Source organism: Ictidomys tridecemlineatus, chromosome X (genome assembly GCF_052094955.1).
Source record: "Ictidomys tridecemlineatus isolate mIctTri1 chromosome X, mIctTri1.hap1, whole genome shotgun sequence".
Lineage (NCBI taxonomy): Eukaryota > Metazoa > Chordata > Mammalia > Rodentia > Sciuridae > Ictidomys > Ictidomys tridecemlineatus.
The window spans coordinates 34,093,422-34,237,600 of NC_135493.1; the positions used below are offsets into that span (position 1 = coordinate 34,093,422).

A 144,179-nucleotide genomic window follows, 5' to 3' on the forward strand; every position below is an offset into this window, starting at 1 on the left:
TATATATTTGTTGTTTGTTTTTTGGTGGTGCTGGGGACTAAACCCAGGGCCTTGTGCATTCGAGGCAAGCACTCTACCAACTGAGCTGTATCGCTAGCCTGATTAAGTGATATTTTTTTAAAAAGGATATCTTCTATAAAAACTATAATCTTTAGTTGTCTCCTCTCACTTCCAAACATAATACTTATGGAAGTCTGAATAATGATTAGTATATATTTTTATTGTCTGAGTAATTATCATCTCATCTATGATAATTAGTATCAATATTACCCAGTTTCTTTAAAAGGAAGGAATACAACGTGAGCTATGCCAGTCCACACAAGTTATATTATCTAAAATGTTTTATAAAACAGTATTTATTTGACTATTTTCTTTTCCACAGATACCATCAGAAATTTTACAGATTAAAGTTTCTTTGCCTGTAAGTTGATTTGCTTTTAACCCATATTGCTCTCTTTACATAGGGCTGGTAAAGATAATTCACAAGAAGTAGGTGGATCCCACGCACATTTGAAAAGGTAAGTTTTAATTTTTTAAAAATTTATAATAAATTGTATAAACTAAATGTACTTATAATAATAAAGTAAAATCTATCTAAAGGTATTTTGTGGAGCGTAATGAGAGTTGAATTTGACACTTAAGGTCATCTAGCTTACTTTACTGTTGATGAAAGTCATTGCCTAAGCTAATAGGAGCATTAAGGCCAGAACTCAGGTCCCTAATTCACAATATAGAGTTCTTTAAATGCGTATCATTATACCTTGCTCCATTTTCATGGTTATTTGTCTGGTAAAGTAGCATGAGTTTGTATATGTCTGTTAGAACTAAAAATCCAGTAGTCCACGGACAGTCATATGGAAGTGAGAGTGATTCAGAAGAGGGACACAAGAAGTGTACCATCTCCAAGGGAGACTAATGCAGGAGATATTTCCTATGACTTTAAAGAGGACCCTTTACTTTTGGAATTCTAGAATATAAGCAGGGAGAAGGAGAAAGGAAAGATACTGATTTACCATGCATGGAAATAGAAACAAATGCTTGGTATAATAAGAATTTGCATCTTATTAAATATAATATCATAGACAATAGTTAAGAAATTATACGTGGCCTATATTGGCCATCAAATCGTATTAAAAAGAATGTTCACGACTATTGAATTCTTTTCTTAAATGTCCATATTAAACAGCATCTATGCAGCTAGGAGCTAGAGAACGGGTCTATGTGGTGAAGCATTTGGGCAACAAAGCGAATGAGATTTGTTAAGCAATGTGGCAGCCTAAAGGGCTTATGATAATGTGAAAGGCTTATGTCATGGATACATTAGATGAAGAAAAAAGCAGATGACCCAAATTTACACATTATCATTGATTTTTTCCTGAAGAAAAGCCATGTTTTCTGGGCCCATCTCAAATTCTGCTTCTTTTCAGATAACTCTAGCCCTCTCTACTTTCTTCTCTCATAGTTTTCCTCCCTCTGACCCACCCTTTCCACCAAATGTGCACTAAAAGAACTCAAATACATATTTCTTATCCTCAAGAATCTCACAGTCCAGTCCCATTTCAGAAGGTAGAGAGATAAACAGACAATTATGATGCAGTCTACTAAATGGAAGAAAGCATTTTTTTTTTTTTAAACTGGGCATTAAACGCAGGAGCACTCTACCATGGAGCTATGTTTATTTTTTTTTTAAGTTTTGAGACAGGATTTGCTAAGTTGCCCAGCCTGGCCTCAGACTTGAGATCCTCCTACCTCAGCCTACAAAATTGCTGGGATCACATGCATGATCCAGGCGAGGAAAGCATTTTTCCATGAGTCTTTAGAAACCCAGGTTATGGGTTTCAGAAAAGGGTTGAGTGGAGTTTTGAATGACAAATATGAAAATCTCTATCTTCTCCTTTGATTATTAAAAGTATTTTCTAACTAGACTTTTTGTCAACATGCTTGTCCTATATTTTGAGGGAGGTTCTAATTCAAAGGTAATGAAGCTTCATAAGAAATTCAAATAATATTTAGGGAAAGGCAAAGTGTTTAGTATGACTTTATTGAGACATTAAAAGATCTGAGTAAAGATAAGCAGAGGCTTAATCATGAGGAATCTTGGATACCATGCAGAAATTGAAAAGTAGTTGAATATGTTTTAAGCAGAAGACTAACCCAGCCCAACTTGCATTTTGATCTTATGGTTGCTAAGTGGAGATTGCATTGGATTTGGAAAAAAAAATGACAACGTAATACTAATTGAAGAGTGCAAAGAATATTTAAGTCTCTATAAATACCTTGCCAGCAGGCAGAAATCAAGTTAATATGTGTGACTAATTTTACTTAAAAATTTTGTGGGATTTTCTCTACTACTCTGTTTTCCTAATTTGTTGTTTCAAACCTTCGGAAGAAAGTAGAAATGATCACTGGTTTTCTTCACTGGCTTCCTTAAACTTCTTTATTTCGTCTTCTGTATTCCTGAGTTTCTGCAACCCATTCTGGCATATGGAATTGATGAAGCAAGGAAGGGATCTGTTATTTGATGTTTGGGGACTTTGAATTATCTACGGATGTCTATCCTGAAATACTCCCTGCTTTATTTTCTCCAGAGGAGGAACCTCATGTTTCAACGGTGGGACTTGAGGAATTTCTGTGAAGTATTTACAGAAAATGTTTCATTTGCTAAGGGGAAAAAAAAATCCAAGAGGCTTCTGCACAGTTGCCAAGTGTGGCCATGAGTCTTGTGGTGATTTGGCAATTCCCTATCTCCCTCCCTTTTGTTATTTCATCATTGTGTTTCATCTCTCTTCTGAGAATTATTATTTCACCCTAACATGCATTCCTGTGTTCATACAGTTATTCATTATACATCACTAACCTATACCAGTCCTAGTCACTGTGTTGTGCAAAATCCTTGAGATGAGAATTAGTCATGGTATGCAAATATGAAAGAATAACACAGACCTGCTTCTTCCCCACATAGCCCTCTTGAGTACTTTATGTGAGTATCAATGGGTTTTTTTTTTCAGAGCAAAAAATCCCTGCTTTGGGAGCTTGATACAAAGAAGGGATGCCAGTATTGGGATTTACCCTACCCATAAAGGGGTAAATCCTGGCAAATTAATGGACAGATCAATTTTATTTCATTCACCCTGCTGCCCACCCTTCCAATCAAAGCTTCCAATTACATAATTCACATATAGGCTTACTATGTTCCAGGCACATAGCAGGTGCTTTACACATATTATTTCACTTAATTCTTACTATAACCTTGTAAAGCAAGCGCTATATTGTCTATCCTTGTTTTAAAGATGAGGAAACTGAGGCATAGAAAACTTTCTCTGGGGTCATATGGTTAGTAAATGATGGAGCTGAGATTCAAGCCCAGGCAGATTGGCTCTAGATTTAAGGTTCTTAGCCAGCATACCATGGGATAAAACAGGTTGATTAATTTAGTGTGTACATCTGTATTTCTGTCAGTTTTTCCATGTCTTCTAAATTTGGGCCACATGTGTGTGCTAGAAAGCAGCAAAGAACCAAGGAAAATAGTTTGCAGCTCTGCTCTCAACAGTTTGTTTAGGTTTTTTTGTTTGTTTGTTTGTTTGGGGTGCTGGGGATGGAACTCAGTGCCTCATACGTGCTACGCAAGCATGCTATGCAAGCACTCTACCACCCAGCCATAACCCCATCCCCCTAATATATTTTTGCTTGTTTATGTGTTTATGGTCTGTCTCCATTACGAGAATGTAGGCTTAATGAGTTCAGGAATGTGTTCATTCCTATTTCTCAATTATCTAGCACAGAATTCAATAACTATTTATTGAAAAAAATAACTGACTGACCAACTCAATAAATGAATTAAGCACTAAATGGCAATAACTAGGGAGAGAGTAGATCTTAGTCTGAGCAAATAACTAAAACATTTCTTCAAAGACACACTGCCAATGTAAAATAGTTCATGAGATCATCCTAATATTAACTGTAAGCAATTTCGCTGTTCTCTTTTCTGGTGATAATACCACTTCAATTCAGTGTTAATAGACAGTGTGATTCCTAAAATCTGTGATTTTGTTCTAAATTCCATGGAAAGATTTGTAGATGAAATGGTTTCAAAATGCTGTTTAGTAATCCATTGAAGCATTTTTAAAACACACATGCCATTATTAAAATGACAACTTGAAAAAATTAATATGCATTTTCGATTTTTATTTTTCTTGAAAATTATGGTGTGTGCTGGCTGTTAGGAATTTTCTGCTCATTGTTCAGACTCCAGCTGAGTCTTAACTTCCTAATTTTATTAAGACTTAATCCAAGTATCCACATGTGTACACTCTGGTTTCCTGTTAATAGTTGATTAAAAAGTTCATCATGTGTTTGTTCCTGTCTCAGGATTACCAAAGAGAAACCAAGAAAGATCACTATTTGTTGGTAAAATTTTATACAATTTTTTCTCAGAACTCTTTTCATTGAAAATCTACTGCCATTTAGTGCCATTTAGACACTAGAGGGGATCAAAGGTAAAAAGTGGTTTTGTAATTTTATATTCTTGGAAAAAAAATTTAGGTAACAAAGGCTCATCATATCTGGCAATATTGAAGAATAGCCTAGTCTATTTTAATGAATTTATATAGAAAAAGGTTCTATCATATTCTGTGGATTATTTTCAAATGGTTCAAATAAATTAAAGAATATTTAATACTAAAATGGCAGTGTGATATATGGAAATGGATTTTTATATAGACTTTGTCATTAACTAACTTGATTAGATCTCTCCTTTTAGGGCCTTCAGTTCCTTGTCTGTCAAAGAGGGAGTTAAAGATTTTAAATTTGTTTCAGTCTTAACTAGTTTAAGACTCTGTGAAGATGAAAACTTCTTGATTTTTTTGAATGGAGGAATAGCAGTTCTCATTTCATGATAGATTAATAAATAAAATTTGTTATTTTAGTAATTTTGAATCTAGATAATGGATGTATGTAATTTTGTGGGAGAAGTTATACCCTTGTGTTTGAATTTTTGACAACAGCAAATTTAGAAATATGATTGATTAATAAATTCTCTGATAGATAATTTACTACATTCAAACTGATCTTCTGAAATCTATTTTATGTCTATAATGATTTCCTTCCTAAATGTGAGACCTTGGGAAAGTTATTTAACTTGGCCAACCCTGAGTTTTCTCGTGTGTAAAATAGGAATGTCAATACAGTAGTCCTTACATTGTCTGAGGTTTGTCTTTCCATGATTTAAGTTACCCATTATCAACTGTGGGTGAGAAGAAGGGTGAGAACAGCACAATAAGAATATATAGCCTTAGGGCTGGGGATATAGCTCAGTTGGTAGAATGCTTGCCTCACATCCACAAGGCCCTGGGTTCAATCCCCAGCACCACAAAACAAAAACAAAACATAGCTTTAATTATAACACATCATTGTAATTATTCAATTTTATTTAATTATTGTTAATCTCTTGCTATGCCTAATTTCTAAATTAAACTTTATCATAGATATGTATATATAGACAAAAGCATATATACAGGGCTCAGTACTATCTATGATTTCAGGTATCGACTGGGGGTACTTGTATGTATCCCCTGCTGATAAGAGGAGACTACTATAGTAGTATTTACATAACAGGGTTGTTGTGAGGACTAAAACCTGAGTAATTATTGAACATACTGTCTGACATTAGTTTAGACTAACAGTATAGTCTATTATGTAATTTTTATTGTTTTCCTTTATTTACATTATTAGAATAAAATTATGTGTATAAGAACTAAAAAAATTGGAAATTGGGTTGTATTCCATGAATATCTTGCATTATTGAACATTTGTTGTACTCTAGGAACTAGATTTATAGAGACAAATAAGGCACTATTCCCTTAACTAATGGAATTAATACCAAGGTGAGAGACACGTGAAAGTTTAGTCAGTGTTGATCTTAAAGGAGTGATAGGCCAGGTGCGGTGGCACACACCTGTAATCCCAGTGTCTCAGGAGGCGGAGGGAGAAGGATTATGAGTTCAAAACCACCCTCAGCAAAGTGGGGGGGGCGGGCGGTGCTAAGCAACTCAGTGAGACCCTGTCTCTAAATAAAATACAAATTGGGGCTGGGGATGTGGCTCAGTGGTTGAGTGCCCCTGAGTTCAATCCCTGTAACCTCCCCAAAAAAGAGTGACAGTAAGCAATTACTGTTTGTTAGTATTTAAAGGAAAATCAAAGCAATAAGTAGAAGACAAACCTCCATGTTATGGTTTATATATAAAGTATACCCCAAAAGCTCATGTGATACAGTACTTGAATTTTCAGAGGTGAAATGATTTGATTATGAGAGATGTAACCTATCAGTAGACTTATCCACTGATATGGATTAACTGGGTGGCAACTGTAGGCAGGTAGGGTATGGTTGGAGGAAGCAGATCACTGGAGGCATGCCTTTGGGGTTTATATTTTGTCCCTGGTGAGTGGAGCTTTTCTCTTTTTCTGGTTCTATGTTCCTGAGTTACTTTCCTCTGCCATGCCCTTCTGCCTCTCCTGGGACCCAGAGCTATGGAGTCTGCCCACCACAGACTAAGCCTCTGAAACCATGAGCCAAAATAAACTTTTTCTCCTCTGTGTTGTTCTTAACAAGTATTTTGGTCCTCAACAAAAAGCTAAGTGAAACACTCCCCTAACTATCACTGGGTTTGAAACTTCATTAGCACATATTCCCCTTTAGGTTTAGTGTATCTTTTAATTTTTGGATTCCATGTGTTAATATACTTGTGAAGAACACTTTAATATCCATTAGTGCTTTAATGAAGATTTTATTCTATATTGGGTACAGGGTAAGTTGCTATGATCAAGAGACTTCAGACTGAAGCAACATGTTAAAAGGCAGATAGGCAGCACTGGTGCAGGTCACCCAAGGCCCAGGATCCTTCTGCATTGTTTTTCTGCCCATCTCCTAGTATGTTGACCTGGTGGTCCAATAAGGTGCCCACTTTCACAGCTGGGTTATAGCTTGCTGATTGAGTAGGAGGAGGGAAAGAAAAGTACATGTCACTTTTTGCTTATCATTGTCCAAATTTTAGTCTTATCTTCGAACCAAACTGCAGTGAAATCTGAAAAATGCAGTCTCAGGCTGGGGTTGTGGCTCAGCAGTAGAACGCTCATCTAGCACATGCAAAGCCCTGGGTTCAAACCTCAACACCACATAAGAATAAATAAATTAATTAAAGATATTGTATCCAACGACAACTAAAAAATATTTTAAAATAGAAAAAGAAAAATGCAGTCTCTAACAGGGAGACTGTGCCCACAGCTAAAACTCATGAATTTCTATCACTAAAAGAAAAAAAAAATAGGAGAATAGATACTGGGAAATAATTAGCAGACTCAGCCACAGTTTTCCAGACAAATTTATCTTGATTAACTTCCTAAAAGATATAGGCCTTTGCAGAAGGTGAGCAATATGACTGATAAAGGCTGACTGCTCTAGGGTGTTTTCTGACACCCACCAATTCTCTAAATCTCAGATTCTCTGATATCAACTGGGTGTCCAACAACTCAATTCAATTTTGATGTTAGCTATACTTAGTTAATAAAAACCCCAGAGATAAGAGGCTCAATCCCACAAGACTGCACCTACCTCAGATGCCAATAGCAAGTCCCAGTGTTTCTGCCCAATTGGCTGTGATTTGGCTGTTCCCATACCCACCCCCCACCCCCAGGTTCAATAGTTTACTAGAATAACTCCAAGAACTCAGGAAAACACTTTACTTAGCACTACCAGTTTATCCTAAAGGATACAACAAATGAAAGAGTTGTGTAGGGCAAGGTATAGGATAGAGCAATTTGGAGCTTCCACGTCCTCTCTAGGCTCATGCCATTGTTCCAGCACTTAGATGTGTTTGTTGGGCTGGGGATGTGGCTCAAGTGGTAGCGCACTCGCCTGGCATGCGTGTGGCCAGGGTTCGATCCTCAGCACCACATACCAACAAAGATGTTGTGTCCACCGAGAACTAAAAAATAAATATTAAAAAAAAAAAAAAAAAGATGTGTTTGTCAACCTGGAGCTCTCTGAGTGAACTCTCATTTAGTTTTTTGTTTTGGTTTGTTTTTAGGTTTTAAAAAAATTTCCTAAAATAATATTTGTATACATTTATGGGGTACAGTATAATTCAGTGCATGTATTCAATACATAATGGTCAAATCAAGGTAATTAGGTTTTCCATCTTCTCTAATAATTATCATTTCTCTTTGTTGAGAAACTTCGAACTCTTAGTTGTTATGAATTATATTATAAATTATTTTTAACTATAGTTACTCTACTATATAGGATACAAGAACTAATTTCTTCCATTTTTTTGGAATCTGTTATCTAACCTCTCTCTGTTCCCCCTCCCCACTCCCTTCACTAGGTTCTAGTGACCACTATTCTACTCTTTTCTATGAGATCAAGTTTTCAGCTTCCACAAATGAGTGAGAATATTCCAGACTTGTATTTCTATGACTGGCTTTTTTCACTGAACATATCCTTCATCAGTTCCATCCAAGTAGCTACAAATGACAGGATTTCATTCTATTTATGGCAGAATAGTATTCCTTTAGGTAGATTTTCTTTATCCATTCATTAGTTCATGAGCACTTAGATTGTTTCCATTTATTGGCTATTGTGAATTAGTACTACAATGAACATTGGAGTGCAGATGTCTCTTCAACATAATGACTTCATTTCTATTGGATATAGACCTAGTAATGGAATTGTTGAGTTATATCATCATTTTATTTTTAATTCCTTGAGGAACCTCCATACTGTTTTCCATAATGGCTATACTAATTTACACTCCCACCAATGGTATGCAACAGTTCTCTTTCCTCCTCATCTTCATGTGAGAAATAGAAAGTCTGATGGTCTATTTTCAAAATATAGTATTTAGCATTAATTGGGATATACAATCCAATCATAGCCATTTTAACTATAGACCTTCTGTTTACCCTCCCCAATTTTCAAATTAGCTAGTCTTGTAGATTGTAGCCCTGAGCTCTTTCCATCAGAGCAAGGGGCAATTCTGTGTTACACATAAAAAAAGTGGACTGCCTACGCAAGTGTGTTTGCTTGCCAGGTTTGATAGTACACCCTCTGCAGAAGTAGTTTGCCTTACCGAGTTACTTCTGAGTTCATGTTTAATTCCTTGTAGCATCCCAGTATTTCATTCAGCAACATTCATCTTTCATTTTTTGTGGGCGGGGGTGGGGGTACAAGGGATTGAACTCAGGGGCACTTGACCACTGAGCCATATCCCCAACCCTATTTTGTATTTTATTTAGAGACAGGGTCTCACTGAGTTGCTTACGACCTTGCTTTTGCTGAGGCTGGCTTTGAAATCACAATCTTCCTGTTTTAGCCTCTGGAACCTCTGGGATTATAAGCGTACACCACCATCTTTCATCTTTTTTATAATAGTCATTCTAGCTGAAATGAGATGATATCTCATTGTATTTTTGATTTGCATTTTTCTGATGAATAGTGACATGGATCATTTTTTTCATATATTTATTGGCCATCTGTAGTTCTTTGAGAAATAAATGTTCAGATCACTTGCCCATTTTCAAATTGGATTATTATTATTTTTTTAATTGAGCTGTTTTAGTTCCTTATGTTTTCTGGATATTGATCCTTTGTTGGATGGTTAGTTTGTAAATATTTTCTTCCATTACGAAGGTTGTCTTCACTGCCCATTGTTTCCTTTGCTGTGCAGAAGCTCCTCTGATATCCCATTCATTTTTGCTTTTATTTATTGCTGTGCTTTTGAGGTCTTATTCAAAAAAATCTTTGTCTACACCAAAGTCTTGGAGTGTTTCATTTAGGATTTTCATGGAGACTCCATGATGTAGACTTGATTGATTAAATCATTGGCTAATGTTGATGACCTCCATCTCTAGCCCCTGACCTTCCCTGGAGGTCAAGGGTGAGGCTGAAAGTTCCAACCCTCTGGTTGGAACCTGTGGCTACCGGCCTCCAGCCTCCAAAGAGTTGCCTCAGTATGTACAAGGGACTCTGTGCAAAGAACAACAAAGGAGACAACATTGTCTCCAAGTTTATTACTGTTTGATGTTCACCAGGAGAACTGGGGACCACCTTCTATACTCTTTGCCAATCAGGTGTTCAACTCCTCCTTCATATAGGGTGGTGGAGTTTTTGACCTTAGTTGGTCTTCTCTTAGAACTGTCATGGTGGCCATCCTATTTAGGAGGGCTTCATCTACAAGTCAATTCCATGGTACTGTGAGCACTGGGGTCAATGGCTGGTCAGAAGTTACCTTAGTGTGCCTGCACTACTAAAGGAATTTTCCTTGCCAGAAAATGGAGTCACCTAGAGCCATAGTTCTTAGCTTCACATCCACCTCAATGGACCCTGTCGAGAGTTAGTCCCATTAATTCTTTTCTCTAAATGTGATTTCCAGCTAGTTGGAATCCCTTGCTTTGTTTATTTTCTACAGATTAATTGGATTTCTCATCCACTCTGAGGATATTTTAAAGACCTTAAAGCTGGGCACTGTGGCATATATTTGTAATCCCAGGGGCTTAGGAGGCCGAGGCAGGAAGATCATGAGTTCAAAGCCAGCCTCAGCAAAAATGAGGCACTAAGCAACTCAGTGAGACCCTGTCTCTAAATAAAATAAAAAATAGGGCTGGGGATGTGGCTCAGTGGTTAAGTGCCCATGAGTTCAATCCCTGGTACCACCACCCCCCAAAAAAGAAGTCCCTAAAATAACTTAAGGAACACTTTGCAATCTTATCATGAATTTCACTGCTTATTGCTAGCCCCTGCCTAACAACTGCACAGGTAGAATTGGTTGTTCTCGCCTCTGAGCTCCCTTAGGTACCAATGATTCCCTCTGTTATAGAGTATTCTTCTCAACTCTACTATAAATATTCAATACCTTGTAGCTTCTATCCCTCTTCCTAGGGAACAACATGAGCAACATGAGACAACTTCTAACTCATCTTTGTACTCTGGCATCTCTCTTGGTGTTGACTTGTAAATGTCCACTGGAAAATAATCTGACTCTGCTGACCTCTGTGGACTGTATTCAAGCCTGTTTGATGCTAATTCCTTATTTATTTATTCATTTGCAGTACTAGTGATTGAACCCAGGGGCATCCTACCCCTGAACTATATCCCAAGCCCTTTCTGTGTTTTATTTTGTTTGTTTGTTTTAATTATAAGGTAGGGTTTCACTAAGTTGCCAAGCCTGGCCTTTAACTTGTGATTTTCCAGCTTCAGCCTCCCAAGTAGCTGGCAGGAGCCATAGTGCCTGGCTTTTAATAATGTTTGAATTTTTATTTACTTATGTGATGCTGGAGATAGAACCCAGGGCCTCTTGAAAGTTGGGCAAATGCTTTACCACTGAGCTACACCCCTGGCCTGTTTGGTGTTAATTCTTATTCCAGACAAGCATCTGGAGACTGTACCCTAATGTTGCTAACTGTATCTCCCTGGCTTCTGTGGGTTTCTTGGGAATCTCAGCTGTTGTCTCCAGATGTTGTCTGTGCTAGTCTGGAGAAGAGTTTAGAAATTATAAACTGGCTTCAGCAAAAATAAAACTAGATTTGGGAGAAAGCAGGCAGCCTTTATGCCCTCCATCTCACAAGATATTTTTCTTTTCAGGACTCTTCTGTATAATATATACCACTACCAAATAACTTTTCAAGTCAATTTTCCAAGGACATTATGATTTAAGGCTCTTGGAAGCTGAGTGCAGTGGTTCGAACCTGTAATTTCAGTTACTTGGGAGGCTGAGGCAAGAGGATTGCAAGTTGGAGGCCAGCCTCAGCAACTTAGCGGGAGGCTCTATGTAACTTAGTGAGACCTTGACTCAAAATAAAAAAAAATAAAAAGGGCTGGGGATGTAGCTCAGTGGTACAGTGCCTCTGGATTTAATCTCCCGTACTACAAAACAAAACAAAACACCCTTGGAATCTTAAAAGTAGACATTTAATGAATGTTTCAAAACTCCTATCAAATTTAAAATTTTGTTAAAAATCATGTGTGTACATATATACATACATATACACTAAATAATCAATGGTTGTTTATTTTTCTTGTTTTTGTCTATGTAATACTCTTTAATCTTACAAAGGAAATAATGATACCTGCAGGGTATCCAGTTGGAGTTCAGGTTCCGTGTTTCCCTAATGACATCAAGAACAAGAACCAGTCCTGAGGAACACACCTGTGATCCCAGAGGCTCAAGAGGCTGAGGCAGGAGGATCACAAGTTCAAAGCCAGCCTCAGCAACTTATTAAGGCCTTAAGCAACTTGGTGAGACCCTGTCTCTAAATAAAAAATAAAAAGGATTGGAATTATGGCTCAGTGGTTAAGTCCCTCTGGGTTCATTCCCTGGTACAAAAGAAGGAGAAGGAGAAGAAGAACTGAGCAAGATAAGCACAACTAAGAGACAGAGCATAGATTTATTGAAAGTAAAAAAGACAGCAACACTCTGTAAAGCAGATTGAGGGAGGGGGAAAAGGAGGGGCCCTCAAGGGCCCAAGTATATCTTTTATATGCTGAGCTGTGATTGAAGACCTAGCTGCATTTGTACCCATTGGTTAATTTATTTTCACCTAACTAGAATATAGTTTCCATTGGTTACTTACTTTTCATCTGATTAGAATACAAAATTTATGGCACACTTGTCATGTTGTTAAGCCAAGCCCTTGTGTGTGGGGGACTCTCATGGTAATAGGACTTATCTTTTTTGTGTGGTGCTGAGGATTGAACCCCGGGCCGTGTTCATGGAAGGCAAACACTCTACCAACTGAGCTATATCCCTGGCCCGTAGGGCTTATCTTAAACAGAAATATGATGACTCATCTACATCTTGTACTCCAGCTGGCCTTATTCTTGGATCCCTCCTCCACCATCTTGCTATCCCTAAACTCCTACTTCAATAACAGTTTGAGGAATTAAATACAGTGGTCCCCGCTCCCTTATCTTGGGTTCCACATCTATGGATTCAAACAAACATGGATAGAAAATATATTTTTTAAATTTAATGTTGGGTCTGTGCTGCACATATACAGACTTATTTTTCTTATCATTTTTCCTTATACAGCACAGTATAAGAACTATTTGCATAGATTTATATTGCACTAGGAATTATAAGCAATCTAGAGATGATCTAAAGTATAAGGGAGGATATACGTAGATTTTATACAAATACTATGCTATTTTATGTAAGGGATTTGAGTACCTTCGATTTTCGTATGAGGGATGTCCTGGAACCAGTCTCCATGGATACAAAAAAACAACTATATTGACTCTGCTGATTTCCTCATTTGAATAACAGTTCAGAAATACTTATTTCCTGTTCTGATGGTCAACAGAGTACTTAGTGTTACAGAGCTTTTACACAATGAAAGAGATATCATGACCCCTGATAGTCAATGATTTTAGCTATTGAGAGGTCAGAAAATTTTGGCAGTGGATTGACTTTGTAAAAAAAGCACAAAACTAGGTGTCAAATCTAGGTGACCTGGATTTTATGTCTTCTGAATTTTGACTTTTGGAGAGTAACTTAACCTATGGAAACATTTTTTTGGTGGGTAGGGGTACCAGGGATTGAACTCAGAAGCACTTGGCCACTGAACCACATCCCCAGCCCTATTTTGTATTGTATTTAGAGACAGGGTCTCACTGAGTTGCTTAGTGCCTTGCTGTTGCTGAGGCTGACTTTGAACTTGCGAGCCTCCTGCCTCAGCCTTCCTAGCCACTGGGATTACAGGCATGCGCCAGCACCCAGCTTTTTTTTTTTGAATGATACTAAGGTCTTGTACTTGGTAGGCAAGTGATCTACCTCTTAGCTATTTTGAGACTTGAGTTATGCTCATTTGTAAAAATGAAATAGTATCTACTTGGTTATATGAGGGAGATAATGGATAAAATAGTTTAGATGTCCTTGCTAGAGAAGCCATGGAAGGTACTTATTTATCCCAGCCCTACCCTAGCTGCATTTAATGATGTCTGACTAGGAAGTATCAGTGCCAATCTGATCCATTCTTCGTAAGCAGATAGAAATCTGAAAATGGCCTAGTGTGTGCTCTGCCTTTGGATTTGATTTAAGCCCATGGGAACCTTCATAAGCATCATGCTTTAACTCTGATCCATTGACCCACCATTTTTTTTAATTGACTCTGATCTGAAATTGGGGCTTAGGTTTAAATCTTTTTACCTAGTTTCTGCTGGCCCCTTTCCAGGAATTGCTGACTACTTTCAGAACAATTTGTATCATCTTGCCCAGTTTTCCCAAAAGAATGACTTGGCCCTAATTGTCCTGGAGAAATTCCTTCCCCTGAGGCTTTTATATATCTCTTCACTGTGTCTCTTGGGTGACACTGACCCTGTTGTGCATCAAATTTAGGTTTATATTCGCTCCCAATTTTGCGGTAGACCAGCCTCCAGCTAAGGAGGGGCTTTCCCAACTAGTCTTGCCCAGCCTCTTTTCTCTGCCTCATTCATGTTTACTCCTAGAGCTTTTTCTTAGGAGTTACAACATGCCCATTGTCTCTAGCAGAGATTAAAGAATGACAAGGACCAAGTATAGAAGGATCATTAGCAATTCCAAAGCTAAGAGTATATTTTTGTTGATTCCACTAGAAAGCATTCAAATAGGACTTTTAGTAAATCAAAATGAATTGTCTTTTTAGTGTATTTCTCTCACCAAGGAACAAAGTTTAGCTTATACTTTCATTGAGTTAACAAATCAAAAAGAGACTATCTAGGGTTGGGATTGTGGCTCAGTGGTAGAGCGCTCCCCTAGCAAGGGCGGAACTTGGGTTCGATCCTCAAGCACCACATAAAAAGAGAAAATAAAGGCATTGTGTTGTGTCCATCTACACCTAAACAATAAATATTTTTTAAAAAAGAGAAGAGACTATCTAATGAACTTTAACAACTGAGACATGGTGCATAATTAAATTGTATTTTATTAACTAAATTGAAATGACGGCTTGCATATCTACAAACAAAGGCACTGTATCTTTCCAAGATATTATGCCTGTATTATTTTGAATTGTATCTCTCTAATATTATGGATATAATAAGAATACCTTGAAACTGGATCCATAGCATTGAAAGTTAAGTTATAGTATGATAAAATATTTGCAAGTGATAGAAGATTCAGGGAAAACAAGAAGCTTGAAAAAAATTTACTGGAGTTTTTCTTGTTTGTTTTTAATAAAGAAGACAAATTAGTTCATTGGAATTGCAATTCTGATAATAAAATCCTCTATGTAGGTCTGATAAATACTTTCTGACAAAAAATGATTACAAGAGAGCCAAAGTAGCTGATATCTGAAAAGCAAATGCTAAATTCTCTAAACAATTAGCTTCTTCCTGTCTTTCCAAGTTCAATTCAGGGAGAAGCATTAACTATAGAAATGAATACAAATGAAAAGACAGGGTAAGAAACATCTTAGGAGTAAAACATAAAGTTCATAATGGAGAAAAGAATGTATACATTCCCCTTCTTCATTCAGACTTCTTGCTTTTTACTTGTTGTTTATGTATTTAATGTAAAATACATCTTTAGAATCTGAAAGACTCTGTTAGGTCTGAACCTGTGTTCTAAAGCAAAAGAGATGATTTTTATCCTTTGGAATATTAGGTGGTATGGAAACTGGACCTAATCTTGTCATTCTTATTTTGGAATGAATAACTGACATCTCATCTATTCTAGAAAAGCATCCAAAAGTTCTCTGAGAGCTGGGCACAGTGACGCATGCCTGTATTCCCAGCAGCTCGAGAGGTTGAGACAGGAGGATAAAAGCCAGCCTCAGCAAAAGCGAGGCGCTAAGCAACTCAGTGAGACCCTGTCTCTAAATAAAATACAAAATAGGGTTGCAGATGTAGTGTAAGGGTCTGGTGGAGCGTCGGAGGGAGAGACCACACAAGAGACTGGCTTCATGCAATTGCAGAAGAGGATTTATTAATTCAGCATGCTGAGGCTCCAGGCTTACTCAGGAAGATAGAGCAGCCCAGAGCCCAGAGCAGAGGTTAAGCAGAGATTAAGTACACTTTTGGGGGAGGGCGGGGGGCTTTGCATACATCAGAACAAACCATGAGGCACGGGAAAATTGAACAACAACTCTGAGACAGGATTAGTACATTCATTGGCGGGAACAGCCTGGGCAGGGGTGATTGGTCACTTCTAAGCGGGGTACACATTTAAACTGATTGGTTTTGGAGCCTGGATGCTTACGTGCTGAGCTACTTGGAGCCCTTAGCTAATAAACAACCAGGGAATCAATGAAAATATTTATTGGGCAGTTCAGGTATTGTCCTAACAACTACAGAGATTACAGGTTCCAGGGGTAGCAGAGGAATTTTAACAATACCTGGTCTATTATTTTTTTTTTTAGCCCAAGCCTTTCAATTTAGAAACTTTACAATGCCCAGTCTTTTACACTTTAACTCAGACTCTTGCAGCTTAGAATCAGCTTAGAAATTTTACCTTTACAGTAGTTCAGTGGTTGAGTGCCCTGGAGATCAATTCCTTGTACCCCACCCCCAAAGTACTCTGAGTTCTTATGGCTCTGCATGGTTATTGGGCTTGGAGATTAAATTGGGGCAGGAAAAAAAAATTTTTATGGAGACTTGAAGGATGAAGGACAATTTGGTGATGGCCTGAGTCTCTTCATTTTATCAGGGCTGAAATAAAATCTTGTCAGGTTATGTAAAGAAAGATTTGATAAACTTTCAATGGAAAAAGAAATATATATGTGATACTGAATTTTAACACCAAGGATTTGGGAAAATCAGAAGAAATTTAGACATTATCTAGTTCTTCTGGCTCATTTTACATATGAGAAAACTGACCATTTCTTTTTTTGGTACCGGGAATTTATTTTATTTAGAGACAGGTTCTCACTGTGTTGCTTAGCACCTCGCCATTGCTGAGGCTGGCTTTGAACTCATGATCCTCCTGTCTCAGCTTCCCAAGCCACTGGGATTACAGGCATTAATTACAGGCACTGCGCCCAGCAAAACTGACCATTTCTTAGGGAAAGTACAGAGGCAACTTTTGTTTGGGAACAGGAGGTTAGAATGGATGACTTCTGAGATTTCATTCAAAAATTTTTACGATTATAATTATTTTATGTGGTGGTGTTAGAGATTAGAACCCAGGTCCTTGAGCATGCTAAGTGTCCACTCTACCACTGAGCTACATCGCCCATCCCTACAATATAAATAAATATTTTTTCAAACAGAATCCGTGGGAGCCAGAGCCTAGAGGAGAATTTAGGTTTGGGGACTTGTCTATTTATGACTCTTTTCGTACTTAAAGATATTTGAAACTTAAAATGATGATGCCTTTGGGTAGTATATTCTGAAGAAAACATAAATCTGCCACTCATATACTTACCTTTGGATTATCTTTTAGTTCCCAGTGTGGTGAGTCATATAGTAAAATAACATTGGCATACTAAGAGGCCATATCAGGAACTAATTAAAAGAGAAAGAAAGTCAGTCAGATGAACTTTATATTTTCCTCTGAATTTTTTGCAAATATAACCTTGAATGCTGATCTGCTTTAAATGCAAATTTTTTCATGACAGTTGCTACTTTTCCTGGATAAAGCAGAGCTCCTCCTACATAAAATCAAAGCTTAAGTTCTAGGGTCATTTAAAACCCATTCAGCAAAGAAGCTGTTTGTTGAGTTAGACTTTAGTGCTATTGCAGAAGAATTTGATTACAACTGGACACATTATTCACATAGAGTAAGTCTGAAACTTTAAATTGGGGGAGGAATTTTGGGGTGAGAGGTAATTTGTTTTGAATAATTATTTTGTTTTCTTTATCTTTGCTTTATAGGTTCATGAATCTTTTTTGTGACAAAAATTCTTTGATTTGATATAAAAATATTTTGGGGAAATATTACCCTTTTGCATTAAGCTATTTTAATGGTTGCTAGATCATCATGTATAGACAGCATTTTTGCTTTAATTTTTATTTTCTTATTAGTCTTTCTTTTCTATGAAAAGTATACTTTTTGTAAGCAAGTCTGGTCCATTTTAGATGGTAAGGTTAGTTGCATTTTACAGTTCTCTGACATTATTTTCTGTGTGATTTTTTTCCCCCTATAAATGGGAATGTTCCACTTTGTAATAACTTTTCTCTCTTAAGCCTAGAGATAACCACAGAGCTCTTCTAAAATAAATGATTTCATTTATCTTTGCATGATGTTTTGATTTAACTTACAGAACATACATGTCCTCTATATGCATGATCTCATTTGTTTATATATTATGATTATGTATATAGTAGGGTTATTAAAGTAAGAGTTTCAATTTTCACTGCTTTTACTCTGAAATGTTCTAGCACCTTATACCTTTGATACTTGTTTCCCTCTGAAAGAACACATAGTTAACACTTGAATATGAACATCACTTTTACACACTACACTCACTTTGGGTGCTTCCAGATTAGTTTTTTTTTTATTAATATGTAAGAAGGTACATGAAACAAAGACATCATCACCAAGGACTTACTGCCTATTTTTGATTGAAATATTATTTAACTATAGAATGTTATAAAGAGTTCCAGACAAGTAAATAACATGGATGATTTATTATTATTATTTTTTTATTTTAAGTGGGAAAAGTACTAAACTCAGGACCAAGAGATCTGTTTGCCAGATCTCCTCCGCATAGCTCTGCTAGCTTGGAACAGACACCCCACTCTTCCCTATCTTACTTTCTTCAGCTGTAAAAGAAGCCTGAGTCCTGACTGTGCCTAATGTTATGAAAGACAATAAAACTGTTAGAAAGACTAAATAGTGGGAACAAACAAAGGAGAGGCGAAACACATACAGGATTGATTTATTTCTTTTTGATGCTAAAATCTTACCTTTTGACCAAAAGATGATTTGGTGGTTAGTTTTTGAAAAATCAGAGGAATATATCACCTGTTGCAACTTGGAGGAGCTGAGAGGGGATGGGTAGCTTGTTCCTCCTGATGTATTTTTCAGGGTTTTCAAGAAATTCATTAGGAGGTGGCTCCTGGCTATGGAAGCAGAAGGCACCAACCAAAGACATTCTATGTGCTTCCTTAGCTGTATGATGGCAAGTGTTACTGCTTGCATTCTATTGATAAGAAAATTGAGAGTTAGAAAGCCGAAGTGTCTTGCCCAGATCTATGTGGCTCTCTCCATCATTCCATGCAGCTTCTACAGTCACTCTGAGGTAATCATGAGAAGATAAGCTCTGTGGAATTATGTTTCAAATCTGTGTGTGGGTTCAAGATTTATGCTGGAGAGAAGGCTTGGTCCTTGTCCCCATGCCAATCCACAGAAAAAGGAAAAAGAAGTTTTATTGCTTTGCTAGCAAAGGAGAAACAAGTTTTATTGCTTTGCTAGCAAAGAAGAAACAACAGGGGACTCCTGTTTCAGAGGCTGGGATTCAGCCCATCCTGGAAATAGCTTTTTTAAAAAGCTATTCAAGGGCTACATTCCAGGTGTGCCTGGCAGGGGGTCCCAGCTGTGCCTGGATGGTGTTTTAGGATTCACTTGTGGTGGAGGACAGATAAGGTAATCTTGTTCCCCGCCCCCAGGTTAGGGAGGGGGAAAGGGAGGAGAGAAAAAGAAAAACAGGTCCCTTTAAAATAAGCAGCAAGGGCTGTATTCAAAAGTGGACCTCTGTTAAAAAATTAAGAGTTGAATGGTACATAGTGAGCAAAATATATGATCCCTGAACTCATGGAGTATAGTCTATTGGAGCAGAACCTAATCAGATAATCTCATGGTAAGTCTCTAAAGGGAAGGTAGTCAGTGCTTTGAAAGCATGTGACAAGGCCTCACTACACAGGTGGCAGCTCATCTGAGGTCTGAAGAATGAGTCACTGTTAATCAAGTCATCCTTCTACATGTCCCTACTCAGATTCTTCTTTTTTTGTTGTTTTGTGCTGGTGGTGGGGTGTCTTTTGGCAGTGCTGGGGAATTGAACCTAGGGCCTTGTTGACACTGAGCCACATGCCCAGCCCCCTCTGTTTTCTTTTTAAGCCGCCTACTTGCGCTCCCATTTATTCTCAGGAAGTGGGCTCATCACCTATTTTGCATAGAAAATAAAAGCCACCAGGTGTGCCTGAACCTTTTGTTCTTCCACCATGTGTTTTACAAATACCTCGATTTGCACCTTCACCCATGTTTTTGTCCTATCTCAGAGGACACCAGTCCAAGTTTAATCTCTGTTTCTGAACCCATGCCCTCTTCTGGTTTTCTCAAGTATCTTTTTCATAATTACTCCCTTACTCTTCAAAATATTGTACCTCTTCCTCTGAGTTCTTTTCTCAGCAAAGAAAGAGGGGGGAGAGAGACAGACACCTTTTCTTGACCTTGACTGTACAACAAACTCCTTTACAACCCATAACCAAGGTTCTATAGAAAAAGAGTCCAAGGAACCTCACAGAAGAAATATGAATGGTCAACAAATATATGAAAAAATGCTCAACATCACTAGCAATTAGAGCAATGCAAATTAAAACTACACTGAGATTTCATCTCACTCTAGTCAGAATGGCAGAATTCTTTATTAAGAATACAAGTAGCAATAAGTGTTGGTGAGGATGTGGGGGGAAAGGTACAATCATATATTGCTGGTGGGACTGCAAATTGGTACAACCACTCCTTAGAAAACTTGTAATGGAACCATCATTTGACCCAGTTATTCCACTCCTCAGCATAAACTTAAAGGACTTAAAATCAGCACACTATAGTGACACAGCCAATCAATGTTCAGAGCAGCTCAATTCACCGTAGTTAAGTTATGGAAGCAATGGAGGTGCTTTTCAATAGATGAACGGATAAAGAAAATGTGGTACCTATACACATGGAATTTTACTCAGCCATAAAGAAGAATGAGAATATGACATTTGCCCGTAAATAGATGGAACTGGAGATTATCATGCTATGTGTGAAATAAGTCAATCCCAAAAGAAACCAAAGGTCGAATGTTCTCTCTGATATGTGGATGATAACATACAATAGATGTGTTGCAGGGTGAGAAGTGAAGATTCACTGCATTGAATAGGGGGAATGGAAATAGGAATGACAGTAGAATGAATTGGACATAACTTTCCTATGTTCATATATGAATACACAACCAGTGAAACTCCACATCAGGCACAACCACAAGAATGAGAAGTTAGATTCTATATGTATGATGTGTCAAAATAGATTCTACTGTCATGTATATCTAAAAAGAACAAATAAAAAAAGGGGTCCATGGGGCTGGGGATGTGGTTCAGTGGTAGAGCACTTGCCTGGTATGCATGAGACCCTGGGTTTGATGCCAGTGCTGCCAAAGGAACAGAAAACTGGTCTATAATACAACCAACCGCCTTTACTGAGGCCACCAATTACTTCTTATTTCAAAGGCAACAGACACATTTCAATTTTTGTCTTACTTTCCCCCAGGCACTCTCTCCACTGTTTCACATTGCCAAGTACTCAGCTTTTTAAAAAATTTTCTAAAAATTTTTTCATAGTTGTAGATGGACAGAATGGCTTTATTTTATTTATTTATTTATTTTGATGTGGGGCTGAGGATCAAACCCAGGGCCTCATGCATGCTAGGCAAGTGCTCTACCACTGAGCCACAACCCCAGTCCAGTATTCAGCTTTTTAATATTCTCTCCTTGAAATCTTTTGCTGTATTAGTCTTCATGATACCAGCCTGTCCTGCGTTTCTGCTTTTCTGGTCACTAGTTTCATTCCTGAGTCAATTCAACTGCCCAAACATCTCTGCAGTTCTCCAGTTGTCTTCTCCATTTTTTAAATTGATCACTAAGGCCTGTTTTACCTTCTTACAATGTATATGTACTTCTTATTTATTTACTTTTGATGGTACAGAAGACTGAGTCTAGGGGAGCTCTACCATTGAGCTACATCTCCAGCCATTTTTATTTTTTTTTTTGAGAGAAGGCCTTGCCAAATTGTTGAGGCTAGCCTCAAACGTGCAATCCTCCTGGCTCAGAACTTGCTATCCTCTGCCTCAACCTCCTAAGTTGCTAGATTATGGGTGTAGTCCACTGCTCCCCACTGTGTTCCATCTTTTTTAAAAAGCATTATTGTTATCATAGTATGGGCCTTCATCTTCTCTATCCTGAACTGTTGAAAAAGCCTCCAAAGTTGTTTCTCTCTTTTTGCCCCTCTCAGATCTGTTCTCCTAAGGGTGGCAAAAGCCATATTCCTAAAATTTGCATGTTTTAAACTGAGCTAATAGACATAATCCTCAGGTTTAAAACACCTTCAGTATCTATTTATTTTGTATTTTCTTTTATAAATTTTTTTGGTTGTCGATTGACCTTTGTTTTATTTGTTTGTTTATTTATTTATATGTGGTGCTGAGGATCAAACCCAGTGCCTCACACATGCAAGGCAAGCACTCTGCCACTGAGCCACAACCCCAGCCCTTCAGTACCTTTTTATAACCCTTGTGATAAAGTCCAAAATCTTTTAACGTGGCTCAGAAAGCATTCCTTCCTATGTACATCTCACACTGTGGCCAAGACAAATGACTTGTAGATCCCTGAATGAGTTAAGCTTTATCAGTTCTCTGTATTTGCTCAGTTAATTCTCACTGAGGAAAAAGCCTTCCCTCATCACCTTCTTTGACAAATACCACGTCCTCATCTTTGAGATAGCATAGGTCCTGCTTTTCATAAGGACTCTTACGTGACCACAACGCCCAAGACCCAAGAGTACCTGTCCTCTGTGCTTCTAATTGCTTGCCTCCTTCCTGGAATTTAACCACATCTTATAATTGACATTAGTGTCAATGTAGTCCACAACTTGGGTCTGGCAGAAATTCCTCCACACAATGTTCTTTAAACTATCTTCTATTCAATGTTCTTCCAGGAAAAGTAAGATATACAATTTTAGTCAACATTGGAGCAGCCCCAATATTTGTTGAGTTATACAAATATTTGAGGCCTTAGGCAACCCCAAAATACCAAGGAGTCCCTTTTGGTTTTGATCATTAATCTTCTGTCAACTTCCTAATTTACTCTTTGATATGCCATTTTGTCTTAACCTTTCATATTTGCGGCTCCTCTTCCTGTGCTATGCTTGGGGGCACTGGATCATTACTAAGATGGGGTTCCCTGTGGCTAGGGCGCAGAACATCCACTGAGCTTTTGAAGCCTTTGAACTTCCTCTCCCGTCCTCTCCCTTTCCTATGTTCATATGTGAATACATGACCAGTGTAACTCCACATCATGCTCAAACACAAGAATAGGAAGTTACACTTCATGTATATATGGCGTGTTAAAATACATTCTACTGTCATGTATAACTAAAAAGAACAAATAAAAGAAGTGGGGAGATCCATTTGATTCAGTGGTAGAGTACTTGCCTGGCATGCATGAGACCCTGGGTTTGATCCCTAGTGCTGTCAAAGGAACAGAAAACTGGTCTACACATATAACCGCCTTAACTGGGGTCACCAATTACTTCTTATTTTCAAATGCAACAGACACATGTCAACTTTTGTCTTATAAACTCTTATCTTGGGTCATCAAACGTTGAGCTTTTCCCTATTTTCCCTGTCACCTCTAACCTTACCAGACCCCTGAATTCTTTTTGTCTGAAGTATGTGTCCCTTCCTTTCCTTTCAGTACTCTAGAAGGAATTTTATCTGTTCTCTTGAGACACTCACTGACATTCCTAAGCATCATCTCTCCCATGAGCCTGAGTTTGTGAATTTTTGTTTTTGGTCCTGGCAACAGGGGAGAAGGGATCCCATTATGTAAGGAATAATAAAATGGCTCAGCAATCTTTTTGAAATGAGGAGAAAAAGAGAAAAAACTTAGAGCAAAACACAAAACTTAGCTCAAAATGTTTCCTTATACTTGTTTTTTGAGATTGTCCTCTTTACTAAGTGGTGAGTACCTTTTATTGTATTTATTTATTTGGTACTAGAAATTGAACCCAGGGTAGCTTCACTTCTGAGCCATATCCCCAGCCCTTTTTATTTTGAGACAGGGTCTCACTAAATTGCTTAAGGTCTCACTAAGTTGCTGATGCTGGCCTCAAACTCGTGATCCTCCTACCTCAGACTCCCAAGCAGCTGGGATTACAGGTATGCACTATTGTACCGATTGATGATTGATGAATGCCTTTTAAAATATTGGTTTAATTCCCTAATATTTCAGTAAAGGGTACAGAGGAGACTTACACAATCCAGTCTGGAGGAGCTAGCACAGAGAATATGTAGAAGGAAACACCACCTGAACAAAATCTCAATGACCAGAAGTGATCTCAATGATTAGGCTGTGTAAAGCTTTGATTGGTATCAAGGCTTAGGACTTAAACAGGGTCCCACTTTTCAAGACTTATAAGGAAGAGATGAGTAAGAAAGTGTTAGTGGGTACAGAGAGTGGGAAGCATTGAGTGCCATACAAAAGGGTTTGCATGATATTTTATAAGAGATAATACAGCATGGAGGTTAAAGTCACAGAGTCTTAAAAGACACCATTTGGCTTTGAATCTTGGCTTGCTCATTTGTAGTCTCTCTGTGCTTCAGTGACTTATAGATAAAATGTGATACCAGTATGTCTCTCTCTCTCTCTCTCTCTCTCTCTATATATATATATATATATATATATATATATATATATAGAGAGAGAGAGAGAGAGAGAGAGAGAGAGAGAAAAGATTAAGTGATTTAATACCATGGGGTGTTAGAGAGTCACTGGCATTCTTTGAGCACATTTAATTGTGAGTTGTCATTATAAATTATTCTCTAGAGGAATGGGAAGCCAGTGACTACATTTGGACATATTTGAGTTTTTAAAGGTTATGCCAGCTACAGTGGAGAAAATGGTTGGGCCCTGTTTATGGTAAGGTGGAAAATGCATCTGGAGGTTATTGTAGTTAATCCATCAAGAGATGTTGGTGAGTGGAGCACAGTGTAATCTCAGAGACCCTGGAGGCTGAGGCAGGAGAATCACAAGTTGAAAGCCAGCCTCAGCAAGTTAGTGAGACCCTAAACAACTTAGTGAGATACTGTCTCAAAATGAAAAAGCAAAAGGGTTGAGGATGTGGCTCAGTGGTTAAGTGCACCTGGGTTCAATCCCTGATACCCACCCACCTAACCCCCCCCCCCAAAAAAGAGGAAGAGATGGTGATGGCTAGGATAAAAGTAGTGGCAGTAAAGATGGAATGCTTAATCAAAAGGAATGGATGTTAGTCTAATAACTACAAGATTTAATAAATAATTGTCAACTCTACTATGAAGGAAAGTTTCCTGGTGGCAATATATTATAATGTTTAAAAACACAGGCTAGGGGCTGGGATTGTGGCTCAGCGGTAGAGCACTCGCCTAGCATGGGTGGGACCCGGGTTCGATCCTCATCCTCAGCACCACATAAAATTAAAGGCATTGTGTTGTGTCCATCTACACCTAAAAAATAAATTAAAAAAAAAAAAAAAAAACCACACAGGCTATAGAATCAGACTGTGTTTGAATCCTGTTTTTTTCCTTTCACTACTTTTGTCATCTTGGGCCAGTTATTTGTCTGTGTCTCAGTTTCTTGTGTAAAATGGAGATAATAACTTGAGTAGGTGTTAACTGTTCCAAGGGGAACAACAAGAGATAAGAATACTCCAAGTAGATGAAGAACAACATGTACATGAGCCCTGTGGTCAGAGTACAGAACAGAAACAGGAAAGCTTCTAAAAAGCAGCTGAAGAATAGGTGCTATAATATTTATAGCCTTCAGGATCAAGCCAAGGATTTTGATCTTTATCCTATGATAAGGAAGCCATAATCGATTTTTACCATGGAAATTGCATAATTAGATTTGCACTTTAAACACTAAGATATACACTCTGCCTGCAGCATGGAAATAGATGAAGTGGGGTTGGAGTAAATTCAAGGAGATGTATTAAGATGCTGTTGTAGGGGGCTGGGGTTGTGGCTCAGCAGTAGAGCGCTAGCCTAACATGTGCGAGACGCTGGGTTCAATCCTCAGCGCCACATAAAAATAAATTTAAAAAAAAAAAGCTACTGTAGGGCTGGGGCTGTAGCTCAGTGGAGGAGTGCTTGCCTAGCATGTGTGAGACACTGGGTTTCATCCTTAGCACCACGTAAAAATAAATAAATAAAATAAAAGCATGCTGTTCATCTACACCTACAAAAAACATTTTTTTTTTTTTTTTAGAATTTTTTTTTTTTTTTTTAATATTTATTTTTTAGTTCTCGGCGGACACAACATCTTTGTTGGTATGTGGTGCTGAGGATCGAACCCGGGCCGCACGCATGGCAGGCGAGCGCGCTACAGCTTGAGCCACATCCCCAGCCCTTTTTTTTTGTTTTTAAAAAGAAGCTATTTATAATAGTCCAGGCAATTATGAAATGATGGTGGAGACTCGGGTTAGAATTGAGGAGAAACTGGACATACGTAGTTTCAAGGGATATTTGACAAATGGACAGGACTTTATTATGGATCAAATATGAAGGATGTAGATGTCGAGGGAGACTCTGGCTTTTGGCTTATATTGGTGCATGGATGCTGCAAGAGCACTTATTTTCAGATGGAAGGTCATAATTTAAAAAAAAAATTGTTCTTATTAGTTATACATGATAGTAGAATGTATTTGGACATATTATATATATATGGTGTGTAACTTCTCATTCTTCTGGTTGTATATGATATAGGATTATATTGGTCATGTAATCATATGCTGGTGGGACTGCAAATTGGTGCAATCACTCTGGTACTATCATAGGATAGTAATGTCCTATTCATTCTACTGTCTTTCCTATTCCCATCTCCCCTCTCTTCCCTTTATTCCCCTTTGTCAAATCCAAAGTAGTTCTATTCTTCCTTACCCACTCCCTTATTGTGAGTTGGCATCTGCATAACAAAGAAAACATTTGGCCTTTGATTTGGGGGGGATTGGTTTATTTCACTTAGCATGATAGTCTCTAGTTCCACCTGTTTACCACAAATGCCATAATTTCATTCTTTTTACGGCTGAGTAATATTCCATTGTGTATATATACCACATTTTCTTTATCCATTCATCTGTCAAAGGGTACCTAGGTTGGTTCCATAGTTTAGCTATTGTGAATTGAGCTGCTATGAACATTGATGTGGCTATATCACTGTAATATGCTGATTTAAAGTCCTTTGGGTGTAAAATTAGGAGTGGGATAACTGGGTCAATTGGTGGTTGCATCCCAAGTTTTCTAAGGAATCTCCATACTGCTTTCCAGAGTGATTGCACCAATTTGCAGTCCCACCAGCAATATATGAGTGTACCTTTTCCCCCACATCCTCACCAACATTTATTGTTATTTATATTCTTAACAGTTTCCATTCTGACTGGAGTAAGATGAAATTTCAATATAGCTTTAATTTGCATTTCTCTAATTGCTAGATATGTTGAATATTTTTATATGCTTGTTGACCATTCTTGTTTCTTCTTCTGTGAAGTATCTAGTTCCTTTGCAGATTTGATTGGGTTGTTTACTTTTTTTGTATTAAGTTTTTTGACTTCTTTATATATTGTATAGATTAATGCTCTATCCGAGGTGCAGGTGGCAAAGATTTCTCCTATTCTGTAGGCTCTCTCTTCACATTCTTGATTATTTACTTTGCTGTGAAGAAGCTTTTAAGTTTGATTCCATCACATTTGTTGATTCTTGATTTTACTTCTTGCGCTTTAGGAGTCTTGTTAAGGAAGTCAGGTCTTAAGCCAACATAGGGAAGATTTGGGCCTACTTTTTTTTCTATTAGGCATAGGGTCTCTGGTCTAATTCCTAGGTCCTTGATCTACTTTGAGTTGAGTTTTGTGCAGGGTCAGAGTTAGAGGTTTCATTTCATTTTGCTACATACAGATTCCAGTTTTCCCAGCACCATTTGTTGAAGAGGCTATCTTTTATCCAATGTATGTTTTTGGTGTCTTTGTCTAGTATGAGATAACTGTATTTATGTGGATTGGTCTCTGTGTCTTCTATTCTGTAGAAGGTCATGATTTTTGTATTTGGCATTTTGCATTTGAGGTATGATTGAGATTTCCAATTAAAATGTTGAGAAAACAAAGGAATATATAAGTCTGGCACTGAGGATAGTAGTTCAGGTGAGAGACAAACATTGGAAAGTCATTGGCACACAGATGATAGTGTAAACTATAGGATGGATAAAATCACCTAGGGAGAATGTAGAATCAGAAGAGATGAACATCTTGGACCAAACTTCAGAAGAGTCTGTAATTCATTATTAGGTAAGTAAAGAATGAGTCCGAAAATTAAATGAAAAGAACGGCCAGAGAGGTAGAAGGAAAACAAAGGGAAGAGTGTTTCAAGAAGGGTAATAGAAAATAGGTGGGTGCTGTGAGAGATTACACAAGATTGGAATGGAAAATCTGATTGGATTCATCACTGTGGAGGTCATTAGTTATACTGGTGAGAACTGTTTCACGAGAGTCATGGATTCTGCTTAGATGAGGGAATGGAGTGATGAAGAACAAGAGGGAAGCTTTAATAAAAATAGCAAGGACAACTCTTTCTGGAAATTTGGCTCTCAAGAAGATGGGAGCACTGGGACAATAGTTGAAGGTAAATATGTGGGTAAGATAGCTTGTTTTTATTTTTAAGATTGGGGAGAAATGAGCACGTTTCAATGTTAAGGGGAGGTCTCTTGAGATATGTATATTCATACATGCATTTTATGTATGTTGAAAATACAGAAAAGAAGAAGAAAAACAGTGTAAGATCCCTGCAAATGTGACCAGGGTTAGAATTCAAAATACATATGAGGATATAGATAATAGAAAATATACCTCCTTTATTATAGCAAGAGGGAAGAAAGAGTGGATGTGGGAAGTTTCTTGCTTTAAATCAGAAAGATGAGGGAATTTCCATCTATTAATTTCAGTTTGTTTTTAAAATGAGAGGCAAGGTCATGCACTGAGTTGGGGGAGAAGGAATGAGAAGTTAAAAGAGGGGGAGAGGTTTGCCATTTTCAGGAATGGGATGAATTTCCAGTCTCAACAACTTAGTGAGGCTCTAAGCAACTTAACGAGACCCTGTCTCAAAATAAAAAAGGTCTGAGGATGTGGTTCAGTGGTTAATCGCCCCTGGGTTCAATCCCTGGTACCACCCCCCCCCCGCCAAAAAAAGTATGAAAAGTATATGAATTTAAGTAGAGCTATGTAATAGGGCTTTTGAGTAGTACTGTAGGCTTATTTAAAATGGAATGTTATGAATTTAGCACAGAATTAATGTCTTGTGATATTTCTTTTTCTTTTATTTCTGGTGGTGCTGGGGACTGAATCCCAAGCCTTGTGCATGCTAGGCAAGCACTCTACCAACTGAGACATATCCCTAGCCCTTGTGATAATTCTTTTACGAGCAATCACCTGGTGAGGTACTGGCATAAAGAAAGTCTAAGAGATTCATGCAGGGTGGGGATATTTTTTTAGGAAATTATGATATAAAACAGGCAGAAGAGCTGGGTGTGATGGTGCATGCCTACAAACCCAGCAATTCTGGAGGCTGAGGCAGGAGGATTGCAAGTTCGAGGCCAGCCTCAGCAACTTATCGAGGTGCTATGTAACTTTGGGAGACCCTGTCTCAAACTAAAACATAAAAAGGGCTGGGAATGTGCCTCAGTGCTTAAGCATCCCTGAGTTCAATTCCCTGTACCAAAATACAAAACAAAACAAAACAAAAATAGGCAAAGAGGCAAATTCAGTAATGTAGTTTGGGTTGAATAGAGAAGGGAAGAAGGCAAAATCTGGTCGATGGATTTTAAAAACAAGAGACAAGTCTGTGAATTGAAAGTTTCGCAAAACAGGAAGATGTTCATAATGGCAGTATTTGCAAAACAGAAGCCAGGAGGAAAGGAAGTTGTGGGAACATCATTTACCTTCCTTGGCTCTGTGTCTGCATCTGCAGATAAGCCATGGCAATAGATGATGAAGGCCAAGTACATGTTTGGATTTGTAAATTTGTATATATATATATATCATTATCTTTGGGTGGTAAGTATCAAGAAAACTAGTGGGAGTAAAATTGTGGAGTATGGGTCACTGTGGCACACACCTGCAATCCCAGTAGCTTGGGAGGCTGAGGCAGGAGGATCATGAGTTCAAAGCCAGCCTCAGCAACTTAGTGAGGCTCTGTCTCTAAATAAAATACAAAAAAAGATTGAGGATGTGGCTCAGTGGGTAAGTTCCCCTGAGTTCGATCTCTGGGACCAAAAAGGAAAAAAAAAAAAAAGAGTGGAGTGGTTCTAGATGGTAGGAGGTACTAGTCATTCTGAGAACCCTGTGGATACTCAGTCAAAGGGAGCCAAAGCCCTGCTTTATAGCTGTGATACTACAAACACTTCTCTTCTCCCTTGGCATGATTATCTTGTTCATCCAGCAGAGGTCAAACTAATTCTGGAAGCTTCTTTAGCACTTTTGGAAGAACAGTGTTCACTGTTGACACAATTAGCATTGATTTAGTGCAAGAAAACTTGAACTCCAGGGCATTCTGATAATAACCAAAACATGTGGAGTGAGCTGTCAACCACTGGAAAAGGTGGATACAGCATAGGATTCAAACTGTTTCAGTACAATATCACAATGTCATTCAGAAAACTGTGGCAATAGCTGTTGAAGGAGGAAGTGCTGCGACGCTGGTGAGCAGCTCATAGTAGCAGAACCACCAGAAGGTTCTCCAGGACGAAGATACCCCCCCCCCTTTTTTTTAACAACAGTAAGCACTTTAAAGGCCTCAGAGGAGGATATTGAAGTGATATGACATTGTATTTTGTCCCCTTGGCCTTTTGTGGTTATAATATTTACAAATAGGGTGGTTCGATATGTTTTATTTCCCAGGTACTTGGTCAGAGCTTTAGCCAAGGAGATGCTGTAGAGGCTATTAATGTGACCTTGTGCAGATAGGAGCTTTAGACTCAAAGATTATGTAGATGCTGGGGGGGAGGGGGTGCTGAGGCAGAAGGACTGCAAGTTCAAAGTCAGCCTCAGCAATTTAGCGAGGCCCTAAGCAACTTAGCAAGACCTTGTCTCTAAATAAAATATAAGAAGGGCTGGGGATGTGGCTCAGTGGTTAATCACCCCTGGGCTTAATCCCTGGTACCAAAAAGAGAGAGAGAGAGAGAGAGAAAAGATTATGTAGAAAAAGACAAGTTGGACCACAGAAGTGTATTCTTGTATTAGAAACTGGGGGGCAAAAGGATAAGAACTTTTAAAAGATTTTGGCACACAATGCTAAATACTCCTCCAATTAGTTTTAAGTGACAAGTTCTGTTTTGATGAGAGAGCAGGTTATTTTTTTCTCACTTAACTGCCTGGGGACACGCTGATCTAGGGCTGCATGAAGAGCTTGCAGTTTACTGCACGAGGTCAACAGGGGCCATGTGCTGCTCTGAACTTGTTGTTCTGCCATGCCTAGGGTGTTTCCCTCATCTGCTTGATCAAAGGTGGCTCAGTACCAAGACTACATTCTAACAAGTAGGATGGAGAAAAGGGGAAAATGGGAAGGGGAGAAAAGATCCATTCTCTAGACCAAACTCAAGAGATGAGTGATAACACTTTCATTTGTATATCTTAGGCTAGAACTTATTCATATGCCATGTGTATCCAAAAGGACACTCAGAAACCTGCTGATCATTTTATGTGGCTATATGCCCAGCTAAAACCTGGCAGTTCTATTACTACTGGAGGAGAGGAGAATAAATACCAGGGGGCAGCTAGTAATTTCGGTTATGCCATCTCCCAAAGTGATTGCATCAGTTTACATTTCTACCAGTCACCTGACAGCAGACACACACTTTATAATATCTTTTTTTCCGTTTGCCCTGCCAGAGAACAGTGGGTTTTGCCTGTTTTCCTATCTGCAGCATTGGATTCAAAATGCAAAGTTAGGAAATGCCTGAGAAACGAAGATCTGTACGAATGCCTGTGACCACATCGGCACTAATACAGTAAGCAAAGGTTAGGCCTAGATTATAAAAATAGACTCTGAGGCTCCATTTTGCTAAGACTCTAAAGTCACTTTAGGAAGCATTGTCTGACTAGACTCAAAAACAGCTATCAAAACCAGTGAGAAAAGAGCTGGGGCTGTAGCTCAGAGGTAGAGCAATTACCTTGCACATGTGAGGTGCTGGGTTCAATCCTCAGCACCACATAAAAATAAATAAATAAAGTTATTGTACCAACTGCAATTAATTTTTTTTTAAACAAAACCAGTGAGAAAGTGGGTTGACGTTTTAAGAAGTTATAAAGCATCAAGCCTCTCCAAGCAGGAAATCTATTTCTATGACAGATGATAAGTCTGCTGAAAAACAGTGAAGCTCTGCCCACATATGAATAGAAAAGAACTTTTTCATAAACACTTTAAGAAAGTAAGCTTATGAGCCTGGGCGTGGTGGCACACATCTGTAATCCCAACAGCTCTGGAGGCTGAGGCAGGAAGATCATGAGTTCAAAGCCAGCCTCAGTAAAAGTGAGGTGCTAAGCAACTCAGTGAGACCCTATCTCTAAATAAAATATGAAAAGGGCTGAGGATGTGGCTTGGTGGTCAAGTGCCCCTGAGTTCAATGTCCAGTACACCCTCACCCCCTGCAAAAAAAAAAAAAAAAAATGATGGGTTGAGTCTTCAAAGGATGTATGGAAAATATTGTTGGAAAACCAAGAAAAAAATGAAAAACATTTTGAGAAGAGAAATTGCCTTGGTATTTAAAAAAATAAGAACAGCTAGTAATCCAAAATATATTAATTTCTACATAGTAGAAAAGAGAAGAATAGGTTAATTTCTTAAGGAAAAGAGAGAGAAAATGCAAAAAGAAATTAGAAAGAAGAAAAGATGAGAAATAGGCCTGGAAAAAGAGGGGCAGAAAGGAGAAGCAAAGAGCAAGATACTGAAATCATGCTACTCTCCATGGTCTCCATTCCAAACAGCCTGCCTCTCTAAACCAAAATAAAAAAAATCTTGCCTGCAGAGAAGCACTTACTGAAACTCTTTAGGGGTATGTTCAGACATATTGTTTGATCCCTCAAACTTTTAAAAATACAATAAAGGTTATATGTTCCTATCCTACATTTTGAAATCAGAACTAGACCCAGAATTTCTCAGAATAGAGTTAAAGTTGTTTCTGATGACTTTTGCTGCAAAATACAAATTTAGGAAAAAAAAAAAAGAAGAAGTGAAACTTCATATTATAAGGAGAAAGGAATGGTAGAGTCTGGAGAAATGACAGGGTTTCAAAAGTAATATTTTGTTAGAAATGCAAGAAGTTGGAGATAGCTTTGCAAAACAATTTGAACAGATGGGAAGTATTTATTTAAATAATTATTGGTGAAAGTAAACTTTGGTAGTTTCTAATTTCCCCAGACAAATGCTTTCCTTGGCATGATACTCTTTTTATAAAGTACTCTGACATGTTTCCCTCAAATTAAAGAGGAATGGCAACAATCCAAGTATGGGCAGAATTGGGCCTTCGTGTGAAACATTGTCCATATAGACATATATATTTTGTGGTGCAGGGGATGAAACCCAGGTTCTTGTACCTGCAGGAAAATTGCTCTACCACTGAGCTACCTCCCCAGCATATCATTCCTTCATTAAAGAGGGAAGAACCCAGAGATTCTTTTTTTTCCCAAGCTACAGCTCCTTATGTCTCTTCATAGAAAATTTCTCAAGGGAGATAGAGTATGGTTTGGAAGCCTGCAAACCCGAATGCCCTCCCCTGGGAGACATTTTCATATGATGTGATTTTGGACTGAACTCTATTAATGACTGAGTTGGGATTATAGTAATGTGCCAGTATCTGTTGATTTATGTAATCTTTTTTTTTTTTTTTGCTATCTATCAGGGATTGAACTCAGGGGTACAATCATTTTGATGTAAGATATCTGTGTTCAAAAATTGGTGACTAATGCCTGTGATCCCAACAACTCAAGAGGCTGAGGCAGGAGGATGGCAAGTTTGAGGCCAGCCCCAGAAACTTAGCGAGATCCTAAGCAACTTAGCAAGACCCTGTTTAAAAACAAAACAAAACACAATTTAAAAGGCATGGGGAATGTATCTCAGCAGTGAAGCATCCCTGGGTTCAATCCCCGGTACTAAAAAACAAAAAAACAAAGATAGGGGTGAACTGTGATATTGTGATTTATAAGATTTTTATTTGTAAGTTTGACCTTTGTCCAGTTTCCTGGCACATAGCTCCTAAGACCCTTCGAATCTCTTGAACAATAAGTATCTATGTTAATGGTATGGCTACTGATGATTGGGGGCTTCTAATTAGCCTCAGGGTGGGGGCTATAGGAACCAAATTTGCTATAGAAATCAAATATATGTTTAGAAATTTGGAACTTCCAGCCTTTCTCCCACAATGCCCCACCTCCAGGGAGGGGAAAGAAGCTAAGATTGAGTCGATTACCAATGGCCAATGATTTAATCAACCTTGCCTTCTTATTAAAGCCTCCATAAAATCCAAAGGTCTGGGTTTAGGAGCTTCTGGATAGCTGAACAGACGTAACTGCCTGGAGAGGGCATGGAAACTCAGCTCTTCTTCTCACATGCCTCGCTCGCTTGTCTTTTCCATCTGGCTATTTGTTTGTATTCTTTGTAATATCATTTACATTAAATTAAGGAAAGTAAAGTGTTTCCCTGAGTTCTGTGAGCCATTCTAAAAAATGAATCAAACTCAAGGAGGGGATTGTGGCAACACTGATTTATAGCAGTTCTGTCCTACACAGGTCATTACCAGGGGCTTGTGATTGGCATGTAAAGTGGAGGGGCAGTCTTGGGGACTGAGCCCTCAACCTGTAGCATCTGATGCTATCTTCAGTGCTATCTTTAGGTTGGTAATGCCAAAGTTAATTAGATTCAAGATACCTAGCTGGTATCTGCTGGAGAACTGAGTGGTTCCCACACGTTTTGATGACCAGAGATGAAGTAATATGTATTGTACTGACTGTGTGGAAATAGGAAACATGTTTTGGCTTTTTTTTTCCTCTAATGGTTATGTATATTCACTCTCTTCAGTTTTTACCTCTTCATTCTTTTTTTTTTTTTTTTTTTTGGTGGAGTGGTCCTGGGGATTGAATTCAGGGACACTTGACCACAGAGCCACATCCCCAGTTCTATATTTTATTTAGAGACAGGGTCTCACTGAGCTGCTTAGTACCTTGCCTTTGCTGAAACTGGCTTTGAACTTGCGATCCTTCTTCATTAACCTCCTGAACCACTGGGATTACAGGCATGCGCCATGGTGCCCAACCTCCATTCTTGTTTTTAAATATATATATATTTACTTGTAGATGAATGTAATACATTTTATTCATTCATTCATTTATTCATTTATATGTGGTGCTGAGAATCTCAAACCCAGTGCCTCACACATTCTAGGTAAGCGCTCTACCACTGAGACACAACCCCAGTCCCCATCCATTCTTTCTTGAACTCACTTGACTCTTAGTTTAACCCCTGATATCCACTGAATGGATTCCCTTACTAATGTCACCAATTATCTATATTTTGCTAAGCACCATAGGCCATTCTCAGGCCTCATCATATTTTACCTATCAACAGCTTTTGACATTGTCTATTACTCTATACTTGAAACTTCCCCCACTTGTTTTCTGAGATACCTCAAACTCTGAAATTTCCTCTTACTTCTTTGGCCTCTTCTTGGTCTCCCTTCCTCGCACCTCCTTATCTATTTAGCCTCTGGATATTTGAGGACACTAGTCTATGGCCCTCTTTTCGTTATCTCATCTACACTATACCATAGATGACTTCAGTTGATTCTATGGTTTTTAAATACTGTCTTTCTGCTGATGACTCCCCAGATTATATCTATATCTCTGATCTTTTCCCCAATCTCTGGAGTCAAGTATCCAATTGCCTACTTATCTTCTCTTGGATATTAGTTAAGCAGCTCAAATTTAACCATCCAAAACTTAACTCTTAACTATCATCCCTAGACCCCTTAAACAATTATCTCATTGCCCATGGCAAAAATAGAGGCATCATTTTGTGGTACTCCACACTCAATTCACCAGTAAATTCTATGAGCATCTTCGCTGCTATCATCCTGGTCTGAGTCACTGTTTGCTCTAGTCTGGGTTATTCTATTTTTTTCTTCCATCCATATGATAGTTTTTTTTAATTGCTTTTATTTTTTAAATACATACAATAGTTTTTAAAATGCAATTTTCATCATATCACTCTGCTCACAACTGTCTAAATCACTTCCCATTTCACTAAGAATAGATGGTAAATTCATTACCACAGCCTACTCTCTGCCTATACTTGTGAAATTATCTTCTAACCTTTCCTATTTCCTATCATACTGGTCTTGCTATTCCAGGAACTACTAAAATGATTTCTGCTTTAGGATTTAAAAGTGTGCTTTTTCTTCTACCTGGAAGATTCTTTCCCTGATCCATTCCCTCATTGAGGTGTTTCATGTCACTCTCACAGAGAGGCATTCCCACCCAGCCTTTCTAAAATTAACCTCCATCACCCTCTTCCTTGTTATCCTCTTATTTACCTTTACACAACTTATCTAATATGTTTATTGTCTGTCTCCCTCACCAGAAATGAGGGTAGGTACTCTGTTTTGTTCACTGCTGTAGGCCCAGGACCTATGACAGGGCTTGGTATATAGTAGTGTCCTCAAAACAATTTTTGAATAATGATAGAAATATTTGTTTTTATTAACTGAAGGTCCTATATGTAATATAATACCACATTTCCATGTTCTTATAATCTATACTTTATGCACATAAAATAGCACATTTGTAGAATAATCTCAAAAGATTATAAAACCTGCTATTGCACATTTCATATTCTGTTTTTACTGAGTGTTAAGAGGGTGGAGCACATCCTACTACTTACTTTTGAAGAAATTACATGACGTGGATGTTTTGGGTACAGTACATGCTGTCTATTTGCAAGCAAGTATTTGGGAGCATCTGGGAGTGTAGAGGATTGTTGAAACAAGAGAGATTGTTTTGCTAATTCCAGAGCAGCAATGCAGGACAGTGAGTGCATTGGTCTTCAGCTGGGACTTCATTTGGATAGAAAGTAAGGTATATTAATAATAAGAATTTGACTTGTTTTAAGGAATATTTACTAAGTGATGACCTATAGTTTTTTTCCCCCTCAGGGTCATAAAAATTTATTTTAATGCACTGTTTTTTTAAAGGCTTGTTGGTGATTTGTTGGGTGGGATTATAAAATAACAAATCTCTGACCTTCTTGGAATAAGAACAAATTCTGAACTGTGTAGAATGCTTCATGAATTAACACTGTAAACTTGGATGTTGCCATGGTAGCACAAAACTGAATTCTCTAGCTTTGGAAAATTATAACAGCGATCATAGTTTATTTAGTTCTTATTAAATGTCCACCTCTGCATCCTCTGCTTCAGGAAACTTGTTAGCTGGATGATTTCAGGATATCATACTGGAAAGCATCTAAATAATTATGGAGTAGAATGACTACTTATGTTTTGCCAAGATTTATTGAACATATTCAATAAATATCAACATATATCAATGTTAGTATACAATCTTAGAAGGGATACAAATATAATCATGCTATGTAAAACTGGATATTAAATGATATTTGTTAAAAATAAACCCTATATGTATTTCATTTGTCTACACTTAACTTTACCTTTCTGCATGTGCTTAAATGCCTTGTGTCTTTTGTAGGAAATTACTTATACTGCTTGACTAATGGCAAACATGATAAATCTGTTTTAATGCCTTCTGTGTTTGAATGTACATAAAATCATCATCAGCATTCTTTATAAGCTTCTACACTGCAGGATATGTTATTTTAAAAATGAAATTAGGTTTGACTCATCACTAGGTCATAGGCTGATGATCGCCATGTATCGATCTCAGCATGTTGTTAGATCTCAAGGCCTGGCAGGTTCCAGATTCTTTGATTATGAAGTTGAGTCATGGCCATACTCCAGAAGCTATGATTAGACATTAAATGTGTTGGATAGTCTCCTTGAAGCAAGATTTGTTATCCAGGAAGCCAGTGCTTTTGAGTCACATCCTGAAATGGTAATTGGATACACAGCAGATTAGCTGATGAAATTGAGAATGTTATCCCAGGGATAACTTATATGAGAGAAAATTGATCATCTCAGAATGAGACTATTTGAAAGACAGTATTATATGTTAAAGGAGCATGGTCTTTAAAATCAGATAGAGGCTGGGGATGTGGCTCAAGCGGTAGCGCGCTCGCCTGGCATGCGTGCGGCCCGGGTTCCATCCTCAGCACTACATACCAACAAAGATGTTGTGTCCGCCGAGAACTAAAAAATAAATATTAAAAATTCTCTCTCTCTCTCTCTCTCTCTCTCTCTCTCTCTCTCTCCCCTCTCTCACTCTCTCTTTAAAAAAAAAAAAAAAAAGGTTCTTTCATGACCTTGTAGCCTGATCTTAAAAAAAAAATAAAATAAAATAAAATCAGATAGAGACATCTTTTCTTGTTTAAGTTTTTTGAACTTGAGAAGTTTACTTAAATTTTCTGAGCCTCAAATGCTTCATTTGTAAAATTGTAATATTAAGATAATAATATCAATGTTTGGGAGACTCAAATGAGCTAATCCATATCAAGCGCCTGATGCAGAGGTGGACATTTAATAAGAACTAAATAAACTATGATCGCTGTTATAATTTTCCAAAGTTACCTGGCAAAGCTGATGCCAGAGCCCAGGTCTCCTGGTCAATGCTTTCTCATGTGAGAACCTATTGGTTGATCATTTCACCTGCAGATGTAGGTTAACTATTCAATCCTAGGGGCTAGAATGTAGGTCAGTGGTAGAGCACCTGCCTAGCACATGTGAAGTGGTGGGTTCTATCTCTAGTACAAAAAAACAAAACAAAACAAAATATGTAATCATGGTACTTTTCCATTTCTCTCTCCTCAAGTTCTCCTTCTCTATTATCCAAATTTCTTTTCTCCCCAATCCCTATTCTAAATGTTTTAGCTGATATTTTTAGATACTTTAAAAAGTGTGAATGGAAAGTATCAAATTTTGTAACACTGATTATTTTTTTTATTACTTAAAAGTAATAGAAAATCATGCCCATGTCATTTTTATTTTTATTCATTTGTGTGTGGTACTGGGGATGGAACTCAGGGGAGTTTTACCACTGAGTTACATTTCCAACCTTTTTATTTTTATTTTTGAGACAGGGTCTCATTGAGTTACCCAGGCTGGCCTCAAACTTGTGATCCTTTTGCCTCAGCCCCCCAGAAGTTGGGGCTGGAGGTATATGCCATTGCTCCTGGTTTATGTGTCCCCCCCACCTTTTTAAAGAAATCACTTTAGTGACTTTGCAAAATTTCATTCATCATTTTCTAATAAATAATTATTTATTTCTGCCACTTAGTCATTTCCTTTAAAATAGAATAAATTCAAAAGCCTATGATTATTTCAGACACTTCAGAGAAAACAACTTCTCTTTCTCCTTCTCCTCCTCCCCCTTCTCCTCCTTCTTCTTCTCTTTTGACAATAAAGAAGAAATTTTTCTTAAGGAAAAAAAAAAGCATATTGCCAGGCATGGAGGGGCATGCCGGTAATCCCAGTGTAGTGAGAGGCTGAGGTAGGAGGATCGCAAGTTCAAAGCCAGCCTCAGCAAACTTAGTGAAGCCCTAAGCAACTTCACAAGATCCTGTCTCAAAATAAAAAATAAAAAGGTCTGGGCATGTGGCTCAGTTATAGATTACTCCTGGGTTCAATCCTCGATACCAAAAAAAAAAAAAAAAAAAAAGGTGTATTATACATTATTACCCTTAGGACATTTTTCTGTGCCTTATTTCTCTTTCCTTTCCTTTTTATATGGATTTTATCAGCTGTGAGAACCTGTACTAGTCAGATAATCTCTCTAAGACCTAGTTTTACATTTTGTAAATATTCAATAACAATTATATGCATGTTCAGATTTATTAAGAGAATTCAACAAGTTCTTTATAAATTATACAAAGCTCGACAAATGCAAGAAATTATTGTTATTAAGATAAAGATTGGGGCTGGGGATGTGGCTCAAGCGGTAGCGTGCTCGCCTGGCATGCGTGCGGCCCGGGTTCGATCCTCAGCACCACATACAAACAAAGATGTTGTGTCTGCCGAAAACTAGAAAATAAATATTAAAAAGTTCTCTCTCTCTCTCTCTCTCTCTCTCTCTCTCTCTCTCTCTCTCTCTTAAAAAAAAAAGATAAAGATTAATAAATGCAGAATAATAGGTCAGCAAGGATGGTAGAAATTGGAGATTAATTGTAAGTGCCTAGTTGTCAACAGTAGAATATAAAACCTGAATTGTTAGGAACAAATATGTAGGTTGAAGCTTATTTTCAAGTTTTACTTAGTGACAAAGTTCTCAGAAGCAAACCCTTTAGTATATAGAGTAATCTACTGTTCTCAAAGCACTTTCACATACTTAATCTTTAAGACACCCCATGCCAGGCTTGTATCATTACCTCCATTTTATACATGCAAATTGAGATGTAATTTGCTTCGAAGCATAGCAGCTGAGGCAGTGTGCACCACTGTGCCTTTGATTATAAGAAGCTCCTCTGCCATAAATCTGTTACTTTATCCAAAGAATAATTAGTCCTGTCAACTTTTGCAACATCTTGCAGTGATTCTAAATTTGCTTTAGATGGCTTTTAGCACCACCCATAACCTCCTCATCTTGTAACTTGTGGTATCTATGTTCTGGCCCTCTGGCTATTTCAGGAACACCTATCTAATTTTTTCAATGTGCTTGGTTATCAAACAAGAAGAAAAATAGTAGAGATTCTAATGAATATCTCTGAAGTGGAGAGGAAAGAAAAGGAGAGCCTGTGATAACTGCTTATGATAATCCAGTTCTTGAGAAACCATAGTATTGGTAAGTACCTGGAGTTTCTCCAACAATGCAAGGATTATCTGGCCAATTTTTTTTTTGGGGGGGGGGGGGTACTGCTGGGAATGGAACTCAGAGCCTGTCACGTGCTAGGCAAACACTCTACTATGGAGCTATACCTCGCTGACCCAGCTGAGTCCTCTGTGAGGAGATTGACTTTGAAGAGGTGGGAAAGCAAGGCTGAAAAGAGGAAATTGCTTTAGGTTTGCCATTCCAAAGGACATTGCCATTGGGAAGCTGTCAGCAATAGTGTTTTGTGAAACTGAGTATGTTGAAAATAGAAGTCTACTCTTCATATTTAGCCCCGTGTAGTGATGGCCATCAAGGGCTCTGGCACTAGTCTAGATTCAAATCCAAACCTCCTCATTTATGGTGTGTGTGACTTGACAGAAGTTGTTTACCTTCTCTATGTCTCAATTCCTGGTCTTTAAGATGAAACTAAAAATTGTGCCATAATGTCCAAGGCTGGCTGAACATTATATAGTGTTGTCTGAGTTAGTATGTGTTTAGTGCTTAGCATTGAACAGTTCTTGGGATGCTGTGAATGCTGAATAAATGGCAGAAGGTATTATTATTATTATAGATATTTTGACTGTTGCCATTCAATCTCGTACCTTATGCAAAATTTATCTGGAATAGTATGTGGCAAAAAAAAGTATTCAATCCATATATATTGAATTATTCCTGTGCCAGAAGTGTCACGATAATAAATCTGGATGGTCTGGTTGATGGTTTGTGTGGTGACAGCAGGTTGAGGAAGGTTGGATGAAGGATGCTTTTGGTAAATTAGGACAGACTCAGGACAAGAAAATTTATTTATTCTTAGTGCAAAGGGTTCAAGAGACCTGGTTTTCAGTCCTAACTCTGCACCATAAGTTATGTGAGTTTGGACATCTCTGGTTGTTATTTCCTCATTTTCTAATTAATATTTATTTTTTAGTTGTAGTTGGACACAATGCCTTTATTTTATTTATTTATTTTTATGTGGTGCTGAGGATCGAACCCAGGGCCTTGCACGTGCTAGGCGAGCGCTCTACCGCTGAGCCACAACCCCAACTCTATTTCCTCATTTTAAAAAATAAACAGTTAATACCAGATGAGTGGTTCTTAAGTGTGGACAGGGAGGTATGGAGTATACCAGAAACTTTTCAAATCTCAGATGTCTGCATTTCCTTCCCCATCTGCCCTTTGTCTTCAGGTCTACCTCCCTTGCTCCCTGAGAAGATTCAAGTTTTCCTGGTAACTATACAATATATAAAGTCCCTCACTGTACTAGTGACAACCCTAGAACTCAGAAGTCAATGATATAATTTACATGAGCTCATTTGGGAAAGTCTAGGTTGGACCCTAGATGTAACTCAGGAGCTCCTTTTGTGGATCTTTCTATGAAGGACTCCAGAAGCCAGCTTTTCTGTTTCGTATGCTTTAATGTGTTGAGTCGATCCAGGAAATGCTTTTTAATAGTCGTAATCAAATTTCACTAGCCTCTATAAAACAGAAGCAAATGACTTTTTAACTCTCTACTTAGCGTTTATGCTGTACATTATGCAGAGCTATGAAAATTTTAAGAACAGCTGGAGAGAGGAGAGAGAGCTTGGTTAGGCTCTCTTTGATAGCATTTTAAGGGAAACTTGACTATATTAGTCCTTACAGGACATGGAAACATTTCTTTGTCCAATTTAATGCCTTGAGCCCAACAGAAACCAATGTGTTCATCTTAATCTCTGGGAGTAGCTCTGGGGAAGAGCTGTAATCTTTTGGTAACCAAATCTACCTAGTACTTACAGATGAATTAGTGGGCAGCTAGGGACTAGTGAATGGGGAAGGAGGAAATGAGGAGAGGAATATTTGTTCTCAGTAAGAAAAATGGAATCCTCTTGTGCTTTTATGAGGATTAGAATTATTAGAATTAAAAAAAAGCAATAGCATAGTGTTGCTTCAGTCTGATTAGCTAATTGAAGGAAGACTTAAACACTGTGGTCCCAGAGGAAAGCTTTTATAACAATGAGCCAAGCATTTGGGCCCAACATAATAAGGTGAAAGTATACCATGCTGGTAATCATAGGCTCTCTGTTGTACATCCAACTCTATTACTAATTTGCTATATAATCTTGGGCAAGTTTATTAAGTAAGTATTTGTAGGCATGAATCCTTTACATTTTGATCACAGAAACAGTATTCTCTAAGGATAAAAGAATGATTATCTTGTATTCTGTGGCAGTGAAATGTTATACTTTCTAAAAAGAGGTAATAAGGGCTGTGGATATAACTCAGTTGGTAGAGTTATACCAACATGCTCAAGGCCCTGGGTTCAATCCCCAGCGCCAAAAAAAAAAAAAAAAAAAGGCAATAAGCTTACATTTTCCCTTTAGAAAGCCCATCCTTTCTGTAGGTTGTGTGGACAAGGGGCTGGAGGCAGGAAAGACTGGACAAGGAGATCTTTGATGATAAGATACTCAAGTGAGAAAGTAATAGTGCTAATGGTGTGCAAGGATTTGAGGGAGACTTTCAAGTTACTGATTCAGAAAACTGGGAGGATGGTGATGCTATCTCCTGATCCAGGAGACAAAGGTAAAAGTGGGACAAGTGTGAGAGAAGAAGTAATAGTTATGAAGAAATACAGCAAAATTATCTAAGGCTTTCTCAGTAGTCAGCTTCCAATGTTTTTTTGTTTTTTTGTTTTTTTCTCAGAAGAGTATCAGTATGCTTTCTATGTTGCTGGGCAGATGATTGCTATGGAGACTAATGTTGTAACTGCTCCCCCGCCCCATGCACCAATAAAAATGCTCTGGTGGGCCTGACTCCTTCATGATGAAGGCTATTTGAAGTCATCTTAAAATGTCCAAAGCATGTAGAAAGTGTGAATGTATATGGGTGAGGGGTTGAAGGTCTTCTTGGGTTTGTTTTGCTTTGTTTTTACTCTTATTGGAAAGATGAGACCAGAATTCTCCCATTCTGATTCCACTTGTGACAGACTTGATTATTTCTATTTCCATAGCTCAAGTGGGGCAGATTTCCCAATTTTTGGTAGAAAGCACACAGAGAGTTCCCAAAAGTATTGTTCATCACATTAATTCACTTTGTTATTTGGAGTAAAATATTTCAGTTTTGTAATTTTCTTTCCTAGAGAGAAGATTTCAAGATACTAAATCTTAGAGAAATGGCTTTCATTTGTTTGGATCTCAGATGCCTATTTATCTTTTTAATTTGCACAGAATTTAGCTCTACTTTCTCTTCAAGCACAGAAATAAAAGGTAAAACAACAAGTGAAATTGATGTTAGTGGAGTAGTTTTAAAATTAGAAATATTAACTCTTTTCAGTCTACCTTATGGAAGTGCATAACTGGTAGGTGGATTGTTCTTAAAAATTATTTCAGGAAGCCAGGTGTGGTGGCCCATAGTTGTAATCCCAGCTACTCAGGAGGCTAAAACCAGAGGATTACAAATTCCAGGAATCCCTCAGCAACTTAGTGAGGCCCTAAGGAAAATAAGAAATAAACCAGGCATGGTGGTGTATACCTGTAATCCTAGCAGCTTGGGAGACTGAGGCAGGAAGATTACCAGTTCAAAGCTAGCCTCGGCAATTTAGTGAGGCCCTGTCTCAAAATAAAAAATGAGCTGGGGATATAGCTCAGTTGGCAGAGTACTTGTCTCACATGCACAAGGCCCTGGGTTCAATACCCAGCACAAAATAATAGATAAATAGATAGATAGATAGATAGATAGATAGATAGATAGATAGATAGATAGATAAAATGGGCCTCACACCTGCAAACCAGGTGCTCTACCACTGAGCTGAAGCCCCAGCCCTCCACGTTGAATTTTTTATTTCTGTAAAAAAAGTTTCCAGAGAATCAAAGTTACATTTTGGAAAGCAGCTATGCCCATCAATATTCCACTAATGCCACCCACCAAGGTCACATTTTGCTTTTGTGATTTCTCTTTTTTTTTAGGGGGGAGGGTTCTGGGGATTGAATTTAGGGACACTTGACCACTGAGCCACATCCCCAGCCCTATTTTGTATTTAATTTACAGACAGGGTCTCACTGAGTTGCTTAGAGCCTCGCTTTTGCTGAGGCTGGCTTTGAGTTCACGAACCTCCCATCTCAGTCTCCCAAGCCGCTGGGATTACAATCATGTGCCATTGCGCCTGGCACTTACGTGATTTGTTAAAAGAGAGAACAACGATGTAGCAGTAATCTAGATTGAGATATAAGTTATATAACATAAAACTCACCTTTTTCAAAAGTACTATTTAGTAGTTTTTAGTACATTCACAAAGTTATGAAATAACTACCACTATCAAATTATGTTCTCTGCTCCCTGTAGCCTCTGACAACCACTCATCTACTATGTCTATGGATTTTCCCATTCTAAATATTTTATATGAATAGAATTATAGAATATGTGGTCTTTTGTGACTGGCTTCTTTCGCTTAGCAAAATATAAATTCTTCCATGTTGCAGCATATGTTAGTACTTCACTCCTTTTTGTGGCTAAATAATATCCTCATTGCATAGATGTACTGTATTTTGTCTATCTATTTATCATTGATGGACATTTAGAGATAATCTGTATTTACTAATCTTTGTCATAAAATACAAAGAAAAAGTTAAAATATTTTATTGATTTTATTTTAGTTAATCCTCCTCAGGATTTTGTGATAGTGGATCCTGGATATTTAGGTTATCTTTATTTACAATGGCAACCTCCACTGGCTCTGGAAAATTTTAAGGAATGCACAATAGAATACAAATTACAGTACAGAAACATCAATAGCGAAAGATGGAAAGTAAGTAAAGCATGTACTTACAATATTAGAGTTATCATTAGATATTTACTTGTGATTCTTCTGACTACTGTGTCTACTCTAATTCTCATATTGCAATAGTTCTAATTAGTATAAAACAAACTACCGTGTCTGTGTATATCTCCTATCTATCCTGCTAAATATGTTTTCGCCCCATCTACTGTTAAGACTACCACTGGAGGTACAGGAAAAAAGATACTTGGTCCCATGGAATATGAACTGGAAAATCACTTGTTTCACCATATTTTATAATTACTTATTATTTTAGTCCATTTTCCATTGCTATAATAAAATGCCTGAGGATGGGTGATATATAATGAAAAAAAAAGGTTTATTTGGCTCATAGTGGTGGAGGCTGAAGGTCTAAGATTGTGTGGCCCATTTGTTCAGTCTCTGTTGAGGGACTGAAGGCTGATGGCATTACAGTGGAAGCATGTGTGAAAGGGAGGGATCACATAGTGAGATAGGAAGCCAGAGAGTGAGAAGGGACCAGTCTTAACGTTTTATAATATGACACTCTTATAGGAATTAATTGGCATCCTAAGAGAATTACATTATTTTCTTCTGAGGGCAGTGCCCCCAATAACCTAATCACCTTTTGCTACACTCTGCCTTTTAAAGGTTCCACCACCTCCCAACATTGTCACACTGAGGACCAAGCTTCAAACACATGAACCCCTGGGGGATACACTCAGACCATATTTATCCATAGTACTTATAGATTTAGACATGGGTTTTATATATGCTACTGTATTGTGGGTTTTTTTCTCTGTAGGAGTCAAGCAACTTGACTCCAAGTTGTGCCCCACCAAACACAACTTGGTTCTTTGCATGTATTATAGTAAGTTCTTAATGAAAGTTGATTGAATTATGAACTATTTACTTCCTTGGCAATCACATTCATTTGAAAATTCCTGTGGTAGAAAGCATCCTGTTACTTCCATAATTCAGCTAGGTAGTTTCAAGGGACAATTCAAATAAACACTTATTTAGCAATTTTTTGTACTAGCCACTCTGTAAGATATCAGGAATATAAGAATTAAATAATATATGATTCTCATCCTCCAGGAGCTTACAATTTTGTCCATCTTTCTTCAGCTACCTCCAGGATTTTACTTTATGTGATTCCTGAAGGCTTCATATTATATTGGAAGGGTCAAGGGTCAAATCATTTGCCATGTAATGTACATATGGTATGTGAAAATCCTCAAATTGGTTCCGAGCTGGTTACAGACATAGAACCTTTTTTCTCTTCCAGAAGTTTTTGTTTTTGTTTTGAATTAGATGCTAAGATTCAAATAATCTTATCAAACAATATGATATACAGAGGTGATTCCTGCTGCAAATATTTCTGGAGCAACAGAGCAGATAATCACCAGGAGTATCTTAGATGTTGGGAACTTTCCAGGGTATCAATAACCTCTCAGTTTTATTAGTGTGGTTCACTATACCATGGCTGTTTCTAAGTTTGACTTTGTCTTGTCTTTTTATCAAACAGACCATCATTACTAAGAACCTGTATTATAAAGATGGGTTTGATCTTAACCAAGGGATTGAAGCAAAGATACGCACACTTTTGTCAAGGCAATGCACAAATGGATCAGAAATTCAAAGTTCATGGTCAGAAGCTACTTACTGGACATCAGAACAAGGTTAAAACAAGGCTCCCTTTTTACATTTAATGTAGCAAAACAATCTATGTAGGGAATAACTTCCTTAAATCTTGGGCACCAGAACGTATATACGATAGATCCAGTGACAGTGTGGCACAAAATAGAATCCTTCTTAGTAGCGAGTGACATGCCTTTTTGAATTATTTAATTCAGTAAAGATGTTTGACAAAAACCTATATGTTGCTGGGTGTTGGTGGCACATGCCTGTAATCCCAGCAGCTCAGGAGGCTGAAGCAGGAGGATTGCGAGTTCAAAGTCAACCTCAGCAAAAGCGAGATGCTAAGCAACTCAATGAGACCCTGTCTCTAAATAAAATACAAAATAGGGCTGGGGATGAGGCTCAGTGGTTGAATGCCCCTGAGTTCAATCCCTGGTACCCCCCCCAAAAAAAAAACCCTAAATCTTAATACATTAATACAATCGCCAGTATAGGGGTCGTGTTAGTAAATGTGTATTTGCTCAACTCCTCACAGCATCATAGAATTAGCAATTTAATATTTTGGCATCTGTTAGTGTCAGTGAGTTCCAATAACTTCCTCTCAAAATATTCCCATTATGTTGATTGCTAAATGAAGTAGTGAGGCCAAAGGAAGTAAAATAAAATTTCACTTGAATTTGCAAATGATTCATTATCATGTCTTTGAAGTATTCATAGTTCATTCATTTCTTAGGAAGTCTGGAAACTAAAATTCAGGACATGGTTTGTGTATATTACAACTGGCAATATTTAATCTGTTCTTGGAAACCTGGCGTAGGTGCACATTTGGATACCAATTACACCTTGTTTTATTGGTAAGTATTTTTATAGTTGGAATTCCATGTTAAGAAAATATCTACCAAATCAGTCCACAATATGTTTTACTATATTTCCACTAAATTAAGTTCACTGTATTTATCAGATTTGTATTTCTGATGGTGTTGATTATAATTACTTGGAATTTTTGCCTGGCGTGGTGGCACATACCTGTAATCCCTGTGGCTCAAGAGGATGAGGCAGGAGGATCGTGAGTTCAAAGCCAACCTCAGCAAAAGTGAGGTGCTGAGCAACACAGTGAGACCCTGTCTCTAAATAAAATACAAAATAATAGGGCTGGGGATGTGGCTCAGTGGTCCAGTGCCCCTGAGTTCAATCCTCAGTACCTCCCCGCTAAAAAATTACTTGGGGTTTTCAATGGGAGTAAGTGGGTTTTGGCTGCAGATTCTATAAAGCATTCTATGAGTGAGATCATAGAATGTTGTTTTTATACTTGATTAAATTTTGTATCCTTTAGATAGATAGAGCTATAATCTAAAACATTTGGGTGTATTTTGTATTCTTGCCTTTTTATTTTACTCTTTTTTTGGGAGGGGGGTACCAGGGATTGAACTTAACCATTGAGCTACATTCCCAGCCCTTTTTTATATTTAGAGACAGGGTCTTACTGAGGTTCTTAGTGCCTCACTAAGTTGCTGGCTTTGAACTCATGATCCTCCTGTCTCAGCCTTCTAAGACACTGGGTTTATAGGCATACGCCACCACTCCCTGTATTCTTACCCCTTTAAAAATTAGTTATTAAACAGTATCCATTTTCTGGCTCCTTACCTTTGTTAACTGTCACTGAGGCTTTTAAACTTAAAGCCATCTTAACTCTTCTGTTTCCTTCTTTCCTTGCTTCTTTCATAGTAGCACGATCCCAGGTACTGATATTCCTTTGCAAAGTTGCACATCTACTTTTCATTCCCCATCTCTATCGTGAGAAGCTCACTTTAGTCTCCCCTAATTTCACATCTGGATGGTTGTCATAGCCTCCCAAATGATGATGGCTCTGCTTCCAATCCCTCCCCTTCCAGTCTGACTCCTTGCTGTTCATTCTGCACACTGTAGCCAGCTTTATCTTCTTACATGGCCATTTTTATATGCCACCCCTGTGTTCGAAAACCTCTGGGAGCTACAGATTGCCCCCACGGTGAATTCTAGCCTGCCATTCAAGTCTCTGCTTCCTTGTGTCACTGCCTTTCCAATAGTACTTTCTATTATCACCAATGCGAATGTACCACTCCATTTAGATCCATCTCTACACTGTTTTCTCACCTGTGTTTATGCCCTTTTATGCCTATATATGTGTTGCCATCTGGGATGCCCTCTGGCTCTCTCTTTTACCAACTCCTATTCATCCTTCAAAACCTGTCTACTCTCCAATTTCATGGACCTTTTACTGATCATGTCAACTTCTGCTCAGATTTTTTTTTCTCTGAACTATTACTTTTTATAGCTCTCAATTATTTATTGTTTAGATGGTATTTAAAATTGTACATGTGTGCTTTGTCTCTTCAACTTTTTGGAGTTGGCGGGCATAAATTGTTTCTTTTATTTCTTTTGACCATTTCTGGAGTGCTAATAGCACTACGTATTAAATAAATGAATGAAACAAATGATAGCATTGGTAAATTGGTAGGTAAGTACCAGAACTTATGCATTTACTAAATAAAATAAAAATTAGGAGAGGACACAGTGCTGCAGTTTGTGAGCTTTAGGTTCAAATTATCATGACATCTTTCTTTAGAAAATTGTATGCATGACTAGGTATAAATTATTAATACTCCTGAGAACTAGATTCTAATCCCTGCTCTGACATCATTTAACTTGTTGGCCTTGGGTGCATAATTTCCCCTTTGGGGGCCTCAGTTTCCTCACCTAGAAGTGGATGAGTAACTTTTGAAGGTCTAGATTATTTGTTCTTAATTCAACAAATATTAAGCATCTACTAAGTTCCAAGATAAAAGTATGAATAAGACAAAAGAACTACTCTCTTGAATGCAATGGATCATGTTCAATGCAAATTTAACCTCACTTAGTGGAATGGGGGGAATAAATACTAACATTTTAGAGAGTGGGGAAAAGTGGGTGGCCTGGGCTTCTCCACTGGCACGAAGTAAGTCTGTAAAAAGTCAAGTCTTCCAAACTCTAATCAGGTGAACTAACCATAAGACTACAATTTTGCAAACTCTGCCTGAAGTCAATATTTGGCATAAAATTAATTTAGAGTCAAGCTCTTTTCACTATCGTCTTATCAGCTTCTGTCTTGGCCTAATTTCAAAACAGAGTTTGACTGCTTTTAAAGCAAATGTTACATTTTGCATTGCAAGCTATTTTTTTTAGGAAGATAAACCAGGCATTTATTGCTTTAGAAATCAGTATGGAACCGCCCACTCCTAATTCCCATTAACAGTATTACCGGAATGAGGTTAACTTAAAATGACATTTCTTGTTTAGGAGAATGGGAAAATTAGACATGTACTTGCCAAAAAACTTCTCCTTTTCTTCTCCCCACCCACAGTTGACTTTCTGAGATTTATATCTTAATGTGTTTTGTATACTCAGAGGATTTTCATTCATTTTACTTAAAAAAACAATATTTTGAAAGTCTACTTTTTGATGTGCTTTCTTTCACAATAATTTTCCCAGTAAAATATTAAAAAGGCAGCATCATGCATGATTATTTATATAAACCCTAGGATTTCTTAATGGGAATCTTATTCTTTGATTCTCAAATCCTGTTGGTGAGTCAACATGATGTAATTACATGAATAAGAATCCTCGTTTCATCTTTGAGATTGTGTGCAGACTACTATCAGATTGTAAGCTCCATGAAATTATAGTCTATGTCTGCTTTCCCTACTATTGAATCCTTAGTACTTTAGCATGCAGCATATACTAGGTGTTAAATATTTTGTTATTACATTTTTTTTTATTCACATGGTTTTTTAAGATAATTGAAAATGAAGCACCATGACACTAGCAGGTACTGTTAAACACAATTCTTGCAATATTTCTTTTTACAGGTATGAGGGCTTGGAACATACATCACAGTGTGTTGATTATATCAAGTCTAATGGAGTAAATGTTGGATGCACTTTTCCCTCTTTGGAGTCATCAGACTATAAAGATTTCTTTGTCTGTGTTAATGGATCATCAGAATCCAAGCCTATCAGATCCAGCTATTTCATTTTCCAACTTCAAAATATAGGTGATATAAACAAACAACTTCAAATTCTTCTTCTTTGTTTTTTTTTTTTCCCCAACCACTTGAGGGAGAGAGAGATAGAGGCAGACAGGGAATGAGAGAAAGAGAGATGAAGAGACTCATGGAAGTGCAAAGCCAGAAAAATCAAGGCAGTCTAGTGTATGAGGAAATATGGAAAACAGGAAATGGAATGAAGTATACAGCATCATTTTCATTTAGAAATCATAATTTATTTCCCAGCATCAAAGAATTTGCATATAGTACTTTGTTCAGTGTGAGTGACAGAGTAATTATGGAATCTCTTATTTCCAGGCCATGATATGCAAATGGTTGGCTATTTTCTGAGTCTGTTCTCAGTTCTAACAGTGAAAAGAGTGACAGGTTCTAGGGTCAGTAGGTTTGAATGTTGAATCAACCACTTTCTAGTTGTGCAACTTTGGGCAAGTTTCGTAACATGTGTTTCAATTCCCATATTAGTAAAATGAAAATAATAGGTGACTACCTCATAGATTTAATGTGAGACATGAATGAGATCATGTTGCAGCATCCCTGTTACACTGTCTGATTGTCATAAGCACAACATAAGGGGTTAGCATTTAGTACGAGTTGTGATAGTAATGGTTGTGCTTATTGTTTTTTAAGCTACAAACTGGGAAAATTATCAGAATGGTTTGGATCTTCTAACTTTTCTCTTGGGTTTAAATATTTATCAGCATAAGATATATTTAAAAAATGAGTTCCAAAATGGCCAAGTTTCTCAATAAATTCATTTTGATTGACAAGTGATTATGATTTTAATTCATATCATAGGCAATACATAATCTTGAGCCACCTCCTTTAACCCTGGATGTCCCCACCTTTGGATAAGGTTCTAATTTTAACAACCTCCATGTTAAAATGGTTTCCTTCTGCTTTTCAGTTAAACCTTTGCCACCAGACTATCTTAATCTTACTGTGAAGAATATATTTGAAATTAATCTGAAATGGAGCACACCTAAAGGACCCATTCCAGCTAAGTGTTTCATTTATGAAATTGTGCTCACAGGAGATGAAACTTCCTGGATGGTAAGAACATTGAATTTATTTAGGAAAGTCAAAACATAGCATTTTTTACATAAATTAGGACACTTGAGAACACAAATCATTTGCTAGTCACAAAAAGAATGAAACATGACATGTATCTTAGTTTAATTTCCAGAAACTCAAATCTAGTGGACAAAAGAAAGATGTTTCCAGTCTGAAAGCATAATCAGTCATACTGATTTTAAAACAATATTGGATTTTGGAGATAATCTAGTCACTTGTTTCCAATTTTTATCAATAAATGAAAGTTACCAAGGGACTAAAATGGATTGTGAAGAGGCCCCAGGTAAAAATAAACAAACAAAAAAACTCAACACAGACCAAAAAAAAACAATTATTTTTGGGGGGACTAGGGATTGAACTTGGAGGGCTTAACCAATGAGCCACATCCCCAGCCTTTTTAATATTTTGTTTAGAGATAATGTCTTGCCAAGTTGCTGAGGCTGGCTTTGAACTCATATCCTCCTGCCCCAGAGTGTGTCATCATGCCCAACACAAAAACAATTCTTGAGGAAAAACCATGAGGTCAAAATTAGAATATGGCACTACTCCAAGGGACTGGTTTAACCAGGGAAGAGGGGCTTAGCACAGGGGAAGTAGGGAAGAGTTCAAAGACAAACTACCAAACAGCATCAACAATGTGGTATTTGTTGTTTAACCCCACATTGTTATATGCTAATTTTATTCATGGTTTCCAATTTAGAGAGTGGTGGGAAAAAGTAAGCCACTAATTCTAATTAATTCATTTCGTATACAGAGGAGAAAACTAGTTGTTGAATTGACTTACAGGTCCCAGAGAGGTGAATTGACTTCACAATCAAATTACACAGCTAGAACTGTAATCAAGATCTGATTCCCAGTTGACTTAATCTACACTACATTATGATAAGTTACAACAAATGAAAAACTGTTATTTTGGATGGGAAAAGCTTTCAGCTCTTAGAAATGCAAAATTGAAGTAATTACTTTAGTGGGTTTTTTTTTCCCTATGAAATCACCCAATTTGAGATATTCTTGTATCTGCAATGATAGTTTCATGTCAATCCAAGTACTGTTACACATGTCTTATGGAGTAAGAACAAGAGGAAAAAAACCCAGCTTTATGTATATGAACTCTATAGTTTCCATAGAAACCACATTTACATGATGGTTCTGTCTTTTGGAAACTCAGTGGATGTAGCATCTTCCAGTTTATAGGAACAGGGAGATTTCACACTAGTCTATTATAATGGGCATTACAAACACCAAGGAATTTTGCCCTCTCACACATGCTGTCTTTATCATCACTTTAGCAAAAAATTAAAATATAGATAAGGAAGGGAAGAAAAAAAAAAGATTGAAAAAACCCCCACCATACAGAGAGATAATCACTTCTAGGATTATACCTTTCTATTCTTTTGATGCATATATTTTCTTTAAAAAAGCCAAACCCACATTGAAAATGACAGATGGAATTTCTTTAATTAAAATTAGATCAAATAATGACATCTCATTTTTTTCCCCTTGGCTTTTAGACCACCACAATTGAAAATGAAATCCGCATCCCGAGAACATCAAATGAAAGCCAACAACTCTGCTTTTTAATAAGAAGCAAAGTGAATATTTATTGCTCAGAAGATGGACTTTGGAGTGAGTGGAGTGACGAAGAATGCTGGATAGTAGGTATGAGCTAAAATGACAGTAACTAATTAACTGTAGCTGTTTGCTAGCAAATTAATTTTCTCTCAATGTATTTTGCAATTACGGAGAGCAATGTCTCCTGCATAGTCTATCAATGGAGAAGAAAAGTTAGCAAACTCCTCAACCAAACACAGATTTCTTGAAAGTCTAATATTCATGTAGAAATAGAAATCTTGTTATGCACGATTGTGTTATTTTTTGGTACCGGGGATTGAACTCAGAGGCACTCCACCACTGAGCCACATCCCCAACCCTATTTTGTATTTTATTTAGAGACAGGGTCTCATTGAGTTGCTTAGTGCCTTGCATTTGCTGAGGCTGGCTTTGAACTCAGGATCCTCCTGCCTTAGCCTCCCTAGCAGCTGGGATTACAGGCATGTGCCACTGTGCCCAGCAACAATCTTGTTTTTTGACTGTTGGTAAAGAGAATATATTTATCATCACTATAGCAAAAAAATTAAAATATACATAAGAAAGGGAAGAAAAAAATTATTTTTGTCAGGAGAGGGCAGGAGACTATAGTAATCAATATTTTCTTATGCTTTCAGATTTCAAAAAAACAGAAATCTTAAAGTAAGGCTCGGTCTATGCCTAAGAGATATTTTTCTAACAAGAAGTTATGATTGGGGCTGGGGATGTGGCTCAAGCAGTAGCACGCTCGCCTGGCATGCTTGTGGCCCGGGTTTGATCCTCAGCACCACATACAAACAGAGATGTTGTGTCCACCGAAAACTAAAAAATAAATACTAAAATTCTCAAAAAAAAAAAAAAATTCTAGTCATCTACAATACTAATTTAAAATGACATGAACATTCAAATTATACAGCAGTATAAAAGAAAAAGCCTAGAAAGTGAAGCAAAATATGGTAGTGCTTCAGAATATATTAGCTTTATTAGTAGAAATTGCTAATAATGATTCAAAATTGAAAGAGATCAACTCAGCATTGCTCTTCCAGGAATATAAATATTGATGCAGCTATAAATACATATACAGATATGCTGGCCTTTCTATATAAATCATACTTTTTTTTTTTTTTGGTACTGAGATTGAACCCATGTGTGTTTAACCACTGAGCAGCATCCCTAGCCCTTTTTTTTTTTTTAATTAGAGACAAGGTCTCACTGAGTTGCTGAGGGCCTCGCTAAATTGCTGAATCTGGCTTTGAATTTGAGATCCTCCTGCCTCAGCCTCCCGAGACTCTGGGATTACAGGTGTGCGCCACCACACTTGACCCATGCATCTCCTTTCATGTGGTCCTTCTATAGTGAAATCTCTGACTATTGTCTCTCTGTGAATATAGTGATAGTATTGTTCCTTTTCATTCGACAAACTTATTAAGCAGTTATTGTGTGTCAGATTCTTTTCAACCATTTAATGTCCAGCCATAAAGAAATCCGTTCATTAATGGAATTTACATTTTATTCCCAAGTTGGGGAAACAGGCAATAAACAAAGAAGCCAAATACATAATCACTAAGGGTTATAGAGAAAAAATAAGCAGGACAGGGTAGAACTCAGTTAACCAAGAGTTATATACAGAATCCGAAAGAACATAGTTGTAGTTAGACACAATACCTTTATTTTATATTTTATTAGCTGTTGATGGACCTTTATTTATATGTGGTGCTGAGAATCAAACCCAGTGCCTCACACATGCTAGGCAAGCGCTCTGCCACTGAGCCACAACCCCAGCCCCTATTTATTTATTTTTAAATATTTATGTTTTAGTTATAGTTGGACACAATATATTTTATTTTTTTATGTGGTACTGAGGATCAAACCCAGGGCCTCACGCATGCTAGGCAAGTGCTCTACCTCTGAGCCACAACCCCAGCCCCGTATTTTATTTATTTATTTTTATGTGGTGCTGAGGATCAAATTCAGGGCCTTGCTCATACTAGATGAGTGCTCTACCGCTGAGCCACAGCCCCAACGCCAGAAAGAACATTTTTGATCTTACATTTTTCATTTTTTGCCATGGCTGTTAGAAATCTGGAGACTCTGTAATGTTATGTTTGATGACATCTTGTCATTAGTTAGTGCATTGTATAAAGTGAATATGGCAAGTTTTTAACCAGATCCTTCAAATATACATCCTTTTGTGTGGTTTATACACAATCTTATCAGTGATACTTATTTATTGATTTATTTTGGGGAGAATACCAGGGATTGGACCCAGGTGTACTCAGCCACTGAGCCATATCCCCAACCATTTTTTGTATTTTATTTTGAGACAGGGTCTTGTTAAATTACTAAGGGTCTTTCTAAATTGCCGAGGCTGGCTTTAAACCTGCGATCTTTTTGCCTCAGCCTCCAGAGCCGCTAGAATTACAGTCATGCACCAAGGAACCTGGCTTAGTAGAATTTCAATGAAATTAGGAACAAAGAATTTTTTGAGTATCATGTTGTCTTAGTTCTTTTTTTTTTTAAGAGAGAGTTAGAGAGAGAGAGAGAGAGAGAGAGAGAGAGAGAGAGAGAGAGAGAGAGAGAGAGAATTTTTTAATATTTATTTTCTAGTTTTTGGCGGACACAACATCTCTGTTCGATCCTCAGCACCACAACAGAGATGTTGTGTCCGCCAAAAACTAGAAAATAAATATTAAAAAATTTTCTCTCTCTCTCTCTCTCTCTCTCTCTCTCTCACACACACACACACACACACACACACACACACACAGTCATTTCTTTTCTTTCTTTCTTTTTTTTTTAAGTTGTTGATGGACCTTTATTTTTATTTATTTATATGTGGTGCTGAAAATTGAATCCAGGGCCTCACACATGCTAGGCAAGTGCTCTACCCCTGGGCCACAACCCCAACCCTCACAGTCATTTCTTTCTTTTTTTAACTTTTTTTTGGTTCCAGGGATTGAACTCAGGGGCACTGAACCATTGAGCCACATCCCCAGCTCTATTTTGTATTTTTATTTAGAGACAAGGTCTCACGAAGTTGCTTAGCACCTCACTTTTGCTGAGACTGGTTTTGAACTTGTGATCCTCCTGCCTCAGCCTCCTCAGCCCCTGGGATTACAAGCATGCACCACTATGCCTGGCTCACAGTCATTTCTTGAAGAGCATAATTTACTAGGAAACACTGAAATTGTAGCCAAATAGCTAATAAGGGCATTTAGTTACAGTCTATTACCATCTTTTTGAAAGTAAGCATTTTAGTGATGCCAAAAGTATAAATATTCCAGCGAGTGAAAAATGTGAAGCTTAACTCAAAAGAAAGCAAGTATGAAAGAGACTCCAGATGAGGGACCATCCAAATCACAGAATCTGTTCTGAAACAGGGAGATAGCCAGGTGTGGTGGCACAGGCCGATAATCCCAGTGACTCGGGAGGCTGGGTCAGAAGGATCTCAAGTTCCAGGTCAGCCTCAGTAAATTTGGAGAGACCCTGTGTCAAAAAGCTGGAGATGTGGCTTAATGGAATCATGGCCCTGGGTGCAATCTCTAGTATCTGCCCCTCTCCCCGACACACATACACATACACACAAGGGGCAGGGAATAAAATCAACTTTTCTGAAAAAGGGAGATGTTCATTGTTGGTACACTAGAACACTACAGGAAAGGACTGTTGTTGATACTAATATTCAAATGAGTCCAAAGAAGAAGAAAAATGTCAAGCCTTCAAGTTTTAAGGTTGGAATAGTCCAAGTTATCAGAGGATGAGATAAATCACTTCTGGCTATGAGTAAAGAACAAAAGGCTATACTGGAGATTGAATCAGAATGGGTTTATGAAAAGAAAGAACAGTCTGATGCCCAGATTCTACCAAATGCAAAACTAATTTCTAAAGTAGAATCACTGAATGATGATTGAAATAGCAGCATTTCAAATCTAAAGACAGCAACAGTGATAAAACTTGGCCCTAAAATTTATATAGCTAATTAGAACTTGTTACTTTCATAAAGGAAGGGTCACCAGAAAATTTAAGGAGTTAAAATTTGTTTACTGGATCCCAACTTTTGAGAAATGTAATCCCTTATAAATTCCTGAAGTGTAAAATATTTTACTATAGCTTTGTAAAATATTGATTAAGAAGAACTGTTTTTCTTTTACCTCATGCTGTGAGCTAAGAGGCTGAATAAAAATTTATCTGCTATTAAAAAAAGACTAGCTCCATTCCTCATGCACACATATATTTTTATTGAAGACGAGCTCCTGCTCCTTACAGCATCAGGTGATATAAGTAAACATTTGATTTGCTGAGAGTTAAAAGATTTACAGAACATATTTGTTTAATCACTTGGACTAATATTTTATCCTATTTACTTATTTAATACTGGAGATTGAACACCAGGGCATTCTACCACTGAGCTCAATTCCCATCCCTTATTATTTTTTATTTTAAATTTTGAGACAGGGTCTCACTAGGTTTCCTGGGCTGTCCTCAAACTTTCAATCCTTATGCTTCAGCTTTCTGGGTTGCTGGAATTATAGGCGTGCACAACCATGCCCAGTGCTATTTTTAAATGAAAATTCACAAGGTCAAATTTTAAACAGAAGCAGATCAGGAAATGCACTTAGGGTAGTTATTTTTCTGATTGAAATTAAAAGAAGTCACAGTTCAGGGGCTAGGGGACGGTGCTCAGTGATAGAGTAACTGCCTAGCATGCCAAGGTCCCGGGTTCTATCTTTGATACTAGCCAGAAAAAAAGCCACAGCTCAATAAAGTAATTGTTCTGTATAAACAAGTAGTTCACAAATGAATGGAATGATATATACTGAAATACCACTGTGGCATCTACACACTGACAAACACAGCAGGGGCTGCTGGGTTGCAAGGTGTAATGCAGCTCTTCACCATTAACTAGGACTTTATTTATAAAATAATTTGATTTCAAAAATTAGTTATAAGGGGCTGGGGTTGTGGCTGGGGCTGGGGTTGTGGCTCAGTGGTAGAGTGCCTGTCTAGTACATGCGAGGCCCTGGGTTCCATCCTCAGCACCACATAAAAATAAGTAAATAAAATAAAGGTATTGTGTCCAACAACAACTAAAAAAAGAAAGAAATGTTAAAAAAAATTAGATATAAGCCTCTAACAGTCTCCCTTTTGTGTGATTTTTAATCCTAGATGGCGTACGGACGAAAACTATGGTATTTTTTGTGATACCATTTATTTTTGTTTCATTTTTTATTTTATTAACAACTTGTCTGCTTTTGTATAAACAGAAAGCTGTACTGAAAAAGGTAAGTTGTGTAACATTATAATGTTTAGATTGAGACAGTAGATAACAAAAAAATGTCCTTTGTTTTTAACTGGTGGGCCTACATTTTATAACTTTGCCTCCTCACTGTGGGTATACAATTAATGCTGATTAGATTATGATGTCTTTGAAAAATATAGTAATTCCAAAAATTGACCTAAAAGGTACATTTTGGAATTTGGTGTGAGTGTTAATTTTATCAAAATAGGAGAATCATGTTTAGAATAGGAAATACTATTTACTTCTAGATTAGTGAACATTGAAAGAGTTACAGGGAAAACAAAGGATTGGGAGAAAGTAGAGTGATGGAAAATGGTCATAGAGTGAAGAACACTACTAGTGTGGGTCTAGGTAGGAGACGTGTCAAAATGATAAAACCTGCAGCCTGCCCTTGGAACTCATGCACTAGTAGGGGGAGGCAAAATCCATGCAAAAACATAACCTGTGATACTACTTTTTTTTCTTTTTTTTGTACTGAGGATTAAACCCAAGGGTACTTTACTAATGGGTTCTATCTTCAGTCCTTTTTGGCGGGGAGAGAGAGGGCACCAGGGATTGAACTCAGAGGCACTTGACTGAGTTTTTTTTTTTTTTTTTTTTTAGTTGTAGATGGACACAATACCTTTATTTTATTTATTTTTTTATGTGGTGCTGAGGATAGAACCCAGTGCCTCACACGTTAGGCGAGTGCTCTACCACTGAGCCACAACCTCAGTCCCCTATTTTGTATTTTCTTTAGAGACAGAGTCTCATTGAGTTGCTTAGCCCTTCTTTAAATTGCTGAGGCTGGCTTCGAACTCACAAACCTCCCGCGTCAGCCTCCAGAGCCACTGGGCACTGGGATTACAGGCCACCACGCCCGTCTTCAGTCCTTTTTTTTTTTTTTTTTTTTTAACTATTTTATTTTACTTTATTTTTTATTTTGAGACAGGGTCTAAGTTGTAGAGGTTCTTTGCTAAATTGCTAAGAACTTGCAATCTTCTTGCCTCAGACTCTCTAGTTGCTGGGATTACAGGTGTGAGCCACCAGGCCCCGTCTCTGAGATGATTTTAAATAATTGCTATTTGAGTTGGACTGATAATGTTATAAAATTTCAGAAGAGGAGGGGATCACTATGGGTTGGTGGGCTTTAAGGAGAAGTTGTAAATTGAAGCATGAAATGCTTCACTTTGTCTGCTGAATGCTTTTTTTTTCCTCTGAATTATTGAGGGTTGATTAATAACAGAGCTCTTTCTAAATTTCAGATTTTTCTCACAAAAAAAGAAGCTTTTTCTCATCAAGAGACACTATGCTGACTTATCAATTTCTAGTTATATGGCTAAAGGTTAAAACGAGTTTTATTAAATGGAACTTCAAATGTTGATTACATCTTACTGTAAAACTTTGTTGCATCTAAATAAGTTTTAAAGTACTGAAACCCTCAGCTAGTAGTAAATTTACTGGATTTTATGAAGTTTTTGTTTTCCTCATAAATCTGTAGAGATAGTGATGCACATAGAGAAGTCAAGGGATAGGTGAAATTTCTATTCAATGATGTATTAATAAAGTGTTATGATTTTCCAACTTTCCCTGAGTCTGGAGATATTACAGAGTTTTGAAAAATGAGGGTTTTTTGTTGTTGTTGTTGTTGTTTGTTTGTTTTTGTTGTTTTTTTTACTTGTTTTAAATTGCACTCTGGACAAAAGTATTCACCATTAATAAGATCATTTGGCTTTAAAAGTAACTTGAGAAGAGGACCAGTTGGAAGCAAAAAGTTTTAAATACATTCATAGTCCTAAGTATGTGCTTCATATTTCATGAAAGAAAAAAGTGGGAAGAATGCAGTGCTTTAAGGCTGAAAATAAAGAAATGACTAGGGATCATATTTGAGAAATTCAGAGGTCATAAACTACAAGGAAAAGCTTGGGAATTTCCCATACTAAGAGCAGACAGCCTTTCCTAATTTCAGACGGTGTGGGGTTTTTTTTTGTTTGTGTTTTATTTTGGTTTGGTTCAAGGACCAAAAGGCAAAAGTCTGCGAAATTGGTAAGAATCCTTTTAAAAGTATAAACAAACTTCAGAGTCTATGTCAGTGTAGACTACCGAGGTGTAGACAGTTGCTTTAAAATTTAGGGAATAATGGACTACAGATTACAATCAAGAGCCAGGTTTGGGGGCTAGGGTTGTAGCTCAGTGGTAAAGCACTTGCCTAGGATGTGTGAGGCACTGGGTTTGATCTTCAGTACCTCATTAGAAAATAAATAAATAAATAAATAAATAAATAAATAAAATGAAGATATTGTGTCCATCTACAACTAAAAAAAAAAAAAAAAAAGAAGAGCCAGGTTTTAGTTTGGACTATTTTCTATTTAATATTATTCAGAGTAGAGTAGGCATCACCTGGGAGCTTATTAAAAACTCTCCAACCAAGATTTACTCAGCAATCTGCATTTTAACTACATCCTCCAGTGATTCATTTGCACATTCCACTTGAAAAACATGGATATATAATAGTATTTTAGAATGAAAATTGCTAAAATAATTTAATGGAGAGATAAGCTCGTAAGCAGGGCAACAATTGTGAATATCATTGCCATTGATCATCTCTGAAAGGGAAAAATAACTAAAATGGAAACGTAAACCCCAATATTATTTTTTTAACTACTACTTGTAATCAATGATATAATGCACCACTCTTTCTGTAAGTAGAGCTGTCATTATTAAACATTAAAACCCCTATGGTAATATGAATTAAGGTATGACAATTGCTGTTAAATCAGGGCTTGCCAAAATTGTTGTTAGTATGCTTAGGGAATATTGGGGAGGAGAAAGGGATGTGGAGGAGAGAGGTCAAGGTCAAGCAGGGAAATAGTAGGTAACTCTATTCCGGGGTGCTGAGTGGGTTTTCGAGAGCTAGTATTCTAATTCTCCTGTTTAGGGCATGCATAACAGGCCCTTCTCATCAAAGAATTTCTGGAGTGACTGCTATAATCCTGGAAGTCCCAAACAGCATTGCTCTCAACTAATTGGATGTGAGAATCAATATCCATTGAATCTTAGAAAAGGTTCCCTGGAATTCCTGACCTGCTAGCCTGTGTAGGTTTACTAACCTTACAATAATGTGAACCCAAACTTAATAAAGTTGAATTTTGTGAACTGCCTTTTATATTGCATTATGGTGGAATTTTAAGAAATTGAATTTTTCCCAAATGCTAGGTACACAGACAGTGCCCTAGGTCATAGTTCTAAGTCATCTGTCTTCTGCACCTGGGGCTGCTTCAGCCCTTCACTTGGTACCCTTCTCCTAGGACCTCCCAGATCCATCAACTAAAGTATAACACCTATCACAGCAGGAGGAGTCCATCAGAACCTTACTCCAGGGCTGAGGTGAGCAAGGATAGTTTCATGGGTTATGTGTCCTGTGTAATTACAAAGGACCCCATGGTTGGAATAGCCCCAAACATGGTTTAATGATTTGCCATGTTGAAATTCTTAATAATGTTTGAAGAGAAGGCCCCATTTTGCTTTCTCTACTCTGCCCTGCTAATTATGTAGCCACCCCTGAGAGCATCAGTTCTGATTAGACTGTTTAGACTATACCATTAAAATGTGAACATCACCCATATTTTTTATATTGATAAATTAGAGATTGTAAACTTACAAATCACTCTGATCATTTCATTCATTCTTCCATTCATCAGTCCATCTTAAATCCTATTCAATATTTATTACATATAGGCCATAATTCAGATACTCTGCTAGTGTAAACATATAGCTATCCAGACTGAGGGTCATCTGCACGAAGGGGAGAGAAGTGACATTTATCACATCTGCTATGAGTCAGTTCTGTGTTAGGTGCTTTATATATGCTATTGTTATGCACCACATAATGACATTTCAGTCAATGATAGACCACATATATGATGGTGCTACCATAAGATTATATCACCTAGTGATATTGAATCCATCTTAGTTTATGTAAATGCACTCTATGATGATCACACTACAAAAAAAATCACCTGAGGATTAATTTCTCAGAAGGTATTATTCCCTTTGTTTACTGACACATGACTGTATTTTAATGATCTTCTGATTCTTACTATAGAGTGGTGTTTAGTTCTCATTATAAATGAAGAAAAGCACAGGTTAAAAATTTTGTCTTAGGCTGGGGTTGTGGCTTAAGCAGTAGCGCGCTCACCAGGCATGTGTAGGGCACTGGGTTTGATCCTCAGCACCACATAAAAAAATAAAATAAAATAAAGATGTTGTGTCCACCAAAAACTAAGAAATAAATATTTAAAAAACTCCCTCTCTCTCTCTCTCTCTCTCTCTAAAAAAAAAAAATTGTCTAAAGTGGAGCTGGAATGGGAATTCATTATTATTTTCATCCTTGTAATAGTCCTAAGACATTTTTTCTAAAAAGAAATTATTTGAAAAAGCACTTCAAGATTAGTGAACTGATGATCTCTGGATTCTATTTGCCATAAGAATAACCATAATAATTATTTTTTTTTAATAAAAACAACCAAATAATTAAATTCTGTGGAAATTGTTCCAAAAGTTTCCATTAAATAGAGGAGAATTTATTCAAGAAAATCTATTGAATCTTAGTAAGAACAGCTAGAGTTTATGACATTTGAGCCATAAACTATTCTCCCCACCTCATCCAGCTTAGTGAAATGGAACCTACTCTAGGTAACTGTAGTCAATAGCGCAGGGCCACCCTTTCCCATCTTCCAATATAAGGGTGTGATTTCTCTCCAGAAGGATTGTTACCAACTTTCCTTATACTTTCCAGCTCTATACTGCAGAAGCTCTATTCCAGGAAGAGAGGTCAGGCCTTTACCCACATACCACTTGTAAGACAGACAGTTTATCCCATGCATAGCAGGCCAAGAAAACTGAACCCCAATAACTATCACCTCAGCTTGCTTGTAGGCAGAGGCTACACCCAGTGAAGAAAGGAGAAACTAAGAAAACCAGGGATGCATTCCATGTCCATAGTCCTGCCTGTAAGAGGTACCACTATAGATTCCTGCCCCTATTCACAGAACAATAATACAGAGTTTCTGCCAAGGTGGAGATGAAGCCATAAGAACAGAAAGCTTTGTAGCTCTCCTTAAGGGAACTGACATTTTTTCAAATAGAGAATGGGAAAGGTCAAGTCTAAGGCCCATATTTAGAAAAAGCAGATCTTTCTAGTGAACAGTTAGGAGGAGATTGGTATTATCATGACAGCAAATGAGAAAAAAAAAAAAAAAAGGTAGATCAAGTTAAAAGAGAATGCAGCTAAGAAAAGCCACCTTGATATTGGTAGTAAAGCTCAACAACAGGTCTCAAAGACTGTCCTAACAGTGGGACAGCATTTAATAGTACTACCCTGTGGAAGAATTTATGCTGCAGGTCATTGTGGAAAACAATGGAGTAAACAACTAGTAATTAGTGTAGGCTAACAACTGGGTATGAGACAGGCAAACCAGAAACTTAACAGGGAGATCATAGAAAAAAGAGTGTTTTAGTCAGCTGTTTTGCCACTGTGACCAAAATACCTGATAAGAACAACATAGAGGAGGAAAAGTTTATTTGGGGCTCACAATTTCAGAGGTCCCAGTCCATAGATGGCTGATCCCATTGCTCTGAGCCCAGAGCGAGGCAGAACATCATGGCAGAAAGGTGTGACAGAGGAAAGCAGCTCAGGACATAACAATCAAGAAGTGGAGAGAGAGTGGGGGGAGCGCTCTATTCACCAGGGACAAAATATAAACCCCAAAGGCACACCTCCAATGACCCACCTCCTCTAGCCATACCCCACCTGCCTTCAGTTACCACCCAGTTAATCCCTATCAGTGGATTAATCCACTGACCGGGTTACAACTCTCATTATCTAATTATTTTACCTCTGAACCTTCTTTCACTGTCTCACACATGAGTTTTGGGGGGACACCTCAAGTCTAAACCATAATGGAGAGTAAAAGAGAGCTGAGGGTATAGCTTAGTGGTAAAGCACTTGTCTAGCATGTGCAAGGTCCTGGGTTCAATCCCCAGGGAGAGACAAAGAGAGAGATGGGGAAGGAGAGGTCAGAGCAAGCTCAAGGCTGTGCCCTCTGAAGAGCAACATTGGAGGCTATACTTGGGGGAAGGAATGTACTTTATTAAAAAACTAATCAAGTACCTAAACAAATAAACAACAAACATTGAGGGGAGCAGAGTAACTACATTATATTATCTAAAATGTCTGGTTTTCAACAGAAAACTATAAGATATGCAAAGAAATGGGAAAATGTGACCCATACACAGAGAAAACAGGCAAAAGAAACCACAGCTGCCTTTGTGGGATTCTGATGTTGGATTTAATAGACACAGACTTCACTGCAGCCATTATAAATATGTTTAAAAAAAATAGACGAAGCCTTCCTTAAAGTAAGAAAGGAAGATATGAGGATACTGTACCATCAAACAGAGAATATAATAACATTATTTTTTGATATACAAAATGAAAAGGTAGCAGAATACAACAGTTACTATTATGGCATTATGTAAAAATGTGGATGTGTAACCGATGTGATTCTGCAATCTTTGTAATGTTTTGAATAACCAATAAAAAGAAGAAGAAAATTATAGATTGAAAATGCAATAACCAAAATGAAAAATTTACTACAGGGACTAAAGAGTAGATTGGAATTTACAGAAAATTAAGTGAATTTAAAAAAAAAAATTGAAAATAAAATAAAAAAAGTGAATTTGAATATAGAGCTTTTTTGTTGTTTTTGTTTATTCTTTTAGTTGTAGATGGACACAATACCTTTATTTTGTTTATTTATTTATTATTTATTTTGATGTGGTGCTGAGGATCGAACCCAGTGCCTCACACATGTTAGACGAGTGCTCTACTACTGAGCCCCAGCTCCAGCCCCTTTGTTTTTGTTTTTTAATACCAGAGATTGAACCCAGGGGTGCTTTACTGTGGAGCCACTTCCCTAGCCCACTTTTTATGTTTTGTTTTGAGACAGGGTCTCGCTAAATTGCTCAGGGCCTGGCTAAGTTGCTGAGGCTGGCTTTGAACTCATGATTCTCCAGCCTCAGCCTACTGAACTGCTGGATTATAGGCATGTGCCACTGTGCCCAGCTGTAGAGTTGTTTTTTGTTGTTGCTTGTTTGTTTGTTTGTTTGTTTTAATCTGAAGAACAGAGAGAAAAAAAGAAAGAAAAGGAACAGAACTTTAGCAAAAAGTGGGAAGCCAATGAAAACATCAGTATTCATGTCATAGGAATACAACAAGGAGAGAAGAAAAATAAAGACAAATATTGAAGAAATAATGACTGAAAACATACATAATTTGATGAAAAATATTAATGCATCCAAAAAGCTCTCTAAATTCCAAGTAGGATAAATGCAAAATATAAAGGGAACTCTAATAAGAATAATTTATGACTTTCTTTTTTTTTTTTTTTTTTTTTTGGTACTGGGGATTGAACCCAGAGGCTCTCAACCAATGAGCCACATCCCCAACCCTTTTTTGTATTTTTATTTAGAGACAGAGTCTTGCTGAGTTGCTTAGGGCCTTGCTAAATTGCTGAGGCTAGCTTTGAACTCGCAATCCTCCTATCTCAGCCTCCCAAGCTGCTGGGATTACAGGTGTGCACAATCATGCCCTATTAACAGTAATATTTTTATATGATTGGTCAACAAATATATGAAAAACTGTTCAATATCTCTAGCAATTAGAGAAAGCAAGTTAAAACAACACTGAGATTCCATTGCAATCTAGTCAGAATGGCAATTATCAAGAATACAAGTAACAATAAATGTTGGCGAGGATGTGGGGAAAAAGATTCATTCATACATTGCTGGTGGACCTACAAATTGGAGCAACCACTATAGACAGCAGTATGAAGATTCCTTAGAAAACTTGAAAAGGAACCACCATTTGACTCAGTTATCCCACTCCTCTGTTTATATCCAAAGAACTTAAAATCAGCATACTACAGTAGCACAATCACATCAATGTTTATAGTAGCTCAATTCATGGTAGTCAAGCTATGGAACCAACCTAGGTGCCCTTCAACAAATGATGGGATAAAGATACCATGGTATATATACACAATGGAACATTACTCAGCCACAAAGAAGAATGAGATTACAGCATTTGCCAGTAAATGGATGGAACTAGAGCCCAACATGTTGAGTGAAATAAGCCAGTCCCCCAAAACCAAAGGCCAAATGTTCTCTCTGATAGGCAGATGGTAACACAAAATAAGCGGGCAGGGAGGGAAGAATAGAAGTTCATTGGATTAGACAAAGGGGAATGAAGGGAAGAGAGGGGAATGGGAATAGGAAAGACAGTAGAATTAATTTCCTATCCTTATATATGAATACATAACCAGGATAACTTCACATCATGTACAACCAAAAGAATAGGGTCCTAATTGAAATAAGTTATACTCCATACATGTATAATATGTCAAAATATACTATACCGTCCTGTATATCTAAAAAGAACAAATTAATAAAATTACAAAAAGAAAGAAAATCTTTATTTTCTCAACTGCTTTGAAAGACAAACATATAAATTAATACTTACAGCAATGTATCATTGGGTTGGTAAAATATATAGATCTTGTAAATAGCAACATAACAGCACAAAAAAGGAACAGAACTACAAAGAAGCAATGTTTCTATCTTACTGTCATTTAGTTAATATAAATCTGAAGTACATCTGATGTGATAGGTGTACTGAAAATTCTAGAGTGGCTATCAAGAAAATAAATTTTAAAAATAGAGTCAAAAATGTTAAAGTAATTCAAATGTTACACTAAAAATATTTGCTTAACACAAATGAAGGTAACAAAGAAGAAAAGAGCAAAATAACATGTCATTAGAAATTGCAAAAAAGTAAAATGGCTCCTTGTGAATCCAATCATAATAATAAGATGAAACATGAAAAAATCAAGCTAATCAAAAAGCAGAAAATTTGAGACTGGATTAAAAACAAGATCCAATCATATGATATCCATAGAAGACATATTTATTTATTTATTTATTTGTTTATTTTTAAACATTTTTTTTAGTTGCTGAAGGACCTTTATTTTATTCATTTATTTATATGCGGTACTGAGATTTGAATCCAGTGCCTCACACATGTGAGGCAAGTGCTTTACCACTGAGCCACAACCCTGGCCCCAGACATACTTCTTTAGATTCATGATATTTGTTTTAATTGAGAGGCATGAAAAAAACAGATAGCATGCAAATATCAACCATTACATCGCTGAATGGGCTCTGTTAATGTCAAGCTAAAAAGATTTTAATTAAAAAATAACTGAGAATAAAGAAACATTTTATAACGATAAAAGGATGAATCCATTAGGAAGATGTAACAAATATATATATATATATATAAAACAAGTCAGTCCTAGAATTCAAGGAACAAAAGCTGAGAGAGTGAAAGGGAGAAATGGCAATTTAACAAATATAGTTGGATTTAAATAACCTACTTTCAATAATGGGTAGAACAATTAAAGAGAAGATCAATTATGAAACAGAATACTTGAACAATAATATGAACCAACTCAACCTAACACACATCTACAGAACAATTAACCTCTAACTAACTGATGGATCAAAGAAGAAAACACAAGGGGAAGTTGAAAATGTTTTGAGAAAAATTAAAACAAAAACACAATATATCTGAATTTATGGGATGCAGTCAGAGTAGTGCTGAGCAGGAAAAGCATAACTATATATTTGTTCATTAAAAGTAAAAAAAGCTGGGTGTGTTGGTGCATACCTGTAATGCCAGTGGCTCAGGAGGCTGAGGCAGGAGGAACTTGAGTTCAAAACCAGCTTCAGCAATTTGGTGAGGCTCTAAGCAACTTAACAAGTCCCTGTCTCAAAATACAATAAAATAAAAAGGGTTGAGGATGTTGCTCAGTGATAAAGCACCCTGGATTCAATCCCTGGGGCCAAAACCAAACAAACAAAAAAAACCCTCTAATTCAATAATCAAATCTTTCACTTAAAATATTGAAAAAAAGCAAACTAAACCTAAGTCAAGCAGAAGATATAAGTATTAAAGAACAGAGCAAAATAAGTAAAGAATAGCAAAACAGAGATAATCAACAGCTAAAAAGTTTTATTTGAAAATATCAATAAAATCAACAAATCTTTGGTTAGAATAACTAAAAAGGAAGTGAAAAACAGGGGACTGGGGGAAGGAGGAAAGTTGGGAAGGGGAAACAACTCCAATTACTAAAATCAGGAATGGAAAAAGGAGAAACTGCAACAAACTCAAGAGAAATAAAAATTATTATAAGGGAAGACTGTACCACAAATTATAAAACCTCACTGAAGTTGCCAAACTCCTAGAAAATACAAATGATTCAAACTGACTTATGAAGAAATAAAAAATCTGAATAGTAAAAAAAAAAAAGGATAATTTATCATTTTAACTTTTTTCCCCTTTTTTTCTCCCCACCAAAAGCCTAGGTCCAGATGAATTCACTTTGAATTCTAGCAAACATTTAAAGAATGATCTATACCATACTAGTCAGCTTTCTGTGGCTGGGACAAAATATCTGGGCAACAAAGAAAAAAACAGAGGAGGAAAGATTTGATTTGGCTCATATTTTCAGAGTCTTTCAGTCCCTGGTTCTGTCCTTTTGACATGTCTGCATCATTCTTTGAGCACTTCCTTGCTTTTGGTTCAATAAGATATTCTGGGTCCATCTTGTACTTTTCCAGTCCTAATCATAGAATTAGTTTTTTCTCCAAGAATTCTTTCTTTCATTTTTCTTTTCTTTTCTTTTTTTTTTCCTTATAGCAGGGATGAATCCAGGGGCAGTTAACCACTGAGCCACATCCTCAGCCCTTTAATTTTTTTAGTTTTTTGTTTAGAGCTAGGGCCTCACGAAATTGCTGAGGCTGTCTTTGAACTCGCAATCCTCCTGTCTCAGCCTCCTTAGCTACTGGGTGTGCCACCGCACCCAACAAGAATTTTCAATTTCTTTCAGCATAAAATGGAATTTAAAAGCTGCTGTATGAACTCATTATTTTTCTAGGCCGTACCATTGGACAGTTTGGGAAATAGATATGTAGGTGTGTATGTGTGCATATGTGTGTGTGTGTGTGTGTGTGTGTGTGTGTTCTCCTCATTCTACTCAAGCTCTGATGTCACATAATGCTGGACTTCCTCCAACCCAAGTGAATGCCATCCTCAGCATACTCAGTCTGTGACCACCCATGCCAGTCCATTCTTTCACAAATACACCTCCCTGATCCTGCTAGCCTTTGACACCCAGCCTGCCTCCTTCTTGTAGATTTCCTCATCAAGCATACAGGTTCTGACTCTCTGTACCAGGGCAATTTCAAATTTGGATACTCCCGACTGAACTGAATCTTTGCATCAGGCTGCTCCTCTATGACGATGACCTCCTAATCCAACTTGGGCACTGACTGTTCATGCCAGGACAGGTTCTAGCATGGACACCCTATTTACCCTGATCAGGCCGTGACATCTCCTCATAACCTGCCTGCTCCCATCCACCTTTTGAGGATTTCATCTTGACCCCCTTGAGTTCTGATTCCCCTCACTAGGTTGCTCTGGTTACAGGAGTATTCACCTCGAACATCTCACTCCAGGCCACTATGGTTCCACTCTCCCACTCCCTTCATGGAGCCCTACCTTGATCTTTCCCACCTGATGGCTTTATAATGAATTATTGAACAAGAGGAACAAGAGGAAAGGAGTGCTTGATTTGAATTTTGAAATACAGGCACCAATCAAAGGTAGATGAAGGGGCTGGGGATGTGGCTCACTGGCAGAGCACTTGCCTAACACATGTGAGGCTCTGGGTTCAATCCTCAGCACCACATAAAAATAAATTAAAAAATAGAGGTATTGTGCTCATCTACAACTAATATATATATATATATATATATATATATATATATATATATATATTTTTTTTTTTTTTAAGTAGATGAAGGGAATTTGAGCCAGAGGATGATACATATGAATTATGGGGCATAGAAACATAATTTCCTAAGTTTATATTTCTCACCAGATAGTTACCACACACATCACAATTTATTGAACTCTTTTTTCTCCCATTTGAAATATCTTCTACCTTTTATCATATGTTTCATTCATGTGTGTGTAGTTGGGTTTATCTAGACTTTCTTTTCTTTCCTTTTGAGCTACTCTAGTCATAGAGCAGTATCTCTCCATTTAATCGTGAAATCTAATAATACATTTCTTTAAGAGAGAGAAAAATTTTTTAATATTTATTTTTTTTTAGTTTTCGGTGGACACAACATCTTTATTTTATTTGTATGTGGTGCTGAGGATAGAACCTAGCGGCCCGCGCATGCCAGGCAAGCACGCTACCACTTGAGTCATATCCTCAGCCCCAATAATACATTTTAATATCCATAAGGATAGCCATCCCTCTTCTTTTTCGGAAATCTCCTTCTCTCTCTCTCTCTCCCTCCCTCTCTCTCTCTCTCTCTTGTTTTTTTTTTTTTTTTTTTTTTTTTGTGTGTGTGTGTGTGTGCAATACTGGAGATTGAATGCAGGGGTGCACTCATTACATTTTTTTTCTGCATATATTTTAGAATTCGCTTGTTTCATTCTCTACCCCAGTTCTACTGGTATTTATTTATTGATATTCATTGTAATTATAGAACAATTTGGTCTAAGACTGTGTGTTTTCCTACCTAAGAAAATGGGCGCCTTCCCATTTTGTTAAGTCCTAGATTGTGTTTTTCAGTTGCATTTCAAAGTTGTTAAACAGACATTGCATCTTTCTTGTTAAACTTATTCCTAAGTAATTATCTGCTTGTAGCTTTTTTAAATGGTATCTTTTTTTCCCCATTATAAATGTAACTGTCTGTTAATATATAAGAACTCTCTCTCTCTCTCTCTCTCTCTCTCTCTCTCTCTCTCTATCTATATATATATATATATAGGCTATTTTTGATCTTTTATTCTTTCATATTATTTTAGGATTTTTTTTCTAGTTCTATGAAGAATGTTATTGGAATTTGGATGGGGATTGCCTTGAGTCTGTAGATTGCTTTTGGCAATATGGCCATTTTAACAATATTAATTCTGCCAATCCATGAACAAAGGCTGTTTTTCATTGTATAGTGTCTTCTGTTTCTTTCTTCAGTGTTGTATAATATTCATTGTAGAGGTTTTTCACTCCATTGATTGATTTTATTCCTAAATATTTCTTTTGAAACTGTCGTGAATGGATTTTTTTCTAATTTCTTTCTCAGCAGGTTCCTTATCGGTGTATAGAAAAGCTATTGATTTTTGTATGTTGATTTTGTATCCTGTTACTGTGTTGAATTTATTTATAAGGCTTAAAAGTCATTTGGTGGAGTCTTTAAGATCTTTAAAGTACAGGATAATAAGGGATTATTTGACTTTCTTCCATTCTTATTTGTATACTTTTTTTCCTTCTCTTTCCTAATAGCTCTGGCTAAATTCCAAGTACTATTATGAATAGGAGTGGTGAGAATGGACATCCTTGTCTTTTTCCTGATTATAGAGAAAATGCTTTCAGTTTTTCCCCATTCAATGTGATGTTGGCTATGGGTTTTTCATATGTAGTGTTTATTATGTTGAAGTAAGATACTTCTATATCTAGTTTCTTTAGGGCTTTTTATCAGGAACAGGTGTTGAATTTTGTCGAGGCTTTTTCTGCACCTATTGAGATGATCATATGATTTTTATCCTTCATTCTGTTGATGTCATGCATTATGTTTATTGATTTGTACATGTTGAACCATCCTTGTATCCATGGAATTAAATCAGCTTGATCAGATGTATGATCTTTTGTGTGCTGAAGAATTTGGTTTGCAAGTATTTTACTGGAGATTTTTACATCTATGCTCATCAAGGTTGTTGATCTGTAATTTTTTTTTTTTTTTTTTTTTTTTTTTTTTGCTGTTTTTCCATCCCTATCTGGTTTTGATATGGGGTAACACTGGCTTCAGAGGATAAGTTTGGAAGCATTCCTTCTCTTTCCATTTCATGAAATAGAGGAGTATTGAAGTTAATTTTTCTTTGAAGGTCTGGTAAAATTCAGCAGTGAATCCATCTGGTCCTGAGCTTTTGGTGGTTGAGAGACTTTTTATTACTGTTTAAATCTTGTTGTTGGATATGTTTAGTTTTTTTTTTTATATCCTCTTGATTCAAACTTTGTAGATTTTTTGTGTCTAAAAATTTGTCCATTTCTTCTAAATATTCCAACTTATTGGAATGTAAATTTTCAAAGTAGTCCCTAATAATCCCTTGGGTTTTAGTGGTATCTATTATAATACCCCATTTTCATCTCTAATTTTATTTAATTTGGGTCTTCTCTCTTTCTTTTGATTAGATGAACTAAGAGCTTTTCAATCTTGTTTATTTTTTCAAAGAATAAACTCTTCGTTTTATTGATATTCCACACCATTCTTTTGGTTTCTATTTCATTATTTTCAGCTTTGATCTTTATTATTTCTTTCCTTCTACTGGTTTGGATTTGGTTTATTCTTGCCTCCTTAAGAACTTGAGATACTTCATTAGGTTATTTATTGGAAATGTAATTTTCAAACAAATAATTTATAGCTCTGAGTTTTTAGTACTTACAGCTATAAACTTCCCTCTTATAACTTTCTTCACTGTTCCATAGATTCTGGTATGTTGTATTCACATTTTCATTTGGTTCTAGGAGGTTGTTTTATATATTTTTTAATCTCACCATCGTATTCAATTCTCAAAGTATATAGTAATTGTTTTCTTGAATTCTCTAGATATAAACTTATCTCATAAGCAAATAATGCAGAAACTGCCTTCCATGACTGTATTTTTTATTTTTTTCAGAACTGAAGATTGAGCTGAGGGGCCCTTTACTACTGAGCTCCATCCCTAGTCTTTTTGATTTTTAATTTTGAGACATGGTTTTCTTAAGTTGCCCAGGCAGGCCTCAGACTAATGATCCTCCTGCCTCAGCCTCTTAGGTAGAGTTCACTGGGATCACAGGAATGCACCACCAGGCCTGGCCATCACTTACTTTTTAAAACATAAACTTAAAATCTATAATAGTTTCAGATTTACAAAAAAAAAAAAATACAAGGGTGATATGCAGAGTTCCCATATATCTCACACATTATTGTTTACTAAAGTCCATACATTTAGACCTCCTTAGTTTTTACCTACTATTTCTCTGACCCAAGAACCCATGTAGAGTAAAATATTACATTTTTGTGCTTCTTTAGGTTTCTCTTGATTCTTTCAATTTCTCAGACTTTCTTTGCTTTTGATGGCCTTGACAATGTTGGAGAGTACTGCTCAGGAATTTTATAGAATGTGCCTCAGTTAGGATTTGTCTTTTTTTTTTTTCCCTCATGATCAGTCTGGTGATATGTTTTTTGGGGGGGGAGGAAGATCATAAGGGTAAAGTGGCATTTCCATTACACCATATCAAAGCTCCACACTACCAGCATCACTAGATCACTAGTCACTGTTGATGATGATGATGATATATAAAGGTGAAATTCACTGTGGTATATTCATATATGTACATAGCTAATTTAATCAAATTTTTTTGGTGCTGGGGGCTGGGGCCATAGCTCAGAGTTTGAACGCTTCTTGCCTAGCATGCATGAGGTACTCTGTTCGATCCTCAGCACCATATAAAAATAAAATAAAGGTATTGTGTTCACCTAAAACTAAAAAATAAATGTTAAAAAATGTTTAGGGGGGTGCTGGGAATCAAATCCAGGGCCTCATGCATGATAGACAAGCACTCTACCACTGAGCCACATTGCCAGCCCCAATTTGGTCAATTTCATTCAAAAGTTCCTTCCTTCTCCCATTCCTCCTCCCTCTCCTTCTGTCCCCTTCCTCTACTCCTCTTATCTCCCTTGTGGCTCTTATTGTGGCATTTTGACCATTTGGAATTCTTTTCTGTCTCCCTTTGACATGTTCCCATCATTATAGGGCTTCCCTCCACCCACAGTATTTCCTCTTCCATGTTTCTTCCCTAAATCTTTGAAATAATCATTTCTCTGAGGAATCTGGTCCCTTTTATTAGAAAGGAGTATTAGAAACCAAGATCTGGCCACTAGATGTATTTGTTGCTACCTGCTCATTTCTTTTAGGTTTTTGAGGATGCCATTTATTTTGGGCCCTTTCAGATAATAGCACAAAGAAATAGATGCATGTATACTCATTAGTGTACATGCACAAATATTTCTATATTCAACCATCCATGTGTATAAAGGTCAAACACACATTTGTATTGATATATACCCAACAGTAACCTCTCACCCCATGGATCATTGTTACCTTTCCTTTTGTTTATCTGCTGCTTCCCATTCCAACCATGAGGAACCTGTCTTCCACCATTTGCCATCTACCTGATTGTTCAAATACAAACGGTGGTGTCAGCATTAAGAACCCGTACCCCTATGAGAATAACATCATTGGCTAGAGTGCTCATGACAGTTTATTTTACAGACTCCACTCATTTCTAGTTACTTAGGTCAGCCATGTTATTCACCACTCTCTTCAGTGAGATTGTTTCCTACATTTATAATACAGGCATTGTGTTGTCACATTCTACATTCCATTTGAGATTCCCCTGACCTAAATGATTTCTTTAAAGATTCATACTTTGTGCTGTACAGTTCTATAAATTTTGACAAATATATAGGGTCATGTATTTACCCAACAAACTCATACCAAATAGTTTCACTGCCCTAAAAATTCTCCTGTCTGTCACCTATTGAATCCTCATCCCATTTCCCTCTGGATTCCTGGCAATTGCTGATATTTTTACTCCATGGTTTTTCCTTTTCTAGAATGTCACATAAGTGAAATCATGTCATATGTATCATTTTTCAGACTAGCTTATTTCACTTAACATGGTGGGTGCATTTAAGTTTTACTCATGTCTTTTTATGGTTTGATAGTTCATTTTTTTTTTTTTACTGCTGAATAATGTTCCATTATGTTGATCCACAAGTGAATTTACCCATTCAGCTCATGAAGAATACTTGGTTGTTTCCAGGTAGATTTCCCACACACACACCTATGAATAATGTTGCTATGAAATTTGCATGCAGGTTTTTGTGTGGGCATAAGTTTTTGCATTAGTTGGGTAAACACCTGTGAACATCCTTGTTAGATCATATGTTAAGACTATGTTTAGTTTTATTAGGAATTGCTAAACTTATTTCCAGAGTAGCTGTACCATTTTGCATCCTCATCAGCAATGAATGAGTGTTCCTGATGATCTGCGTCCTCACAAGCAGTTGGTATTGTCAGATTTTTGTATTTGGATAATTCTCATAAGTACGTAGTAGTGTTTCACTGTTTTAATTTCATTAGTGTACTTTTTAAATTGGGATACCATATTTATACATAATAATGAAATTAGTCTGTACATATTTGTTCATGCACATGATATAATCATGTAATTTGGTCAATATCATTCCCCAGTATTTCTCCTTTCCCTCTCCTTTTCCCTCCCCCTGGTCTCTTCCCTTTACTCTACTGGTCTTCCTTTTCCTTTCATGAGATGGCCCCATTCCCTTTTTCATCACTATCAAGTTATCACTTCTGTATTTTCATTTCTTGTAGCATTTATTTACATTATGTTTTATTACCATAATTTCCACAGCTGCCTTATACTTAATTCTATGTTTAATAGATTCAGTGCTTACCAGAACTTTTTGCTGCTCTTTATTTAATTAGTTCTTGGTTTGCTCAATTAATCCTCTAGTACTATTTTTCCCCCCCATAAAGGACTCATTCCTTGATTTCATGTGTATTTGAAGATATTTGTCTAATTACTCTAGTTTCCTTTTCTGTATCACTTAGTGCTTCAATGTAAAAATTTAAAGTTAGCACGATAAAGACCCCGTCTGTTAGGGAGAACTTGGGCAACACTATTTTGAAACATACCCTCCATCTTAGAACAACTGTCACCACAGGGTCACTCTGACCCAGAATGATGGTCAGCCTGACCTAAAAGGCAGATAATACTCTGTAACAGGAATTGTTATCTGGGAGTGAAATCTTGAGAAACACCGTGTTCTACATGGAACAGTGACCATCACAAAGAGATGACCACAAGGACATTTTTCTGACAATCAATCCTCTAGCAATGGCCACACTACAAAAATTCCTGCACCCCTTCACTCCCCTATAATTTTCCTAGGCTGTAAGCTCCAGTCCCACTGGATCCTCTCGGCAGGTTTGCCCTGAATAAACAGCAGTGTTGAAAGACCCCCGTTTCCCTGTCCAAGGAGAATCACACGAAACACTGGCTGCAAAAGCGCAAGAGGTTTGTTTATTGGGACACAGGCGCCTGTGGGTGCCCAGCAGAACCTCAGCCGGAGCTTTGGTGAGCTGGCACACCGGGCTTGGGGATACAGAGATTTTTATAGGGTAAAGGGGCAGTTTAAACAATAGGTTAATTTTAAACCCAGCATATAGGCTACCTAAAGGGCAAAGTTGTTTTTCACTGTATGTTACTGAAAAAGAACCACATAAAAGCTACATATTTGCACTCTGGTCCTCCTGTCCCTGCTCATTCAGGCATGCCTTGGGACCTGGTCCTTTGTCCTTTCCCAACCGGTTACACCCAACTAATTATCTGAAAAACACCTCTGGTGCCTGCGTAGGTTTGTGACATGCCTCGGTGGTTTTGCAACTAGGCCTGACGTTGTTGGGCTGGGGTCTTTCAAGCTATCCCCAATCCTGTTCTAATTTCTTCTTGTCTCTTTTTGTGGGAAATCAATAATGTGTTGAAGCTCCTATTTATGTCTTAAAAAGTCAATTGTTTCTTCCTAGTTCTTTTATGTTCTTTCTTCAATATCGTGGATTACTTTTCTCAAGCCAATCTTCTTTATCCCTTATGGTGGTTTTGATGATGTCTCTTCACTCACTGCTTCCAGGGTAGTCTTAATTCTTGAAATAGCTTGATTTTTCTCTTTCACTTCTTTCCCGATCTCTTCCAACTCACATCAAACTTGTTTTTCTTTCTTAAGCACTTTTGTGTCGATTTCTTGTTTTGTATTGCTTTTTAAAGGGAAGACACTTTTCCCCATCAATTTTTTTGAATTCTTAGCAATATGTCTAATAAGGATTTGCCCCCATCCACAACATTATATTTTAGTGATTACTCTTCATCTGTTATTTCTTTACCTTTTTCTACTCTTTGATTTATTTTCTGGTAGTACATTTACATATAGATCGGTTCCTTTAAAATTACTCCTCTTTAACTCAGGTAGTTCTTCCTAGACCAGCTCTTTGGGGGGATACACAATGGCTTCCAGGACTGGAAAGCACTTTAATCCATCAGTGAACAAGAAAAGTCAGAGATGGATCCCAATTGAGGTCTTCTTGTTCATATGCAGAAGTCACACCAGGAGGCTAACCAGTAGACATATTAATGAGCACAAGCAAAGCCTATTTCAAATGTAAAATACCTTAAAGGTTACTTCCAGCCAACTCTTTTGTCCCAGAGGTGGAGGAAAGGGGAAGATTGGGGTGAAGCCAGATGGAAGTTATAGAAAAGCTTAGCCTTGTTACTTTTTCAATGCCTGTTTTACATAAATTTTGCTCCATGCTCTACCCAGAACCCTATATAAGCTCAGAAACCAGCACACCAAAAAAAAAGAATTTTTTTTTTTAACTTTTCTGCTATCAGGCCCCCACCTGCATGGTAGAAGTTCTCTCTTCTCTCGTCCAAGGTAGGGAAGCACTCCACCACTGAGCTACAATCCAGCCCCTATCCTCTTTTTTTTTTTTTTTTTTTGGTACGGGGATTGAACTCAGGGGGCACTATAGACCACTGAGCCACATCCCCAGCCCTATTTTGTCTTTTATTTAGAGACAGGGTCTTACTGAGTTGCTTGATACCTCACTGTTGCTGAGGCTGGCTTTGAATTCGTGATCCTCCTTCCTCAGCCTCCTGAGCCGCTGGAATTACAGGTGTGTGCCACCAGGCCCGGCTTCCAATTACCCTTGAAATACAAGGGTGCTTCTCTTTTTTTTTTTTTTTTTTAACCAAACTCTATTTGGCATATTGTCATCTGGTTTACGCTTTCTTTCCCTTTAGCAGACAAAGATCAACAGCTGAAATGCTTTTTACCACTCAGAATTTCTTCCACCTTATATCACAATTGCAAATACTATATGTGTTACCATATTTTTTTATTTAGTGTTGTCTTCTTGCTACTCTGTAGTGCTTATAGAGTTTAAGAAGTCTTAAACTCTATAAGCACTACACTATTACTGACTGGACAATATTGACACCCTGCATACTTCAGGCTGGTTACAAGCAAAGTGTACATGGTTTTACCTTCCTATGCTAATGACCCTAGAGACCTATTTGTTCTGTTGGCTCTGAATGTGATCTGCCACCAAGGATGTTTTTTTTCTTCATGTTATCTATTACCACCATCCAATTTCAGTGTTTTTAGAGACATTTATTTATATTCATTTATTAATTTAACAAATATAAAATAAGAACTTGGTATGCATTCTGCAATTAATTTCTTTTTATATATGTGTGTGTATATATATTTATTTTTATTTTATTTTATTTTTTTAGTCCAGGGATGCTTAACCACTGAGCTACATCCTCAGCCCTTTTTTATATTTTATTCAGAGACAGGGTTTAACTGAGTTGTTAAGTGCCTTGCTGATCTGCTGAGATTGGCGATCCTCTTGCCTTAGCCTCCTGAGTTGCTGAGATTACAGACGTGTGCCACCGCATCCTGCTTGGTAGTCTTTATTTTCTAAGAAATTGCATACTTTATTTGCTTAATCTTTATTCATATGTTCAAGTATCTCTTTGGTTTATTAAAGTATATTAAAGAATTTTATTTCATATTTCATATCTAATAATTTCAATGTATGATGTTCTAATTTTCTAATTCTTCTGACTATTGTCTTTGGTATTTATTGATCATAGTGCTTTATTTTGTAGACTATTTAAGGCTTGTGTGGGTGTAATATGGTTATTTTTCTCAGAAAAAATTCTGTGGAAAAAATTTTTGAGGGCTGGGAGAAAGAACATTTATTCAAAGGAAGTCTTTAATTTTGCCAGTCTGGAATCACTATAAATTAAATTCTTTCAAGTTTTGTGGGACAATGCGGTTAATGTGAATTGAAGCTACTGACTCTTATGTAAGCTGGTTAATGATATGAATTCTCAGGGCGGTTTCTCTTTCTACTCACCATCAAAATTCAAAATCAATAGTCTGACTTGTAGTCCTCCAACTTTCTCTCTCCAGGAGTTGGGTTATTGGGGTGAGTTTAATTCTACTTTATCCTTAAGTGCTTTTTAACCCCTCAGAATTTCAAACAAATAAACTATAAAATTTCTTGGAAATTAAAGAAGGCCTAAATAACCTTATCATCTTTAAAACTGTAGAATGCATATTAAGTACTTATTATATATTGGTTATCCTTATACTGGAGATAAAATTTGCTCTCCTTGTTTTATGCGAGGTCTTCTATTGGCTTATAGCATTTAGATGATCCCATGAGTCTGCAAGTAAACTTGATGTCATCAAATTCCTTTGAGACAAAAGTCAATTTCAGTGTTCTGGGGTTTTACCTTCATTTACTCCTTAACCTGAATATTATTTAATGTTTCTTTAAATATATGGATATTTGTGGAGACTTAACTAGATTTTTCCCCAATATGTTTACATTTTTTCATTTGAAGAGCTAGCCAGGTCACCTATTTCTCTAAGTACCACAAATGACCTCCACTGGTGCCCAGCTCTACCTTGCTGCATTCTCTCAATCTCTCTTTCACTAATTTACATACAGTGAAATTCATGCACTTGAGCATCAATTTGCATTATTTTTAAAAGTACTCTTGAGACAGTTTCCTGAGCACCTTGCTTTTATCAACCTTTGGTATCTTAGTATTAACTAATAATTATTTTAGTTGTTTTCTTCTTTCATTAGTAGAGACTATGTAGAGAAAGAAAGAAAAATTCAATTGATGGATACTAAGTATAGGTTACAGTGGGGTGCCAGGCTGGATGTTTCTAGATATTTATCAAATAGTATGTAAACCTTATGCTTGTAAAGGGAGTTGTGTTTAGAAAACAGTTGGGGGCTGGGATTGTGGCCCAGCTCACCTAGCAGGAGTGAGGCCCTTGGGTTCTATCCTCAGCACCACATAAAAATAAATAAATAAAGTAAACATATTGTGTCCAGTTGCAATTAAAAAATAAATATTAAAAAAATTAAAAACAACAACAAAAAAAACAGTTGGAAGGCCAGGTGAAGTGGGGCACACCTGTAGTCCCAGTAGTTTGGGAAGCTGAGGCAGAGAATTAGCAAATTCAAAGCCAGACTCAGAAACTTAATGAGTCCCTAAGCAATTTAGCAAGATCCCGTCTCAAAAGAGAAAAGTAAGGGCTGGGGATATTGCTCAGTGGTTAAATGCCCCTGGGTTCAATCCCTAGTACCAAAGCAACAAAACAGGTGGGGGTGGGGGTGGGGACATAGCTCTATGGCAGAACACTTGCCTAGCACTGAGAGGCCCTAGGTTCCATCCCCACCACTGCAAAAAAAAAAAAAAAAAAAAAAGAAAAGAAAAAAAGGCAGTTAGGATAGTTTGTACATCTTGCTCACTGAGTGACTTAGAACAAAAAATTTTACTCTAGTGAATCAATCCTCATGAAGATAACAGGAGCCTGATGGCAGTTTAAAGGATAACTCACAAGTAGCTCATCCAACTACATAAAAGTAGAAATCAATAGTTTCAATCCATAAATCTTCTTGAGTCTGAGTCTATAGACAGGGAACTTGCTGCACAGCAGATCATAGGAATTGATTGTCCTTAGGGAAACTAGGGTAAGGGCCAGAGAAACAAGAATTGGGGCAACTATGCTTGTCTTTCTATGAAATATAGTAATTCAAGTTGGACAATTAAATTATTTATATTACCAGGGTAAAATAAAAACTACTGGTTTTTATATACTTACAATATTTTGAAGTGAAATCAGATCTAGACTACAGCTATCCTTTTTAATCCATAAGTGAATGCTTAATTTTGGAGAGATATCATCAAAAAGCCCATCTTATCACAAGTCCCCTTATCACCAGAATATCAAAACCTGTGAAGTCTTTTACCCTTAGTTCTTTTCCTCAAGAGAAAGAGCTCTTTAAAGAGACATATTTTTATTGAGTTAATACTTCCTGTTCTGTGACAGGAATAACTCAATAATTGGTAGTGTAAAGTTCTGGCGACACGTTGGAGAGGGAGACCACCCAAGAGACTGACTCCATGCAATTGGCAAAAGGGGGTATTTATTGGGGATCTATTCCAGCGCGCTGGGGCTCCATGCTCACTCAAGAAGGGAGAGCAGCCCAGAGCCCAGAGCAGAGTTCAAGCGGAGCTTAAGTACACTTTTCGGAGAGGGTGGGGGGCTTTGCATACATCAGAACAAATCATCATGAGGCGCAGGAAAATTGAACAACAACCCTGAGTCAGGATTAGTGTATACATTGGCGGGTACAATCAGGGCAGGAGTGATTGGTGCTCCTAGGTGGGGTACACATTCAAACTGATTGGTTTGGACCCTGAATATCTACGTGACAAACTGCACAGGGTCTTGAATGCTTACGTGAGGAGTTGCACAGGACCCCAGTCCATAAATCACTAAATGGCCAGTAGGGCCTTGTCCGAACTGCCTCAGGAATTTAACCCATGCTTTGCAGTTTTAGAAGCAGGTTTACAAGCCTGGTCCTTTACACTTTAACTCAGGCTCTGCGGCTTAGAATCAGCTTGGAAATTTTACCTTTACAGTAGTATGTTGGTAGGTATTGGTTTATCATATAGATAACCTAGTATCAGATACTGCTCCTCAGAAAACAGAAGTACCATAGAGGAATAGAACCCAAGTCAGTATTTTGTTGTTGTTGTTTTAGAATCACACACAAATACCAGAATTCAAAGACTCTTTAGTGATTATATTCTAGTCCAATTTTTGTCTGTTACAGATGAGAAAATCCAGGCTCTGAAATGGGAACCAATTGGTCCAAATTTACCTAATCAGTGGAAGTACAGAAATAAGACCCCCATTGAGTATTCTTCCCTGTTTTTTCTTTGTATTATTTTATGCTATTTTTCTTTATTTCAAAAGGCTAGAAAAAAAGTTAGATAACTATGACACAGTGGGATGGCACTTGGGATACTGAGCAGCCAGGAAATAGCATGAGGACATTGAGTTTATGAGGGTTTTAGATGGATGTAGAGAAGAGCATAAAATTGAGAAATGGGTTCTTCCAAAGCCTAATTAAAAAGAAAATAATACTTATTATACTTCCTTGGCTGTGGCCTTGGAAAAAAGTGGATTTTCCCCTTGATTTTAGTTATCAATTATGATATTCCTTTTGCTTGAGATAACAAGGATTTCAGGTCTATTTGTTCACTAAGTTGTTGTCCTCTGTGTGCCAGGGATTTTAGTAAAAGGTAATCGAAGCTGGATGAGGTGGTGCACATCTTTAATACCAGTGATTTGGAAGGCTGAGGCAGGAGGACCACAAGTTCAAAGTCAGCCTCAGCAACTTAGCAAGCCCCTAACAACTTATCAAGACCCTGTGTCCAAATGAAAACATAAATAAAACGAGCTGGTAATGTAGCTCAGTGGTAAAGTGCCCTTGGGCTCAATTCTCAGTATAAAAAAAAAAAAAAAAAAAAAGGAAAAAAATGTAGGAGTCGTTACTACAAGGCCTTGTATTTCATAATCAAATATTTTAATGTTATTCTAAGAACTATTTTGCAATGGTTATAGATTCATAAAAACTTGTATGTAGAAAAGAGGTCCCATGTACCTTTCATCCAGTTTCTCCCAGTGGTAACCACATAGAACAATATTAAAACCAGAAAAACAACATTGGTATAATTCGAATGGTTTATTTAAATTTGCCTAGGTTTTTTTCTTTTGCACTGGGGATTGAACCCAGGGGCCCTTAACCACTGAGCCACATCCATAACATACATATATATGGTATATTTGTGATCCTCCTGCCTCAGCCTACTGAGTTGCCAGGATTATAAGCATGCCCTACCATGCCTGGATAGATTTGACTAGTTTTATGCACGTGTGTGTGTGTGTGTGTGTAGTTGTATGCAGTTTTATCACATGTGCAGACCACAATCAAGGTATCAACCCACAGATCTGTTCTATGACCATAAGGAGCCATTTGCTGCCTATTTGTAGCCACCCCTCCCCTCCCCAAGTCCATATCCTCTAGCATATCATTAATCTCTTCCCTATAATTTTACAATTTTGAGAATGTCATATAAATGAAAGCTTATAGCACACAAACTTTTTGAAATTGAATTTTTTTTTTTTTGCTCAGAATAAGTCCCTTGAGATCCATCCAAGTTGTATGTGTCAACAGTTTGTTCCTTTTTATTGCTGAGAAGAATTCCATAATATAGATATACCATAGTTGTTTTTATCTATTCTTCCATTAAAAGGCACTGGGTTGATTTTGGTTTTTGGCTATTGTGAAAAAAGCTGCTATGAATACTTGTATAAAAGAGTTCCTTCTCACTGACCCTGGATCAACAAGAAAAAGGAAGAGGGTGGTACAATAAGATATGGCGGGGGCGGGGTGGGGGGAGAGAACACATTCATATAACTTCTATTTCAGTGTGTTGTTATAATTGTTCTACTTTATTAGTAGTGATTGTTAGTGCCTTACTATGCCTAGTTCATAAGTAAAATTTTATCATAGGTATGTGTGTGTACAAAAAACAGTAGTTTGTATAAGGTCTGATACTATCTGTGGTTTGAGGCATCTATTGGTGGTCTTTGAATATATACCCTATGGATAAGAGTGAACTACTATACAGTTTTGTTTTTTTTCCTCTGTACTGGGGATTGAACCTAGGGTCACTGTACTACTGAGCTACATCCCCAGTCCTTTTTAATTTTGAGACAAGGTCTCAATAAGTTGACAAGGCTGGCCTTGAACTTGCAATCCTCCTACCTCAGTCTCCTAAAACACTGGGATGATCGACATGAACTACTGTGCCTGGTTCTTATATTTTAAAAGTTTAATGTTTTAAATTTATACCTATGGTTCATTTTCAGTTAATTTTTGTCTAAGGTGTTTAGTTTGAGATTCATGGGGTTTGTTTGTATATTTAGGGGGATGTGTCTCTTTTCAAATTTGTGGAATTCCTGGCTGTATAGAAACCATGCTAGAAAGGAGTGAATTAGCAGAGTCAATTTCATAAGGATTATACTGTGATAAGGGAAAAATTTGAACCCCATTTCTTCTTCATAAGAGAGAACCAATTTTTTGTGGATGGCCTAAGTATATTTTAGGCTTGATTGTCCTAACCTGTGCTCATGAGGTAGTTGGAAGAATGGACTGTAGGATTTAAGCTCTTCCTAGAAATTTATGGATAGCAAAGCAATTGAGAAGGAGTTTGGGACCCAGAAAGGTTAAGCAATTTCCAAGAATTATGTAGTAAATCAGTTGTGGAGAGGTACAGAAGCAACTCCTCTTTAGACCTTTATCCATTATATTACCCTAAAGGAAATGAATAGAGACTTAGTAAATGGCTAGAAGGTTAAAATTCTTGGAGTATAAAGGAAGACATAATGACATAAGTGAAGTGCTTTTTCATTCATGCCCTTCACTTGATAGAAATTACCCTTTGCGGCTATGTGGTGGTACCTGCCTGTAATCCCAGTGGCTAGGAAAACTGAGGCAGGAAGATCACAGGTTCACAACCAGCCTCAGCAACGGGGAAGGGCTAAGCAACTCAGTGAGACCCTGTCACTAAACAAAATACAAAATAGGGCTGGGGATGTAGCTCAGTGATTGAGTGCCCCTGAGTTCAATCCCTGGCATCCCCTGCCCCACCCTCCCAAAAAAGAAAAGAAAAGAAAAGAACCTTTGCAACTTTACATTCTTTAAGAAACATAGAAAGTTTTTATAATTTGTTTTCTTAATGTGCTGCATTGAGCAATTGCCTAACATGATAATTTTAAAGGACCTTGGTCTGCAAATTGTTTACTGTGGGCAAATAAAATTCTGACCTAATAAAACACTTTTGAGGGAAAAATTTGTGCTGAAAATATGATAGCAGCTGTCTTAATCCTTTCAGGTTGCTCTAACAAAATACTATTGACTGGGTAACTAGAGAAATTTTTTTCTCCTAATTCTGGAGGCTGGAAGTTCGGGATTAAGGTGATGGCACTTTGGATGTCTGGAGAGGACCCATTTTCTGGTTCATAGTTGCTGCCTGCTTGCTACTTGGTAGAAGGGGCAAAGAATCTCTCTAGGACCTATTTATAAGGGCACTAAAGTGATTAGTGAAGGCTCTGCTCTTATTACCTGATCACTTTCAAAAGGCCCTACCTCCTTACACTATCACATTGTGGATAAGTGTACAACATTTGAATTTGTCGGGGAGATATAAAACATCCAGACCATAGTGCCAGCTAAGAAAGAGGAACTGAAGTACAGATTTGAACTTTTTAAAGGTCTAATTTCAAAGATGTCTGCTAACTCTTTTCTGCAGCAGACATCATCAGTTTGCAAAGTAACTTTCCAAATTGACAAGAGTTGTTCTACTCAGTAATAATAACTACAAAGTTTAAAGAGCAGAGGTCACTGGGGGATTGCATATTGCTGAGGGATGTGTTATTCTGTCTGAGGTTGGTTTGTTCAGCTGTTGAGAACATGCTATTAATGAGGCCAAAAGCAAAAGTTATATTCTCATATGGGCCAGGGAACTTTGCTGTTTTCCATGAAAGAATCTCCCTCATCTTCCTCTACTGTCTGGCCAGTATGTGCCACTGGACCTATTAGACAGCTGGACTTACTGCCTTGCAATCCTCATAGAAATGAGAACTATTTTAAGTGCAAGATTAGTTTCTCCAGTTATAACATGAATATTGTGGTAAGTGTGAGAAAGGGGTCTTCAGATTAATACATGTACATGTGCTGTGTACATTTTTAGGGGGGGGGGTGCTGGGTGCTGGGTATTAAACTCAGGGGTAGTCAATCACTGGGCCACATCCCCAGCCCTATTTTATATTTTATTTAGTGACAGAATCTCATTGAGTTGCTTAGTGCCTTGCTGTTGCTGAGGCAAAGTTCATCTGGCTTAGTAACTGTTCCATGGAAAAAGGATTCTAGGATCAAATAAGTGGAATAATTATAAGTTAAGTGAAGTCAAATCTTCTATTTTTTAACCAAGGAATTGGCCAAGCCTTTATTATACTAATATATGAAGAAACACTCAGAAAATAGCTGCCAGCATTTTCCAAAATTATTTGACTGGGAAACAACTCTTTCGTTTATTTTAATTTTTTTTTCTTTTACCACAGCTAACTACATCTCCCAAGAGAGTATTCCAGGGACAACTCAGTTCAAGATATATTAATGGCTCCAAAGCTCTTTCACCTTTCACCTCAAAAATGAAGTGACACTAACTTGAGGATGATGTCTTTATGTCCCGGGCTTAGATTTGTCTACTGCTTATTTATTCAAAAATCTGTGACAGAGCTGATGATGAATGAGAAACAAGATATTCTTTTTTTATTTTTATTTTTTATTAGTTCTAATCAGTTATAGATGACAATAGAAAGTTCTTCGATTTATTGTATACAAATGGAGCAGAATTTTTCACTTCTCAGGTTGTACATGAAGTAGGGTCACACCATTTATGCAATCATACATGTACCTAGGGTAATGTTATCTCATTCCTACCCCCTATCTTTCCTACCCCCTTACCCCCCACCCTTTACCCCATAATTCTATTCTCTTTTAATACTGAGTAATATTCTATTGTGTATATATATCACAGGAGAAACAAGCTATTCTTTATAATCCTCAAGCATGAAAAAAAATATTTAGAAATGAGAAGGCAGTCATTATATGAGGCAATAAAAAAGAGACCATTGGGTTGGGCATTTAGCCCCTTGTTTAGGGGACAGTTTTGATCCTACTCTCTGATAACCTAGTAGGCTGACTGAATCATGACACAGTCCATGGTCAAGGAGAAGCAAGCTAGGAGTTAGGGACATAGCTCAGTGGCAGAGTGCTTACATCACATTTGTGAAGTCCTAGATTCAGTTCCTGGCACCAAAAACAAAACAAAACAACGGTGGTGAAATTCATATTTCTACTTCCTCAAGTGCTGCTCAGTCAATTGCTGATGGCAGTATGGACAGAGAGTGAAGTAGCTAAGATTAAAGGCCTATAACACCCCAATTCTATGATTATTAAAATAGACTACATTTCTGAATGTTAGTTTTAAATGTTTTATCACTTCATAATCCCAGACTATAACTTTTAATTTGAGGCCCACTGTATTCTTCCTGGTCCCAGGAACACTATAATGTGTCCTCTTTGGCTCGAGTGAAGGGATACCTTTTGACTTCCCCCCTTCCAGAGAAACTTTGGGAAAAGAAACAAGAGTGTGACCCTCTTTGGAATAAATTTGGAGTCCTGGCTGTCAAGAGCATAGCGCCTGACTTTGAACTGAAGAGCTGAACAGGACAAAATGATCATTGTGGAATGGATAATATAGTGTCAAAGCATGTGGCAGGACACTAACCCATTAGTTTGTTTCCTTACTTTAAAGAGTTTAAAATTATTCTGTTCCCTCCTGAATAGAAAATAGGGGAAAATTTCCCATGTTTTCCTCCCAAGTAATTTTCTTCCTTTCATACCTCTTAATTACCACTCTGTTATATCCTTAGACCTTTTTTTTTTTTTTTTTTTTTTTTTTTTTTTGGTGGAGGGGGGATAATGGGGATTGAACTCTGGAGCATTCCACCACTGAGCCACATCCCCAGCCCTTTTTATTTTTTGACACACGGTCTCACCAGGCTGCTTACAACTTTGCTAAGTTGCTGAGGCTGGTTTTGAACCTGTGATCCTCCTGCCTCAGCCTCCTGAGCCACTAGGATTACAGGCATGCACCACCATGCCCAGCTCAAATTCCCATTTAAATCTGACCCCTCTCCAAAAAATTTTGTGGCATTTTTGAGCTAACTTAATCTAGACTAATCAAAAGCTATCTGAGAATCAGGTCTCAATTCAGTGGCAAAGATCTCTGGAAGGGAGTATTTGCTGTTGCCTATGGTAAATCCAGTACCTGGAGATACAGCACCTTATGTCTTCCAAATGTTTCCACAGTTAAGTGATTGGAATTGCTGATCAAGACCTGAACCAGTTGACAGGTAGCTTGGAAATAATGCCAAGAATTCCAATGGCTATACTATACTTTATTTGCCACAATATGCTTTATAACTAAATGACTTCTAAACCCTTTATTATAAGTTATGTATGATATATAAATATAAATATATATTAAATTATATATATTTGGTACTAGAGATTGAACCCAGGGATTGAACCTCTGAGCTAAATTCCCAGTCCTTTTTATTTTAAGACAGTGTCCCGCTAAATTGCTTAGGGCCTTGCTAAGTTGCTGAGGCTGGCTTTGAACTTGCAATCCTCAGCCCCCTGAGTCTCTGGGATTACAGGCATGCACCACTGTGCCCAGTTGACAGTTGGCTTTTTGTAACCGCATTCAAATGAGGGGAGTGACAGCAAATTAAATGCTGATTCTAAGGCCCAGGCTTTATATATTGTTCTCTGAGTCCATGGCACCCTAGACTTTCAGGCCAATGGGTTCATATATGCCTACTTGAAGCCAGCAGGAGAGCTTGTCCCTCCTGTCCCATCTCCTCAGTGTTCCTATACCTTCAGAATATCCTGGAAGGAAAGATAACAGTGTTTCATGCTTGGCTTGCCCACATTGCAGAGATTCTAGCTGTCTCTACACTGGCTTCCATGGCAAAAACAAACAAACAAACAAAAATAAACTCCTTGAAATACAGTTTTGGAAATCATTATGCTCAGTTAGGAAGTTTTCTGAAAATAGTTATAATAGTCCAAGACAAATGAAGAGCAATTTTGAGGTCAGGTAATTCATCCCTCTGTCCCCTCCCTTTTCTGCTCCCTTCCCAGGCTCAGGGCCAGGAGATGTGGAAAGAATATGACCTTTACCTTCCTCTCTCCATCCCCCTCAGTTGGAATGTAGGTCAGTTATTAAGCTGCTGTGTCCTTATCTATGTTTCCACATTCCTGGAGATGCTGGGCCTGGGATCTACAAACCACATGTCACCTTTGCTTGTTTTCTATGAGGTGCTGCCAAAAAGAGGGAACTAGAGAAGGCTGGGAAAGGGGACAAAGAAATTGCTCCTTCCTGTTTTGCTTTCTGCCCTTGTCAGCATTACCCCAGGAAGAGCTCTTCCAGTCTTGACTATCTTTTTTCATACCAGAGATGGAACCCAGGTGTGCCTAACCACTGAGCCACATCCCCAGCCCTTTTTAGATCATATTTTGAGTCAGGGCCTTGCTAAGTTGCTCAGGGCACCACAAAGTTACTGAGGCTGGCTTTGAACTTTTGATCCTCCTGCCTCAGCCTTCTGAGTCACTGGGATTATAGGTGTGTGCCACCATTCCTGGCTAGTCTTTAGTTTCTTTTAGCACTCCAGAGCCCCTTCCATGAGCCAGAATCATGTGGGCAGCATGTCCTCTTCTGATTCCTTGTATCAGAATCTATGTTAAATACCTGAGCCAGGCTTGGGGGTGCAGGCCTGTAATCCTAGCAGCTCAGGAGGTTGAGGCAGGAGGATCATAAGTCAAAGCCAGGTTTAGCAAAAAACGAGGCACTAAGCAACTCAGTGAGACTCTGTCTCTAAATAAAAGACAAAAAATAGGGCTGGGGATGTCACTCAGAGGGCAAGTGTCCCTGAGTTCAAGAACTAGTATCCCCGCCAAAGAAAAATACCTAACATGATTTCTGTTTTTCTATGAAACTGTGTGTGTGTGTGTGTGTGTGTGTGTGTGTGTGTGTGTGTGTGTTATTTATTTATTTATTTATTTATTGCCATTAGTGGTGACTGGATTCAGGGCCTTGTACATGCTAGGCATGTGCTCTACCATTGAGCTATACCCCTGGCCCTTTTCATCAATGTCTTCATGTTAGAAATAAATTATTATCTGATCAGTTGGAAGAATTGTTATTTTTCATCATTGTTTTTCAAGATCTTTGACACTGATTCAAATCCTTCTTGGTCAAAAGAGGCCAAGAAATGGCTAAAAAGGAGGGGTAAAAAAAAAACAGAACAAAACAAAAAAACTCTAAGTCGCCCCTTGCCTTCATTTAACTTCATCATCTGCAGTTGGTCTTCAAGGAAGAGAAACACATGGAGGCCATTTGTGGGTGTATTTTGGTCTATTCACAACTTTCTGACCAAAATATGTCTCAGAGGACTGCAGGAGTGCTGAGCTAGTGACTCAGCAAATACCCATTCCCATGGCCAATTCTTTGTGGCTACTTGGAGCCTCATCCATTTACCTCCCTGTGCCTCAAAAACTATCAGGAGTTCTGTCCTCTGAATACACTGACAGGAAATGATTGAGAAGCATTGGTCTATTACATGTCATGCAGATTGTCCTAAGACTTCTAAGCTTATGGCTGGGGATATAGCTCAGTTGGTAGAGCACTTGCCTCACATGTACAAGGCCCTGGGTTCGAGCCCAGCACCACAATAAATAAATAAATAAATAAATAAAAGAATCCACCATGCGACCAGCGCACTGGTTTCATTAAAGAGGTTCTTGGCATAAAGGTTAACTAGTGAGATCGAAATAAAACACACAGACTCAGTTACCTTTTTCTATGACCAGGTCCCAGAAGGCTCTCCCTCTGAACTCACACCTCGAACCACCCGGTAGGGCAGCAGGGATTACTCAGGGATTACTCAGGGCTAGCAGGAGAGAGAGAGAGAGAGAGAGAGAGAGAGAGAGAGAGAGAGAGAGAGAGAGAGAGAGAGAGAGAGAACGCCAGGGAGTAGCCTTTTATTGGGGAACAAAAAATTCAGGGGAGAATTCCATCCAATGAAGGTTGAGGGGGGCAGCACTCCAAGGTCAGGGTCAGTGATTGGCCCCCGGGGTCAGTGGTCAAGTCACACCCCCACACAGACAGGCTCTTGCACCAGGAGAGGTTAGGGGTCCGGAAAGCTCCACACAGTTTAGCCAGAGCGCCTCAGACCCAAATTGGGAGTTGCCCAGTCACATGTGAGAATCGCTCCCCACAAAAGAACTTAAATACCTCATTTCTTTAAAAAAAAAAAAATGACTTCTAAGTTTAAAGTCCCCCAAAGTATATTCTGAATATTGGATTCTCACGATGTTAGCAGGTATTATAAGGAGAAAAATTTGGGTTGGCTGAATCAATTTGGAAAGTTGTGGGCTGAACAGCAGTTTAAATCTAGGTTCAAATTTGCCCTGGACATTTCCGGTGTATGTTTATTGCCCTAGTGTAATTATTCATAAAATCCCTGTTGACACTCAGAAATGGTTCAGTTTGGATGATTAATTATAGATCTATCTTTGAGCCACATAGCTTAGGAAGCAATTGCAACACTAACTTGTCCAGGGAACTATTTTTTCAAGGAGTTTTCTTAATAGGCTCCATGGAAGATATTTAGGAAATATTGTTTTTGGATCTATTTGATTTCAAATAGAAAAAAAGTGCTTTTTTCCTTTGAAATCTTAAACACTAACATGTAGGCATCTTGAGGTAGAGTCAAGGACATTTAATTTTCATGAAGCCCATCCCCCTGTTTCTGGGCAGAACAGGGAAGTGTGACCTAACTATTCACCAGATGGGCTTTTATGACTTGGAGTCTGAAGTTGAGTGATTGATAGACATTAGGGGGCAGGAAATTTGGCATTGTAACTGTGAGCTGAGGATGCTTCTTTTTGACTCATGGAATCAGACTGTAATGATCACATAGGAGAGAGAAAAAAGGGATCTGTGCATCATATAAAATCCCCAGTCCCTAGATTTCCCTGACAGATTCTGTACCAGGTCTTCAGAGCTGTGCTGTTCTCAGTGTCATTCTGAATTCTTATTCCCTAGTCTTGTGAGGAAATAATTGTCAACTAATCTGTGTTAAGGTGCTGGTGGATAAACATGTGCAGCAATGGTTTTATAACTTGTTTAAAAAAAATGGAGAAAAAAACTGGGTGGTGTGGTGCATGCCTCTAATCCCAGCAACTGGGAAGGCTGAGGCCAGCCTCTGCAAGATCCTCAACAATTTAGCAAAACCTTGTCTCAAAAACTAAAAAGGACTGGGTATGTACCTCAGTGATAAAGCACCCCTGGGTTCAATTCCCAGTACAAAAAAAAAAAAAGAAGTGCTTTTTTCCTTTGAAATCTTAAACACTAACATGTAAAACAGATAAAAGTAAAGTCGTACCAGTTGAAGTATAAAAGGAGTGGGAAAAGAAAGGCATGCCTTCTTAGCCTCCCTTCTGTTTGCCTTGCCAACCCATCTGTCTACCTTTGTGATCTTTGATCCACATCCTCAGAGCCTTGAAGTTCTATAGGGAATTGCTAGAAACTACTGGAAACTACCAACTGCTAAACACACAGATTTAGAATCAGGCAAATCTGGATCTGAATCCTCCCTCTGCTTTTTTAATTTACATTACCACTGGCAATGTAAATAAAAAATTTGAGCTTCAGTTTTTTCATCTATAAAATATGGATAATGGTACCTTTTTAAAATTTTATTTTAGTTGTAGATAGATACAATGTCTTTATTTTGTGTATTTATTTTTATGTGGTGCTGAGAATCGAACCCAGTGCCTCACACATACTAGGCAAGTGCTCTACCACTGAGCCACAATCCAGTCCCCTAATGTTACCTTTTTGATAGGTTAGTTTGAAGGTTAAATGATATAGTGCACCAGGAGAAGTGGCCCATTCCATGTAATCCCAGCAGCTCCAGAGGCTGAGGCTGGAGGATCAGGAGTTCAAAGCCAGCCTCAGCAACAGCAAGGTGCTAAGCAACTCAGTGAGACAGGATCTCTAAATAAAATACAAAATATGGCTGGGGATGTGGTTCAGTGATTGAGTGTCCCTGAGTTCAATCCCAGTAGCAAGAAAAAAAAAAAGATACAGTGCTTATAAATTGAGTGTACAATTCCCAGCACATAGTAAGTGCTATATGTGACAGCTGTATGACCATGGTTAATTTACTAAGGGTTAACTTCCTCATCTATCAAACTGGGATAATAGCAGCATCTAACTCATGGAATTTTGTAAAGGATTTTGTGCATACATGAGATAACACATGTGATGTCTAGCACATAGAAACTACTATATTATTCTTTTCTAGTGTAATTATTAATTATGTTTCTATAGGGAGTTCATAACAGAGAATTTAAGGCACCAAAGAATGGTCAGATGGCATTGCAGTTATGTCAGTTCCTTGGCAATTAAGTGAGACAAGGCCTTAGTATTGTTAAGTGTTCATTGAAATGATTCCTTATGAAACAGATGCTGTTCAGGTAGATTGATCATGAGGATCATTACAATGCAGTTATTACAGGATCTTCAAAAGTTGTGGTAACGAACTTCCGCAATGAACTTCCTAGAGTTGGATAATTTTTCGGTGGACAGTTGATTCCAAGACAATGATGAGTTGGGGTAAATTATGAAAGAAAAATTTAAATGTTTTATTTCTACAATTAGAATACTACAAATATAAACACAGTTTTTAAAATAAAATGTCTCCCTGAATCTACTGTCTTACAGAAATGACAGGCACATAATTCCTTAGGAACTATACTCTTGGTGACCCGACTGAAATACTTATTGATTTCAGCAATTTATGCTATTGCTTATGAGTCACTGCACCATCCCTGGTGTATTAACTTTAGCACTTTAATTCCTGACTGATTTAGATTGTCAAAATCTCTCTTTAGCCAGAGGCTGAGGCAGGAGGATCACGAGTTCAAAGCCAGCCTCAGTAACAGCAAGGCACTAAGCAATTCAGAAAGACCCTGTCTCTAAATAAAATACAAAACAGGGCTGGGGATGTGGCTCAGTAGTCTAGTGCCCCTGAGTTCAATCCCTGGTACCCACCCCTCTAAAAAAAATACCTCTTTAGACCCTATTCGACATGTGTAGCAGAGATCACATTGTTTAAGACAGTAGAAATTAAGGAACATAGAAATTTGAGCATAATAAAAAATTCCTTTTGTGAAAAAGTGTGGATTTTTTCCCCTGAGGATTTTTTTTTTTTTTTTTTTTTTTTTTTTTTTGGTACCAGGGATTGAACTCAGGGGCTCTTAACTACTGAGCCACATCCCCAGCCCTTTTTTTTTTATATTTTATTTTGAGACAGGTTTTCACCAAGTTGCAGAGGGCCTCACTAAGTTGCTGAGGCTGGCTTTGAATTTGTGATCCTCCTGCATCTGTCTCTGCCTCCTGAGTTGCTGGGATTACAGGCTACAGCACCCAGCTCCCCTATAATATAAATCTCATTTATATGACTTATATATAATTTATATAACTTCCCAGCTTAAACTTTCTAATTGCATGGAACTTTCCATTGCATGGAAGACAATGTTCCACCATCTGACCCTTCATTAGTTTTTCACTATGTTGCTTATTTCTGAATGTATATGCTTCACCCTACTCCCTTGTCTCTCTTTGTATCTGTCTCTCTTTCTCTATCTTCCCTAATCCCCTCTTTGCCACACTGGACTACTTATAGTTTCATAGTTGTAACATGATCTCTGTTGCCTTTAATCTTTGAAATGCACCACTGTCTTTGCCTGGAACATCCTTCATGAGCTCTTGCTTTGGCTTGGCTGGCTATTGTTTGTTCTTTTTAGGTCTAATGCTATTTCCTTCAGAAAGCCTTGTATAAGGATAACTTATGTTCCCTTCATATATTGTATTTTCCAACCTTTTAAAATCTATACGTGTATTAGGCAAAGGATGTCATTTTTTTCTCTTCTTATTTAAAATTGGAAATAATTTTAGTTGTTTTTCCTTTCCAAATAAAAAAGTATATTTTAAGCTAGATGTGGTGCTGCATGCCTGTAATCCAAGCAATTTGGAAGGCTAAGGCAGAAGGATCACAAGTTCCAGGCCAGCCTCAGTAACTTAGCCAGACCCTGCCTCAAAATAATAAACAAATGGGCTGGGGATGTAGCTCACTGGTAGAGTATCCTTGGATTCAGTCTCCAATACAGCAACATATAAATTAATTAACTAGTTAACTAATTTAAAAGTGTATTTTGACAGTTAATGTGCTTTATGATATACCCCTGCTAACCCTAGAGACTCCATCAACATCTATCTGGTTGCAAATCACTGATATAAGAAGGTAAATTTTCCTTAAAGAGGGAATGAAACCAGGCATGGTGGAGCATGCCTGTAATCTCAGTGACTCAGGAGGCTGATATAGGAGGATCACAAGTTCCAGGCCAGCCTCAGCAAATTAACAAGGCCCTAGGTAACTTACCCAGACACTCTCAAAAATTAAAAAGGGCTGAGGATATGACTCAGTGGTTAAGTGCCTCTGGGTTCAATCCCTGGTACCAAAACAAAACAAAACAAACAACAAACAACAAGAATAACAGCAGCAACAAAACAAAGAGGGAGTGAAGGAGAGTGCCAAGAAGCTAATTTGTGGCTACATCCCCTTCACAAATCTTTCCTCACAGATTTGGAAACATGAAAGGCAGGAAAAAAAGAAAGCTCTAGACTTATAACCTGGTGTAATATCTGAGTCTGGTGTAATATCCTAGCTCTGCTGCTAAGTTTTGTTGATTTAGGCATTTCACAAATACTTTTTTAAAAATATTTTTTAGTTGTAGTTGGACATAATACCTTTATTTTTATTTATTTATTTTATGTGGTGCTAAAGATCAAAACCAGCTCCTTGTGTTACCGCTGTTGACCGGTGCTTGCTTCCCCAAAGTTGAAGAATAACACCAGAAAAGCACACGCCGAGGCAAGGTCAGAGTAGAAATTAGAAGTTTATTAAAGGACAGCAGAAAAGACTTCTCCCGGAGGAAGAAGGGGACCCAGGAGGTGGAATCTGTGGAAGTGCGGTTGTTTCCCCTTTTTATGGTGATGGAATGCAAGGGGGAAGGGTTAGGACACAGGTGGACCTAATTATCACCTTTTGGGATGGGATTATCACTTCTCTGGGATGGGCTATCTCCAAATCTGTTGGGGCTGTTGGTTAACACTTCTTTGAGGTGGACTTTGGCCTAGGGCCTCTTCCTGGACTTCATTAACATTCCATGAGTTGTCCTGTTTTCCCTGAGTCATTCCCAGCATGGCCTCCATCTTAGATTTCACTCGGTATTAGACCCGATTTACCTAACTACACTGACTACCTAACTTTAAATCTGGCTTCACTTGCATGTGCTAGGTGAGCGCCCTATCGCTGAGGCCCAGCCCCAGCCCCTTTGCAAATACTTTTGAGTCTTTTTGACCCCTCATCTTTAACATGGGAGAATTCAATTAAGTGTTTCTTGAGTATTTCTTGGAATATGTTTGAGTTTATTAATTAATATTTTTCTAGATGTTACTAAAAAAGATTGGTTATGGCTAGATGTGTTTGGGATACACTAAGTGAAGCAATGTTGAACAGATTTCTTTCACCCATCCTGTAACATATTAATGTCATCTGGAGTCTTTTAAAGTGGAATTTAGGTGGAATTTAGTATGAGATGTCTTTTTACTTGTATTAACTATGACTTTCTGTAACAGTGGTCCCTTCACCTTCTAAATGTAGCCCTCATTACTCTAAGGTTTACTTTAAAAAACGGGAGAATTTACGTGTATAGGCAAATATATATATATTTTTTTTTTCTTTTTTTTTTTTTTTTCTCTACTCTCTTCTCCCCTTTCCCTATCCTAACGAATTGCCCTTGAACACACCCACTACAGGCAGGAGATGCCTGCTGAGGATCTGGGAAGTAAATATCTCCCAAATTAACATGTGAATCCTAACAGGCAGTCAGGTGCCCCCTACCAGAGCACACCTGGAATGGAACCCGTCAAGTTCCTTTAAAACCCCCCATCCCTCCTGAAAGTCACAGCCTTTGGGACAGGAGTTCTCTGTGTTTCTTCTTTGCTAGCAAAGCAATAAAACTTCTTTTTTCTTTTTCTCGAAACCATGTCCTCATTATTAAATAGGCAATGATTGGCATTGGGGAAGGGACAGAGCTTCCGGTTACATTCCCTCTGATTCAAAATCTCTTGTAAGACTAGTATTTTTCTGTTTAATTTTTTTTTCTTTTCTTCCTCTGCTGGGGATTAAACCCAGGGCCTCACTCTCTATCTCTGAGCTACACCCGCAGTTCTTGCATTCTGCTTAATACAGTTGGACTATATGATCTCTGGAGAAAGTTTCTGACATATTTTGATTCTTTTAATGAAATGAGTGACACTCAGTCCCTATGTCTTGTTTATACTCTTCTCTAAAGCAGCCTTAAGCATTTGTCTCTGATTCATTGATAATTCCATTATTGACACACCCTATAAAGCTGTTGATATAAAATTTTCATAATTCAACTTCTTACGTCTTTTTCAATGACTCGACATTTTTGGAATGCAGAATTTAGAGGAGGGTAACTAGCTTCGACTAGTTGCTTGTCCTTATATAAGAGGCTTTAGGGCATTCTGAGTTTATAATTTGTTATGCAATCCAGGGGGTCACGTTGTCAAAAACTTTCGGGAGAAAATACTTTGGGAAACCCCCTACAGAAGTGTGGAAAAGTTCTATTGCCTAAAGGCCATGTGTTCCATTTCCTAGTTTTAGAAAAATTAGCTAGAACAAAACAAAATAGAACAGACCTCCCTGTCACACAGTGAAGTGCCTTGTCATCAGGAATACTCTGTTCAAAGGATTAGAGTTGAGCAGATTTATTACATGTCCTGATGTGACCAAAGAAATTGCCATGTTGGAAGGAGAATTAGGCCAGATTACCTTCTCCTTGAGATCTAAGAATGGTCTGTAGTGATGTTGTTCTCTCATTCAGAACTGTAATTGAAACTTTCAAGTCTGTCTTGTAGATTAGTCTCTAGAGATCCAATTTAGAAATGAACAAATAACACTGGGAAATGTGTCCTATGGATTTTCCTTTAGTTTTTCATAGAACTCTATTTTTTTTCTTAATCACTCCATTTCAAAGCCTAGAAATTCAGGCCATGAAAGAATGGGATATGGGATTGTTTATAAATGGGAGAAGATGTTCAAGAGTGTTTTATGAGGGGCTGGGGTTGTGGCTCAGTGGTAGAGCACTTGCCTAGCATGTACGAGGCGCTGGGTTCCATCCTTAGCACCACATAAAAATAAATAAGTAAAATAAAGGTATTGTTTCCAACTACAACTAATAAAATATATTTTTTTAAAAAGAGTGGTTTATGAAAAACCCGGCACGAATGAGGAAGATGGTGTTATAGATGGGTAAATGTCACTTCACTTAATAACAGGGGAAGAAAACAGGTAGCTGTCAGGAAAGAACACTAGAGAGCCTAATCAAGGGGTAAGCAAAACTTGCTCACTCCTTCCTGAGACTCTCTCCTCTCCTGTGTGATTTTCAGTTACCATGTGCCTGGGAGGGTGAAGATGAAATTAATAAGGTATATCCACCAAAAATTAACAATACAGAAAACAACAAGTCAGGAAGTTACAATTATGTAAAATAAGATGCAGAAGTTTGGAAATAAGAAATAGGTGCTATGGCCAGGTGTGGTGGTGCATGTCTGTAATCGCCGTGGAGGCCGAGACAGGAGGATCAAGAGTTCAAAGCCAGCCTCAGCAACTTACAGAGGCCCTCAGCAACTCAGTGAGATCCTGTCTGTAAATAAAATATAAAAATAAGGCTGGGGATGTGGCTCAGTGGTTGAGTGCCTCTGAGTTCAATCCCTGGCACCAAAAAAGAAAGAAAAAGAAATAGGTGCTATGGTTACTTTTTGTTTGTTTAGTTTTGTTTTTTTTTTTTTTTTTTTTTTTTTTTTTTTTTTTTTTTTTTTTTAAGAAACCATTCCCTATGCTAAGGTCTTAAGAGCATTCTTTTTATAGTTCTTTCTAGAAATTTTATAAGTTTTGTCTTTCATATTTAATTCTTTCCTACATCTTGAATGAAGTGTTGGACATCGTGTGTGATAGCATTCCAAATTTATTTTTCTCTGAAAAGGCTACAGATTTATCCCAATATATCATTTTCAATCATTTCTCCTTACCCCACTGATTTACAAGGAGCTCTGCCATATATTATGTCCAGTATGAATCAGTATATGTCTGGGCTTCCTGTTCTGTTCCATTGATTCATTTGTTTGTGTCTCTGGTTAAACCACACTGTCTTCATTTCTATGGCTTTATAATCAGTCTTAAGATCGGGTAGGGTGCATTTTCATACCATATGGTACTCTGGTTGTCCTCCTCCTCTTTGTTCTTCTTCAGGAATGTCTTAGCTATTCTGGACCTTTGTTGTCACATATAAATTTTAGAATCAGCTTTCTTTTAAAAATAAACCCTGTTGGGAATTTTACTGAAATATCATGACCCAGGCATAGTGGTTCACACCTGTCATCCTAGCAACCCAGGAGGCTGAGGCAGGAGGATTGCAAGTTAGAGGCCAGCCTTAGCAACTTAGTGAGACCCTAAGCAACTTAGCAAGACCCTGTCTCAAAAATAAAAAATAAAAAGGGCCAAGAATGTGGATCAGTGGTAAAGTACCCCTGGGTTCAATCCCTGATACCAAAAGGAAAAAAAATGTTGAAACTATATGCACATTTTGGTAAAATTGATATATGTATAATTGCAGACTTCTGTCCACAAACAGAAATATTTCTCCTGGGCTGGGGATGTGGCTCAAGTGGTGGCGCGCTCCCCTGGCATGCGTGCGGCCCAGGTTCGATCCTCAGCATCACATACAAACAAAGATGTTGTGTCTGCCGAAAACTGGAGGATGAATGTTGAAAAATTCTCTCTCTCTCTCTCTCTTTAAAAAAAAAAAAAAATATTTCTCCAGATTTCCATCTTCTCTCAATAGTTTCAAAATTTTCTATATAAAAATCTTGCACAACTTTATTAGTTTTATGACAATATATCTTAATATTTTGTCAATATTCAAATGATTTTTTTAAAAGTATGTTTTCTATTTGCTTTGGGTATGAAAATTCATTTTTTTAAAAAATACATTCACTTGTTTTTCTAAATAGGTATTATTTCTATTGATTTGTAAATTTTTTGCATTTTGTATATCCTTGCATTTTCTCTATAGATGATTATGAATGTATTAATTAGGAGTTGCTCTTCTGAAAAGTACACCCTTAAATTTCAGTGTCCTAACGTGACATTTGTCATTAATGTAAACTAGAATGTGCATATTCAGGGATGAGTCAAGAACAGATACCTTTTTGTCTTGAAGGTTTGTCATCTCTTAGGCCTCTGGAATCCTTTGTTTCTAGGTAAAAGTGTATGCAGGAAGCATACCTAATATCTTGATCAAGAAATGACACACATCATGTACACCACGTACATTCTATTAGCCATAATTAGTCTCTTGGTCCCACCTAATTGCAAGGGGACTGGGAAAATTCTTCACTATGGAAAAGAAGCATAGAACTTTGTCCAACAATGTTGTAGTGAGTTAACCTCATACGTTTGATTTGTTTCTCTTGCTTTATTGCTCTGGCTAATTTACTGCATTATTGAATGGAAGCAATAATAAGAGTATCATTGTTTTCTATTTGATTTTAAAGGGAATGTTTAAGTTGGGTGCAGTGGCACAGGCCTGGAGTCCCAGTGGCTCTCAAGGCTAAGGCAGGAGGATCACAAGTTCAATGTCAGCCTCAGCAATTTAGCAAGGCCCTTAGCAATTTAGCAAGACCCTGAGTCAAAATAAAATAGGGCTGGGGGATGTGGTTTGGTGTTTGAGCACCCCTGATCCATCCCCAGTACTTCCTCCACCAAAAAGGAGTCTTTTAACCTTTTAATCATTAAGAATATTAAGAATGATATTTATTGCTGGGCACAGTGGCATACTCCTATAGTCCCAGCTACTCAGGAGGCTAAGGCAGGAGGATCACAAGTTTGAGGGGTGCTTAACTACTGAGTCCTTTTTATTTATTTCTTTATTTTTGAGTCAGGGTCTCACTAAGTTTCTTAGGGCCTCGCTAAGTTGCTGAGGCTGGCCATGAACTTGTGATCCTCCTGCCTCAGCCTCCTTAGCCACAGGGATTAAAAGTGTGTGCCACCATGCCCAGCCCTAGATTTTATCTAGCTTTAAAAACATGATATCTTTTAATTCTTTCATCATATTTAAAAGAGCAGACTTATCATTTTTGTCTAATATGTTCAACATCTGGCTTCCTTGCGAATCGTTTTATGCTTTTTTTCCTGTGTATGGACTGTATTTTCTTGTTTTTTTTTTTTGTGTGTGTGTGTCTCATAAGTTATTTATTTAAAACTGGACATTTTAATGAATATAACATATCAGTCCTGGAAATCAGACTCTTGCCCTGCTCCAATATTTGTTTTTGTTTTTATTTTTAACATTGTTGCTAATTATTTCTTAACTGTTTCATTCAACTAATTCTGTAAAGTTTCTATTCCTCTTTGTGCCTATTTACTGGTCTCTGCTCATGTAACTAATTTAGAAACTGATGATTTGACAGAAATTTCCTTACATACCTGGAACCAATTAGTCTCGCAGTAGAGGCTTTGTTTGCATTTCAGGATACACTAGGACACTCAGCCAGGTAACTGACAACACTGCTTAAGCTTTCACTTCTTTGTTCAGGGTTTAAGATCAGCCAGATGTGACAGCTTAGGGCCATTGCAGATCTTTCCTGAGCATGTGCATGTCTCTGGATATGTGCTTAGCCTAACATATGCTTGTGGTTTTCTGAATTCCCAGGAATATGTTAGAGATTTTCAAATCCCCTATGGATATATCATTCCCCAGCTTTTCCTTTTTAGGTTTTTAGTTAGCCTAACATTTACCCCAACTCTTACTAACCCCCTTAGGCAGCCTCAAATTCAAATTCAAACTTACAACCTCTAAATGCTTCCATCAAACCTGGTGCAGCAATACATGCCTGTTCATATGTAATCCCAGCTACTTGGGAGGCTGAGGCAGGAGGATTGCAAGTTGGAGGCTAGTCTCGGCAATTTAATGAGACCCTGTCTCAAAATAAAAAAATAAAAAGGACTGGGGATGGAGCTCTGTGGTAGAGCACCCCTGGGTTCAATCCCCAGTACTTCAAAAACAAATAAACAAAAAGTTTTCATCAAATTTTCCCAAGGAAAAGGCTTTCAGCATTTGGCAAGCTCTGAATCAGGTCCAGTGAAGACAGTCTCCAATTAGATTGTTCTAGGGAATTACCAGTTATGTAAAGTAATGACATTTCTCTGGGAATGAGGCTTTAAAGGACTTCACATCCTGTTCTACCCCTCCAGTGGTTGCCAGGCTGCTGATTTTCCCCATAACAGCTAGCTCTTAATTTTTAAGGTTATTCTAGAGCTAGAGAGAAGGAAATGGGTATATTACAAGTTAAAAATACCCTAAAGCGCTCACTTTCTCAAGACAGCTTAAATAAATAAACAAACAAATAAATAAATAAAATTTCCCTGGATTGCTTCAAACTTTAAAAAAAATATTTATTTTTTAGTTATAGGTAATCACAATATCTTTATTTTACTTTATGTGGTGCTGAGAATCGAACGAACCCAGTGCCTCACACATATTAGGCGAGCACTCTACCTCTGAGCCACAACTCCAGCCCTGCTTCAAACTTTTGATTGGTTTGCTGAGTTCTGGAAATGCTGATTCTGACCAATTTTGTCAGTTTTCTCATTGTTTTTATAAAGGAGAGAATTTTTTTTTAAAATCACATCCCCTGCCAGTTTTGTTTTACAATTATTTTTTCTCCTACAATGTGCCCCTTGCTTTTTTAGCCTATTATTTTGATTGTGTCATTGTTTGCTTCTTTGTTTAAACAGATAGGAGCTCCCTGTATTGCCCAGGCTCCTCCTAGCTTCCTGGGGCTCAAGGGATCCTCTTGCCTCAGCCTCCTGAGTAGCTGGGGAAGGGGAGACAGGCATGCATCACTGTTCTTGTGTCTTGATGAACAATTATTATATTTTCTCTTTTGCAATATAATTTTGTTAAACTGATTGTTTCATTTCTGATTAAATAGCATTTAAAATAAGGACTTCATTCGTTATTAACTTCTTTCGAACTTTTAAATTTAGCTTTAAAGATTGATTTCATTATAGTTTAATTCACATTCAATAAAATGTTCCCATTTACAATGCACACTAAGATGAGGCTTAAAATATTCCCACTTATGTAAATGTCATCATAATTAAGATTCAGAACATTTCATCATCGCCAAATTTTCCTCGTGATCCTTTGCATTCAAACTAATTTCCCTGCCACTAATTTTTAACATCCACTGATCTATGTACCATCTCTATACTTTTTCCTTTTCCAGAATGTTGTTTTAATGGAACCATTGAACATGCAGGCTTTTAAGTCTGTTATCTTTGAGTTTGCTTAATGGTTTAGAGATTCATCTCTGTTGTCATATGTGTAAGTATTTTTTTTTTTCTATTTTTAAGTGGTCTTCAGTTGTTTGAATGCTGTGTTTGATAACTTTCCATTACTATAACAAAATAACTGAGATGATCAACATAAAAAGAGAAAAGGTTTACTTTGGCTCACCATGATGGAGTTTTCAGTTCATGACTGATTGGCCCTGTTGCTTTGGACTGTCATGGCAGATCATGATAGAAGCCTGTGTCAGAGGAAGCCCACTCACTTCATGGCTAGGTGCAGAGAAAGAAAGAAAGAAAGAAAGAAAGAAAGAGAGGGGGGGGGAAGGAGGGAGGGAGGGAGGGAGGGAGGGAGGGAGGGAGGGAAGGAGGAAGGAAGGAAGGAAGGAAGGGAAAAAGAAAGTGAAGAGACTAGGATCTTATAATCCCTTTCAACAGCATATCCTCAATGACTTAAAACCTTCCACTAAGTTCCACCTCCTAAATTTTCCACCATGTTCCAATCACCATCCTGAGGACCAAGTCTAAACACAGAGGCCTTTGGGGGACATTCCAGGTTCAAACTATCACAGATATGCAATGTATTAATCCATTCATTGACTAATGACTATTCAGGTTGTTTCTGCATCTGGCTATTATAGATAAAGCTGCAATGAATATTAATATCCAATCATTTATATGCAGACATGTTTTTGTTTCCCTTAGGTAAAGATCTTAAAATGAATTTTTAGGTCTTATTGTGAATATGTGCTTAAAAATACAAAGTCTCTTGCTGGGCACCATGACACATGCCTGCAGTCCCAGCAACTCAGGAGGCTGAGGCAGAATGATCCCTAGTTGGAGGCTAGCCTCAGCAATTTAGTGAAACCCTGGGTCAAAATTTAAAAAATAAAAATAAAAACGGCTGAGTATGTAGCTCAGTGGTAAAGCACCCTGAGATCAATACCCAGTACCCCCAAAACAAAGACAAAAACAAATCAAAACCCAAACCCAAAGACCAAAACCAATCTCTTTTCCCAAGTGTTTGTAACATTTAACATTCCCACCAGCAACTTATAAGAGTTATAGTTATTCTACATAGTCACTCACACTTGGCATTATTAGTCTTTTAAATTTTTCCTATTCTCATGTTTTTGTGATTACATTTCATCATGCCTTTCTCTTGCAATTCTTTTATTGGTAGTGGGAATGAAGATTTGTTATGTTTATCGGCCATATTCTTTTGTAAAATACTTGTTCAAGTCTTCTGCTTAATTTTTTATTGGGTCATCTGTCACTTTTATTTATTTTTTTAAGAGGGAGAGAGAGAGAGAGATTTTTTAATATTTATTTTTTAGTTTTTGGTGGACACAACGTCTTTATTTTATTTTTATATGGTGCTGAGGATCAAACCCAGCGCCCCGCACATACCAGGCAAGCGCGCTACTGCTTGAGCCACATCCCCAGCCCACTTTTATTGATTTTTATGAGCTCTTTATCCCTATGGATATAACTTGTTGGCTAGTTACAAGTCCTATTTTTATGTGGTACTGTGGATTGAACCCAGTGCCTCACACATGCTAGGCAAGCACTCTACCACTGAGCCCCAGCCCCAGCCAGTTATGTGTTTTGAAAACATCTTTCACAGTGGCTGAGTTTTAGTTTCCTTGTTGTAACATCAATGAACAGATATCCTTAATTTTAACATGGTTCACAATCATTTCCTTTTTGTTTACTATTTTACAATCCTATTTACCAGTTATTACCCCAAGGTCATGAAGACATATTTAATATTAACTCCTCTATAAACTTCATTGTTTTACTATTTACATTTAGACCTACAGTCCACTTAGAACTGACTTATGTTTCTAGTAAAGCCAAAATGCTTTTTTGTTTGTCGTATAGATATTCAATTGATCCAATACTACTTAATTTTTTTTTTTTTTTGAGAGAGTGAGAGGAGAGGACAGAGAGAAAGAAAGAATTCCCAATATATTTTTTTTTTTTTTATTTTTTAGTTCTCGGCAGACACAACATCTTTGTTGGTATGTGGTGCTGGGGATCGAACCCGGGCCACATGCATGCCAGGCGAGCGCGCTACCGCTTGAGCCACATCCCCAGCCCCTACTTAATTTTTTAAAAAGTCCTTTTTCCACTTCTCTTCATTGCTAACATTGTCATAATCCAAGTGATTGAATAAGTGTGAATCTACTTCGGACTTTTCATTTAGTTGCAGTGGTTTACTGTGCCATCTTTATGGCAGTGTGTTAATTACTATAATTTTATGACTTTTGATGTCTGATTGTATAAGTCCTTCAGCTTTCTTCTATTTCATCCAAAAATTTGAATGTTCTTGGACCTTTGCATTTCCAAATATGCTACAGCACTAGTTTCCCAGCTTCCACAAAAAAAAAAAAAAAATGCTGGAATTTTTTGAGATTGCACTATATATAAAAATTACTTTGTGGTGGAATGTTATCTTTATAATATTGTGTTGTAATTCATTAACATAATGTGACACTCCTGTTTTCTTTCATTTCTTTCCAAAATGTTTTATTGTTTTCTGTGTAAAATTCTTACATTTTCTTCATAAGATATATTAGTAGGTATTTGTTAATTTTTTTTTTTTTTTTTTTTGTGGTTGTTTTGGTGGTGCTGGGGATTGAACCCAGAACATGCTAGACAAACAGCTCCACTGCTGAGTTACATTTGCAGCCATTAATACATTGCAAAATGTACGCATTTTAAACCGTCATATTGTTTGCTCCTGATGTATGGAATAGATTTTTTTAAAAAAGATTTATCATATGCTTAGCTATAGTTGAAGGCCTGAAATTAAGGCCCAAGATTATTTGCTGCCTTGACTCACAGTAAAACCAGAGGGACTCTAATGGCCTAATTGCAAGTTCTCTCCCCCGTTCTGCTCTGTTTTGTATAAGGATGAGTTCCCTTGGATAAGATCCCCTAGCCAAACAACACTCTCCATCAAATGGACTAGGCACAGTTCCTGCTCATCCGCGGGAGTGTATTTTAGTTCCCTGCACATCTGCAGAATAATTGAAACAATACAACCATTTCCTCTTAAGAAATCAAGGGTCACCTCTTTCTTTTGATATTCTACAGCCTGCCTTGCTTAACAGCCCTGCTATTCATTCCATTCCTGAGTACAAGCCCATTGGCCTTGTGTGATATGCAGTGTTCTTTCCCTTCAGGCTTGTGGCTACAAGGGACCAACAACCTGCTGCGGATCTCATCTGTCCAGTGTGGATATCACCTCTTGAGCAAACCCCATAACCCTAGGTTGGGAATGCCTCCCTCCCCAACAGGGTGAAAAGCAAGCAATAAAAAAAAAAAAGAAAAAAAAGAATTGTGTCACCTTAGATTGGGTAGAGAGAAGTGATGGGAGGGAAAGGGAAGGGTTGGGGGAATAGAAAAGATAGTAGAATGAAATAGACATTATTATTGTGTGACTTCATGACCAATGTGATTCTGCAACCTGTACACTCAGAATAATGAGAAATTATATCCCATCTGATTCAAATGATATGTCAAGGTCATTGTACTGTCATGTAACTAATTAAAACAAACAAACTAACAACAACAAAAAAAACAGCTGCATGCTTGCTAAACTCACTTGCCTAGTACTTTATCTGAATGTTCTTTGGATTTTCTGCATACACAATTATGTCTTTGAAAATAAGGTCAATTTTATTTCTCTCTTTTCAAATACTTATTATCTATTTTTCTTGCTTTACTGAAGGCCAGGACCTCCAGTGTACTGCTGAGTATAAATGATAGATCTTCAGACACTTTTTTTTTTTTGTCTTTCTCAAACTTACAGAGAAAGCTTTCAACATTCTACATTTAAGCCTTGGGTTTGTTATGTATATGTGTGCATATAGATACTGTGTATCTATATGTATGGGTTTTTTGGGTGGATACCATTTACTAGACTAAATATTTTCCCTTCTATTTCTAGTTTTTCTAAGAGTCTTCACTAGAAATGTGAATTGAATCTTAGGTATTTTTTAGCCTCTGTTGAGATGATCACATTTTTCTTCCTTTGTTCTGTTAATATGATAAATTGTAGTAATTTCTTCTTAAGCTGGAAGTGATGAGTGAAAAATGAAAGAATCTTTTTTTTTTTTTTTTTAATTGTTGTAGACAGGAACAGTGGCACATGTTTGTAATCCCAGTGATGCAGGAAGCTGAGGCAGGAGGATAACAAGTTCAAGGCTAGCCTCAGCAAAATAGTGAGATCCTTTCTCAAAATAAAAAAAAAATAATAATTAAAAGAACTAGGGATGTAGCTCGGTGGTAAGGGGCCCCTGAATTTAATCACCAATACCAACAAAACAATTAATTTATCAGATAAAACAGTTGTTGTGTTATATTGAAAGGCAGTTTCAGATTAAGAGACTGAGTTTGAATTCTAGGATTCGTTATTTATTAACCATGTGACCCTGGTCAAGCCATTGAGGCACAGGAAATTGTGCCTCAGTTTCCTGATCCATTAAATGGGGATAGTAATAGCATCTGTCTTCTAGAACTTGGGGTGTTGAGCAGCAATTGTGTGCCAGATTTAGCTAAGCAAGCACTGGAAGAATATGTAGGTTCTTGTATACTTTCCACTTGGGCACTAGGATATGCACCTAAATCTGTGTCACAGAGAATCTGAATTCAGACTCACATTTCAACTGGTTAGCATATAGCTCCTCTAGACCTACCCAACTCACATTGGCTGAAAAGTTTGCCTTCTGGCTCATTCTTTGAAGAATGATAGACCTCTGGGGCCAAAGGATTCCAGTCACATGTAAGGAGTACAAACAATTTTCATCTGGGAGGTTATTTCTCCAGGATTATATAAGCTGTATTGACAAAGTAATATTTTGGAGACCAAACAGCCCTCTCATTTATCTATTGTGCAATCTAATCAGTTCAACAGCTATGTCATTAGTTTATTGTTATTTGTCTCTATAAATAAGCTGGCTCTTGCTAGTTATTAAACAGGACTTTCTCTAAATGGGTCATCACTTGGGGGCTGGCCTTAGTGTCTCTTTATCCTGGCCTGGACTCCCTTTAAGGTGTGAATTATCCAGAGATAGAAAACTTCTTGGGTTAAGCAAGTACTGCACCAGGATCAGATTACCTGGGTCCTGGTCATGATCTTCACATTCCTGAGCTATTTATTTACCTTGGTAATATTTTTTTAAAATCTCAGTTTTGTTCATCTTTGTTGATATTCTTATGAATTTGTCATCTTAAAATACCTAGACTATTAAGTGAAGAAAAGCTACAGTTCAAGTTATATATCCATTGTCATCTGTCAAGAATAAAGACAGGAGAAGATATTCCCAATGCCAAGGGTGATTATCTCTGGGAGACGTGATTATTGGTGACTTTAATTTTCTTGATATTTCCTCACTTTTTTCAGACTTTCGACAATGAAACTGTATTACTTCATGACCAGGAAAAGAGTTACTGTAATTAATTAATTAACATAAAGGCCACCAGCAATAGTTTCCTTATTTGTAAAACGAAAAGACTGGACTAGATTTCAAACCCTTGCTCTGTGCTAGAATCCCCAGCAGGACTTGTCACATATATAGATGACAGGGACCCTTCCCAGTGAGTCTGATCCTATAGTCTGGGTTTGAGCCCAGGAATCAGTATTTTGGCAAGTATTCTTGGAGGATCAAATGTGTATCTGAGGTTTATGGATGAAATCTCTTGAGCCCTTACTGCTGTGATTATTTCATATGGATGTGACATTTTTACTTTATTGCTAGTTGAGCTCAAGGGTACTGTGACTGGCTTTCAGAGTTTGTTTATTTTTGTGGCACTGGAGATTGAACCCAAGGGCATTTTGCCACTGAGTACACAACCCTTTGTTTTTTTGAGAGGCACTAAGCAACTCAGTGAGAGTCTCTCTAGGCTGCTGAGGCTGGCCTTGAACTTACAATCCACTTGCCTTAGCTTCCAGAGTTGCTGGATTACTATCATAACCAATTTTTTAATTTAAAGTTTTTGTTACTGTGCTCATGAGCAATTTAAACATTTTCATTACGAAATATTTACTATTTATGTCTAATGATGATTTTTGCCTTAAAATCTAGTTTTTGTGATATTAATTTTGCTGTAGTAGCTTTCCTTTGATTAGTGTTTACATTCTATAACTTGTTCTGTTCTCTTGCATTTGTCCATCTCTACATTTAAAATGGTTCTTTATAAAAAATATAAAATGGTTCTTTATAAAAAATGGTTCTTTATAAAAAATGGTTCTTTATAAAAATGGTTCTTTATATATATATATATATATATATATATATATATATATATATATAACTAGCTTTTAATTGTAGCATTTGGTATGTTCTTGTTGAACATACTTACGGATATGGTTTAGTTTAAATCAAACACTTTGCGGCTTGCTTTCTATTTATGCCACTGTTTTATGTCCCAGTCTCTATATTTATCTCTCATCATGCTTTAGTAGCGACATTTCACTTTGGGCAAGCTGAACTAATTATCATTTTCTATGCATGTTCTATGTGTTCCTTTCTTGGTGTCTTTTGGGGATTTTTACCCTCATTCCCAAATGCATCAGCAGTAAATAGCATCTCCTACATTATATTAGTAGGATAATAACTCTCCTTAAGTATATGCAATATATCCTGGTTCTAAGGCAGAGCCCCTCTTTTATACTCTTTTGCTTTCACCCACCAAATTGTTTATCCTTAAGATCAGGTCAGGGGCTGGGGATGTGGCTCAAGCGGTAGCACGCTCGTCTGGCATGCGTGCGGCCCGGGTTCGATCCTCAGCACCACATATAAAGATGTTGTGTCTGCCGAAAACTGAAAAATAAACATTAAAAAAAAAAAAAAAAAAAAAAAAGATCAGGTCAAAATGAATAGTGCCATTTCTTTGAAAGAGAAGTCACCTAACAATGAGTTGAAATTTGGCAGAGAAACATAATAGAAAGGAGGTACAGTTATGCTGAGAGTCATAAAAATTTTTAATAACCTCCAGGTGAGAAAACCTTGCCTTCAGAGTTGGAAAAACTTCCCAAAAGAACTTGTAACCAAGGCTGAATTATAAATCAGTGTTCAGACTGGTTAATAGCAAAATTGAAGTGTAGTTCCTAGGAAGAATCCCTTTTAGTGTTTTTGGCTAACAGACTCTAAAGAAAATCCTAGAAGATTAGTTCCAATCATGCCTGGAGCAACAAGGTCATGGATGAAATTATGGTGTGCACCCTCAGGGTATCTACTTTGAAAACAGCTCTACTTTGACTCCAAACTTATGTTGGTTCTGTTGAACTTTGTCCTCTCACTTATGTTTCCTCTCCTCTCCCCCAGCATCACACTCTAATTTTGGCACCTGAAATCTTACCACTCTTTTAAGGATAATTATAGTTACCTTATTTTGAGCAATTATTATGTGTCTAATGTGTGCAAAGCAGTTTAATTATATCAATTAGTGCTGACAACACTCCTATACGTACTTTTGTCTTTAATTTTTTTTGGGGGGACAGGGTACTGGGGATTGAACCCAGGGTCACCTAACCACTGAGCCACATCCCCAGCTCTTCTTATTTTTTATTTACAGAAAGGTTCTCGCTAAATTGCTTAGGGCCTTGCTAAATTGCTGAGGCTGGCCTCCAACTCACAATCCTCCTGCCTCAGCCTCCTGAGCTTCTGGGATTACAGGTGTGCACCACCATGCCCAGACTTATCTTTAAATTTTTAAATATAAGAAGCTTAAATCTTGGAAAGTTTAAATGACCTGCTCCTGGTCATTCTACTTAGTAAGAGGTTGCAGGCTCCAAGGTCTTGATCCCCAATGGCCTTAAAGTCTAAAACACAGTTTAAGCTATTCAGTCTTCCCTTCTCTTGGACCCATCCTTGATGGTCTTAGGTTTCTTGAGAGTGGGCTTCTTCCAATGGTCCAACATATTGTACAGATTTTTGAGAAAGACTCTTTAGAAAGAAAAACCCCAAGAACAGGAATTTAAATGGATCTTCCACATGGAAACAAGAGCTCTTAACCTCAGTGCTCTTCATATTGAAAATCCCTCTTGGTAACACTATTGAACAATAATAGCTTCTTTTGGTGGGGGGGGTACCAGGGATGGAACTCAGGGGCACTCAACCACTGAGCCACATCCCCAGCCCTATTTGTCTTTTATTTAAAGGCAGGGTCTCACTGAGTTGCTTAGTGCCTCACTTTTGCTGAGGCTGGCTTTGAACTCATGATCCTCCTAACTCAGCCTCCTGAGCTGCTGGGATTACAGGTGTATGGCACTGCACGTGGCTCCATTAATAGCTTCTTGACTCTAGAGGCTTTATGAAATTTGCAATGTGCAAATACCACACCATATGTTTGTGCATGCTGCTTATTTAATCACATCATTAGCAAATTGATTATGAATATTAAAAGTCATAAAACAAGTAGAAATAATATATTAAATGTTTTGCTCTCTTTAACTAAAAAGTCTTTCTAAGGAGATAATAAATTTATAAATGATATAAGCAGACAAGAAGGCTTGGAACCCAAAGTTTATTCTCTACATCTATATTTGTTGAAAGCAGAGACCAGATAGCATTTACTTCTTTATATTGTCCAAAATTAAAATCCAGTGCTTGCACACAGCAACGCAGTGCTTACTGAGCAAAGTAGGTGTTTATTTATGGTTCCACTATGGAGGATCGGTTGGTTCAAAATGAGAGATAAAGAAACCTCATGCTGGGGCTAGGGAGGTGGCTCAAGAGGTAACACGCTCGCCTGGCATGTGCGGGCCTGGCAATGTGCAGGGTGCTAGGTTCGATCCTCAGCACCATATAAAAATAAAATAAAGATGTTGTGTCCCCTGAAAACTAAAAAATAAATATTAAAAAAAAAAGAAACCTCATGCTTTGAGTTGCTGCTGCTCTGCCACTGAGGCCTATTTTCAAATGGACAAGTTTTCTTTTTCTCTTCTCCCTCTCTCTCTCCTTAACCTGGGGGCAGGAAATAGGATTAATTTTTTTCCCATTCTAGGCTGAGTTATCTGTCTTTGATCACACACCCACCACAGGAACCAAGTAATTCAGAATTCAGAGATGCTGCCAGAAGATCTAAGAAAGGGCTAGCTCCCAAATTAACAAGTGAATCACAAGCCCCCCCCCCCCACCACATTGAACACCTGGAATGAATCACTTCTTTAAAAGGAAATGTTCTCCCTGATGGGCAGAATCACAGTTTCTGCAGTCCCTTATGTTTCTCCTTTGTTGGCAAAGCAATAAAACTTCTTTATCCTTTTTCTCAAAACTGTGTTCTCATTATTGGATTGGTGTGGGCGTGGGGTTGGGGGGGCAAGGACTGAGATTTTGGTAACAATAACTTTTTGCTGTAACATGGTAATAACTTAATTTGTATCATATATTCTCCTCTAAATTAAGGAGAAACAAGGCAACCAACTCCTCTATTCTTACTCCCTTGAAAGGACTTGTAAGGTCTCCAGAGATGTGGAAGTATATGCTCTTTGCTGATGTCAAAATGTAAATGTAGCCAACTTGTGTAACAGTGGCCCACTACCCTTGCTGCTCTGCCACTGCAACTTACTCTTAAAATGGACATGTTTCTTTCTCTTCCTCTTTCCCTGCTCCTCCCTAATTTCTCCTCTTCCCTAATCTCAGGGGAAACAGGATTACCCTTCTTCCCCATCCTAGGCACAGTTATCTGTCCCTGAGTACCCACTCACCATAGGAATGAAGTAATTCAGACTTTGGGGATGGCACCAGAAGGTCTCAGAAATGACTGACTCCCAAATTAACAAGTGAATTACAACTCCAGACAGAGAACATATGGAATATATCCTTTGAGTCACCTCTTTCAAAGCCTCCAGGTTCCTGCTGATGGGCAAAATCGCAGCCCCTTGGACAGGAGTCCCCTGTGTTTCTCCTTTGCTAGCAAAGCAATAAAACTTCTTTTTCCTTTTTCTTAAAACTGTGTCCTTGTTATTGGATTGACATCAGGGACAAGGACCGAGATTTTGGTAACATTTTACCTATGAAAGCAAAGCAATTGAAATATTGAGATCCAGAATTATAGTTTGATTAACACTGAAGACTCTGGATTCAAATTCCTTGTCTTCAAATATTTTCTTGGTCCTTTGCCAATCTTGAAACCTCAGGTAACTTACTTAACCTCTTGGTGCTTCAGCTTCAGTTTTCTCTACTACAGTATTGGGGCTAATGTTAGTTCCTACTCATAGAATGGTTGTGAGAATTAAATGAAGTAGTGAACATAATGCACTTAAACAGTTTTTTTTTTTCAAATAAGTTGTGATGACTTAATTTGCATATCTTTTTTATTTTTATTTATTTATTTTTTGGTACCAGGGATTGAACTCAGGGACACTCGAACACTGAGCCACATCCCCAGCCCTATTTTGTATTTTATTTAGAGACAGGGTCTCACTGAGTTGCCTCATTGCCTTGCTTTTGCTGAGGCTGGCTTTGAACTCATGATCCTCCTGCCTCAGCCTCTTGAGCTGCTGGGATTTCACGCATGCATGGCTTTATTTGCATATCTTTTGTAACCAATGAAGAATTTTCTACGTAATTCTCAATTTCCATATAATTCTGATCCCATTCCTTAAGATATACACTTTGGTAAATTAAACAACCTCTCATAGAAGCCACATTTCCTACAAAGTGACACCAAGATTTGACAAAGTATTGTTGAGTAGAGGTTTCAAATTACTGGTACTTGACTATGTTTTCACTAGACTGTGAAAAGTGGGACAAACAAAATGGTATGATTGACAATTGTCATTTTGTTACCAAAAGCTCAGTCCTTTTCCCTGATGCCAATCCAATAATGAGAACACAGTTTTGAGAAAACAGAAAAAGAGGTTTCATTGTTTTGCTAACAAAGGAAGTAGCACAGGGGATTCCTGTCCAGAAGCTGTGATTCTGCTCACCCAGAATAACAAAGGGCCTTAGCTTTATTTTTAAAACAGTATTGAGAATTAGAACCCAGAACCTTGAGTGTGCTAGGTAAGCACTCTACCACTGAGATACATACCAACACCCAGGAAGATTTTTAAGGAAGCTATGCAAAGACTACATTTCAGGTGTTCTCTGTGGTGGAGATTGTGATTCAGTTGTTAATTTGGAAAAGGGACAAGAAAAAAATATATTCTTTTAAGATAAGCCTCAATGGCCATAACAGCAAGGGTTATATTCAGAGCATAAAGTGGACCACTATTACAATTTCTTGAGAAGGATTTGCCCTTTAGACAGATTATTTCATTCTGTGAGTAATAGGAAGTTCCGTGGTCCATTTTCAGGATATAGTATTTAGCCTTAATTGGGATGTAAGATCCAGTCATAGCCATTTTGAGATCCAATTGTATTCATTTTAATTAGTCCTTTCCTTCACCCACCCCAATTTTTAAATTAGCCAATTGTGTAAATGGTAACTCCAAATTCCTCCTATCAGAGCAAGGGGACAGTGTTGCATTAGGGATAAAAGCAGGCAGACTGCCTGCCCAAGTGTGTTTGATCTGTACCACTCTTTTGTCATGCCAAGCTACCAAACACTTGTTTGATTCCTTGCAGCACCCTGGTATTTCTAATAATTCTTACATTTGTGGGACTTAAGGAAATGACATAATGGCTTGATATATGATTTTTAAAAATCCCTATAAAGATGCTTCTTGACCTAAAAGGGGTGGGGGTCCCATCCCAAGAAAGCTATTATAAATTGAAAATATCTTAAATTGAGAATACATTAACACACCTCATCTACCAAACATCATATCTTAGCCTGGCCTACGTTAAATGTATTCAAAACACTTACTATGGTTGGGCAAAATCACCTAATGCAAAATGTATTTCATAATAAAGTTTATGTAGATCAAGTCATTTATTGAAGACAATACTGAAAGTGAAATGGTTTTTACTGCATGTATATTGCTTTTGCAACATTGCAAAGTTGAAAATTATAAAAGTCAGGGATCCTCTGCATTTAGAAATTTTAAATGTGTTAAGCCTATATCAGAACTCTGAGGTTTTGCTCTGTGAAACACAATAGTTTAAGAACCACCATGCTAGAGGCCTATGATCACTGTGTGATTCACCTAAAGCCAAAACATCAAAGCCAACGTTCTTATTTCCTTTGGCTTTCCTACGAGTGCAAATACACATTTCTTCCAGCTGTCTTGTGAATGTGGTTTTGGTTTTCAGTTGACAGATTTCTTGAAACAGCTGCTCTCTTGACATTAAACAGAACAAAAGACTTTGCTTAGACCTTTGACAAGAGGCAAGATTTACAACAATGGTGACAGTGATCTCTAGTTGTCATGGTTTTCTTTTCTCTTTTTCTTTTTTTTTGTACTGGGAATTGGACCTAGGGGCACTTAATCATTAAGTCACATTCCCACCCCCCTTTTTATTTTTTATTTTGAGACAGGGTCCTGTTAATTTGCTTAGGGCCTTGTTAAGTTGCTGAGGCTGGCTTTGAACTTGCCATCCTTCTGCCTCAGCCTCCTGAGCCTCTGGGATTATAGGCATGTACCATTGTACCTGGCTTTTTTAGGAGTTTTTATGTACTTCATGAGCAACAAAAGGATTCACTGTACTTTTAGTAGTTAAAAAAGGGATGAAAATATTAGAGTGGACTTTTGATTCTTTATTTAATGTTTGCATTTTAATTCTATCCAAAAAAAAAAAAAAAAAGGAGACACCTTGTATTGCATTGAAGTTTCATGTAAGGCACTTAAAATTTTGTGGGTTGGGGATATGACTTAGTGGAAGAGTGTTTGCCTAGTATGTGTAAAGTCCCAGCACACATACACACACACACACACACACACACACACACACACACACACAGCCTCCAAAATGATTAAAGAACTAGATAAATGCAAAATATTATTAGATAGTACCCACATGAAAATGACTTCCTCTTCTTTTCCATTTGCCTCTTTTTATGGTTTTAATATTACATGGATATACCTTTCCATGTGCAAGACAAAAAACCTAGCAGTTTATTTGGATTCCAAAACACTGTTGTTATGACATCATGCTTAATTATGACAATTATGCTTAAAATTGCACTAAAATATTGGAGCTACTGCTCCCCCACCCTATCCCCACCCAGTGTTAGGAATTGAGCCTTATTTCATTTTCTTTCCTCTCTTCTTTCTTTTTTTCTATTTATTTATTTATTTTTGTGTGTGTGGTATGGGGATGGAACCCAGGGGAGCTCTACCTCTGAGCTCCAACCCTATCCCTTTTTATTCTTTATTTTACGATAGACTCTCCCTACGTTGTCACACTGATCTCAAACTTGTGATCCTTCAGTACAGCCTCCAGACTCTGGGATTATAGGCATGTGCCACCATGCTCAGCTTGTATCTTTCTTTCTTCTTCTTCTTTTTTAATATTTATTTTTTAGTTGTAGTTGGATGCATACCTTTATTTTATTCATTTATTTTTATGTGGTGCTGAGGATTGAACCCAGGGCCTTGCATGTGCTAGGTGAGTGCTCTGCTGCTGAGCCACAACCCCAACCTCCCTAGCTTGTTTCTTAATGATAGGTTAATAAACAACATTTTCTTAGAAATTTATAGACTTTCCCCTAAAATCAGTAAATGAGTATAATGTATATAAAATATAAAAGAAAACAAATGTGCCAAAGACAGTAAAATCACTCACTATATTTGAAAATGAAAAATCATTATATAAACCAAGCTTGCTTTTTATCTGATTTCCACTGGGTGTCAGCAATGTATGATTTTCTACCCACTATCTCTAAGAGTAGAGTAATAGTCCTAGAGCTTATTTTTTGTTAGCATTTAATTTTTTTATTAGTGATTTTTATTATTGAACTACTCTTTAGTTCAATCCCCCATACACCCCCGCCCCCCCGCAAAAAATTAAATAAGATAAAATGAAGTAAAAATGAAAACTCTGGGGATGTAGTCAGTTGTAGACCCTGGGTTTGACCCCCCCAATACCACCGCCCAAAAGAGAAGCCATTCATTGATTCAACCGCACATTTAATAAATGTTTGTTGAGTGTATGAGTGTTGGGAATTGTTCATGTGCAGGGAATAAAGTAGTAAACAAGATAGTCATCATCCCTTCAATTTGTTCAGATTTTACATAAGTAAAATCACAATTATTGGGAATGTTTTGATTTTTTTGAGTTGGGTTCTCACTCTTTTGCCCAGACTAGTCTCAAACCTCACTCTGTGTATCAAAAAGTGCCATAGAATAGCACAAGGCATACTGCACGTGGATCTTAATAAAGCTCTCCCTGACTTGCTTCTTAGCTTTTGGTTAAGTTCCCAGTTATCTCGGGACTTCCTGTCCTCACTACAAACCTCTCTGGAACCTATAAATAATAAATTTCATTTGCTTCATGCATTTTGAATTTACCTTCTCATTGTGTCTCACCTAATTAATATACCTGAAATTAACCTTCTCCTGGTCAAGGATCTCCTAGAGAGTGGCTATATTGGCTTATGGCCACTCTCAACATACAGAATGCAAAACCCAAATTAAAGAAACCAGCACCACCAAAAAATAAAAATAAAAAAGAAGGAAACTCACAACACTTGGGAATACTGAGTCTGAGGAATAGAGAAGATGAGGAGGAGGTGGAGGAAGGGCAGGGATAGGAGGAGGAGGAGGAGGAGGAGGAGGGGGAGAACTATGACTATTAGAGGACATGGCCTTAGACACTTGCATGACCCAATGAAGCCTATCAACATATGCTTAAGGGCAGTACTAGAGGACAAGAAGAGAGAGAGAGAAAAAACAAATTACTCAAGAAATCCTGGGCACAGTGGTGCAGGTCTATAATCCCAGTGTCTGGAGAGGCTGAGGCAGCCTCAGAAATTTATAGAGGTGCTAAGCAACTCAATGAGACTCTGTCTCTAAATAAAATACAGAAAAGAGCTGGGGACGTGGCTCAGTGGTTAAGTACCCCTGAGTTCAATCCCTAGTACCCTCCCCCAAAAGAAAGTGATGAAACACATTTTGTACCAATGCAAAAGGCTCAACAAACTCCAAAGAGGATAAACTCAAAGAAATTCATACCTAAAACTTAACTGAACTGTTGAAAAACCAAAGATAATGAATCTGAAAAGTGACAAGAGAAAAGTGGCATAGAAGAGATTCTTGTTAATATTAACAACTTATTTCTCTTAAGAAACCATGGAGGCTAGCAGGAAGTCAGATGACACAGAGTGCTATAAGAAGAAACTGTCCACTAAGAATTCTATAACTGACAAAACTGTCCTTCAAAAATTAAGGGAAAATTAAGACGTTCTCACATAAGGAAAAAAACAGTATTAGCTCCTTAGGCTTGATCTATAGGAAATAGAAGGGTAGTCTTTCTGGTGGAAGTTAGGGGACACTAGACAGTAACTCAAATCTGTACAAAGAAATAAAGAGACCCACAAAGGTAACTATAAAGATAAATATAAATAATAGAGTAAATGTCATTTTTTTGCAGTTTGTAGCTTTTTTTAATCTTTTCTGATTTAAGACAACTATAAAATCAATAATTATATAACTATGGGGGGCAAAAAACTTTTGTAGATGTGGTTTATATGACAATAACAGCACAAAATAGGGGGAAAATGGATCTCTATTAGGGCAACATATTGTATTCTGTTGAAGTTAATATGGTATTTATATTACTATTATAATTAATAATATAATTATATGTGTATAATTATAATTAAGATTATAAATTAAGTTGTTAATTATAATATCCAGGGCACCCACTAAAAGTATAACTAAAATAAATTATAATAAAATAAACAAGGGAATTAAAATGGTATTCTACAAGCACAGTGGCACATGGCTGTAATTCCAGCAGCTCAGGAGGCTGAGACAGGAGGATCACAAGTTCAAAGCCAGCTTCAGCAACAGTGAGGTGCTGAGCAACTCAGTGAGACTCTGTCTCTAAAGAAAATACAAAATAGGGCTGGGGGTGTGGCTCAGTGGTCAAGTGCTCTTGAGTTCAATCCCTGGTAGCAGCACCCCACCCCACCCAAAAGAAAATGGTACTCTAGAAACTGTCTATTTAACATATGAAAAAGTTAGTAATGGAAGAATAGAGAGAGGTAAAATGACATAAGACAGAAAAAAAGTGGCAAATGGCACCTATATATTTCACCTCATCAATAATTACATTAAATGTACATAGATAAGAACAATTTACACATTGACTGAGATTGACAGAATGGATTAAAAATGATCTAAGTCTATGTCTATAAAAGACATTTTTAAGATTCACAAATGTAAGTAGGTTAAAAAGCAATTGAGTGGGAAAATCTATATTATTTAAACTGTCAGACAGTGGGAGTCGCTATATTAATGTCAGACAGAATAGACTTAGGGTAAACATTATCCCTCCAAAATTCACATCCAAGCAAAATTTTTGAGTGTGGTCTTATTTGGAAATTGCAACTTTGGAGATAATAATCATACCAAATGCACCAACATGGTGACCAAATGTACTGTGGTGTTTTGAGTGAGATTCTGGAACAGAAAAATAACATTAGATATAAACTGAGGAAATCAGAATAAAAACATGGATGTAAGTAAAAATCTATATTGTTTCATTAGTTGTAACAAATATCCCACACTAACGTAAGGTTGTAGAATAGCCTTATATTTACAGAAAATTTGCAATATGGTCAAATGTTGCCATATACCCATACCCAGTTTCTAATATTATTAACATCTCAAGTCATGATGATACATTTGTTACAGTTAATGAACATGCATTATTATTAAAGAAAAGTCATACTTTATTCAAACTTCTTATTTTTACTTAATGTCCCTTTTCTGTTCCAGGATCCCATTCAGAACACCACATTATGAACTGCATATTATCATTTAGTCATCATGTCTGCTTAAGTTCCTCTAGGCTATTGACAATTTCGATGTGGTTTTGAGAAATTTTTATGTATTAAAGCCAGCCTCAGCAACAGTGAGGTACTGAGCAACTCAGTGAAACCCTGTCTCTAAATAAAATACAAAATAGGGCTGACAATTTAGTCATCATGTCTGCTTAAGTTCCTCTAGGCTATTGACAATTTCAATGTGGTTTTGAGAAATTTTTATGTATGTGGAAATTTACTTTTCTTTTAACACTGGTGATGTCTTTGAAATGAATCAACACAATCTGATTACCGTTTGCTGCATTGTTTCCCAAGTTTGACTGACTATCAGAAATAAGAAAAGAGTTTTTTGAAACACAAATTCCTGAGCCCCACCCAATCCTAGTAAGTGAATATGTCCTGGGCTGAGTGATTAGTGTAGAAATCTTTTTGTTGTTGTTGTTGTTGTTCTTTTTAAAACAAATTTCCCTGTGGTTATGAGGACATTGATTCTGCACAGGGTGTAGACAGGTCTTCGAGATTCATCTCTCTGGATGAAGCATTTCAGTTGTTCTTCTCATAATAGCCAGGAGAGTTCTTATATCATTGCTTACAATGATATAAGATTCTTGCTGGATAAAAGAGACAACTACTTTAATTCCTTCAATACCTATGAATGGAACCTCCATCAATTCCTACATAATAGTGTATCTGTCCATAGAGGAAAGAAATAATTCAGTCTTTCAACTAAGTTGTGATCAGTGTTGTCAGACAGAGAAGTGTTTTCCTGTCATTCAGCAATAGTGAGAAATGGTAGATGAGCCATGGGGGAGAAATTGACTTATGTAGTGAGCAATGTCGAAGGCGCAGAACCTTGAAAATAAAGTATTGTTCAGGCAAGTTTCTAACAAACTTAATGCTTGAAAAGAAACACGCATGAGCTGTCTATCCAAACAGTTCTTCAGACAAAATAAGATGTGTGTCAAACAGCTTTGGCAAGTACAAACACATAAGATAAGCCAATTGAAACTAAGGCCTCCAGGATCTTCCTTCTCTGTTCAGTCACAACCATTCCTTTTAGGGAGGGGAAGTTAGTTTACATTTGGGAATATAGTAATTTGAGGACCAGAATAATTCCCCCAAAGAATTAAACCAAGAAAATAAATTCTTCTCTAATGACAGATTATACTATAATAATTTCTCTTCTTCATTTTCCTTTTTCAGTTTCTGTTTTTCAATTGAAAAGTTGAAAGACAATTTTAACGTCATTAATTGTTAGAACTTGCCAGGATTGTAATATCTGTATTTCCTCCTTTAAGACTTTGTCTTCCCCCGTATCAAGAATTTAAAAAATCAGGGCTGGGGCTGTAGCTTAGTGGCAGAGCGCTTGCATGACATGTGTGAGGCACTGAGTTTGATCCTTAGCATCACATAAAAAATAAACAAATAAAATAAAGCCATTAAAAATAATTTTAAAAATCAAAGCATGAAATAGAATATTGATCTATAAATGTAAACCAAGAACTAATCAAGTTATGAGAATGTTGGAAAATTCTCCATTCTCCATATTTGTGTACAACTCTCCTTTAATTGAACTGTATACCTTGATCTCTGCTCTGAACAATTATTTGTTTGTTCTAGAATCTATTTCCTTGCTCTATTTTATATCAAAACAAGTTGTCTGTCCTTGATATCTTTGCCCTTTCCTTTCAGAGAAGGTTAGGTAAATTTGAGGCACTGGAATATTGAAGGGTGTGAGAAAGAAACAAATAGAGTTTCTTTTTCTCTGCTTCCTCAAACACCCCCATCAATGGCTGATTGCCTCCTGTGGCTTCATCTCCCACTGAATGGTCTCCTCTTCTATGGTACTAGCTCTGGCCTTGATTCTAGGCCCTGCAATATTGTCCCAGCTTCTGGACTCTGGTAATAATAGTTCCTCACTCCATAGGAGTAAGCATGGCTTCTGGTCATCTCTGAGTTGCCTCACTTTCCCCTCTTTGACTTCTTAGCACATCCATTTCCCAACAAAGCTCCGTATTAAATTGCTTTAATTTGGAAGACAAGGAGGGGTCCCTTATTCCTGGTTAAGCTGTGATATAATCAGATACACTGTCTCTTGGTTAATGTTAGAAAAACAATGAAAAATTCTTTCCCTCAGAATAATTATTGCCAGGTGCTATGGCTCAAGCCTGTAATCCCAGCTGCTCAGGAGACTGAGGCAGGAGGATTGCAAGTTCAAAGCCAGCCTCAGCAAAAAGCGAGGTGCTAAGCAATTCAGTGAGACCCTGTTTCTAAATAAAATACAAATAGGGCTAGGGATGTGGCTCAGTGGTCAAGTGCAACTGAGTTCAATCCTTGCTACCCACCCCCAATAAAAAGATTATTAATAATAAGGAGAATCCTGACTAAATGGTTGTGGAAACCACACAAAATACATCCTCAAATTATGAGGATACAGTAGAAGTATGTGCATTGAAACATTATTTTAACAACAACAACAACAAAATAGTAACAAACTTAAATGATGTTCAATTGGGGAAATGCTTACATTATGATTTATTCATACTATGGAATATTATGAGGACATTATAGAGAATGGGATTTATATTTATATACTGAAGTGAAGAGCTTTTTAAAACTTTGTGAAGAGCAAAACACAAAAGCAGAGATTCAGCTATATTTTAAAACATCTATATGTGTGTTTGTGTGTGTTTGTGTATTTGTATGTATACAGATGTTGTATAGTTGTATACACATGTTCATTAAAAATGTTTAAATCAAATTTTAAAAAAAATTTGTTAGAGCTTTATACTTATATATGGAAGTTGGGTTCATCCTAACATAAGCATGCATAAATGGAATTTCATGTCCCTTCCTGATCCCTCCCTTTTTTCTCTCCTTTTCCCTCCTGTCCTCCCTCCCCTCCCCCATTCTCCTTCCTTACTCTTCTAGACTTCCTTTCACTCTTCTATTTATTCGTATTTGATTGGTTCTTTTTACTTATTCATAAAGGTGAAATTCCCTATGGTATATTTATATATGCATATAACAATTTTTTAAGAATTCATTCCACATCACCTCCCCTTTCCGGTCTCTTCACTCCACCTCTTGATCTCCTTCTTCTACACTACTGATCTTCCCTATATCTTTATGTTGCCTATCCCTCCCTCCCCCTTTCCTTTATTTTATTCTGGCTTCTACATATGAGAGAAAACATTCAACCTTTGATTTTCTGAGTCTGGCTTATTTCACTCAGCATGATGTTCTCCATTTCATCCATCAAATCAAATTATTCTCTTATCTCTAACCTGAGATAAGTGTTTGTCATCTCAATATAATATAGCAATATTCACTCAGTTAATCAAATGTAGAATTATCTCACCCACACCCTGCATGGGTGATGGAAATGGGGATCCCCTTGGTGGAATGGGCTGCTCATAAATAAAAGCTAGAAAAAACAGAATTATGAAAAAAACCACAGGACACAAAAAGTAGTTTCAAGAGAAGGGGCAGGATGGGCAAGCTGAGCAGATAGATAGAGCTTCTAGACTATGGCCAATGGAGCTTGTGTCTGCTTTATTTATAACAGGAAACATCAAAGGCCTTCCATAGAATGTTCTTCATCAGATAAGGTTAAAAGCGGGCTGTCCAATTCCCAAAGGGTTATGCCCATCTCCGGAGAGACTATGAGGGATCTTCCTAGTAGAATAGAAATAAAGGTCATGTGCATTGGGCAATCTATCAAGAGAACCACACATAGTTTGCAATGCCAAACATAAATCTCCCTGGCTACCATACCGAGAGAAGATCCTCATGTATTTCATAGGTGGCTTTCTGCAGAATTATTCTCTTGTCTCCTGTATTTCCCATATTCAATCCATTAACAGATCTTGTTGGATCCACCTTGCAAAATATATTCTGAATCCAACTGCTTCTCACTATTATTAAATTGTTTCCCTCTGGAAATGGCCTGCATTCTCCCTTGAGTATATATTTCTTACTTTACCCCCCTAAATTTCTCTTCCCTAAGATAGTTCACATTCTCCCTGAAGTGTGTATCTGTTCTCCTAAATAAATCTCCTAAATAAATCTGTTTCTTAAAAACAAAAAACCCCAGCAAAACAATTACACTAACCCCTAACTAGTATCCTTGCCTCCTCACATTCTATTCAACACAGAAACTAAAATCATGTTTTAAAATCAGTTCTTATCATTCTCTTGTTCAAAAACCTTCAAATCCAGAGACCTTATATGATCTTATCACTTATTACTTCTCCAACTTTTTCTCCTGACACTCTCTGGCTGAAATAGTGTTCCCCAAATATATTTATATCGTTGTCTCTCTCTCTCTCGTTGTTTAGGTCTTTGCTAAAATATGACTTGTCAGGGAGAGAACTTCTTGACCACCCTATTTAAAATCCAAAATATACACCAGGGCAGTCATTTGTTTTGTTCCTCTTTTTTCTCCACTAGAATGAAATGAGAGCAGGGGCTTTCTTTTATTCCCTTACATATCCTATGTATTTAACATATTTGTAGATCAATGGGAATGATTAGACAGACATATTTTGCATGCACTTTGGCAATGTGTTAAACATTTTTATTAGAGATTTATTTATACATAGAAGTTGGGTTCATCAGAAAGAACTTGCATCACAGGGTTAATAGGTTGTCTTGAATGGAGTGGTAGGGATGGCTTGAGAAGAATTTTTTTTTTTTTTTAAATGCAGTGTGTCACAACCTTCTCATCTTTCTTGATCATTAATTAAAGAGATATTGGAGGAGGGATAATCGGGTATAATGAAAAGACAGACAGACACACATAAGGAGAAAAAGCTGGGACCAGGTAGGTAGCCAAGCCCTGGTGAGGCTTAACTGACTCCAGAGCTAGCTCAGCAAGTTTATTATATAAGTTTCATTGAAAGATTATTTGTGCCAGACTTGGTGGTGCATACCTGTAACCCCAGCTGCTAGGGAGGTTGAGACAGGATGGTGAGTTCAAAGCCAGCCTCAGCAAAAGTGAAGTGCTAATAAGCAACTCAGTGAGACACTCTCTCTAAATAAAATACAAAATAGGGTTGGGGATATGGCTCAGTGGTTGAGTGTCCTTGAGTTTGATCCCCATTACCTGCCCTCCCAAAAAAGGTTATTTGTGGGAAAGTTTTGGCAAAGCAGTCTGAAGAATGCAGGACTGGCGGAGACATTACTATCCCTGGGAGAAAGTGCCTAACTCAAGGCCTTGACAGAGCCAGGTTCCTTCCCAAGTAGCCATCCTGGCCAGTGTTACCCTAGCAACTGGAGCATCTTGACCTGTACCTTCCAAGGCAGCGTCCAGTGCAAACACAGCCACAAGAGTCATATAGGCCGTGATTTAGATCACCACTCTCCACAGTAGTGATTAAAAGTGAGGGATCTGAGACCAGAATACTTCAACCACAAGGCAATTCAATATCAGGATACTGTCATCCTTACACGGTATTAGCTTTTACCATTTTTCCTTAATAAAGAGTAGTATAATGCTATGGCTTAGAAGTTGACTTTCCCCCCAAAGCTTATGTGTTAAAAACTTGGTCTATAGTCTGGTGCTACTGTAAAGTGGTAGATCTCTGGGAGATGGGGCCTAGTGGGAGGTTCTTGGGTCATTTGCGGGTGTACCCTGAAAAGGTATTTCTCATAGGACTCCTTGGTAATTCTCTTGAAAATTATAAAAGTTATAAAAGCCTGAGTTTAAACTGGGCACAGCCGTACACACCTGTAATCCCAGCTACTCAGGAGGCTGGGACAGAATTCCAAGTTCAAGAGGCCAGTCTTGGCAACTTAATAAGACCCTATCTTGAAATAAAAAATAAAAGGACTGGGGATATAGCTCAGTGGTGGAACTACCCAGAGTGACACAACAATTCCCAGAACTGAGGGAAAAAAAAAAAAGCCTGAGTCTGGTCCCACCCAGCTTTCTTTGATCCTAGTTGGAAAAGACATCACCTGCTTGTCTGTGCATGTGCAACCACCATTGTTCTCTGGGCCATGAAGTAAAGCAACCAAGGGGTGGTAACTGAACCTGAATTATGCTATTTGGACTTTTGGCCTCCAAAACTGTGAGCTAAATAAACCTTTTCTCTTTATAAAGTCAGCCACTTCAGGTATTTTGTTGTAATGAGGCAAGGTTGACTAATACATAGAATAATTAGACTCCATTTCTATGGAGTTGTGAAAGCTGAGAAGTTTTTCTCCTTTAAATTTTTTAATTGGTACGAGATAATTTGGGATTCATTGACACATGTTTGTACATGCACATAACATAATTTACTCAATTTCATTCTCAAGTACCTCACCTTTGCCCTCCCTTTCTCTCTTCCCTTGGTCCCCTTCCTCTACTCTATTGATCACCCTTTGATTTTCTTTTTATTCTTTCTTTCTTTTTTTAGTTTTAGGTGGACACAATATCTTTATTTTATCTTTATGTGGTGCTGAGAATCGAATGCAGTGCCTCATGCATGCTAGGTGAGCACTCTACCACTGAGCCACAATCCCAGCCCCACACCCTTTGATTTTCATGAGATACCACCTTTCTTTTCCTTTTTTCTCTCTAGTTTCCACATTTAAGAGATAACACATGACCCTTGACTTTCTGGGTCTAGCTTATTTCGCCTAACATCATGTTCTCTAGTTCTATCCATTTACCAGCAAATGACATAATTTCATTCTTTAAGACTAAGTAAAACTCCATTGTGTATTTATGCCATATTTGTAATGCATTCATTTGATGATAGACTCATCATAGGCTATTTCTGTAATTTGGCTATTGTGAATGGTGCTGCTATAAACATGGGTATACATACATTACTATAGTATGTTGATTTTAATTCTTTTGAAAAAAAAAATGCCAAGGAGTGGGGTAGCTGGGTCATATGGTGGGTCCATTCCTAGTTTTATGAGGGACCCCTATACTGATTTTCATAGTGGTTGTACTAAATTTACAATCCCACCAACAGTGCAAAATAATCCTTTTCCCCCACATCCTTGCTAGCATTTATATATATATATATATATATATATATATATATACATATATATATATATATATATATATATATATATATATATATATATATATATCTTCCCCCTTTGGTACTGGGGACTGAACAAGGGGCATTCTACCATTGACCTGTACCCTCAACCCTTTTTATTTATTTTTTATTTTGAAACAGGGTTTTGCTAAGTTGTCAAGGCTAGTTACAAACTTGTGACTCCCCTATCTCAGCCTCCCACGTAGCTAGGATTGTAGGCATGCACCACTGCACCCAACTTATTATTTATATTCCTTTTAAAAATATTTTATAATTGTAGATGGACACAATACCTTTATTTATCTTTATATGGTGCTGAGGATTGAACTCAAGGCCTCACACATGCTAGGCAAGCACTCTACCACTGAGCCACAACCCCAGCCCTATTATTTATATTCTTGATGACTGCCCTTCTAATTGGACTGAGAAGAAAATAAAAAGAACACTTTTTAAAAATAAAATAGCAAGTTGACTAACTTTCAATAATAGAAAACTATATAGCATATCATATATTCATTATAGAAACATTATTGTTAGACTTCTATGACATAACATGTATAAATAGTTTATTTTTATTGCCAGATTTTATTACACTGTATGGTTATACCAAAGTTTTTTTATCATCTACCTGTTGATAAACATTTAGAGTGTTTTCAGGTTTTGGCTATGACCAAGCTGCTACAAAAATCTGTGCACAAGTCTTTGTATTGGAGTAAAATTGCTTGATTATGTGGTAGTTTAGCTTTTTGAGAAAAATGCTGAATTGTTTTTCTTAATTGTTGTATCATTTTACATTCCTGCAAGAAGTGTATGAGAGTTCTAATTGTTCCACAGCCTTGCTAAAAGTTGGTGTGCTTGGTGTTTTACATTTTAGCCATTCTGATAGGTATGGGGGGTATAGATTCTATTGTGATTTTTAACTTGCATTACATTAGCACCTATTAGTCATGTATATATCTTCTTTAATTAAGGTCTGTTTAAATATTTTGTCTTTTTAAAAATTAGGTTGTTTTCTTATTGAGGTTTTAGAGTTCTTTATGTATTTTGGAATCAAGTCTTTCAACAGATTTGCAATTGGCAAACATATTTTCCAGTCTATAGCTGGTCTTTCCCTTCTCTTAACAGTGTTTTTCAGAGGCTGGGGTATAGCTCAGTGGCAGAGCATGGAAAATGACAAACCCCAAAATAGTGTAGCCTGGGGAGAAGGGATGAGGAAGAAGACAATACATTGATCCTTTCCCAATACATTCTTTCCAAGTGAGGAAACAGGCCCCAGGGAGTAGGTATCCATCAAGTCTGAAATATCTCTAGGAAGAGGCCAAAGCATTGATCTTTTTCTAAATAAATTCTTTCCCAGATACCAGCTACTGACGCAGACCCTCCATCTGGCCCAGTAAGATAAATCCCAGATACTGACCACTGACTCCAGACCCCCTCCCATTTCAGTAAAGCTGACCCCAAATTTCTGAGTGCCAAAACTGACATTCTCATTTATTAAGTCACCTCTCGGTGTAACCTATATAAGCCTATACTTCTCCTTTGGCTAGTGCCTCATTTTCCACCAGGAAAGTGGGTCCATTCCTAAAGAAAAAGCTGAGCTGGCCTGGTCATTTTGTGCTAACAGTGTGAGCTTAGTATGTGTGAGGCCCTGGGTTCAAACCTCAGCACTGGAAAAAAAAAAAAAAAAAAAAGGAAAGAAAGAAAAAAGAGCATGTCTTTCAAAGTGTATAAGTTTTTAAAATCACTGAAGTCCAATTTGTCTTTTTGTGGATCATGTGTTTAGTGTTGTATCCAAGAAATCTTTTCCTGCAGCAAAATTGCAAATTATTTCTCTGATGTTTTCTTCTAAAAGCCTATAGTTTAAGGTTTTAGATTTTCAGCCAATAATTTAATATTTGTATATGATGTGAATTATGAATTGAGGTCAATATTTTCTATACAAATATGTAATCACTCCATCACAGTTTGTTTAAAAGACTGTTATTTCTTTTCTTTTTAAAAAATTTTTGTAGTTGTTGATAGACCTTTATTTTACTTATTTATATGTGGTGCTGGGAATCGAACTCAGTGCCTCACACAGCCCCTGCCCCCAAAGACTATTATTTCTTCACTGAATTCTTTTTGAACATGTATCAAGAATCAGTTGCCCATTTTTGGATTTATACTGGACTTCTTATTCTGTTTTATTGATTTGTTTGCCTATATTTACAATAAAGCCTTGAAAACAGGTAGTATCAGTTTTACAATTTTGTGATTTTTCAAAGGTTTTTGGCAATTCTGGGTCCTTTTCATTTCCATAAGAAATTTAGAATTAGCTTATGACATTGTAAGTAAAAGCCTTTTGAAATCTCATTTGGGATTGTATTATAATTGCATATCAATATGAAAAGAATTAACCTGTTTATAATTATGAGTCTTCCTAACCTATAAACACAAGGTATCTCTCCCTCTATTTAGGCTTTCTTTAATATTTTTCAGTCATGTTTTAAGATAAGCAAATGAATATATAGATTTGTCTTTCCTTTTTCTTAGATAGAAGGAAATACACATTCTGTTTGTTGCTTTGATTTTTTCACTTAACAATGTGTCCTGGGGATCCCATCATTGAGATGAACTCTTCTTTTTTGTTTAGTACTTCATTATGTGAGTATTATTCAAGTTGAAGTATTAATTAGCTTGATTTAGTCATCCCACATTATACACACACACACACACACACACACACACACACACACACACACACACATCAGAATGTCACTCTATAACCCATAAATATATACAATCATTTGTCAATTAAAATAACATTAATAAAAAATAAAAATCCCTGTATTCATGGATACTTGAGTCTTTTACAGACTTTTGCTCTTATAAATGGAACCACAAAGAATAAATTTGTGCCAGGTGTGGTGGTTCACACTTGCAATCCTAGAGATTTAGGCAGCAGAATTGAAGTTCTAGGGCAGCTGGGCAACTTAGCAAGACCCTGTCTCAAAATAAAAAATGAAAAAGGTTGGGGATATTGTACAGTGGTAGAGAACTCCTGCGTTCAATCCCTAGTACTGAAAAAAAAAAAAGTCTTGTGTACATATCATGCCATATTTTCAGTTTATCTTTGAGATAATTTGCTTGAACTAGTATTTTCTGTGTTAAGTGATAAATACATGGAGAATTTTACTAAACGTTGCCATTTCCTCTTCAGATGAATTGTATCATTTTGATTTACCACTACTAATGCATAATAAAACCATTTCCTCTACATATTTGCCAATAGAGTGTGTTGTCAAAATTTTGGATGTTTGCCAATCTGATAAATGAGAAACAGCTCCTCAATGTATTTTGATTCATATTTGTTGCAGATTGGTTCCCCAGGAAACAGATTCTGAATTGATAGAAAAGGGCTGGGCAGAGGAAGAAGTTTTACTATGATGTTTATGTAACAAAGGCCTCAACAACTCTCAGAGAAAACTCCGGAATTGAGCTTACCTTTAAGGAGGGTTCTGATTTGAAGTAAGTGGTCAGAAGTTTATATCTCCTCATTGATCATCATTGAATGTGGGTTATTCTCAGAAAAGGGATATTAGCCAGAGACAAGGGGACACACCTGTAGTCCCAGTAGCTGGGGAGACTAAGGAAGGAGAAACTACAAGTTCAAAGCTAACCTTAGCAATTTATCGAAACCCTGAAGGCAATTCCTGCAAAGGGACTCATTCTGTTTTCAGTTGTCATTTCAAAAAGTGATTCAGTCCTGAAATTGAAGAGGATTTTGATCTGGATGGCTCACTTTTGTGTATACCACAGCATTTCTCTTGATAATTATTGAACCTGAATAATGGTTACATGGGAGTTCACTATACTCTTTCTATTTTGATATATGTTTGAAATTTTCCATAAGAAAAAGTTAAAAGTATAATTTTCTCTTTTTTAATTTATTTTTTTAAGTGTAGATGGACACAATACAATGCCTTTATTTTTATGTGGTGCTGAGAATCGAACCCTGGTCCCACCCGTGCTAGGGGAGCACTCTACCGCTGAGCCACAATCCCAGCACCTAAGTTTCTCTTAATATTAATAAGTTGTTATTAGTCTTTTTTATATGGTGAAGGATAATTTCTTTTTCTGTGAATTGTCTCCTCATATATCTTTTATCTGATTTTCCCATGGAATCATTAGTTTTCTTCTCAGTGCTATTCATATATTAGAAATGTTAACTTTTCTTTTTGATATACCTTGAAAACATTATTATTTCCAGTTCTTTTTTTTTTTTTTTTTGGCCAGGGATTGAACCCAGGGGCGCTTAACCACTGAGCTACATCCTCAGCCCTTTTTGTATTTTGTTTAGACACAGGGTCTCACTGAGTTGCTTAGGGCCTCCCTAAGTTGCTGAGGCTGGCTTTGAACTCACAATCCTCCTGCCTCATTCTCCAGAGCCACTAGGATTACAAGCCTGCCTGGCTATTTCCAGTTTTTCATTAGTCTTTTATAAACTATGTTTATGGTTCTTCTTTTTGTGTAAGTTTTTTTTTTAATTTTTAATTAATATTATTTATTGTTTAGGAGTTGTAATTTTGGAAAAATTTTCCCTATTTCCAGGTGACAGAAATTTTTTTTTATATTTTCTTTAAGTTCTTATGTGTATTTTGTGAGTAACAAGAACAATTTTGTTTTCCTATGGAGATTGAGTTATACTAATACCAATTCTTAAGAAATCAATTTTTCCTCTCTGATTGAAATGCCATCTTTATCATATAGCAAATTTCCATGGGCAGTAGAATCTGTATCAGGGTTTCTGTGAAGTGTCACTGTTTACTCTTTTTTTCCTATACCAATTTTTACTCTTAAAACTACATAGTTTAATAAGCTTTACTCTGACAAAACTTATTAAGGGTAAACTGAAGTCAACTAACTATAAATGTTAATAATATCTACAAAATATCTTTCCAGCAATATCTAGACTAATATTTGACCAAATAACTGGACAAATACATTAGGCCAAGTTGCCATATAGAATGAACCATCACAACCTGTTAAAGACACTAGGGTCATTTCTTGTTTTTAGCTGGTATGAATAAAGTTGTTATGAATGATCTTACACAGGTTTTTGGGTAAACCTAAGCCATCATTGGGTCACATTGGAAACTGCCTAAATCTTTTCCAGAGTAGCTATACCATTTTACATTCCTAGTGGCAATTCACGAGCGTACATTTTCCACATCCTCACCAACATTTAGTGTTATCACTATTTTTTATTTTAGCCAATCTGAGAGGTATGTAGTTATATCTCCTTGTGGTGGGTTTGTTTGGATTTCTTTTTATAAATACAAAATCTATTTTATAAATAGATTTTTTTTCACATTTTTATCGGTGCATTATTATTTGTATTTCTTTAATGGCAAATGATATTAAACATCTTTGATGGGTTTATTTTCACTCTTCAGTGAAATATTTCTTCATATATTGTGTCCATTTTCTATCTGAATTCTGTTATGGTTTAGATATGAGGTGTCCCCAAAAGCTTATATGTGAGACAATGCAAAAAAGGTTTAGAGGTGAAATGATTGGGTTAGAAAACCTTAGCCTTAACCTAATCAGTGCATTGATCCCCTGATAGGGATTAACTGAATTGTGACTATAGACAAGTAGGGTGTGGCTGGAGGAGGTAAGTCATTGGGGGAAACCTTTGGGGGTATTTGTTTTATCCTTGTTGAGTGAAGCTCCCCCCCCTCTCTCTCTCTCTCTCTCTCTCTCTCTCTTTCTTAGTGCCATGTTCCCAGCGGCTTTCCTAGACCACACTCTTCTGCCATGATGCTTTCCCTCATCTTTGTCCCTGAGAAATGGAGTTGGCCATATATGAACTAAGACCTTGGAAACTGTGAGCCCCCAAGTAAACTTTTTCCCTTCTATGTTGTTCTTGTCAGGTTTTTTGGTCACAGCAATTAAAAACTGAATAAAACATATTCTTTAGTTTTTGTTGTTTTGCTCTTGAGTTATAAGAGTTTATTATATATTCTAGATACAAGTCTTTGTCGGAAATATAATTAGAACATATTTTCTCCAAGTCTGTAATTAGTCTTTTTATCCTTTTAACATTCAGGATCTTTTGTAGAGGAAAATTTTAATTTTGAGGAGGTCTAGTTTATCAATTTTTCCTTTTTAAAATTTTGCTTTAGTTATCAAGTATAAGATGCTTTTGCCTAATATAAAGATTTTCATTTATTTTTTGAAAGAAATATTATAGTTTTACTTTTTATATTTAAGCCCCGGGTACATTTTGAGTTAATTTTTGATTAAATGGGAAGTTTAGGATAATGTTGATATTTTTTACCTATTGATGTCCAGTTGTTCCAGCAAAGATTTTTGGAAAAATTATCCTTCTTCCATTGATTTGCTTTAGCACTTTGTCAAAAATCAACTGGACATATTTTTTTTAATTTTTTTTAAATTTTGTTTTATTGGTTGTTCACAACATTACAAAGCTCTTGACATATCATATTTCATACATTAGAATGTAGTGGGTTATGAACTCCCAATTTTTACCCCAAATGCAGATTGCAGAATCACGTCGGTTACACATCCACAATTTTACATAATGCCCTATTAGTAACTGTTGTATTCTGCTACATTTCCTATCCCCTATTATCCCCCCTCCCCTTCCCTCACATCTTCTCTCTCTACCCCATCTACTGTAATTCATTTCTCTCCTTGTTTATTTTCCCATTCCCCTCACAACCTCTTATATGTAATTTTGTATGGCAATGAGGGTCTCCCTTCATTTCCATGCAATTTCCCTTGGTTAACAACTGGACATATTTTTAAGGGTCAATTTCTGGTCTCTCTATTCTGTTTCATTGGTCCTGTTTACCCATGTGCCTATGCCCCTACTTTTTTGACTACTGTAGTTATATAGATGGCCTTAATATCAGATTAAATCATTCCTCCCACTTTATTCTTTTTTGTTGAGTTGATTTTAGCTATTCTAGGACCTGTCAAGACTGTTTTAGCTATTCTGGTGCCTTCTTGTATCTTTATATATAGACTTGAGAATAAGTTTTTCTCTATCTCTAGGAAATTTTGCTCGGATTTTAAAAGCAATTGCCTTGAACCTGTATGTCAATTTGGGAAGAATTTTCATCTTTTTTTGTGCTGAGGCTCCCAATTCATGAGAAGAATATGTTTCTTTACATCTATTTGGCTTCTTTAATTTATTTCATTAGCATTTTATAATTTCACCATACAATATTTTATTGTTTATACCTAAATATTTTATTTTCATTGCAGCAATTTTACTTGATATTTTATGTTTAATTTTGCATGTTCATTGCTAGTATATTAAAATGTGACTGACTTTTTGGTGTGTGGTGGTTTTAATCCTGTGATTGATTAATGCACTTAGTAGTTCTAGGAATAACTTTTTGCTAGATTTCTTGGGACTTTCTATGTAGCAATGCCATCTGCAAGTAAGAATAGTTTTAGTTCTTTTTTTAAAAAAATATTTTTTTAGTTGTAGTTGGACACATTACTTAATTTTATTTATTTTTATGTGGTACGGAGAATCAAACCCAGGGCCTTGCACGTTCTAGGTGAGCACTCTTCCACTGAGCCACAGCACCAGCTCCAGTTTTAGTTCTTTATTTCCATGTACACATTTCTGTTTATTGCCTTAATGTAGCATCTAGAACTTCTACTATATGATATTAAGTAAGAGTAGTGAGAATGGAGCGTAGTACAGTGTTACGCACCTATAATTCCAGTACTAGGGAAACAAATGGTGAGAATGATAATTTTTGCTTTGTTCCTGATTTTAGAGATATGATATTAGCTGTATATTTACTGTAGAATTTTTTATTTTTGTACTGGGGATTGAACCCAAGGGTGCTTTACCAATAAGCTACATCTCCAGTCTTATTTATTTATTTATTTTAATTTTGAGACTGGTTATTGCTAAATTGCTGAGGCTGGCCTTGAACATGCAATATTCCTGCCTCAGTCTCTATATTGCTGGGATTACAGGTATGAACCACCAAACCAAGCAGTAGATACTCTTTTTAAGTTTATTAACTTGTAATATTCCTCTACTTCTAACTAAAAGTTTTTAAAATCATAAATGTGTATTAATTTTTTCAAATGCTTTTTATGCATGAATTGCATAACATTATACAATATTACAGAAATATACCTATTGTCCTTGAGAACATCTTTATTGCCCATGCTATTGATTTATCTAGTATCATAAAAGGAAGATGTGGGCCAACAGCTATATTGCTGTATGAATATATTCTATGGCTTCTGATAACGGAGGTATCTGAGCTCTGCAGGAAAAACTGTTTGTAATGTATATCAGAATGTTGTCTGTAAAGTATGTTCCATTTATAGATGTATGAGATCTTGAATGGAGAATTCAGTTCTCATCAACACCTAGTTAAATTAACATTGTCTCCTTAGATAATCCAGTATAGAAAATTAGAAATGCACTATATATTTGTTTTTTTCTTTTTTTTAGTTGTAATCAATAAACATAATTTACCAGAATAACTTTTTATTGTTATTATTATTATTATTAGTGGTGCTGGGGATTGAACCCATGGCCCTGTGTATGCAAGGCCAGCACTCTACAAAATGAGCTATATCCCAGCCTCAATTTATTAGAATTCTTATAAGGTACCAACACCTAACAGTTGTGTGTGTGTGTGTGTGTGTGTGTGTTTGTGTTTGTTTTGGGGGGTTTTTCTTTTTTGTACCAGGAATTAAACCCAGGGGCACTTAGCCATTGAGCCACATCCCTAGCTGCTTTTCATTTTTTTTTTTTTTAATTTAGAGTCAGAGTCTTGTTAAGTTGCTTAGGGCCTTGCTAAATTTCTGAGGTTAGCTCTGACCTTGAGATCCTTCTGCCTCAGTCTGCTGAGCTGCTGTGATTACAGGCATGCACCACCATGCCTGGCTAACAATAATATTTTTAAAAATTAAAATAGTAAATTTTAAAAAGTTGCATTCTTTATTCATCCTACATTGGATCATCTTACATCTTATGCATCATATCTTGGAGAAGTCTCTCAGTGACAGAAAAAATAATACAAAAATTGCCAGGAAGCCAGTAAAACAGCCTATAGAAAATATTCCATTGATAAAATTTTCTTTTTTTTTTTCAATATTTTTTAGTTGTAGATGGACACTATATATTTATTCGTTTATTTTTATGTGGTGCTGAGGTTGGAACCCAGTGACTCACACGTGTGAGGCAAGTGCTCTACCATTGAGCTACAGTCCCAGCCCTAAAATTTCCTTTTGATAAAACTCCTTTTCATTAATTATCAATGTATGTAGTATAAGAGTTACTTGATTACATAATTGTGTAGCTCAATCCAACAGAGCAATGGTTTTGAAATGCTTTTGAATTGTTCTGGGTAATTAGTTTTGTCAGTTCAAATAATATGTGTTTTTAAATATTTTTTAGTTATACTTGGACATGATCTTTATTTTAAAAAACACTTTTACCAACCATACTATGCCTGAGAATTCTTTCTATACTCTCTATAGAAAACAATATTATAGCCAGGCATGATGGCATGCCTGTAACCTCAGCAACTCAGGAGGCAAGGGAAGGAGGATTGCAAGTTCCAGGTCAGCCTCAGCAATTTAGAGAGATCCTCAGCCAATTTAGCAAGACTCTGTCTCAAAATAAAAATATATAAATAAAAAGGGCTGGAGATGAAGCTCAGTGGTAAAACATAAATAAATAAATACATAAATAAATCATAGTCAAATCATATATATCAAATGCACATATATATCATAACCATATATATCAAAATTATTGTTATAAAAAAGATTAATCAAAGATATGAGATCAAAAAAAGTGGTAAAGAGGAATTATAAGATTGCATCAAACAGTTTTTGTTAAAATATCATATTATTACTATCAGTTTTACCATGTCAGCTTAAGTTTTGAATTCTTTTGATTTTTCTCATTTCACATAAACATTTGTTTCTATTACTAATTTAATACTTTAAATAATTTATTATTATTATGAAGTCCCCCTGTTCCCCATGAATCTTGTAAGCATCAGGTCTAAAACACCTGAATCTTAATTACTATAGTTTTATAATATGACTTGATGTCTTGTAGGACGAATGCTCAAAATTTATTCTTTATATTTTTCTTGTCCATTTTTGATCCTTTCTTTTGCATTAATTTTGTTTTATTTATTTTTTGAACTAGGAGTTGAATCCAAGGACACTTTACACTGTTACCTCTCTAGTCCTTTTTTAATTTTTATTTTGAGACAGGGTCTTGTAAGTTGCTTAGGGTCTCACTAAATTGCTGAGGCAGGAGGATCTGGAAATTGCGATCTCTCTGCCTCAGCCTCCAGAGTTGCTGGGATTACTTTGCACCACCATATCAGGCTTTCAACATTAACTTTAGAACCATCTTGTCATGTTATTTAAATAATGCTGTTGGGATTTTGATGAGAAGTACTTGACTCTGCAGGTCAACTTGGGTAGAAAGAACTAAGCTCTTTGTAATTTTTTTATGTATTTATTTGTGTTTTATATATTTTTCAATGAGATAATTTCTTCCATACCTGACTTGCACATTTTTTGTTAGATTTATTTATAGGTACATCATATATTTGGTATAATAGCATTTTCCGTGACATCTTTTCAAGTAATTGATTTTATTAAGTGTTTATTGTTGCTAGAAATGAGTAAAATTTATTTGAATTTACTCACCTAGCCACCTTGTTAATTCTTCTGATTTCCAAAACTAATTATGTATATAACTTTGGGTTTTTAATGTAGAAATCATGTTGTTTCAAATAATAATTTGTTCATTTCAAATCTTATAATTGTTTTTGTTATATCATGCTGGTTATTTATTCTTCTTTAGATGTTTCTTATCCATTTTGATCCTTTATTCTTCTGCATTAATTTTGTTTTATTTATTTTTTTGGATTAGGAATTGAACTCAAGGGCACTTTACCACTAAGTCACCTCCCTAGTCCTTTTTAAATTTTTTTGAGACAGTGTCTTGCTAAGTTGCTTAGGGTCTTACTAAATTGCTGAGATTCATATTAATTAGATTTATATTAAATAGAAGCAGAAATAGTATACATCCTTACCATTTTCTTGATCTTAAAGGGAGTGACTATCATGTTACACTCATAAGAATGATGTTTTCTATAATTTTTTTTTTGAGAGAGAGAGAGAGAGAGAGAGAGAGAGAGAGAGAGAGAATGTGTTAATATTAATTTTTCAGTTTTCAGTGGACACAACATCTTTGTCTTATTTTTATGTGGTGCTGAGGATTGAACCCAGTGCCCCACACATGCCAGGCGAGCACGCTACTGCTTGAGCCACATCCCCAACCCCTTCTATACATTTTTGGTAGTATGTTATCATTGGGATATCTAGTTGTGGTCCAGGTCCTTGGTGTTCTGAACAAAGAATTGAGCAAGACACACAGAAGTAATGGACAAAACACAGATTTATTGAAGGTGAAGGTGAAGTTGAAGGTGAAAGTAGCACTCCATAAGATAAAGTGGAAAGGGGTGGGGGAGTTTAAGGGCATGATGTCTAGGACTTTTTGTTTTATATGCTGAGCTGTAAGGCAGTTTCCTCCCTGCATAGACCTTATTGAAGACCTCACTCCATTTGCTCCAGTTGGTTACCTTATGATACCTAATTAGAATATTGTCCACTTTATCCCCAATGGTTATTTTAGAATACTGACCCTGTGGCCGGAGTTGTCATGATAATGGAACATATAGTAAACAGGGCCATAATGACTCATTTCCCTTTCTTGTCCTCCAGTGGCATTTTTCTTGTACCCTGCCTCCACCATTGTGGTGTCCTTAAACTGACAGATATGCTTAAGAAGTTAAGGAAGTTTCTTTCTGTTCATCATTTTCTATACGCTGCATTTTACCAGATGTTTTTTCTTCATTGATTGAGATTATGGGATACCAGAATAAGTCACCCCAAAATACACTTCTTTGGCATGAGGATTGTTTTGACCCGAAGACAATTGAGAAGAAACAGGTGGATGAAAACTATCTGCCCTCTCTTTATTGCCTAAAAGCAGAAGATAAATTTACAGACAGGGCATGGGATGTAGCTCCATGGCAGAGCACTTACCCGGTATGCAGGAAACCCTGGATTTGATCCCCAATACTGCAAAATAAATAAATAAACAAATAAATAATTTAATAATTCTCCCAAATCAAAAAATATCCTGCTTTTCCTCTGCCAGGGTACACAAAGACTAATCACTGCAAATAGCTTTAGACTTTCACCAGCCTGGAGATGGCATTTGAGGGATCTACGTTCACATACTTTATCAACTAACCTTCATCTCCCATTTATTTGCCTTCCAACAATTTGCTGCCCTAAACACTTTGAGTCCTTCTATTTTGTCTTGTCAGTTCTCTAAAAATGTATTGTTCTTTGTTGAAGATACTATATAACCTGGAACTCAAAGCCAGCTCTTTGTGAATAATTCTTGGGTGTCTCCCAGGTAGATCTTAAATAAATATGTAATAAACTTATTTTCGTTTTCTCATGCTAATCTTTCTTTTGTTATAGGAGTCTTTTCCAACTAAGAACTCTCAAGTGTGGAGAGAAAAGTCATCCTCCTTCCTTACAAGATGATCAAATTTTTTCACTCCTTTGATCTGTTAATGTAATGAGTTAGATTTATCTGAGACTGAGCAAAACTAATTATTTTAAATGTTGTGTCAACTTTCTTATCACTTAGCACATAATCAATTTTGTAAATAACCCATGTATGCTTGAGAAGTTAAATTCCATATTTTTGGAGTGTTTAGTTATATATATATATATATATATATGAACACTGAGTTGTATACATGAACAAAGGTTGTTTCTAGTGTCGTTCAAATCTTCTTACTTTTTTTCTGCTCAAATCATCAGCAATTTAGGAAATCATTTTGAATTCTTTCACATGACTGTGTATTTTAGTCAGATTTTTCACTGCTGTGACCAAAAGATTATACACACACACACATACACACAAAGACAAACTATATACCCCGTAGACACCCCCCAAAGACCCACTTCCTCCAGCCACACCCTATCACTTCAATTACCAGTCAGTTAATCCTATCAGGAGATTAGCACACTGATTAGGTTAAGGCTTTCATAACCCAATCATTTCTCCTCTAATCCTTCTTGCATTGTCTTACACATAAGCTTTTGGAGGATATCTCACATCCAAACCATAACACTGTGTTTTAGTCACCTTTTTCACCACTGAGACCAAAAGACCTAACAAGAACAATGTTAAGGAGGAAAAGTTAATTTGGGAACTCACAGTTTCAGAGAACTCAGTCCACATGATAGTGGGCAGACAGATGTGAGTGTTGGAAACATGAGGTTAAAGGAATAATTCTATAAAATGGGTCAACTGTGCTGATCCCCATAAACTTTCTTTTACAAGAGGCAATTTACCTGGAGTCCTGCCTGGCCTTAGTGGACAGTTATGTCACATTATAACACAGAGCATGGATGTCAGGTGTGTTCTTTGCCTCACAAATTCAAAGAATGAAATCTATTGACATAAGGGTGAGAGAAAAGTAACAGGATTTATTAGAATAATAGAAAGAAAGAAAGCAGAGCTCCAGAAGAGGAAGGAGGTCTCAAGAGAGAGATGTCCATGAGTGTGTGTCATCTAGGGTTTTTTATGGACTTGACCTGTTTCTGTAGATGATTGATGGGATAAGGATTCAGAAAGGAAGCCAATCAACTCTATTTTGCCTTCTTCAGCAAATCCAGAGAAAAGTGATTTCTAAGCCTTAATCAGCATAAGAGTGAAGGTGAGGGTCTCTGGTCCAAGAAAAAGTACCTTTTGTAGTTGGTCTTTTCTAGGGGCTCAGGAACTATCCTTGTGAGTAGGAATAGCTGGCGTCAAAAACTTGACTTCCCTATTCTCTCTGCTTCCTTTTCTTCTCTGAGACCCTTTTCCTGGCTGCCTCTGAGTGGTCTATCTTTCTGTTTCAACATTCACCAGCAAAATAACTGCTATGTGCAAGAGAAATGCAGGCCCAATATAACATTGATAAGAAGAACCCAAGTTACTCTGAAGGGGGAGACTTTTGTGACCCTTTTCATAGGCCAGATCCCAAAACTCAGGGAGATAAGGATGATTCCTCCTAAGCATAAAATCTGTAAGAATTTATGCTTAAGAATCCCATTAGAACCAGTCAGCACAGGCCAAAGTAAACTAGAGTTGTCATGGCAGTGGGGACTTGGAAGTCTGATGTGATTCTGCTGTCAGTGAAAAGTCAAGAGATAGACCTGGGTGGGACTCTCTGGAAACTTCTCTAGGATCTTGGATCCCTAATGAAACTGGAGTGCAGGAGAGGGACAGTGGGAGGTCCTCTGTGAGAGGACCCACTCTTTCCCTTGAGAATGTTCCCTTTTCCCTTTTTTAATCCCTTCAATAAACTTGTGTTTGTTACTCTGAGCAGCATGTCTGAAATCTTTCTGACTTGATCACAAGAATCAGGGTTCAAAGTGGGGTGTTTTCATACTGTCTCAGTTTCCCAGAAGGCCCCAGCCCTTTATCACATAGTTGACTGACTCCATTCCTAGGGGCCTGAGGTGAGGTAGAACATCATGGCAGAATAGTATGGCAGAGGAAAGCAGCCAGGAACATGGCACCAGGAAGCAGAGAAAGAGAGAGCTCCACTCAACAAGGACAAAATATATGCCCCCAAAACATGCCCCCGATGACCTATCTCCTTCATCCACAACCTACATGGCTACAATTACCACTCAGTTAATCCCTATCAGGGAATTAATGCACAAATTACATTATACCTTTCATAATCAAATCATTCACCTCTAAACTTTCTTGCATTGTCTCACACATTGACTTTTGAGGGACACCTGATATCAAAATCATAACTGACTATAAATTTATTAGTTCCTTCAGTGTTGCTAATGTATTTAGTCAATTTCATTAGGATCATTTTATTTTCTGAGCCAATTAAACATTTTATCATTATGTAGTACTCTTCTCTTTTCTTCTTTTCTTTTTCTTTTTCTCTTTTTAGTGGTAGAGATCGAATCCAGGGCTTTGTACATGTTAGGCAAGTGCTCTACCACTTGAGCTATACACTCAGTTCATTAAAGTGTATTTTGCTAGCTATTAATATAAATATTATAAAGAAGACAAAATTGTGTATTTTTCTCAGTCATCACAAAGTTCATGGCCAAAGTAACTGTAATAAACAATTATTAAGAGAAAAGCATACGGGGCTGGGGATGTGGCTCAAGCGGTAGCGCGCTCGCCTAGCATGCGTGCGGCCCGGGTTCGATCCTCAGCAGCACCACATACCAACAAAGATGTTGTGTCCGCCGAGAACTAAGAAAAAATAAATAAATGTTAAAATTCTCTCTC

The 144,179-nt window shown here is 37.1% G+C and overlaps 1 protein-coding gene across 4 annotated transcripts; it reads left to right on the top strand.

Annotated features, from left to right (window-relative positions):
• Window positions 1–463: 463 nt before the first annotated feature.
• Il13ra2 (interleukin 13 receptor subunit alpha 2) lies at window positions 464–60,944 on the top strand. 4 transcript variants are annotated; one of them, XM_078034351.1, is made up of 11 exons: window positions 464–518; window positions 40,754–40,907; window positions 44,050–44,176; window positions 45,563–45,714; window positions 47,231–47,384; window positions 48,077–48,197; window positions 51,228–51,412; window positions 52,329–52,474; window positions 54,007–54,154; window positions 59,249–59,364; window positions 60,626–60,944. In XM_078034351.1, the coding sequence occupies exons 3-11, from the start codon at window positions 44,083–44,085 to the stop codon at window positions 60,674–60,676; spliced, it is 1,167 nt and encodes a 388-aa protein (XP_077890477.1). In that variant the 5' UTR covers window positions 464–518; window positions 40,754–40,907; window positions 44,050–44,082; the 3' UTR covers window positions 60,677–60,944. The 4 variants fall into 4 exon arrangements, with proteins under 4 accessions (XP_077890477.1, XP_040140503.1, XP_005323392.1 ...); XM_040284569.2 differs by lacking the exon at window positions 464–518 and adding an exon at window positions 17,660–17,742; XM_005323335.5 differs by lacking the exon at window positions 464–518 and adding an exon at window positions 36,931–37,074.
• The last annotated feature ends 83,235 nt before the right edge of the window (window positions 60,945–144,179 follow it).

What these genes read in the sequence shown, in the direction of transcription:
- Il13ra2 (XM_078034351.1), top strand. Translation starts at nt 44,083, where the DNA reads ATGGCTTTCATTTGTTTGGATCTCAGATGCCTATTTATCTTTTTAATT. An exon ending in GAGATGAAACTTCCTGGATG is followed by an intron (nt 52,475 to 54,006) that starts GTAAGAACATTG and finishes CTTGGCTTTTAG; the next exon opens with ACCACCACAATTGAAAATGA. An exon ending in AGAAAGCTGTACTGAAAAAG is followed by an intron (nt 59,365 to 60,625) that starts GTAAGTTGTGTA and finishes TCTAAATTTCAG; the next exon opens with ATTTTTCTCACAAAAAAAGA.